This window comes from Anser anser (genome assembly GCF_964211835.1).
Source record: "Anser anser genome assembly, chromosome: 5".
NCBI classification, from domain to species: domain Eukaryota; kingdom Metazoa; phylum Chordata; class Aves; order Anseriformes; family Anatidae; genus Anser; species Anser anser.
In genome coordinates, this window is record NC_139725.1 from 57566843 (window position 1) to 57711021 (window position 144179).

Consider the following 144179-nt stretch of genomic DNA (forward strand, 5'->3'; position numbering starts at 1 on the left):
AGCATGAATAAAGAGCAAAATCATGAAGCTTGAATTGGGGTATTTTGTTAAACGCTGCCACTAAACCTGCTCCTCCTCCCTCTGCCCCTGCCCCCAGCAAGAGAGAAATGGAAGCATAGCATCACATGGTTCAAGGTTTCTCTTTAGCAAGCTATAATTTAACCTCAGGTTATCTTGACACTCACATGCTGAAGGGAACACTCTGCGCATGTCGTTGTGTGTGAACAGTTAAACAAGAACAAAAAATATAAAGAAAGAGGTCAGAAAGGAAAGAGTAAAAATATAAGCAATTTACACACCTCTGTAAAGCAGGGGAGATTTTCTAACAGACTCTGCTGTGTCAATACGTTTGCTCAGGACATTTACCATTCAGAGAAATGCTAAAATTTAGCACTAGCTACAGGTAAACCTGCAAATATTCAGGGAGCTCTGAGGGTGGATGACACACAAATGTTCACACAACGTATTGATGATCTGCTAAGTAGTGGAAGAAACCTCATTCCCTCCCCCTGCAAACATAATGTTACTGAATGCTCTCCATGCCATTTCTAACCTTTGCCCACATGTGTCTCTCACCCAAGAATCTCAACATTGCTCATCAACGCATCAGAAATGCAAGTATCACAGATACTGTGTTTGCAGGGTGATTATTCTAGCAGATTTCACATTTCTACCCCTAATATCTCATCTTCTGGGGTAAGTGACAAAAAAAATGGAAAAATACTGAAATAATGAATAATTGCAAACATGATGGCTAATTACTGAGTACTGCCAAGTAAAGCATCGTGTTGAGACAGTAGTGCCTTTGGCTGAGATGGGATAACTGAGAGAGCAAATGCTCCTCATCATGTGCATGGATGGTGCAAACAAGGGTCAGATTAGTATAACACAGTACTACCAGACTACGTCTACTTATGGCATAACACATGAGCTCGAGGCTCAAGACCCAAGCTGAATGCCACCTTGCACAATGTATGTTCCTACACAGACATAGTTTTCTATTGTAGTGATGTAAACACAGATATTCAGGGTTGATTTCATGCCCTTGATATGTGGGCAGCAGCATCACCCACGGAACAGCTCAGATGTGGTCCTACAGGGCCCCAGCTTCCTGGGCACATTAAAAAGCTTTCTCCTGCAGTTCTTTGGCTTCCATACAGAGCATCCTTTTTAAAAGGAGCTCAGAGTTGTGCAGGGGCATTTGCCACTCTTTGAAGGTCTTGGAGTCATTTTAAGGAGCTGGGTTACAAGTGCGCCTCACAGCTCTCACAGAATTGAACAACTCTAAAGCTACCCCTGCAAGCTCTCAGTTTGAAATGCACCCCCCCCCCCCCCCAACCCCCAGTGTGTATAAGCCTTTTGGCCTGTCATTGGGCATAAAAATATTATAGCGGTTGCACTGAAGTGGTATGCAACAGGACTTCACCAGCAAACAATGCTTCTCTTCCCTGATGTCCTTTCCCCAGCACTTGATCCATGAAAATGGGTCATGTCCTTCTGCTCTGCTTGGACTCATTTGAGGGACTGAATATGCAGGGAACTATCAAGTTGTTCATCCTGATGATTTCCTCAGCTTCTGTTTGACATGGCATGGAAAACAGTATAAAAGACCAGCAGATCATGATAAATAACCCTTCAGTAAAGGATGGCTGTATTATCAAAAATACTATTAAAAAAAAGGTAATTATTTTCTGTGTGCTTTATAGCCTCCCAGGAGTAACAGACAGACACTCCCCCTCACACAACACTCCAATATTTCACCTATCAAGGACATAACCCTGGTTATTTACAGACTGTAATGAGAGTGCCCACACTTTGATGTTACCATAAATAAGCAGGTAAAACTGCTGAGTTTCAAGAAACTCAGCTTGATTGCCTGGAAGATGTTATTATTTTAATAAAAAAGAATGGCATGTATAATGATTAAATTTATATCAAGCACACAAGTAGGTTTCACTGAAGGATAAACATTCAGGCCTTTCTTCACAGCTTGTGCTTTAGAAAAACTGGTCCCTGTTTTTTAGGAAAAAGTGGATCTATGTTCAAATGACACAAGAAAATTCTTCCTAGAAATTGCCTGAAAGCAAAGGTCTACCTGGTTGTGATGGATTTCAGTAAACTAGCATCTTGATACTTGTCAGATATGACAACACCTGTCAGAAAAACAGTCATATGTAAGATGTAGGAGCCATAGAAGTGATACAGCTCTATCAGCATCTATATCACCATCAGTCCTTCCTGGCGAAACCATGCCTCAGATCTCTTCTACAACATTTCCCTTTTGCCCCATGCTAAATGTCACCTGCATACACATTTCAAAATATCATTTAGGGTTACTTTATGAAACAAGATGCAACTATTTTTGTATTGGAAAGATGAATGAGGGCAGATTTGAAGAAAAAGAGACCTGAATTTAAACAGAGTATCAAACAAGCAGAACTAACCAAACAACTACAACTTAAACACACACGCACAAAATCCACCACGCAACTGATATCTGAAACTTCTTTTTTTTTCCAGTGGCTTTTGCAAGTTGTTCTTTTTTCTGGATGGGAGATCCTTGTATTTTCAGCACAGCTTTTGAGCCATAGGTGGTTGAGGAAAAATTGCTGCATTTTGCTGTGCTGATGGACTTTGAGATGTTCATCCATTTTTACTATGAAAAAGTTCAACTTCATCTCACTCCAGTGCTGAGCATTGCAAACTTTAGGGAGTCTTTAGTGCAGGGACACTTCTACATTATCAGGTAGTTTAGCAGGAGTAGGTCTGCAGAATTAAACAGTTGGTGTTGTGCACCCAATACCCCCATTACAATGGGGTGAGGATTTCATTCTTGAGGAACTCTATTGTCATGGACTGAACTCCTATCAGCAGTTGTGTACTGGTGCACATCTGGAACATATCTTCCAGCTTAGTTTCAGCCAAGAAGAAATCCAAGTGCTTCAAGACTGTTCCTTGATGTCAGCCAAAATGTGGTAAGCAGAAAAAAAAATCAGAATATGCATTTCAAAGGAGCAGCCAGATCCGAAATGAAACAGCTAAAGAATATATATGCAAGGAGTCAGGAACAAAACGCTAACAATAGCCTTGATTGTGCTGCAGGAAAGGTGGTGTCCACCAAAAGTAGAAGGGAGCCTATACACAAGTGGATCGAGTGAAGAGGATCTCACTTCTTCACATTGGGGGGTGATCTTGTTAATGCTATATATGGTGCATATTACATCAAAGTCTGTGCCTATTATCTTTCTAAATTGTCAACACAGGGACATACTCAGACACTGCAGGTTGGATTTCTGTATCTGAGTTTAAGATAAGTAAACGCTAAATGCACAAGTCTGACCCAGTAACCTTAAGAACCCTTTATAGTCAGCAAAGAGATTTCACACTTAGGGAATGCAATTCTCTGATCTCTCATTGATGTTTTGGTACAAGAGGAAAATAGAGAGAAATAGAAAGAAATATAGCCAACTCTGTTGACTATAAGGGGAGATAATCATGACATGTTCAGACTCAGATACATAATGTTTGAACATCCACATGTCAAATGTTACCTTTCCATGTATTTCTCTCTATTTCTTTCAAAAACTATTTGTTTGATGAAGTACACATATCGATTAATGAATAAGGGCTTCATAGCTTTTGCATTTGTGACACAGTGAAGTGTGAATTTCCATACAAAATCAAATTCTATGCACACGTCAAATGACATGGGAAACTGAAAACTAGTTTTTGAGATGAATGTATTCACAAAGGTACCATTCAGAAACTGAACAACAGGAGGGAAGAGGATTGTTTTTCACACCAATTCATACCTGCTCAAAACATCTTCTTGCAAACAATGTCCTTTGAGACAGCAACTACTAGGAATGACTTTATTGTGCCATGAGTGTTGATTGATTCATATTGTCATGTCATTCTTCTTAACAAGGGTTTGAACTTACTGCTCCTTCCTCCTGTGGGGAACTCTTTAATGAGGAGGGCAGAGGCTGTTGTGAGATTGAGGGGATGCCGAGAGACACAGCAAGAGAGGAACTCTCCTTCCCTCCCCTTGAGAGTGGGTCATTCTGCAGAGATGAACTTGGACAGGGAGGAAGGAGCCTGTGAGCCCAGCCTAACACTTGCCTTTCCACCTGTTGAACGTTATATATAAGTTCATTCACTTTCTCTTTCTCTCTCTCTCTAATTTGTATTTTTCCCAAGGCAGCAACTAGCAGAGACAATATGGAGAGATTTCAACCCTGACTTGGGTCTCCCAGTAGCCCGACTGATTCTCCTGCACAGGATATTCCAGAGGAATAAACAGACTGAAATAAATAAATTCACTACAAAATTCCCTCTACCTCAGGTTTTCATAGTTTATCTTTGAACCGCCATCCATTATACTTAAACAAGCTCATAACTTCTTTATGTTCAAACATAAAGTTGTTTATAGCTCACACTACTTTCCTATACACTGGTGTCCTTCCTTTTTTCTCTTTCAAAGTGTTCTTAAAAGATGTTTTTTCTTCCTTTAATGAGGACTTCTGTGCACTTGTGTTCCTGTAAACACTTTTACTCACAAAAATTTTTGTAAAGAAACTCGAAATTATTTGCCTAATACTTAAGCATGGGCTGGCATCCAAAATTTAGCAGAATTCCAGTTTAAAAATTATCTTCCGGGAGATTTTACTTATCCCTAATCTTCAAGACAAGACACGATTTGGAGAAATCTTTTGATTAAAGAAGAGCTTTCTTTTCTGACTTGGCCTTCTTAAGAGGATTTGCTAACACTTACTCACCCTTTTTCTTCCTTGCAGGGTGCACTCTTTAATTTATCCCTAGCACATACAGAATGAGTTGTTAAACCTCTGTGCCTTGCTATGTCATAAACTTCAGACATCAAAACTGACGTGTGCCAGGTCTGCAGTCAGGCACTCAGGGGATAGACTACAAAAATACTCACGGAGCAGATGTGTTTTTTTTTTTTTTTTCCATAACAGAAGCCATCTGTTTCTTCTTTTTTTCTTTCTTTCTTTCCTTTTTTTTTTTTTTTTTTAACCAATGAAAAGAAAATGTCTTCTTTCAAAATGATCTGAATAACTCATCAGAAATGCAGAATCTTCAAAAGACACTCATGGCCAGAGCAGGTTTCTTATGCCCATCCTGCTAATTATCAGCCAGCAGAATACAATCCTGAGCATCTGCTGAAGATGTAGTTTTTGAAAGTCTCAGCTTCAGTTCTGGACACCTGTTTTCCCAGCCCACCACTTCCCTCATCATAAGCCCAGATGTCCTGTGCTGTTGAGAGGTTCCCCAGCTCTCATTACCTCCATAGGTGACACATGCTGTGCTGTGAAGCCTCCTTGAACACAGAGAGGCTTAGGAGACAACTTACCTCAAAACACACTATTTTCCCTAAGGAGCAGAAAGTTGTCTGTTGATCATAGACTATAGACAGATGACTTGAAGGACTGCATTTGAGCCTGATGCATGTTGTAGCCATGCATGCATGACACCAGAGACAGGCCAAAGCGGGAGGCAGGCATCATTCTCCCAGCCTCTGAATTTTAATGCATCAACTTCCACTGTTAACATAGAGAGGCAGCTCTTGCAAGCATACATTGATCTGCCTGACATGTAAGACCTATTTGGTGCCTGTCTTAGCCACATCCCAGTTTAGTTCAGTCTGAGATGTGAGGTTGCATTAGATCCCAATCTTGCTTCCATGGGAGGGAGGCACACCTGGAAGTCACTTTACCTGCAGCCTATATGTACCCTACCCTGTGCCCATGTTGTCTGGAGGTAGGTAGCACTGGCTTGTGTGCAATTACTTGAGCACAGAGCTATGGCACATCTGGCACTGTGGATGTCGCAAATGCTCTGTCTTCATTTGGCAAATGTAAAATGTACCTCTACCCAACTCTTGAAAAATTAATCAAATAATAGTTCAATGCAACAATTCTCAAACTGAGTCCAGTAGGAGAAATGAGCAAAGGGAGCTGAACCTCTATGAGTAGCAGAGAGAACATCTTTCTTTAGTATTAATCCCACGCAGCATATGAAGGATAAAATTTCAAAAGAATATACCACAAACTGAGTTGCATTTGACATTGTGTCTGTATGTCTAACTCCACGTTTTAGCAAGCAAAGAGACTCAGTGGATAGATGGCTCACTAAAAGCATGTCCCAGTGGAAGTCAGCTGGCTCGGGTAGCAATGCTGAAGGTACACAGTCACAGCCCAGCTCCCAGATGCTAAGGGCTTGAGGTGAGGTGACAATGTTGGAGATGGCCTCCCATAGCATCACACATCAGGACAGCAGGAGGTGTGTTTCCCTCTAACACCTGCCTGTTCCCTTTCTTCAGGAAATGGGAAGCCTCTGTTTTCATGTAATGTTTGGACTTTTGTTGCACTTGGGATTTACAATGAAGGGTTATCTAAGGCACAAAAAAAAATGAGACACTTAGAGACTGCTTCCCAGTGGGAGGCTGCCCCACGGTCTGCACACTTCCCCCTGCTGATAATTATGGGTGCAGAGCCATGAGCCAGATTACCCAAGAATTTAATCCTGCATCAATATCTGGTGTTGCTGACAGTCATACTGCAGTTTTGTGGTCTACTCTTCCTTGCTCAACCCAAAGGCACACACAGACTTAGTGTCAGGATTCTGAAACATTTAAAATAAGTATATAAATTTATATAGATAGATAAATAAATATGTATATTTATAAACATGTATTTTATATATATATATATATGTATTTTTCATTTAATGGTGCATTTTTTTTTTCAGCAGGGGCATTGACCCAAAATACTACCTTTCCTGCTGTCCCCAATTCCAGTGCAGTACTAGCCATTCAATAGGGTACAAACAGAAGAGTAGCAACATACAGATGTTGCAAACCCTGCGATGCAGAAGGCTACAAGGGCCATCACAGAGCATTTTGGAGCAAGGATAAGAATGAGACAAGGTGACTTTGTAGCTGTATGGTTCCATATATTCAGACTTCTCTGCCTTCCATGCAGAGGTTTCAGTGACTGCCACTGCTGTGATGTGATATAATGGAATTAAATGGTTTTAGAGCCACTCAATGTTAACATGTGGGATTGCAGGTAGAGATAGCTAGCTATTGCCCTTAGCCCAGTTCTGCAAAGACAGCATGTGGTCACCTGATGACTGGGTTCAGGGTTATTTCCCAGTGAGGGTTGGTCCAGATGGGTGAACAGTTTGAATGGAACCATAAATATTATCCATTTCTCATCCATTTCCAAGATTCCCTCAGCTTTGGTAATTGGAAATGGAAATTGCAGAATGAGAAATTGATTTCTTTTTTGAAACATATAAAGAAAAGAAACGACTGGCAACATTTGTGAATGGCTTCCAAGCCCACCCAGATCTAAGATAATGAGCTTCCCCAGGCACCAGGTAATTCCCTCTCTTGTGCTCTCCCTTTTTCTTTTTCCATAAATGCAGGTCTTGCTGCAAATAACAGAAGATTAAGCTCCTCAGTCTGAAACTGAACTACACATCACTCACACAGCAAATATAATAGGAAAAAAATTTCTATTCTTCTTTTTCTTCTTTATTAAACACCATCACTTAATTTAGAATGCAAATCAATATATTAATAAGGAATGTATAATTTTTAATGTCATCTGTGCAATCACCCTCCTAGATTGAACTCATTGTATTATTGTTAATGACTGAAAGCTCACACTATACTTTATCAGCCAAAGTCTGTCTCCAAGAACTTTCTAATTAGTGCTACTAATCACTTATTCCTTCTCAGTGAGACTAATGCATTATTATAAAGACTTGTGAAATACGTCCAACAACATATATGTCTTGTTAAAATGACACTCGGGAGATACCATTACCCACATCCATCAATGACACTTAATCCATCACATGGAAATATTGCTTAAATACCACTGCTACAGTCAGCTGGGCGCAAGCATCTTCCACGAGGCCTTCTAGGCACAATGCCTTCCTGCTTATGGCTCTGGCATACCGCCAACTCCCTTACATCATATAGCAATTAATGTACCCTTACTTAGATAACAAGAAGTTAGGGAGGCATTGGAAAGTATCAGTGAAGTGGGACAACTGATGAAATTAGCTGCAGGAAATCTATTTTGTAATAAAACTGTTCATAAAAGTGAAATGTCATTTAAAGGCACAATTTCCATGGGGAATAAGTTTTTATGTCTGTGTGCATCTTTAAGGCAAGAAGTTTTTCTTTCTTTTTCTTTTTTTTTTTTTTTCCTTTTAATACTTCTTTCATTTAAATGGTTTTATAGAAGCCCAGAATATACATAGACGTCTTTAAGCCCATGGGAATCTCATTATATGTTGTGCATGTCTTTTTCTCCCCCACCACCCCCTTTTTTTTTTTCTTTTTTCAGAATGATTCAAGATGCTGCAGTCATTTAGCTGTGAGAAATACTTAGATCACAGGAGTAAGGATAATTAACAATATGTATAAATGAATGTGCCAATTTCTTTTTAAGTGGAAGAAAAGATCCCATTTTAAACTGATAGGTTACACTGATGGAATTTGATTATTTTCCTCTTTCGCTTGTGTTTGAATGCAAAACCAACTATAAAATCAACTTTACAGATACGTTAACAAAAACATACTCCAAACTCTCTAAATTTAATAGGGTATGTTACAAAGATCCTCCTTTTTACATGACCTAAAATGAAACTCAGATTCTTATTGTAGCTAAATGTCATGAAATATTCTGGTATTTGTATAAAAATGTTTTGAAATCAGAGTGATTTATGAAGAGAAATGAAAAAAAAATGTCAACAAATAAATAAATTCAAGCTTATTGCTTGGACCAGAACATGACCCTTCTTGAGTGGTTTGAGGAAGGTTTTTGCTAGCAGGAGCCAGATGTAGTTCAGTCACAAGGGAAAGAGAAAATAGTGAATCTCTCTTTTTCCCTCAAGGCAAAGAGAATTCCCAAAGACCCCTGCTGACCAGAACGCAGTGCGTCATCTCCCTGACTGCTTGCTTGGGATTTCTTTTCTTTCTTTCTCTTTCTTTCTTTCTTTCTTTCTTTCTTTCTTTCTTTTTTTTTTTTCTTTTTCCTGCTGCTAGAGATTCTTTTAGTGCTGGCTCTTGTATCCTTACAATGTTACAAACTACCCCGCTAATTTATGAAACAGATATATTGCTGCAAAATATCTCTCCCCATTGTTTATTATTATTATTATTACTAATCTCCTTCTCTCAATGTCCTGAGTAGCTTTCCTTTCTGAGTCAAACAAAAAGTTGCTGATCTGGTCTTTGTAAGTATTAGGGACGTATATATTAAAATATCCTGATATAAACAGGACCCTGGAAATTATGGGTCATAACAGTTGATGTGACCTGTAAAAATAAACCCCAGGGATTTTCTTCTTAATAAAACTCTTCCATTGTGTGGATTAAGGGATGGGGAAAAGTCCTATTTCTACTGATAATACCTGAAGAGACCAAAAAAAGGGTCTTAGTGTGCAATGAAGCACTCCTGAGATTACAAAACAATAACAATGAATCTACAAAGGAAGCTTAAGAATATCAAAAGGTGAATATTAAAATGAAAGGCTTTGCAGATCTACAGCTGATGCTTACCCCACTGCTGTCCCTATGGGAAGATTCATCTGCAGCTTACAGACAGTATGATGAAAACAGCCATTCACAAGCATTCCAGTTATTTTAATTATTTCCCCACCTGCGGAGTTGAATCTGCAGAAATGATGAAGACAAAGCTACAGATAAGGGCAGGTGTGAAATCAGCAGCTGTGACTGCTGAGGCCAGTCATGATCAAGTTTTGCCCTTGCAAAATCTCTGTTGCAAATGTTGCTTAAGTTTTGTGTTAACGCCTCACAATGACAGTAGTTGAATCCCACCAAAATTTCCGTGGCTTCATTCATTATGCTCTTCCTTTGTCATGTTCTGCTCCACAGACCCTCTCCTGCACAACAGGGACTTCATGAAATAAGACTGAAGATGTTTTGCTCCGTTTCAGGTATACGCAATGGGGTGCTAGGCCTGGAATGGGGGCACATGGCCACTTTCCTTGTGTCACTACAGCAGACAGAGATTTCCCCTTTGACACCTACAGTTGTGTGCAGACTCTGTGTGTATTTAAAGCACTCAAAGGGAAACAGATTCACACACAGACAGACAGACCTGCTCAGAGCAGTCCTGCAAGATTAGAGAGGAAAGAAGTTCTCTCATCCTAATTAAAGCTGAAACTCACTTCCCATTATGAGCCTGATTACATTTCAAACAGACGCACTTTTAGTGTGTGCAACTGTTCTGGTATTGTGAGAAGCTGAATGCACTGTGGCTTCAACTACAGAAAGATTAGACTCAAGAGTGAGGCATTTTCAGAGGCAATCTCCATGAGCATCCCCCAGCCCGAAAAGGGAAAGCATCAGTGAGCTGCCTTTTTGTATCACATGCATTTGCATGGGGCTGAAATTCATTTATTTTAATTATTATAGGACTTCAGATTAGTGCAGCAAAGGAAAAGATACAGATAAAAATCATTCAAGCAATTGCTCACAAGAACAAATGGCTATACAAAAAAATCCTGTGTTGTGTTAACATTAAACTGTATGAGTTTAATAATAAGAAAGAAAATCTGTGGAAAAAATGTGAAGAGCCAAAAACTCCAGGCCCTTATGAACTACTTCTGAGTAAAGTATGGAGACAGCCTTTAAATCAGCAAATTTTTTGTCAAGAGAGACTTGAAAAAGCTGGTTGGCCTCTGGCAGAGCTTCCCCAGCAGCTGGAAACACCACATTTCCATCAGACCTGGTGCTGCCAGGCATTGCCCAGTGCCACATATGATTCTTTGCTTTCTCATACTACAGTATGCTGGGTTATCTCCACTGAAGACATGGTTTTATGCAAGGGTAAAATGAATGAGAAGAATCAGTAAAGGGTCTTGAACTCACCAGGATGCTGTAGGAAGAGCCTGTGAATTTCTCTGTCTAATCTCTTCATTTTGCTTTCTGCAAATGACAGAATTGCAACACAGCCGTGGATGCTCACAACATTGCAAACTAGAAACGAGGGGCTGTGCTTGGAGAGAAAGCAAAAAGAGCCTTACTGACTCTGAGTAGTGTAGAAAGGGAACTACCGTATCACAAATGCACAGGAATTATTCAAGGTGGTTAGAAACCCATGAAAAATTACAGAAAGAAAATGATAAAAAGATATATTTTCAAAAGATGATGCAGCAAGTGGATTTGAAAATTTGTTCCTAGATCATTTTTGCATCCTCTTTTGAAAATATGCCCTTTGCACATTCTATCATCTGTATATGTATCCTTTTATATGTCTATGTTATCTTTGTATGTTATATCATCGATATCATGAAAATGGTGGGCACATCTTCTTAGAATGTTCCCTCTTAGTACCCTTACACTTATCCCCACATTGTGCTAGTGCATTCAGGAAATACGTCTTGAGGTTTTGGATATTCAGTGAAAATAACTACTAAAGAAATAGTTTTCAAAGATTCTAACGGCCATCCTCAAGATGAATATGGTAAGATAATTCAAGGGATAATGTGCTGCTTTTAGTGTCAAATTCTTCAGACAGTACAACCCTAGCCAATACTGGTCAATAGCAACAGAGGTATGCAAACTCCCATCAGGTACAGGATCTGATGAATCAGGGCTGGGGATCTGACAGAGAAAAAGATCCATAATAGAAATTTCAGTCAATACAAATCCTTTAAGACAAGCAAAAGTTTAAGTTATATGTTCATCTAATATGGTATAGCTCCTGTTCCACCTGAGGAATAGAGCCACTTGGATTATGCCTTTAGGTAGCCCTGGAGGAAGTCTTCTGAGTGCATTTACACATGAAATTCCTTTGTCCATGCAAGTACCTGCCTAGAGTATCAATGTGCAGTGTGGAGGGTCACACTTCATTTTATCACTGATCTTATTGTGCCTTCTGAAAATGTAGCTCTTTAAATTCATTTCTTCCATTTTAGCACTTATTGGTGTGTTTTGCTCAGTGACTACAGCAATGACCATTGCTAGATAGATATAGATAGATAGATGCTGTCTAATTCTACACCTGAAGTTATATTGCAGCCAATATGAGATCTAGCCAGTTTTCTAATTCTACCCGTATGTTATAAGGGTTTGCCACATATTTTAACGTAAGTGCTACATATGTCATCAACTTTGTGGTAAATATGTCTATTTTTCCTCCTGGAATTACAGAAGGGAGAGGTTAGTGTCTGGTACATTCCATTATTTATTGTCTCAATTCAGTGCAATTCAATATATTGTGTTAATTTCCTTTTCCTTTTTTAAAAGAAATAATAATCTGTCACTGAGGTTGCAACAGCTCCAATGTTAATGGAATTGTATGAGACAATGTCATTGAAATTGGATCGGTCCAAATGGAATCATTATTGTTCGTCCATTGAGGTCTTAATGGCTCCATCAATCGATGTGTATAGGACAGAGCCCAAGGTGTTTTGAGGAAGCTCTGAGGTGCATCTAAGTGTGCTGAGCCTTTGTGCACCTTTGAAACACAATAACATGAATTAAAAGGTACAGTTCCAAAATCTCCTAGAGACCCATTATCTGCAGATCACACAGCAAATGCTCCCTTAGAATTATCACGGCCCGTCACACGAGTGTATAGTTTGCGAAGCACTGAAATAGTAGATCACAAGGCTAAAGGGGCACCAGTGTATATTTAGGGATCATTCATCCATAGATCTAGGGCTGTGTGCTTGAAATTCCTTAGGAAGTTTTTTAGTAAAGCAATAATTGATGCACCTACTTACTGGTCTCTTTCCTGTGTTTAATATTTCACCTTTTCTAATATTGCTACAAATTCCTGCAGGTGCCATATTTCATTACACAGTCACAAGCCTGGACATGTGTGTATTTTTGTCTAAAAGGAACACCAAAAAGCAAGGAACACAGGGAAATTCTGGCCTTGTTTTCTGACTGCTCTAAAAGGAGCAGCTGTTGCAGGGGGGCAGGATGATTGTCCCCAACACAAGTCAGTACAGTGCTGGAAATATTTCCGTTTGATACCCCAAATTGCCCAGACCCCAGCACTAGTAAATGTTAGGCAGCATAGATCCTGTGGAATAAAGTTGCCGAGTATACCTGGTGGGTGATGCTGAGGAAATTTTGGAGTTTCTTTAATAGAGTACAACACCCTGAGACACTAGACAGGTGTAATTGCTATCAAACTCATGAGTGTCTTAGCACTGGATATGGGAACGGGATAATACAGACCCTTTGGCAGTTTCCAGGAAGTATACAATGGAAGAAGGGTAAGAATCCCAAGATCCCGATCTATGCCACGGCTTTGTTGACTCACAAAAGTGACTGATCGCTATGAAGGACCAACCGACCTGCCCTAACTCTTCACTGGAGCAATGGGGAATGTTTGAGATTCTCAGCACTGTTCCTCAGCAAGACCCTTCAGATGAAAATTTTGGTCCTAACTTCAGTACTACTTCCACAGCTAGTCACCACTTTTCTAGTTCATTGGTACTGTCCCGTCATGGAGAGTTATGAGTGATAGCATTTTGAAGGAACATATTAATTTATCGTGTAAGAATGAACATGAGCTTCCCCACAAGTCTTTGGTGACGATTTTCTCTGCTGATCATATCATTATTCTCCCAGAAATTGTTGTCGTTTTTTTTCAGTAGCAATTTAGAAAGCTGTTGAAATGACATATATTAACCTAAATCTACTCATCTTTTTATTCACTCAGAGAAAATCTCAGTTTCAAGAAAATTAAGCATTTAAAAGTTTAAACTTAGTTTGAGTTTTCTGTTGAAATTTTAAAGTACCAAGATGTGTTCTCTTGCTGTGACATGCCCCTATACCTCTATTTCTTATAAATCCAAGAAATTTCAGTTAATGCTTGTAACTCTCTTGCCTCACAGGAGTTGTACACTCCACACCTTTTGTTCCTACTTTGGCCAGAAGAAGGAAACAGAGAGGAGGTGTGTTGCAGAGAAAAATCTGAAAGGAATGAAAAACAAACGGTCCCATCACTTGATTTTTTTTCTTTATATTTTCCTCAAAAAACCTCACCCTCAATAATTTGCCATAGTGATGCTGTTTGATAATAATATGTTTGCTTTCTATTTACATAGTCTCAGAACTAGAAAGAGCTTAGTGCAGACATGAGCTAATTTCACATATTCACCTACGGCCCAGACATACTTAGCAACCAAGGACTGAACCTGCAGAGGAATTGCCTGTTAAAAAGGAAAATTATGAATAAAAAATGGGAAATACTCATGAACATAATTTATTTATTTTTTCTTTTTCAAACTTGGGTGTGATACAAGGCCATATTCTGTGCTGGGGTGTCTCATCCAGGTGCCACGTGTCCAGATCAACCAAATCCTCAGGAGCCTGCCTATCCAAGCGTGCAGAAGGGTCATGTACTACACCACGTCAAAACCTCTCTGGTTAGTTTTATGTATTCCACTACCCAGTAATCACTCTGCATTAAATCTCATGTCCTGTCTTTTTGTTATCAGATAAAGAAGAGAATGACTTGGGCTTTACATATGGCTGTACATACCTGTGATCCAAAGGAATACCACTTTACTCTCTAAAGTAGTCTTATCATGTGTACATCTTGTCAGTCAGCATTATGGTACATCAAGGATAATGCTTATTTTCTTGCACTGACATCTTAAGAAAGTATATGTAAATCTCCCAGTACGGCTGGCCCAGGGAAATGTGGAAGGCAGCCATTAAATAATCTTTTTTTTTTTTTTTTCCTGTTATGCAGCTGCCACTGCTGTTTCCAATACTTCATTTCTGTTTCACTGCTTGATGGTATTCTCATGAGTCTTTGGCTGACCAAAAAGGACAAGACAAATAACTGGAAAATTAAAAACATATGCAGTCCTGCATCTTGGTATGTGGTCTGACACCATGATAGCATCTTCAATCCTACACAGCTAATAAAGCCAACATTATCGTTGGCAAAAATTCAGGAACCGAGTATAGACAATAAAAGGGCTTTATTCTCATTTAACTCACAAATCTAAGAGAAAATTCACCTCTTCTGTCATTTTGTTGATTAAAGAACAACATCACTTGTTGTGCTTGTGTGAGAAAGAATGAGAGAACATGTGAGAGACAATAAACGCAAAGGGTTTTTTTGGAAATTGAGTTATTTTTCTCTGGAAAACACACACAAACCAGTCTGAAATCAAACTGTTTCAGTCCAGAAAAGTAACTAACAGGACCTCATGGAGGCTGCAGTCCAAGTGCCACATTTGCCCATTTGCCTATAGAAAGGAGCTCATTTTCTCAGTGAGCTTCTGCCACCCATGAACAGTCACAGCCTTCCAGAATGATGTCTAGGTGCATCATCTGAGTTTAGCTTGTGTTGTCAGTCTTCAGCAAGTTCAGTAATTCACAATAATGTTCACAAAATATTCACAAAGACAATAATTCATTTCTCAGCAGAAATTTCTTAGTTCAGTAGAGTATTTTTTAATGTATAAAGTTCCCCCCCCCCCCTCCCAAATTGAGTTGACTGTTAAGCATATAAAAAGGGAAAGGAGGATCGTAGTTGTTTCCAAGCCAAATATCCTAATTTCTCCTTCCCCATTACTTCCCAAATGAGACATAATTAAACATTTTTGTTTCTCATGATATTAAAGATAAAGACAAAGCTATTTCAGCTATTTCTGGATTTTTTTTTCTTTTTTCTTTTTTTTCTTTTTTTTTAGGACTATCAACATTCAGTGGCAGCAATTGAGAGACAGAGAACAGATGGTATATGATTCCAGATTCTGCCACATTCCTATAAATGCATTAATTTACTGTTGAAACAAAGTAGTTTTTTTAATGTCATTCATAAAAGAAGAAGATGACATGAAAGATTTGATCAGTGATGCTAATGTGGTTTCTTTGGTAAATGCCACTTACCACAAGTTTCACATTGTTACATTCACCAAGACTGCAATATAGTTAACTACAAATTCTTTTCTATGGTAATCAAACTGCTACCTTAGTAACAGTGTATATAAAGTCAAAATATTAATCAGTAAGCCTTTCCTTATTTCAATATGTTCTCCTTCAGAAGTAATCCAACTGGAGCCTTTTCAACCGCATTGTAATTTATGAGCCAGCTGGAGCACAATACATTTTTAATAAAAATTAGGTACAAGCAGATACAGCGGATTAATAGTTGTATTATAATTTTATAGTTTTCAATACACACTGCCATAGAAAAGACAATCAAATATGGGGTCCATCTCTAGGATATAAAATGCAGTATTTATTTTTAATGGAAAGAGAATTTCATGAATTACTGAGCCATGAAGAGCTGATGAATGTATTCACTGGGCAAAACAAAGGACACCTAGAAAGAATAAGCATTCAAAACCATGGAGGACTATGGTTTATTTGGGATTTGGACACCTCTGAGTATGCTTTGGAATCTCAGCTCTATAAATTTGTACAGATTTATATACAGTTACAAGAACAACCTCCTTTTCTCAGCAGCCTATACAGGCTGTTTTTTGTTTGTTTGTTTGTTTTTTTCATGTATTTCTGACACTCACTAATTAACAATTTATTACACAGGGGAAAATAGGAGTAAAAGCAGTGTTCGTAAATTGATTAAACCATTAGAAGAATTATATCTTTCTCAGATCTACTTTAAACTATATTGATAAGACTGAGTAGTGGAAGTGAAGCAGCTATAAATTTTAGTAGTCTTTGCAAACTTTAAAAATATGCATTCAGGGAGTTAATACCTTATTGTACATCTCTTTCTGCAAATAACAAGGAAACCAGTTTATCACTGTTCTTACAGTCCTAGCAATTGCATGTGAAAAACATTTTCCTTTGCTTCTAAAAATCCCCAAAGTTTTTGCTTTAATATTCTTACTGGAACCTTCAAATCCTTCTAGACTTGTAAGTGGGTGTCTCCTTGATCCAAACACCTTCCAGTTGCATGATGAACTTGCTGAAGAATTACTCATTGTTCAGCATTTAATCTGAAAAAATGATCTGGCAACGGAACCAAAGCACATCAAAGACAGTTCTCAGTAAGAAAAACAAATCTTGTAGAAAAGGGCAGCTCTTTTCCTCAGAGATGCTAATTACACTACAGCAAACCCCTAAATTTGGTATACTCTGTTCCTCTCCAGTGCTTAGGGCTGTGACATGAAATTGCTTTGAAAGGAACCCCAATGATATGATTTTCTCTTTTTTTTTTTTTTAAAGAAAAAAAAGAAGAAGAAATGAACGGGTAACAGAGGGCAGGAAATCTTCAAATACAGCATGCCAACAATGAAATCTTTGAAGGAGTACATACTGGCAATGTAAAATCTCCACTGGGACCGTGCCTTCATCAATTCGAAAGGGAGACTCTCCATCTGAAAGCTTTGAAGAAGTCCCCTCCTTCTGAAGAGATGGGAAATCTTTGAAGTTATTAAGCATGCATTAATCATTTTAGATAGGTAAACTCTGGAATAAAGCTTGTTCCAACCTGCAGTTTTCTTGCTCAGTGCTTTGCCAACTAAATCATACAGAAAGTTTTGCTGTGAAAGAGACTGTAATAGCAGCCCGATGTGAGACTTTTTGCAATCCAGGAGTCCAAGTTTAGTGCAGAATGTGAGCTATTTTGATGGTAGGCTAAAAGCATCATCTAGGGTAAAAGACCTATAGGATATATGAAAATATCCCTCTCCTGGATGTTCTTTTTTTCCCCACTTTCCCTGCACCTTTCTTGGAGAGGCTGGCAACAAAACATTGCCCCACAACAACGCCTCTGCTCAGGCAGCTCACCTATGCAGCTGTTCATGAAGGCCAAAACCAGAGACCTGGCACACCACCATAGGAAGGGGAGAGATGCTTCAGGATGTCTGCGCCGCCTCAACCTGAAGTTAGTGTCACAGCTGGATGTGGGGAGTTGTGCCTGAGCCACGCACAGCTTAATGCAGGTCAGTGCAACATTAAGCAAGTAGAAACAACCAGCCTGTGGGGCTCAGCATGTCACAGTGGGTGGTGTAAAGGCTCCTTCTGGCCATGCACACTGTGATTCGGTGAATCTCTAAGGGAGGAGAGGCTGGTGAGTGGGGAAGTTTGTTAACTTATCTCTAACATTAGTTAGACAGTGATTTTTTTACAGCAGGCATCGTAATCTCCTATGTGCTCACACTGTGGTGAGTTTCTTTTTAGTGCCAAGCAAGTGCTTGGTTACACACAGGGCACAGGTTAGGACAGGACCCTCAATCCCCTTGCCAAGACTCACCTGAAAGAGGGCAACCAGGAGCAAACACCACCAGCATGGGCCAGCTGCTCCCTGCTCGCCTGCAGCTCCCACGAGCTGGATGGAGAAAGGGGACAAAGAGGCAGCTCTAAACACAGAAGTGAGAAATCATTTAACTGCATTGTTTAGTAAAAACAATTCCATGCAGACAAAGGGGTAAGCTTGCATCAGTCATTCTCCTCTTGCCAGAGATACTGTAATTCTGAGCATGAACTGCTAATCTCCCTAGTTTAAGCAAAGCTGATGTGCTTCAGCGCAGCAGTGGACTAGCAGTGCCAATATGCTCTCTGTGCCTTCTTCCTCAGCTCTCCAGGCAGGGAGAGCAGCCAAAAAGCAGTGAACACTCATAAACGATCACCAGTCCATAACCTCTGTTTACTGCTTTTCTTTCTACCCAGTGCAGGTCTGAGGAAAAAAGGCTTTAGGGGGAGCGAAACAAGAGATATCCTTCCACATGAAGTTGTGATGGAAGTAGGCAAAACCAAAGAGCAATGATATATCTATCTGAGATTCAATTTCAGTTTAGGATATGTAAATACAGGTGTATACTTATAAACATCTGAACATTCTTTAGCAAGATCTGGGGGAGATAAATCCCTAAATATGAATGCCTAGCACCTTTCATACATCCTAAAATACCCAAAGCATCTGCAGGGTTAGATGAGAAAAAGGAGCCACCTTTTACTCAAGCATCAACTGAAGGCCAAGCAGATATTTTAAGTCATCCCAGAGGATAACTGAAGTGAGCTTCAGCTGACTATAACAGGTGTTTAGATACATGGGTCACAAGCTGACACCTACAAGGACATACCCGTGTTAGATTATCTTACTCTGTAACTATATCCCACTCCCAGAGTTCAAAAATGTTGATGTCTCGCAAAAGCTCTCTAGTTGTCCCACAGCCTCCTTGTACTTCTTGAATCACTTCTTGGTATTTTCTAAAGCACCTGGTTCAAGACTTTTTGACAGAAAAAAAAAAAAAAGAATGGGGAATACAAGCAAAAATGAAAATATCCAGCTTGGGAATGTATATAGCTAACATTTCTTGATCAGCCTATGACCATATCTTATTAAGAAATGTAACACCATGGGGATATTTTTATACCAATGTCCAGGGAGAATTAGTGGAATAATAATGATGTATCTCATTGGTATCTGTGGAATGCAGGTCTGTGGTTTGCAGCAAGATACCTGGGGAACTTTCAATGTGACAGTAATACTGACATTTTGGCAGTATCCCAAGTTAAGAACAATGGAGAAGGAGTGGGACCAAAATCTGTTTTCCTTTAAGAAAACTGCAATGTATGCCTAGATTTAAAGTTTATTGGGTCTCTTTCCCAATCATTATTAACCGAGCCTCTAATTGTAATCAGGGGCATTTCTGGATTGCCCATGTCATGGCCTGGTTTAAAATATTTATTGACAAGTGGGCAAAGATCCTTTTATCTTCTTTCCCTCCCTTATCCACACCTTTTGGCAGACATGAAGTGGGAACAGGAGGTATTTCTTCTTGTATTCTTCCATATAGACTAAGTATGTCCTGAAGAGATGTTGCTGTGAAATACAAATCTAATTGAGAAAGCTGTCACTAGTGTTTCCCTTAGTGAGACCAAAAGGATGAATTCCTATTGTTTATCTTCAGTTTTTGCAAGATCGCAAGAAATGACTCTTTTTGACATCATGAAGCCAAGGCAGACCATTGCTCTTAAAAAGCAGAAACTGATGTAAAAGAAACAAACTCAGTGGTCCCAGTAATAACACCATCATTGTTCTGTGACTTGCTAAGGGTAGAATATCAGCTACTCTAAGAGAGAAGTACTTGCCACATTATGCAGCCTTTGATTATCCCCCCGTGGCCAGTCTGAAAGGCCCTATTAGCAGTCAAACTAGCCATTGGCCCAGGGAATTAGGGAAGAAATGTATTACAGTGGCTGGATGGGAAAGCCTTAGATTAGATTTTTAGACATTGTATATTTGGGAGCAGTGAAGTTTTGTGGGAGGCCCAAAAGTTGCAGATTCAGTTGCACGGGTTCCCTCAGTGCTCTTGCTCAGCTCCCTTTGCCCAGATGCCCAAAGTTGTGCACCAGGCTGAGTCTGCATTAATGATGGGCTCTGAGCAAGGCTGCTGGTTTGAAACAAATCCCCTGTTTGTCTTTGCTTACTACAGGCTGTTTCAGTTCACAGAGAAGTTTTGATTCATGCAAGTTATATTCCTTCTTGAAAAATGCTTTCTTCTGCACGTGTTACTAATGTACTCCATAATAGGGACATCTTAGGTTGTCAGTATGTGACCAGTATGTGGTCCTTTGTGTAGCCTTGAACCACAGGTCTGAGGAAGATGTTCATCTGTTGGGACCAGAAAAAATCCAGCATAAAATAAAATCCCTGAACAACATGTAGCACTGATACAGGGCCTTAGCACCTGTTGCTTTGATCTACTCATCTGCTCTTCTGCTGCCAAAGGAGTCAAGTGAGACATAGCCAAATTCCCTTCATTTTTTTGAGAATTATGCACTCAAGTACTAGTTGCATAACTAAATGTACTCCGTGAGCTGGCCTTAATGTCTCTCTGAGCTATATTCAGACAGATAACTGGGACATTTAAGTTCAAGAAAATGATGAAATATTCCCTTTGCCTTTGTACTGTGGGGTCCCAATATAGCCAGAGGGGAGAATCAGGTGTAACCCCAGTCAGCCCTTGCAGGCAGCTGTAATGTGGCTGCTCATCTGTCTCCACTGACTGCCTGATAAATCAGAGTGCAGCAGCCCTGACGGGTGCTTGCTTGTGATCTACTGATTTTAGATACCTGCATCCATCGTAAATCCACTGTGGATGCCACAACATTCAGGACATACCATCTGAATACACTTCTCTGGGCTTCGTTTTCGAGCTGTGAATGCAGGTTCCTACCTTCTCATTCCTCCCTCCGCCACTGGTGTTGGACACTTCAGTGCAGGATCAGCACACGCAGCACACACAGTTCGGTCTTTAATTCATACTCTTATTAACAATTAAATGCTGGACACAGCACTAGGCAGGACATTAATATGTGACAGTTTCCAGTGAACCTCCCTGACGCCCTCCCAAGCAGTCTAAATAGAAAATACATCCGTGGTAGACAGGAAAGCCCAAAACACCAGGTCCTGAGTCAGTAAGAGCTGATACAACTTCACCACCACACTGCTGTGCATGCTGAGATTTGCTCTCCCAGTACTGCCATGAGTAAACAAGACCCTGACAACTTCAGTAACTTCTGAAAATACCTTCAGTGAAGCCTGTTAAAGAGCTATTTTTTATTTTTATTTTTAGATTTGCCTTGTAAATAACTCTATTGTGTGATCATTGATCTGAGTGTGCCTGGAACACTTGCCATTTATTTTTTGATCTATATTAAATTAAAGAATAGTTGTGGTCACACATCAATGTGTATTTTAGCACTTCTGAAAAGCGTGATTTGTAATGGATCATAAGGACATTTTCTTTCCTCATAGATTTTTAGCATCCAGGCAGAAAATGTGCTCAGATAGCCTTTTAGATATAATGAAAAGCTTACAGTATATTGTATCTTGTACCTGAGACCATTAATTTTTTCATATTTGTCTTGTATGTCGCTCGTTTTACTAATAGGTCATTCTTATCTCGGGCAAACCTTTACCATTGAGATATCTAGAAAGCAACATGGTTAGTAACAATGAGCTCCTCTTGGAACATGAAAATATCCTTGGAAAGAAGGCAGTGCTACACCTGGCAGGAACATAGTTTTACTTTTAAAAATGAGACACAGCTCAGGCAGACCCAGAGCTTTGTGCAATGCTGCATCCACACCTATGTACATTTTTAAAAAGCCCCCTCCATGCCATGTCTCTTTTCCTTGTCAGAGAGGATGGACACAGCCCAACATTTAAAATCATTCATTTTGTAATGCAAACATACTCCTTCTGCTCAGCTGCAGATTTCAAACCAGTTTAACAAATTACAAAAATCCCTTTTCAGAAGACAAATTATTTGGAATTATCAGCTCTGATGCACTGTTTAATTATGCATGCTTTTGTGCTAAGCATCTTTAAATATTAATGAGATATGCTTTTGCACTTATGACCTAAAGTAGATCTATAGTAAACTCAGATGTCTGCTGGCAGTAAGTCATCACAGGACCACCGCTGTACAGAGCAACAGCTCTTTTTAGACTGTGAGCTTTTCTCTTTTCTTTTTTCTTTTTTTCTTTTGTATCATTGCCAGCACTATGGGAAAGGAATCAGGAAAATCACAACCCTGAGAGTGAGCCCTTCTCAGATGAATAGGACTGAGATAATTCTTGCAATCACTTTCTCTCCTCCTCTCTCTGTGAGAAAGGAGCTCCTGAAAGCTGCTAAAAGCTCAGCCACAGTGGTGGGCACAGGGGGCTGCACGGTGAGGAGGGACAGGGTGGTGGGAGACACAGCTGGCTGGGAACAGGCCATCCCCAAGGCAGACATTGGGGCCCTACCCCTACAGTAGTCCCTAGGTAGGATCCTAGCCAAGATTAACTGCACCCTGACAGTCTGATCCCCTCAAATCAAATGCACATTTCCAGTGCTTCAGTGAATTTCTGAATAGATGCTTGAGCCATCCAGACCAAGTATAATTTTGTTATTGATCTCCTCTTCACTTCCAGGTCAGTCTGATCATCTTCTACCATCATAAGGCCTGAAGTTTTTTCCCAAGTCCCCATGAAACAGAGTAAAAGCCCTGGAGAACATGGAGTGATAATGGGAAAAACATGAAGAGGAATACTTAATAGAAAAACTTTCAGCAATAACTTGGAGGTTGAAGGTCCTGATAGCTCCTGTTTGAGCCCAAAGTCATGTCTGTGTAACTCCTGGACCATGGAAACGTCTTTCTGCTCTTGCTCTCATCAGACAGGACACAAACCTGAACCCCATCAGACATCACTGAGAGTACAACAAGCACCCAGGACCTGGTACAGCGTCACCTCTCTTCAACCTCAGACTGTCTGGTCCCCCTGGCCCTATGTGCAAAAACCCTCGCATCTGCTCTACCCGCCAGGGCTGCTTCTGGAGCTGAGTTCTACATGTCAGTGCACCGTGTCCAAGGTTTTCAGTGCTAACTGACCACAAGATAAGCCGTCCTTTCTTTGACAAAACCTGATGGAAACGCATGCCTCACATCTTAAAAAAAAAAAAAAAAAAAAAAACAGCTTTCTTTGCCAGCAGCAGGGAGCATCTTTGTTGCTCACAGACCACTCACAGCAGTTGCAAGGTGCCTCGTATGTATTGGCGCTGTTGCCTGATATATTAAGCCAATACACAAGCTCATTAACTCCACTTCTTCCACGAAGCTTACCTATATTGAAAAGCTGTCACACGGCAAAGCATTAAACAAATACATGTGCTGCCTTGTTATTATTGTCAGCAGGCAAGGCAAGCAGGAGCCTGGCTGTGCTGGTGCTGTACATGGGAACAGGACCAGAGGCAGCGTGCGCTCAGGAGCTGTCACAGCCAGATGGGTTTTACCTTGTTGCAATGACAAGATTACCCATTTCTTGCTGTCCGCCCAGCTGAGCAGGGAATCACCCCCTTTTCTTTATAGTACAGCACTGGAAAATAACCTTGCCCATGGAAAACTTCTATTAAATGACCAAGTCAGAGAAGACAGGGCAGCAAATACTCTGTTTGGGCACAAAGGTCTCCAGTGTGCCACAGGGACTGAGGCAGAGACAGGGAATAAACAATTCCTTAAGATTCTGCAGGCAGCCTGCAGCAAAATAAAGGGAAAAACTGGAAATCCCAAGCCCTCGGGTGTATCATCTGTTCCTGAAACACAACTTCTTCCATGTTGGACTGACGCAGCTCCAGGATGTGTTCTCTCAGGAAGGAGCCTCCAAACACTCCTTCCACTGTCAGATGTTTTCACTGAGAAATTAAAAAAGTAATGTGATGATCTGCAGATCTGTTAACCAGGTGCCTGATGATGAATAGCTTCTGCTTATTCTCTAATGCAGCAGAGGAGTGGCTGACCACCAGCACAGCAAGGAGGGAGCTGCCCCGATTATGCAGCCTGTTCCCTGTCCACTCCTGAGGGAAGGAGTGGACACCCACCCAGCAGGGATGGGTGTTGTCAGCTGGTATGGCAGCACCGTGTTGCTTCCATCCATTCCTTGCTAGAGGTTTGCATGTACGCAGGGTTGTGTGGCATATGGCCAGGACATGGGGCATACGCAGCACTCACAGACTGACCAGGGCAGGGCAGGGACAAGCATAGACCTCCTGGCTGAGAGGATGGAAAAAGGACAGAAAAATGCAGAAAGCCACAGAGAAGGAAAAATAAGAATCTGCAATTCAAATCCTTTCATCCCCGAGGGGCTGGTGAAACAACTGCTTGCAATTGCATTAGTGCATTTTAATACGTTAACCGTCCCCCAGCTGCTGGTAACTGCCCCGTCAGCTGGAGTGTGGTCTACTGACCATTTCCTTCTGCTGCTCTGCAACACAAAGTCAGACAGGATCTCTCAGGAGGCTTGGGTAAACAAAGTTTAAATCACACAGCAACACACTACGAGAATACTCAAGGCCAGTTGTGATTATCTCAGCTCCAGGGTGGTAACTGGCTTGATGCAGCAGGAGGGATTTTTCCGAGAGATGTGATGAAATTCACAGCACTGCTGCCAATGCTGCCTTCTCTTCAAAAAATTTGCTTGCATAATTTACGCCAGGTGTCATTGTAGGTAGAAAATATTGGGATGTTAAGGAAGTCATAACACTGGAGATGATATTTTACGTAGTAATATGCATGCTGAAGACAATACGAGTATCTCCCATAAGTGAGTACCACTCAACATGAATAATGGCTGCAAGGTCAGGCCCCTAATGAATAGTTGTCTAGCTGTGAATATATACACTTTTTCACACTGTTGTAGGCAATGCTCTCTGCTGCCTAATTAGGTTGATCCGTGAATATGATTATTCATTACCTGAAGTCTAAGAGTATAGAATTATGTATCTGTGCAGTGTTCCTTAAAGAAAAAGCATGTGAAATTCCAATATTAGGAAAAGTGACTGCATGATGAATACAAAAATAATAATATATATATATATGTATATATATATCAGAAATTTCCATGGGAATGCATTGATTTTCACAAAAATTCAACTGGAAAATAAAATGGAAACTTTTTAAAATAAGGTCAGAATCAAAGATTCAAATCCACATTTTAGAAGGGCTTTTATGTTGTAGTGTGAATTATAATGAAATACCTGATTTAAAAGAAATGTTAAAGGAAAATAAAATATTTTGATTACATAGAAATGTAACTTTTCAACTGTGTTCAAACCAAGTATCTGGAAATTCCCAAAGGCTGTAATGTCTGCTGTTATGGGGGTCTGCAAGCTCAAGATGAATTCCAACCCACTAAACTCCTGCAAAGAAGGATCTGTAGCCTGTTCCCACAGTGCTCCTGCTATTCCATCTCCCAGGGATTCCCAGTGGTGTCCTTGACTCCCGAGAGGTGACTGCCAAAACTCAGGAGACTTCCACTTATGAGCTGACAGTGGGAGCAATGTGAAGGGTGCCCTGGGTGCAAGGAACCAACACTGACAGAAAGAGCAGAGTGGTTCAAAAGCCCGAGAGCATCAACAATTTACCACCAGAGGCAATAATATAAAATAAAAATATGACACGAGATTTAAAAAAAAAAAAAAATAGAGGAAAAGAGAATAAGGTATAGGACGAAGGGAGATGCTGTCTTGATATGAACCATGCCCTTTTTTTTGTTTGTTTTTCACATCTCCTATGCTTGATTAGGATGGGCCTTACCCAGAAGAAGACTTTAATTCTCTACTGTTCTTTCATTCCAGGTTTGCTGGTACTGACACTGGCTCTCTCCACACTCCCAGACAGCACAGCCTCTCTGAGAGTCCATCCTGAGAAGAGGAAAGAAAGAGTTAACAGAAAGGCTCAATATTTGAACTGGCTTCCAGAACAAGAAAAAGTCAAAACAAAATAAAAAGCAAACCCCAAGATGAGAAAAAACAGGTGTCCCACCTTCGAAAAGCACATTAGGAGGCAGGCAGACAGGCAGACCAGGGGAAACAGAGACAGATTCCCTGCAAGAGGAAGGAGCAATTTTTTATTATTTTTTTTTTTTTTTTGTCTGAGTTTCTAATTCCTGACTAATGCTGGGATGTAGCTCTTGGATACTGACCGAAATCTCTAGATACCAATTTGGAAAGAAATCTTAGAATAAAATTGATCTAGGCTCACCCTGCTTGCTGCAGGTCAACTAGTCTGTGAGAAGAAGCTCCCTTAAACTCTCCGGACATTTCTTGTGATCCCATCTTGATGCTTCTCTCCAGCTCCTGCACCGCAGCTTTCCTTCCAAATATCTGGTGTGAGCCTTTTGGCCGTCACTGGCACATAATCCCTCCTCATCCAGGGAAGTCAATAAACCAGAGCATGCACCACCGCCACAACCATGTGCCAGAACTGTTAATGATGAAACGCAAGAGGCGTTTCCCCATTATACCCTTTCTCCCGCGCCAAGTTTTTCCATGTTAATTAGGAGGAAAATCTCACAACTTCTCTGCTGTATAATTAAATCTTGCAATTAACGTGCACTTAAGCCGTCATTTTAAAAATGGGACTTATGCGGAGAGATCTACTTACGGGAAAGCACCAGGATGGAGGGTGAGATGGAGGCACAGGGAGCTAATGATCCAGAACACCCCGGATAAATGACAGGTCTGACCGGCAGCACTCTGCCCAGGTGACACTTGCAGGAGAGGGCACATGCTTGGGGATGCTAACACAACTCAGTACCAATTAAGGGGGAGTGGGGGGGGGGGGTGACAAAAGCTGAGGTAAATACATTACGTTTCAATTAGAGTAGTGACACGAGAGAAAGCCGAGGTTAATATATTTTAGGAGAAAGCCTCTCTGTGAGCTAGAGGTTGATCTCTGTGGTTTGATGTGACAGGGGTGATGACAGGGGACAAGGGAAGAGCTTTTTGTTTCGTTGGACACTGCCTGCAAATGGCAGTGCAGTCTCAGTGCTTCACCTCTTTGGTTTCCAGGCATGGATGCCGGACAGCTTTGGAAGAGTCAGATTTTATTGCACCACAAATGTTCAAGCATTGTATCTTCAGTGTGATTTTACAGCACAGCTGTCCGTGCATATACTAGTCACCATGTGGCAAAATTCAGAAATCAGCAGATATCTTGATATAGGGGGTGCGGGTTTGTACCAGATAGCTGCACAGTAGCAGCCAAGCAGTCCTGGGTCTCAGTTGGTGACTTGACAAGTGTAACAATACAATTAAAGCAGTCTTTGAAGAGGGAATTATTGCAGACTAGTGGTATTCCACATTGTAAGCTGGAAGAGAATAAAACCCAACAGCTGACCACCTACCACTCGTGTCTGCTTTTTTTATGTACTTTGGGAAAAAGGGAGTTGTCCCTTTAACAGCAATCTATGTGATTATTTTAATTGCACTGACTGCATCTTATTTGGCCATTACAGCTTTTCTCATCCTTATGCGGTTATAAAAGATCCAGACAGCATCATGAAATAGTCACAGAAGCCCATCAGAGAAACAAAGCTTTATTTTCTTTTATACCTCCTCACACACACGCACACAACACTGCACTTATTAGAATGGCATCCGGCATTCAGGCATAAAATCTTAAATTACAGACTGATTGGGGCTGTTCAACTGATCCATAAAAGTACTCACTTAGCAAAATCTAAGGACAGGTAGAAGAGATGGATAACACCAAATGCATCGTCTTTTCAAGACACCCACTGAGGCATGCAAAAATAAACATATGCTGAGGTGAATGTGGTGTGCTATTTGTACGGTGCAACATGGCAATGACCTCAAGTAATAAAAATATCTGCAGATTTAAGCCCAGAGGACTATATTGCATATCAATAGCTATAAAAGCAGCAGAAATAGAAATGTATTATTTATAGACCTATTTATAAAACCTAAATACCTCTCTAGCGGACCTACTTCTGTAGAATGTATTGCCTTTCCCCCATTCCTCCTTTAGCGGTTTATGTGACAAGGTAGCACATGACTGTACTATCTTTACAAAGAACTGAGACAGTTCTTGGTAAAAGACACAGAATTAGCTTCAGGAAGAGATGCAACTCCCTCCTGCATAAATTTCCCAGTGACATGACCCATGTTTCATGGATCATGAAGCATGCCCCACTTTACCCCTTTGGAAATGGGACTGCAGGTGAGCTCTAGGTCCCTAACATAGTCTCACTAGGAGGTCTGATTCTGCCTGATAAAAATGAACAGTATCTTTGCCATTAATTTTGGCAGCAGTGTAACTGGATTGTGACTAAGTTCTTATTTATTTATTTATTCCTTCTAGTGCAAAGCCCTTTTAATTCACTGGGCATACTGAAATGCCAGCAGAGGAAAAGAAGGTGTTTTCACTATCTCTTGTCACTCAGATCATTCCTTAAAACACTCGTATTGTTCACATTGCTTTAATCTTGCTATCACTTATAAGACCATTACAAATAATAAATCCTTCCTGGGATGCCCCATTTTATGAACCAAAGCAATTCTGTGTTCACAGGGACAATTTTCCTTCCTTCCATATCCCCTAGAGCAAAACTGCAGGTGCTGAAGTAACTTCACCAATGAAAAAAAAAATTACCAGGCACATAAAAGATTAGGCTGGGGATGATAATGGATTATACTGATAGACTCAATCATGTACAGTTACTTGGAGAGCCAAAGTGTCTTAGGATCTGTCCCTAAGCTGCTGAGTAACATACTAAGTAATTCAGACACAGGACAAAGGACTCTAAACAGATTGACAGGAGACTAATGAAAAGCAGTCCTCATTTTATCTCCTGCTTGTTGCCTTCTTTATGGACACCAGCATGGGCCCCCTCCTGGTATTTCCCCAATGGGGCAATCTTGGACCCCCATGGCTGAATCATGCAGGTGGGAGGTGGTGCTGTGGAGCATCAGATGCTACCTTTTTTCCTTCTGTTCAGGCTGTTTGCATTGCTACTTGCCCTTCCAGTGAGAAATCAAAGCATTCAGATTACTCCAAATTACTCAGAAATATTTTTTCACCTCCTCCCAGCTGCTGAGCCTCATGCAGCCACCTCCATGTCTTCACCAGATTTGACCCACAAACTTTGAGGGAAGTTTTGTTTGTTCTTTCCAGACCATCATTTGATGTGCTGTTTTCAGAAGTCTTGGTCAGAGCTGCCAAATCCTGTCTTTATTTCCTCCTCCCTCACTCTGGCATCTTTCAGATGAATTAATTGTGACTCTGGCCCTTATTTTGCCAGTGAACAGTGAGTTAAATGAGTTAAGCTGAATTTGATCTGGCTGTGATTTACACTGGTACAAATCTAAAAGATTTACTTTAGAATTGCTAGGATTGTAGCAGTGTAAAAGAGGACTAAACTGCGGCTGGGTCAGTTCAGTACTTCCCAAATGTCTGTACTTTCAGGTCCTACTTCTTGACAAGTGAAGGCTGAATTTTCAAAGCTGATCATCACTCCTCTGCAATTTCATTTGAAATCCTGGCAGTTTAGTTCCAAAATGTGATCAGGACTTGTGAGCAGAGAGACCAAATGCTGAATAATGTGGTTTTTAACATCTGCATGAAATACAGTTTAATTCCACGTGTCTGCTACAGAGGAGACAAAAAGGATTCTATATATATTTTTCAAGATGTACACATTGCTGGCCAAAGAACTTTAGCAGATGTTTCGAATATATCATTCTTGATGGAGATGTATCTTTTTACACATGAATCTCACCCAGCTCTCCCACAGACTTGAAGCTAGCCCAGCTTTTTCCTAATGGGAAAAAGATCACGTTTTTCAACGTCCTTCATAAATTTTATGCCTAATTAAATTCCCATTATGGGGTTGAAAGGGGCATCATTATTTTCAACACACAATTTTTGGATTTGTGCTTTAAAAAACAAAAACAAAAACAAAAAAACAAAACAAAACAAAAAAAACTTTCTGTGGCTTTCTAGATTTTTAGACTTTTTTTCTCTTTCGCGATTCCCTTGTCAGGCAGAAGTGTCACAGCAAAGCCATGTGCTATTACTCCGTATCATTTGGTTTCTGGTCTATTCAAATTTGTTAGCTTTTTTATCTTGGGAGTGACAGAAATGACAAAAATCTGTCTCACTGGATGAAAATGGGGAAATGCTTTTCAGAAGCAGCCAAGCAGCTGACAACACTGCCACCCTGCGTCCCAGCCGGCTGTGGAACTGGCGGCCCCGTAAAAAAATGCATTTATTAAACCCTTATCGGACACACCAGTCTCCTCCAGCTCTTGCGCATCACACGCACTAGCAAGGCTCCTTTCCTGATGCTTTCTGGCAATTATTTACTTTCTGAAGCTCTTTTTTTTAACTTTCTGCCCAGCGGTGAATTTATGGCTGCCTCACAGAAAGCCACCTTCAGAGCAGCACAAATAATCATTCGAATAAGGCACCTTTCCTCAAACAGTTTGGTTTTGTAGTTTGGTAGAAATGGTTTGATGGAGCTGCAAATCAATATTTCTCAGTAAATTTTTAATGTTCACACCATGTGAAATGCTGTAAATAAAATAAGCTAACCACAATAGTCTATTCTTTGTAGTTCATTTTAAAAAATGTCAGTTCAGCAGTATGGCTAACTACTTGCTGTAGATATGGCTTTAAAACTGTCTAGGCTAATACATCAAGACCATAATTTGAATAAACTCTAGTGGCAGGCAATTTTTCAGAACTCCCAAATACTACAATAAGTAACACCTTTTTTTTTTTTTTTTTTTTTTTAAAGTTGTATGGTAATACAGATAGAAGAGAAAGTACATAAAATGAGTGCAAGATTCTCACTCTGGAATGTTTATTAATACAGCAAAGAGTTAATTATTAGACATGAGCTCAGAGTGGAGAAGTCAGATCTGGATTTCAGCCCTAACCACACACAGAAGTCCTGGGAATTTGGAGGTGATATTTATTAAATGACCCTCTTATAGAAGTATGCAAATACCATTAGTGTTCCTTGGGTCCAGAGTTTAAAGTTTTTTTTTTTTCTGTTCCCATCCCATTAGCTGTTTCCATAGGTACATTTCACAAGAGATGTAGTAGTGTGAAAAAAGAGGGAAAAAAAGCATACATGGCTGCAAGACCCATTAAATACATAAATAAATAAATAAATAAACAAACCACAAACAGCATCTGCAGCATAAGAAAAACACCTTTTGTAACTTTGCTTCTTGCCTGTGCCTTGCCCATAAGTATCTTGGCAGGCAATGTGTCACTATGGAGACAGATTGATGACTTTTCCACCGGTGGTATGTCACTGACTGATTTGATGGTCTAGTCATAGATGCTGCCACATGGGGGATATCAGTACAGTATTTAATCTCACCCTGCTAGCAGAGTGAGCAGTGCTTGGAAGCAATATGCAAAAGCCAAGCGTAGAAGGGTGTATATGTTTATATGCCATCACTTTTGAGCACCCTCTTCTATTTCAGAAGAGGCTTCGTGTCCTGCTCTTTTGGCCTTACACAGCGTTTGGGGTGGGTAGCAGAGCAGGACGAAGAGAAGTACAAGGGCTTTCTTTGGCTTGAAAAATCAGTTAAGAAGGAAAACAGATTAGTTGGTAATATTGAGAAGCTGGTCAGCAAAGACCAAATCCTGGTTTCCTTACTTGCATCCTAGTCCCAGTGTAAAGTTGCTAAATAACACCCTATTCTCACTCTCCTATTAGGAACAACACACGTAGAGGTCCCATTTCCCATAGCGGGGTCAGCTGTGAGATGACACCAGTTGCTCAGGGCTTTATCTAGTTGTGTTGTGAAAATATCCAAGGATGGGGATAGCACAACCTCTGTGAGCAACCTGTTGCAGTATTTGACTGTCCCCAAAGGTTATCTCTATATCCAGCCTGAATTTCCTCTGTGTCAGCTTATGCCCATTGTCTCTCATCCTCCCACCAGGCACCACTGTGAAGAACCTGGATCTGCCCTGCTAACCTCATAGGTATTTTCTGCCAAAGCAGCTCAATTTCCCTCACATTGTCATTTGTCCCAAGGCCTCTTCATGGTCCCATTAACTTATTGCTGCTTAGATCCCTTTTTACTATTTCCCTGACCGCTGCTCCTGGCATCTCAGTGTCTCTGATGTTAAATTCTCAGTCAAAAGCCTCTTTAGCACAACTGCTTGGTAAAGGCTGATGCCCCCACAAAGACAATGAAAAATCAGTTGTTCAGCCAGGGCTTATTTTTAACTTCAGATTTCCATGTCCTGCAACTTCCTTTGTGACTAGAAATGCAAAGAGGACAAGGAAAAAACCTGCTGCCTTAACTTGTTCCTCCAACATGATCACACACAGTTAGGACTGCAAAAGCTCTCAGCTAGACTTGGACCTGAAGAGGGTATAGAAAAAGAGTAAAGGCTGGAGGATATTCACAGTGAGTTCATCCCAAGTTTAAGTGCAGCTTAAAGAAGGGGGAAGTTTAGGAGATAGTAGGCTGAGGACTCACCTGCATCCATGCTGTACCCTTCACAGCCTTGCTGCCTGTGCTTCAAGATAATCCTTCCCATTCCAGCCAACGCTCTCCTTAGGACAATGAAGGAGAGGAGATGCCAGGTTTCCAAAATCCTCAGGGTCGCAGGCAACCTCAAGTTGCTGGCAATGAACAACTAAACAAAACGCAAAACAACTAAATTAAACGGCATCGCTAGTCAGTCGAGGGAAGTGATTGTCCTGCTCTACTCTGCGCTGGTGCGGCCTCACCTCGAGTACTGTGTGCAGTTCTGGGCACCACAGTACAAGAAGGACATTAAACTGTTGGAGAGTGTCCAGAGGAGGGCGACGAAGATGGTGAAGGGCCTAGAGGGGAAGACATGATGAGCGGCTGAGGTCACTTGGCCTGTTCAGCCTGGAGAAGAGGGGGCTGAGGGGGGACCTCATCGCAGTCTACAGCTTCCTCGCGAGGGGGAGTGGAGAGGCAGGTGACCTATTCTCCATAATCACCAGTGACAGGACCCACGGGAATGGTGTCAAGCTGAGGCAGGGGAGGTTTAGGCTGGACATCAGGAAAAGGTTCTTCACCGAAAGGGTGGTTGCACACTGGAACAGGCTCCCCAGGGAAGTAGTCACTGCACCAAGCCTGTCTGAATTTAAGAGGCGATTGAACCGTACACTTAGTCACATGGTCTAAACTTTTGGGCAGACCTGTGCGGTGCCAGGAGTTGGACTTGATGATCCTTATGGGTCCCTTCCAACTCGGGATATTCTATGATTCTATGATTCTGTGAAAAGAAATCAGTCTTGGGGCAGTGAGTTATGTGCTGAACCAAAAAGCAAAAGGAGACAGCATTTGAGTGAGAAGGAAAAGAGTGACTGGCACAGGCTACAGCATAAAAACATTAAAACCTCTTCCTTTAGGAGAACAGGACCAGGAAGCCCCTAGGCACTAAAGTGCTACCTGCCCTTGTAAACTACCTCTAGAAAGAATGTTTCTAGACAGGGAGAACAAAAAGCACCAATGTCTGCTCTGTGGAGCTATTTATTTAGTAGTTTAGATGGAGCCTAGAAAGGATTCCCCCTTCTTAGCATTGGTGAGAACAGCAGGAAAGGGAGCAATGAGAAAAGAGGAGAAACTAGAGGATAGATATGAGTTTTGGAGAACGCAGAGCTTTTGGAGAAAAAGAAAACCTTCTACAAATTTAATCTTCTAGCACCGGACCTTCACCAATGTTATGGTCACATGCAGCTGCCACACTGTACCCTGGAATACGTGGGTGTCTCCCTGTCATTCAGCCTGCCACCATCTTCTTAGCTCTCACAAGGCTACCACTGGTCTCGTCTATCTCAAAAGGTTACCATAGATCTCATAACCCCCCTTTTTTTTTTCTTTTTTTTTTTTTTTCTTCCCAGTTCTTGCCACTGGGTGACTATGGGAGATTCTCAGGTTTCTTTTGAAGCAAATAATAAAAATTATTCTTCAGGTTCTGTTTTGAAGAAGATGTTGATAATGTGAACTGTGAAGATATGATGATGTGGAAATTGACTAAAAAATTACCCAGGATATTATTAATTTAATCTTCTGATATTTATGCACTGTCTTCTGATTTTTAAGTGAATGGACTTAGCAGTACTCCTCTCAGGGAAAGGATTCCTCAGATCTCAGATACTTTAATCTCATCTTCCCTGGGGACACTTGCACCACCAGAACACCTGGGATGGAAACAGCACAGAGACAGAGCTAAGCATTACCAGATAATCTAAGTCTGTGTTTTCCGTGATTTTAACTGTTTTTGTTAAAACCTGAAGATCAACAAAGAAACTCCTGAATTTGTGGTTTGTACAAGCCATCAGCAAAAGGTAACAAAACGAGTGACAGAAAACATCACCTTACTGTCATGATAAGAATCGTTGTTTTAGACAATTGTAGTCAAGGATTCAAGTCAAACTTAAAAGTCATCCTGACTGTAATATTATCTCAAAGCAGAACGGAGTGTGAGTTATACAGCAGTTCTGCAAAATGAAAGAAAAACCAAATCAGAACAAATTAGAGCTACAGCACAACCCAAAACAGAACTGCACCAGAAAATAATTATTGGGTTCATTTTTGCTTGTTAGTTATCCCCCCTCCTGACAGTAGAAGAGGAATAATGGAAAGACAGCCTTCCATCACTCGTGCACACTCATATAAACGTGTATTGTTTTCAGAGCAATTTTTTCCTGTGAGAAACACTCCTTAATAGAGTTTCCAAAAGTTTCCATTCCTTATGAGACTGTCTCTTTTTACTTGGCATTCAGGGCCATGTAGCAATTTGTTAATGTATAGATCTGTCACAACTAATAAATCTTTACAGCTTTATGGATGACATTATTATTTTTGATCAAGATTAGTACAGTGGCTGGCTGATGCAGTTGATATCGATGCTTGCAGAATATCAGCTAGTCCTTGAATATTAGTCTAAAAAAAACCAATGCGATTCAGAGCATGGTTTCATTTAAATATTAATGGCACAATGATATTGATGGTACAGTATCCCTGAAGAGGCTGAACACCAGGTCCTCTGTACATGCATTCATAGCATTAGGCAGCAGAAAGAGCACTTGCTGGGGGCTGGCTGCTGATTGTAATGCAGAAATATTTGTGTGCAGCTGCTCTTGGGAGGTGGGAGGAGGGCAAAGGAAGGAGGAAAGGTGGCTCACATGGAAGTATGCATGCAAACACACAAATTAAGTTCCTACAGCAGGAGTAAAATAAATCCTAATCCACTTGCCATGCTTAGGAGTCAGGTAAGGTTTAAAGGAAGTAACTATATACAGGGAAAAAAAAATCCACAAAAACAAATAGTGTACAACATAAATAGCATATGTGCCAAATGAATTCTATAATAAAACAGATGTAGCAAATTACATTTAATAATGTTTGACAATTCCCTATGCAGCTAATGGTTTGTTAGAAGTTAGTCCCTAATGTTTTAGGGACTGCTGGCATTTACAGTGATTTTCTTTGTCTTAATTTACATGTTTGTGTGTTGTGTGCCGTTTTTCCTGCTCCTTGCAGTTTTATGATCTTTCTTGGCTTGCCAGGATTTCAGATGTTGTTTTATCTCACTAACTATTCTAATAATACAATGTCTATGGGAAGAATTTGGTAAAATTCTTTTTTAAGGGCTCATTCCCTTTTTCCTCTTTGTTATGAAATACAAGCCCATTCTGCTCTGACACCCAAACTCCCGTGAGACTTACTTTTTGCCAAACATGTAACTGCTGGTCCTGGATTTCATAACATGAGTGAAGGAAAAGAGAATGGATTGTGCCAGGCACAAAAGGCAACTGAACTTGCACTGAGCATTCTTCACTAGAAGATCCAAGTGATATAACAAATCCATTTTAGCCCCTTTAATCAAACTGTTCAAAAGCACATAAAATTATTTTGCATCATCCTGACAAAATATCTAAAAATAGGATTATATCCATTACCCAGGAGGATGAATTAAGCAGCATAAATGACTCCATAAGCTTTTCTGAGTCCAGGGTGAGAAAATTCAGGTAAGTATCTCATGTCATTAGAGATAGAGCTCTGTCACATTTTGCATACACCTGAATCTGGCAGTGGATTTGAACTTCTCAGAGTGAGGGGAATTCAGAAAATTTCTGCAAAGAATGATTAACAAACCTCACCTGCAATCACGGCATCATGCCATGACAATACTGTGTCTGTTGTAACACAGCAGCAAAATCTGCCATTTGAAACAGACTATTCAACCTGAAAACACTTAATCACGTTCTACTTTCATTGCTCATACAAACTAAGTGTAGTCTGTGGTCATCTGTGTTTCCATCACAATGCCAAACACTCTAGAGGGAACAGAAGACCAAAAATTCATTGTTTTAAGTCTGACTTTACCAGCTGTTGTAAGTTTAAAAGACTTTCTCTCCCTACAAATTTTAGCTTGACTAAGAAATGTTGGGCCAGCTTGAGCTCATGGGAACCTCGTTCCTTCAAGCCAGAGCAGAAGCAAGATAGAGGCCAAGTCAGCTCAAAACAACAGGACAGTTCCACAGTATAATATGCTTATAATAAAGCATAGGAAATACTGCACTTCTGTGACTGAAATTCCAGATTTGCTTAAAGGAGAGGAAGTATTGTTTGTTTGCAGTTGCAAAGGTGGAAGTCCATTTCTTCTTGGGAAGATCTCAGCTCTGCTCAGGTCTTGCAGCAGTCTGTCCTTGCAGACTTGAGCAGCAAACAAGGATAACTCCAGGAAGGATCTCCATAGCATGGCAAGAGAGCTGCTGGTGCCCCAGGGTAGCGACCTGTGCCCAGCATGTGTCCTTGTCTCCCAGAACTCAGAGTGGTGAACCAATTATTTCAGGTCAAAGTTTAGAAAAGTCTAAGTATGGCAGAGCAGAAACATGGCTTTCTTTCTCATCCCGAGGCTTCTTAAGAACAAGCCTGATTCCCACGCTTAATTTAGTACATAGATATTTCTTACCAAGGGTTACTTTTCTCCTAAAAAATTTCATTTACGTATATTTTCCTAGACTAGCCCAGCAGTACTTGTAGCTGGTGCCAGCCATCCTGAAAATGGAAACAGGCTAAATCTTGAGGGTACCCCAGCTCACTGGCAGCCAACACAGACACTGCATAGTGTGGAAAAAGCATAGGCAGTCTGCTCAAGTCCTGCAGACTTCCTATAATCTCCCCACATCCTCCAGCAACAAAAATATTCATCACAAAGCTCAGATCATTGGTGAGTTGGACACAAAGCCATTAATGCCAGACTTGAATGACTGCAGCTTTTAAGAGGGCAGGGAAATGAGTGTCTCAGTGGGACCAGACAAATTTGTGATGAGTAACTGCAGTATATCACAATAATTCATTCTTCAGTGAGATGGAAACACAGACACTGTTGTTAATGAGTCCAACACTGACTAAAACAACTAACAATGATTTTAACCCCCCCCCCTCCAAAAATAAGGCAGAAATTGGAGTTTGTTTTGTTTTTTGTTGTTTTTGTTTGGTTGGTTTTGTATGTTTGTCTGCTTTTTTCATATTTCACTAACAAACATTACACAACTAGTTTTCTGCCTGAGAAAGAAAAGAAAAAGCACACCATGGTGCACAACCTCTTCCTTTCTCTGTCTGGTGGAGACCATTACAATTTGTCAGGAAGCAGCTAAGTTCAAAGTACTTTGAGTGTGAAAGGTGAACGATCTTGATGTATACCGTGAAGTTTCACAGGGGACACATTTGCAGGATATAAGTCAGACTAGCTGCCATCTCAGGCACAGTTTTGATCCACCTGCATATACATTTTAAAGGAGGTGTGAAACTCATTCACATACTGGGCTGCTTCAAGAAAATATATTTAAGCTTGGTAACAGAGTGAAAGGTGGGAAGACCTGTCATCTGGAAACGTGCTTATATCAAAAAAAGTGTCAGCTCAAAATGGCAAAACCCAGAAGGGGTAAAAGATACAAAAAAGATAAAGATGTCAATCTCTCCCTCTGGACAGCTGATGGCTGAGGGTAAGTATTGTTTGATTTTACTCCATGGCCTTTTCCTTTCCCTTCAAGAGCTGACATGGGTGCAATTAAACACCAATAAGTCCAAAAGCTTGACCATTCAAGTTAAATATTGTCCAATTACTTTCCTCCATTAACCCTGCTTGGGCTGCAGCTCATAGTCAGATGTTATTCAGCTGCCCTTCTCAACAAAGACACCCCTGTCAAGCTCTTTGTCAGGTTTGGGAAGCGATGTGTTTAATAAACAGTGGAAGAGAAAGCTGTTGCTGGCTCCAAAACCCTTCATCAGAATTGTTTGCCAAAGTCCAGATGTGGACTGGAGAACACCAGTGTCCCTTGGTCTCTTGCTAACAGTAACTAATTTGAAGCACTAAACATTTATTCTGGTAAGCCACCCTGCTAAAAGATGACAGGAAAATTCAATCCCTGCCAATGTCAACAGGGCACTACAATTATCAAGGCTGTGCCTCGACTTACACAAAGAAAGCTCAGCTGCTTTCTGAAGGATACCACTGGTGTTTAGTTTTCAATTCCCAGGGTCTATCACACCATCTTGATGCTCAAAGACTTTAATTCATCTTGCTGTCATATCTAGCCATCACCTACGAGGCACTTTTCGAATGAGGTTCATCCTGCGTGCTAGCATAACACAGTCATCATCTGCCCTGTCATCTGAGAAATATAAATGCTTCATGCTCCACTAATAAATCTGCTACAATATTTGCTGTTGCTTGTGCAGTCCGGGGCCCTGTTTTATGGAATATTTATGAATCACTTGGCTGATGATAATGATCATTGCTAATTGTGAGCAGCTTCCCTCCCCCTGCCCCAGCAGTTGGGGCAGGCTGAGTACTCCAGTGTGGATCTGAGCCCTTTTGCTCTCTTCCCGTCACCTTTCTCACCAGCCAGCCCAGCCAGGGTGACAATTCCCCTTAACACAATGGGACAGAGGAAGAAAAACCCACCACAAGCAGATAAAGGTGACATTAAAAGCCTTTTGCCTGCTTTCCCATTTAATGAGAAGAGCTGCATGAGGAAGTTTGCAGAAGGAAAATGAGTGTGATTATTGCTAACCGTGAAAAGTTACAGTTCATCTTCTCCCACACCTTTCCTTTGCTGCCTGCTTCCTTTAGGTGGCTCTGAAAAGCCATCTGCACTGCATTGTATATTTTCCTCTATCATCTGCATAAATCTTCCCCTCTCCAACAACTATTGTTTATAGGACCAGCAGGTATAAGTAGTTTACGTGAAGTCACTGCTTGCCAGAGGGAGCTTGGGGTTCAAATAAATATCTCTGCTTTGAGAAAGTATTAAGAGCCTGAGGAGACAGGTTGGCTTCTGAGGTATACAAATTCATGTTGGCCATATATCAATGGCATCCAGAAACTTCAGTCAGGACAGGGTGCCTTGGCCTTTACACAGTAGTCTAAAAAAATGATTTTCTTTCCAGTGAACTTAGTCCCAAAATGGGTGGCATAGGTCATTAAAGGGGATTTTTCTCTCTGGATTACATGCAGGGATCTTGGAGTACAGAGAAATGAACTCTGCTGCCCAATATCACATGAATTAATTTGGGCAGAATTAAGGAATGAGCTCAAGAGTCAACCAAGGCTGTGAACAGCTGCCCATGGACAAGCACACCCTTGATCTCTGGGTGTTCTTCCAAACTCCAGTTCTCCTTTTCACAAAATTCGTCAGAGCCCAATGTCTTTAGGATCCTGCACATTGACCAAATCTGGCTGAAAGTGGGTAACAGAGTCAAACGACCATCCAGCAGACAAGCACATACGACATCATAAATCTCATTTCCTGAAAAAGGCAAGATAAAAAAAGAGCCTGTAGCCACCAGGTCTTACTTCCTTTCAACTGAATCAATGCATCCCTTGGTAGGGCTGAGTATTGATTTATTTTATACAAACAGTGGAGTTTGGAGCTTTAGATTTATGCTCCTTGCCCAAAGCTCATCCCTGAAAGAGCATGAATTGGTGTATCCACTAATGGCCCCTGCTCCAACTGCTAATCATTCCAGTTCCTAAAGATTTTTAAGTCAGCTATTGACCTATATTATTCTGACCTGAAAGAGCTATTATAAGCTGCACAACAAATTGGGAGGGGAAAAGAAAAAAAAAAAAAAAGAAGCAACAATCAAGATTGGTCTCAGATCTCCAAATCTTCCCATTAAGAGCTGCTTCCATTTCCTATTATTCATTGTTTCAGTAAAGAATGTTTATGAGTTATTAGACATGTTATCAGTTTCTCCTTCATTTTAATTTTGACTGTTGAACATTTGAGAGATAAAAGATGTTGAACCTTTTTTTCTACAAGTTATTTATTAACAATCATTATAATGGGATTTGGGTGGAAATGAGAAACTAAATGGCCCAGGCTTTTTTCTTCCATCAAGACCTGCACTGGAATCCAATTTTCACTACCTGCAGACAATACCCAGCCAACGTTCACACAGACACAAGAAAAACTCAGGCCCAAAAGTGACAAAAGACTGCCAAATCCATCATTATTTTTCCACTTCACCTAGCTAAGTTGAAAATCACCGACTGCTCACTTCAAAGCAAACACAGCTGCAAAATGACGCAAATACTATTAGCAACAAGATGACATTTCTTTTTATTTATTTATTTATTTATTTATTTATTTTTAAAGAGGAAGTTTGGCATAGCACAACATTGGGCTGCAGGTGCAAGGAGTTCATTTGCAGCTCATGGACTCAAGGCCAGGGAGACATTGGCACTGTGTTGTGAATCTCTGCACCAGGGCCACAGTTAAACTGGGTCCAGGCTAACCAGGGGTTCAGAGCAGAAGCTTGGAGAAGTAGCAGAGACCATGAAGGAAGGAACAAACCAAAAATAGTCTTGGTAAGAGAAGATTTCTCATTGATTGTTTAGCTCTATTTGGTGTTATTTCGAAGTAAGAGAGAAAATAGGTTGAAATTAGCTTGAGATTCACTTATAAAGCTGAGAAGCAAAAATGTGTATATACAAATATTTCATACTGAAGTGTTACTAACTCTTCATACTGGAAGATTTCTCTGATAAGCACGAACTTTTGTTTTGCTGTCTCCAACGAAATATTCATTACTGTACAGTATAGGGTTAAATGATTTCATCTTTTAAATAACTGTCTGTAAGGTAGCCATGCTAAAAAGCAGGTGGAAACAGAGGTAGGACAGATAATACATCCCTATCTCAGATAACTGTAAACATACTCAAAGGTTGTTTGCTGTGGATAATACAGGACCTTTTTTTTTTTTTTTTTAATATACATATATATGCAGATTTACAGCACTTAGATTGCAGATGCATTTACAACAGATTTATTTGTTTAGATCTGTCCTTCCCAAGGACGTCTAACTGTGTGATTCATGGATACACACCTCTATATGCTAAATTGGTTCTCAGTTTTATTTTAACAAGAATCAAGCCTAGAATAACTGAAAATGCTGTTGTGAAGTGGCACTGTGTAATTTACAACCCACATTTGGCATACCACTACCAGATCAAGCTTTTAAAAGCAACAAAACCTTCAGACTTCTCATTTTTCTATCTTGTTAGACACCCTAACTCAACCCAGAAAAATCATGCTTGCTGAGCAGCTTTAATAATACAGGAGCCATTCAAGTTCAGTGAAACAGCTTCATATTATGAAAGGGCAGCATTCCTGAACATACATTTCTCGAAATAAAAGCAAGTGACATGAAGATTATGGAGCTGGGCAGAAGTGCCAAAAGACTCTCTAAGTTTTTCTGCAGGAATTATTTAGTGCCTGGTAAATTTCTGTGATTTTTCTGCTTTAGACTTCTACTCCTTGGGGTGTAATAAATCTGTGATAATTCCCATCCAGTGCTGTGTGCACCGTCTCTGCCTGGAAGACAAGCAGTGGAGCAGCCGAAGGCCTCAAAACAGTCGCTCCCAGCTATTAATGGACTGCACTTTTCAGGAAGCCAGCTCAAGGCAGTTTGAATCTTCCTCTACCTTCTCCCAGAAGCAGCTCCTCACTTCATTACAGAGAAGAACTCGCTAGAGGCAGAAACTCAGGGGTGCAAAGGTTCCCAGGGAACCGACTGTTCAATTTCCCTAGCAATGTTCAGTCTCCTGTGTCAATGATACAGACAGAAAACAGAAAAAGCCTGGTGGAAAAGATTAAATGTATGCATTGTGTTATTTATTCCATAGCACACCATACACAGATTCCAGCAGGAGGTTTCTAACCACCTTTATAATGACACAACTGCTAGCACCCTCCTATGCTCTGCAGAAAAGGGAATTGGTGTGTGTGTGTGTGTGGCAGTATCAGCAGCTGGCACTAGCTCACCCACAGCAACTTGTAATGTCCATAGAGCACGGAACTGACCTTGGCTTCAAAAGCATCCTTCCCGATTTTCCAAGGCCACTGTCAGGTCATATTCCCACTGTTTGAGCAGCTGCATTGCGTGCCATTCTCACATGTGAAATGGCAAAATCAAGCAGTCAGATGTCACGTCTCGGCACTACAAAACTGTTCATCATTATCAGCAAATGCAAATACAGGGGCTTGAAAGGAGAAGCCAGCCTGAAGCCTTTTTCTGAAAATCAAGAATATTCATTGAGAGACCCTTCCCCCATAGCACCTTACTCGATATATTGACCTTGGATGGGTAGATGAATCTCTTAGTGCTCTCGTAAGCTTCATTTACATTTCAGTAGGCATTAAACAATTAAGCCATTTTGGGATCCAACTCTGCACATTATTTATGTGTCTCTGAGTGCCCTTCCACAGCAAAGTTCTAGGACTTTAAGCAAGCAAGCATGACATGTAAGTGGAGAAGAAAAAAGTCATACTGTTTTTTAAAAATTCCTTTTAAAGGTACACAATTTTTTTGTTTAGCCTGAGCATAGCAAGGGTTTTGAGTGCTGAAGAAAAGAGGCATAGGAATGATCTTGTTGAAATTATTTAGACTTGATGAAGGAGACAAATGCAAAAAAAAAAAAAAAAAAAGGAATTTTTTAAATGCTATTCTATAATCCTATACTGGTAACTGCAACTCATGAAAAATCTTATTAACATCTTACAGGATTGCAGTGAAGCAAGTGATCAGGTTCCACAAAGATGCACATAGTTTAACACTAGTCCAGGCAGAGACATATGCATGTGACATTTGAAGAATGTTAGAAAATAGAAGCATGACCAGAAGTATGGAAGATATATGCTGCCTGAGGATTCGATGCTGAACCTGTCATATGCATAGTCTCAAACACAAAAATGTTTTGATATTCTCTCAATTCAGATGATACAAAGCACTGCTTTCCCTTGACATTCAGGGGTCAGTTTAGGCACAGTCATAAAAGAAATGGTCCTCACAATGCACTGCTTGTATCAGCAATCCTCCTTGGCATTAGGAAGTCGGCCTCGGAGATGATGTGTTGCCTGACTTTTATCCAATAACTCTATTGAATTTGTTGTCTGACCTTTTCTTTCCTTTGGATGGCATCATCCATGGAGTAGTATATCATCATCATCATCCTCACTCAAATGATGCATTTCACTAATAGATCATTAGAAAGAAAGCTCACTCTGAGGATATATGAGTGCAATACATCACGACGGAAAAGGGCGTACTGTTGATGTACTACTCCAACAATGGAGGAGTCCAAAGAGGAGGAGGCTGAAGAGGAACCTTTTAGTTTTTATTTTTTTTATCATTTCTTTATTTGAGAAGGATGACTAAACCAAAATAAAAAGCCTTTACTATGTTCTCACTTTGCATTATTGAAATAAGCCACAATGGATGCTCAGGCTTTTTGCTTCTCTGAGCATGAAAGAAATGACAAATTCTTTTCTTCTTTCTATCCTGTTTCACAGTCTGGTTCTCATGCACTAACACATGGGCAACCTGTGTTTCTTCATCACCTGAGAGCTGGACTTCAGGCCCAACCATGTTGTGTAGAAAGCAGGAAGTCACTGCTGTTGCAAGGAACACCACGTAGCACAAGTCCTTAGTGGGGAGGACAAGAAAATCTGCCGGGTTGCCAAAGGTGTCTGTAATGAGCTGTTCTAGAGGACAGCTACACATATCACTGATATGCAATAAGTGATGTAACCACATAGGTTCCTGCTCATGGACCAGTCCCAACAAACCTGCTTCCTCTGAGGAACCTGGCAAAAATCTCTTGGATCTTGTCACCTGTATATTTTGGCATGTGTGCTGGAGAATAAGGAGATTTAAGATCCCTTCCTAGTACTGAGTCATTTTTACTGCAGATTCCCCCTGGAAAAACTGGTTTGTTTTTTTTTGCTTTTTTTTTTTCACATTTCCAAACAACCATTTATATCTGGAAAGCTATGATTTGGTGCAGGAAAATATCCAAGAGATGTATCTGCAAATTTGCCCTACAAAACTACTCCCCTGCATCTTGAACCCATCTGCCTCTTTCAGCATGACACATTGGTTTGAAAGCAAAAGGACTTTGGTGCCTGGCCTAAAAGCCTTCACAGTGGATGTGACAGTCTCCCCACTGTCATTAGCTCTTTGCCTACTTAATTATCTCCTCCACGCTGGAGAGGGGCACCTGCAGTGCTGCACGGGGACGGTGCTCAGATAGCGCTGTTCCTCCCACCCCTGTGCTGTTATCGGTAATTTCGTTCCGTATTGTCAACAAGCGTATCAGAAAAGTAAAACACAATTAACCATGGTGCCAAATAGTGGCTTAATGCTTAATTGCACAACCCACAATGAGGTCACAATTACTGGGCAATCAGATAAGCTTTCACAGATGTATTATATAATCCATGAGCTTAATTCCTCTGGAGGTAGCCAGAAAATTGCTGTTCATTAACAAAGTGGTCCCATTATCAGAAAACATATTTAAATAATTTTCTCCATTCTGGAAATAATGCCATTTCTTCTTCAAAGGATAAATACACTTTCAAGAATTGCTTCATCTGGAAACTACTGTCCCAAGTAAATCTAACAACAGATGTTTAATGCATCTTCTTGCCCCTGCCCCCCATTAATAAAAAAGACAAGAAAATATTTTTCTTAACTCCTTCAGTTTACTTCCCACAAGGTGGAAGTATGAGGTACAGAGAACTGCACTGATGTTCCACTTATGGACACAAATCATCAAATTCTGCAGTTTTGTTCAGTAACATGTCCCAAAGGAGCCAAGGGAGTGACATAAGTAAGGGTCCAGGATCAAGCATAAAGTGTCAAATGCATTTTTCTTTATCTCCAAACCTTTTTTTAAAAAATGATTTACTGCCTCACCGTATAGGACATGAAAGGATAATGCTGTTGTCAACACTCAAACAAATGACACACTGGAAGTAACATTTTTTTATGTACATTTATGCATCTTGATGCAGCCGCCTCCCTTACTATGACAAAACTCCCATGGAAACAAATGGGATTTTTACCCAAAAGTGACTGCAGGATTGGCCCCTCTTTTATGACTGTTAAAATATATCGATGTTCTCTGAAAACCCAGAATTACTTTGCAGAAATAGAGGAGACATCCAAGTATTTTACTAATTTTAAGAAGTACTAAATCACAGAAATGATTTCAGAATACATCTTTAGAGTAATCCTTAATGTCTCCTCATATCTCTCTCAGACTGAAATAATATAAAAATCCATTGAAGAATAATAATAGTCACATTTGATGTATATTTTTATTAATAGCACTATAAAAATTCAATTATGTAGCAAAAGGCCAACAAAAATCTTCCTTTAAATTATGCAGTAAACAAAGCACTCAAAAAAAAATAATAATTTGCTCATGTCAAAATGTTAAAAATCTCTGCTCCGTTGGCTGAGGTATTTAAACTAAATTTCCTTTTTGTGTTTAGAATCAGATTTCCCCTTTCCTCTCCCCCTGCTCCCATTCCTCCAAATGCTTTCCTGGGAGAGGTTTATTTAGCCAACAATCTGTGCCTTCCAGACGTATTATTTCCTCTGTCCACTCTGCAAATTCCCATATCTGACATTTACCGCGCGGGGAGAACACAGCTGTACAGATGGATTAATAACAAAATCAAGATACAATAGCTCTGACAAACTGCTTCCTCACTGATAAATTGAAAAATAACTATAGGCCACAAGATAGTCTGCTAATGATGAGTAATACCATCACTTAGGGATATACCAAAGTGTACCTCTGGACTGGGTTTAGGTGGTTCTGCTTCTGTCTTACAGTGAGGCAAAGCTGTTTTACCTTGCATGGCAGGAGATGATCTAGCATAAAATGATCATTTTTTATGCTTACCATGCAGAACTAGATTGCCACTATCTTCATGGGGTTGCACAGGAGGGCACTAAGCAGTCCCCTTCCTCGTCTCATTAAACCAGGGCTCCACCACAGAGAAAAGGAGTCTGCTCATCTGAATCCCTCCACGTCCCCATAACCAAATATATGCAAAGGGAAAGGTGGAGATAAACCTAGATTTTGCCATCAAGTGGGAGCAGGAAATCTGCTATTCTGCCAAAAAGTAGGTAGATTATTATTATTTTTTAATTTTTTTTTTTTTGTCTTCCCCAGACAGAAAGATGTGGGAGTTGGATCCCCCGTCGTGGTGCAGTAGCACCCCACCTCTCCTAACAAAGGAGCTGAAAACCTTCTGGGAACTCCAGGTCCTGACTGATGACCCTAGTGATTCTAGACACTGGGGTGAAACTGACAGCTTTTCACTTCGTGCGTCTCTATCTAACAAATAGAACCAGTTTCTGCAGGTTCCACTGGGTTTTGAGTGAGGGGAATTATTTCTCCAGGAGCCCCGATAGCAGTGACAGGAACGTCAGTCTTCCTTCTGTGACTGATTTTGTCCTACTCGCTCCCTTTGGTGGTGACATCCACTTTGTGTACCCTGGCACCACTGGCCACAGCATCACACCCCTGCCCCCTGTACCAGGCAAAACCTTTGTAAGACCCGTGCACACCACAAAAAAAAATACTTAAAATCCGAGCTGGATCTCTGTTTCTCTTAAAGCCTTAGCCCTGTGTTCCAAACCAAAATCCTGAGTGGGGCCATCTCTTCACCGTGCAGTACTGACCGGCCTCAACAAGCCACTTCCCACCAGCTTCTGTGCTTGCATGTACAAGCTTAGGGAAGACCCAGACTCCCAGCAGCTTCCCACTGCTCCATTCCCACCTCTCAGCCTACCTGACCCTAACTTCAGATTTACCATAGCCAATTTTCTCCTCCTGTACCTATTCACTGCAGAACATGCCTGGGGTGGCTGGAGGCAGAAGTGTTTGCCCAGATCCATGCTTCGTCTGTGAGCCCTGAGTGAGCTGCATGAAAATAATTAACACACATAACAAGGAAAGAGAGGGAAGAATAAATTATATGCAAATTTAGTCAAGGAGCTCCACAGAACTAATTAAATTGGATAGGAGATCTGACAGCACAACAGCCACAGAGACTTTTTCCCCTTCTGCTCACTAGAAAAAGTATTGATTGCCCAGGATAACATAGCCTGGTGCAGAGCAGCTAGCTACGGATTTGTTCTTCAGAGTCACATGCCACTTGTGCCATGCACAAGGAGCTTATGTAGTGGTGGGGTTTAAAACGATAAAAGTAGAAAGTGCAGAAAATGCCTGCATACCTGTACTCATACGGCATCCTGGGTGACATGATACCCATCGCTTTGCTTCTCTGTGCCTCAGTTTCCTTGGCAGGAGGACAGAAGAATAATCATGAGAACTCATCCATATGACCGGTGAGTGCTTACTAAACTCAGACCTAAAACAGTGTTGTTCCTCAGCTGAGAGTCTCAGCATCTCTCCAGTGCTAAACAAAACTGCTTTTTTCCTCTTCCAACCCATAGTCTACTCACTGAGACAGGAACAGAAATTTGGTTTGAATTTTTCTGTCTTTACCTTTATTTTATTTTTACTTTTATTTTATTTCTTTTATATATATATATATATGTATTTAAGAAATGCTTGGCATGGGCAAAAATCAAAGAAAGAAAGATAAAGCACTTCTCAGATTTGTCTCTCTTTTTCCCTATTCCTATCATTTTCTAATCAAACCAGCATGAGATATCAAGCAATTACAATGCCATTTGCTCCCTGCTGGATGCAACAATTAGCCTAAGATATCTAATGAAAGGAATTAAATTCTACATCTTTTATACCAAATAGCTTTAATTTTAATTACAAATCCCAAATACATCATCTTCAACAACGATCAGCCATCACATCTGCTAGGGGCTGATGAGGATTTGCCTTTGCATGGTTTGGACTGAAAACGAAACCAGACTCTCCCCACATAAGTGCCCTAGTGAAGTGAATGGAAATTAGGGTACAGCAAGGATCAGAGCCCACAAAATCCCTGCAGAATTTCCCAGAGAGTGAGGCTGTTACCAGATTGCTCTTCATCTGCAGCTGTAAAAAGCATCCTTACACATCAGATCTGAAAAAGTTGCTGGGGGTTTGGGGACATAATTCATTGCTGAGTGTCTATTACATCTCCCCATTTGGACTCAATCCACATAGTCCATTATATCTCCAACTAGAGCTCATTTTAGCAATTTGCATTATTCCAGGTACCTGTCTCTGAGCACAAGCCGCCTGCTGGCATGCAAGCACTAGTCCATTAAGGGAAGGTGAGGGCTCAGGGCAGCCCATCTCCCAGCCTTCCCCCTCTGCCTAGATAGGGAATAGTGATAGGTGGGAAATAGGTGAGCCCCAAAGCAAAATGCTGCGTTATCATACCTGTCTGTGAGCCCAGCAGTCTCTGCCCATGAGCACACAGCAGGGTCTCCCAGCTGTCTGTGAACCCATGCTGACAAACCTTCCCTCAAGATCTAGGTTTGCTTCTATTCCTAAATCTCTGCATCCAGTGCCATTGCCCCATGCAGACCTGCCTGGAAGCACCAAACAAACTATATCCCTTCTGAAGTAGAAACTGTGCTTAACTAAGCCACTTTCACACTTCTGAATAATTTACCTGAGAACTGTTTGGAAAAAGGGGTAAACTCTCACTCTCCACAAAGTCATGACTTTTTCTCCTTTGGTCATAGAAGCAGGGTTTTTTAAAAAGTGTGTTTCTGTGATTGAAAAATGGGCTGCATTTTGTAATATCTTTGTAAGCACTCTGATGCTTTTCTAGTTTAAATATTCATATTCCAAAAAAAAAAAAATCTCTGGTGGAATAACAGTGAAAATGAGCTATATTCAATCACTGCAAGTCAGTCAATGTTTTCATTTTTGGCTAAGTCTGAATATAAGCAAATGCAGAAATATTTGGATTTTCTTGCCAAGGGAGATGCACAAGTTCCCTCTGACTCTCGCTTGGTTTTTATTAAAACCAGAGATTTACTCTACAGTGAAAGACACCCTAAGGCAACCCCTCCTGCCTGACAGCTACTGACACCCTGACACCCCTGAGGGGACCCTGGGCTCTGTCCCACCCGCAGCCATCCCTGGCTCTCACAGGTGGGGCTGTAGCAGCTGGCTGATCCATGATGGCAGCGAATGAGCGGGTAATGCTGCTGGTTCCTAAAGACCCTATAATATAGTGGGCGATCACTCTGTGTTCATGGCATTGTCACTGACCTTCATTTTCATGTTATGATATCTCTTATTCCCACGGGCCTCCTAACTGCTTGCAGGAGCTACAATTTATACCTGTCAGTTACTGGCAGCTACCCCAGAGAGTCCTGGCACCTCACAGACCTGCATTTTCAATTCCATTTTTTTGTTGAAAAGCGACAGGAAATCAGCAATAAGGAACCTGGGTGATGAATCGTGGTCTCTGCACATCCTGACATGGCCATCTACTTAATCCCTGCCTGTGGCAGAGGGGTTGGAACTAGATGATCTTTTAGGTTCCTTCCACCCTAAGCCATTCTATGATTGTATGATAATGCCACCAAATCTTCCCTGTCACTCCAGCAAACACCTTCCTGACCACACACAGGGCTCAGGCAGTGCTGCAATCCCAGAGAAGTGCAACGTTAATCCATCACCCCTAATCTTCACACCACACATCCAAGCTCCGTCCGCACCCATTTGTCTCCTCCCGCACCCCAGCACAACTAATGATGCCAGCATTTATAACAGCGGTATCATGCTGGGTACCCCTTCTCACTCCATAATTTATACGGTGTGATTTATTTGCAGTGGACATGCCTAGAAAATATATTTTTTCCCTTCCCTTCTTGTCGAGGTGTGGCACCAGGCAGCGAGTACAGTGGGCACGGTGCAGAACTGCCCACGTCTGAAGCCCCAGGCAGGCTCAGCTCAGGGTCAGGAGCAATGCACTTTCTTGACACCACACTGCAACAACACGATCTGGCTCTGGTGGGACTTAGCATCGTCTCCCCACTTTCTGGGAAAATTCTGGGATCTGGAATTTTGTATCCCAGGGAATTACTGACTGGGAAGACAACTGTTCACAAGAAAACATTGAGAAGTATTAAGAATGGGTCAGAAGGAGCTTTGGAAGATCTGCTAGCAAGGATCATTGCTGAAAGGATGTTTACCACTGTCTGGAACATCATTCACAATGTGCTTGCTCTGCCTGTGTTTTAAGCCCTTCCTCAAAAGAGACTGCACAGTGCCTGGCAGCCTGTTGTAGCACTTTGCTCTCCCACTAAGACACTTCTACTACCCAACCACAACTTCCTGTAAATGAGGCTCATTTATTTTGGTTTTGTACAGTGGCTATGGGCAACAGCTGACCACTATCATGTGTATAACACATTATACACATAACATATGGCATATATATTTCATGTAAAAAGTGATAGCTGTAACTTTATCAATTTCTTCTCTTTTCTAAACTTTCTCTTCTCTTTTCTCCCATTTTCTAGTGTCTGTATAAACACCGGTACAAACACACTACGGAACATTACTCAATTCCTCGTCATAGTTATACAGGGAGAGGGACCACAACAGTCACTAATTCAGTGATTAAGAGATGTAGGCAAATGGTCTACAGAACCAAGTCCTGTCTGACTCTTATTTTCCTTAGGGATTCCTTGTTGCGGAAAGTGTCACAGTGAGGCTGGCTCCACAGCTGGAGCACAGGCTGGGATCTCCGCAAGCTCAGAACAAGGACCTGAGCCCCATCACCTACATTCCCTGCCCAGGGCTATCAGCTTTCACAATGCATGGTTGCCTCCTCTGCCCTACACTTAGACACATATATGTGCAATATTTAACGTCTGGGTTTCACTTCAGCACAGAAAACATTAATTCTGAAATCTTTAACATTTGTTAAAGTGGAATTTTCCTTTCAGAAACTGCCTGGTTTGCAGGAATGTCCCAGAACAGTGTGTGTGCAATGTGGTACCTTTGTGCCAGAATTTTTTCCCCAAATTGCTGTGCTTTGACCATCTCTACTAGCCCTATACAAGCATGGAGCAGGGAGAATTTTAAGGTGTAATAGCTTTACCCATCATCACTAGAAACACCTGTCTTGGGGAGCTGGGAAGTTAAGATTTCTAACAATATAACCGTCTCCAGCAAGCTCTAGAGGTTTGCCTACTCTCAGGTCTTAAGGCTATGACAGTGATCTATGGAAAATCTATCTCTGATGATTTAAAGGTTTTTAACATTTGTTCTGTCATCCAAAACATATAGGTAGTGGCTAGGTCAAAGTGAGTTTACGGATGAGTGAAGTGGGAAAAAAAATAATCCAGTAAAAAGATTTTACAATTCTAAAGGGATAATTTTCCAAAATGTTGTATTTACAAATACTCACTAGCTGTCTTTCAGCTTGGAAATGAGATGTTTTTATACTATATTTTTCTTGGTGATTTCCAAGCAATAGAAGAAAATGTGTATGATGCAACATTTTCCTACAGCCTACTATACTGCTACCTATATAACTTTTTTTTTTCAATACTGTGGATCAGAAAGTCGGGTTTTTAAAATATTGACTTTTTAAACACCCATTCTCATTTTTTTTACTAACAAAAAAAAATACTTTCTTTTTTTCTTTTCTTTTTTCTTTTTTTCTCTCTCTCTCTTTTTTTTTTTTTTTTTTAAGTTTAAACAGTTTGACAGGCTTCCTCTATAAGCAAGTTCTCCTGATATGTGTTCATGGCAAGCCATTGCCCCTGTTTCCCAGTTGTCCTCTGTTTTGTCTGATTACACTATAAATTCTTTGGGAAAAAGGTTGTCTCTCAGTGCGTGAACTCACCAAATCAGGGACTCCCTGGGTGTTTTTGTACTGCCCAGTGCAGTAATATACTACTCTGATGGAGTCCCCCTTTGTACTAAAGATTATAACAATCATGGAGAGAGAAATACAATCCTATTTTATGGACTCAGTGTTGACCATTTAAATTAGCTTTTGTTTTGAAAGATAATCCCAGAATGGTAGAACTCTCTGTGGAAGGCAATGGATAGCTCCAAATTGTTGCCCTGGACAACTGGCCTTGTGAGGTGACTAGTGGAAAAATGTCCTAAAGAGCCACCTGAGAGATCTGGCCACCAAGCAGCGAAGGCTGGAAGCTGGGCCTGGGGAGATGCAGCCTGTGTCCTGTGGGAAGTTTGTCCAAATGGAAGCTTTGCCAACCATCACTTTAACAAGGAGTGAGTACCAGAAAGCAAAGTTTATTCCAGATGTCTCTGACAGAGTAAATATGGTACATGTGTTCCCAGTATTTCATGGTAGTATGCTAGGAGAATAGAGAGAATATTACTATATTTGTTTCTTTATCTTTACTAAAATATTCACACAAACAGAATAAGGCCCTTGAACTCCTCATGGTTCAGCCTGTGCCATTATTTTGACCGAAGTTTTGAAGTTTCTCTGGGTTTCACTTCTTTTTGTATCCCTGCCTGTATACTTGAGCGGAATAACTCATCACCTTTTCTCTCTCCCTCCATACAACTTGCTGTTGGCAATGCCAACAAACTGGTACATCTCTGCAAAATGGGCATGCTCTAGGCATGATACCTGCAAGTAACTCTTGGCCAGGCATAGTTCTTATACATCTCTTTTTATGTGACCTTGATAAATGTGGTCTGCTTAATATGGCTAAGATGAATGAGCCAATAATTTCTAGACAAGACATCCGACAGGCAGACTGTTTTGATTTACAAGGCTATGTTAATAAATACCGGTGGCATGTTTTGTTTTTCAGGTTTCTTTGTGTCTCTGTTACTTCTGGGCTGCTGTCGATGGAAGGCTGTGAATTCACCTGCTGTTGCTGAGTTTCAAGAAGAGATGTATTGTAGGGCTGGGAGGAAAACAGGGTGAGAGAGCAGTTACCTGAACCATGCTGCAAATGTTTTTTTTTTTTTTTTTTTATGATGTAGGCCCTGCAAACCCCACAAATGGTAGTGCTCACATGTCAGAAAGGTACAGGGACTTCCCCGTGTCTCCAAGTTGGTTAGCATACAAAATAATGTCTCAGAACTGCAACCACTCTCCACTTTTTCTGCATGCTACTTTATCTCTTTCCTAAAGGAGGCCTTATGTTGGTGTGGATAATGCCAGATTTTGGATGAGTTTTGCTCATCAGGGGTCATGTTCCCCATGAATTTTCCTCCCCTGTGTTAAGTACCAGATGCAGTGACTCCCTAACAGCTTGTTACTCCAAAAGGGTGCTGGATCCAGCAAATGAGATGCTTACATCAGGTAGGAAGGCCTCTTAACAGGAGGGAACCAGAGAAACTCTGCACCTAAATTAGCTAAGTACATTAGGTGACAAAAGTGAAGTGACATTGGTGTTTATTTTCTTCTGCAAATGAAAATTTAGTTTCTGAACCACTGAGGAGGTGTTTTTGTAATCCAAAATCTTAAAGTTATCTATGTTTTCTTCTTTCATACAGCTTTTAGAGCTTGGAGGCCTCTGGTAAAGCTTTTCAATCCCCTTTTCACTCCTCTCCTTATTCAGATAATGAAGTTAATGCATTTTAACAATCCTGCACACCAGCGGATCCATAGCAATGATCTGTATGCAAACTTCTAGCAATGGTAAATGCAGCTTAGCTTAGCCCATGCTGGAAGTTCCACTGCCTGTATTTGCCTTTGGCTAATAAATCACAGGGATTAGCTGAGGCATCATAAGTTCTCAAGGCAAGTAAAGCAGTGAGCGTGAGTCCTTATCTGTGTCAGAGGACAGATGGAGGTAGGGAGACGCAGTACAGCAGGTCCAGCTCTCTGGGCCCTTCCTAGGCAGGAGCTGGAGCAAGGAGGTGCCAGAATAAAAGGGCAGAAGTTTTCTACAGCGTGCTATTGGTAGCCAGCTCTCTGAGGCACTTCTGGGCAAGGAATGGTACTTTTCAACCATGAGTTTAACCATTCAGAGTCTGCAGCCTTGTAAATTTTCAACTTCCACAATATATAGTGAAGAGGAGTTTCTCAGGTTAAACTCTTCCTGATGAAGCACCTCTTTTTTTTCTTCTCAAACCTGCCCCCTGCACCACTACTCCCTGGCTCCCCAGCCGGAGGAAGCAGAGAGCTGTTGCTCCTGATGTACCCCATGCATACCACTCCTCATTTTATAATTGCTAATTACATCCCATCTAGACCAAATCTTCTCCATTCTGCAGCATCCTGGTCTGTGTAGCCATTTGCTCCATGGGAGCCACCACAAGTCTGGTATCAGTGCTGTGCTTTTCCAGTCCTTCTCTCCTTCAAGAGACAAGCAGAGCCAAGCTGCACACAGTATTCAGCATGTAGCCACATAACATTTTGGTTCTGCTTCCTTCCTAATAATTTCTAGTTGGTAATTTGCTTATTTGCCTCTGATGATTTGACCTCAACCTCTGTCAGGGGAAAGGGTGCAGACAAAGCACCTTGGCTTTGCTATCAGGCAAGGGAGCCCTGACGCTAAAGAAGGCAGGCATGAAACTATTCTCAGTTATACTAGGGGAGGTAAACGTTTTTTCAGTCAGCGTGTAGTTAGCAAAGGAGTTATCATGCAGGAAAAGAGACTGACCAGGGCTAGGCTGGAATATGGGATCAAGCTGCAACAAGAAATTGATAGGGAGCTGCAAACCTACCAGAAGAAAGGAAAGAATCCTTCAAAGCTAAGAACAAAGCACAATCCATCGGGAGCACAGGGATGAGCTAATTGAAGCGTCTCTCTTCGTTCTTCTCCTCTTTGGCTCCAAGAGCACCTTCTATCACTTAAAGGCAGCTATCACTGTCACTTTCTCCTTTGGTTCACATGCACTTGTTCATCCTTTGAGCTTTAATCTTTTGCTATTGATTTCCACCCTGTTAGCTGAAATATTGTCCTGCTCTTTGAGAAAGGCAATCGCCCAGACCACACTATTGCAAATAATATGTACTTTGGAAAACAGTGATTGAATTCCCATATTATCCGCTGAAGCAAAAAACTCTACCCTGCCAAAGAGAAAATACTCTGCAGAGATAAGATCATAGAAATTCATCAAACTGGCTTCAGGGGTTTTGTGTGTGCATGTGTGGATTTTTATTTATTTATTTATTTATTATTTATTTATTTTGTACCACCCCAGAGAGATGCTGAGATTAAAATGTATTATACTTGGATATGTGGGCTAACCAACCCAGTGAGTCCTGTTACTCAGAATTCAAACTATAATTCACACTCGGAAAATTGCAGATCCACCCTGATATAAATTTCAGCTAGAGTGCAAAAGAGCCAGCTATAGTTTTACATGCATATTTAGATTGTATTCTTGTATGTACAAATCCTCTGATAAACTGCCATAAATCTGCTGCCATACGTTTCAATGATCCAAAGGAGAACTGTGTGAACATAAGGGGTTTTATTCCACCCTCAAAATGTCACATGAAAAATAAAATGTATCCATGCCTTATCTGGGTGATCTGTAGAACTTTTAAGGCCATTGATTCATTTTATTATTATTATTTCATTAAAACATGGCACATTTGATGGCAGAAGCTACTGTTAAATATGAGAGCCTCAGATTCAGTATCTAAAGCCACAGCTGTAGGTACTTCAGTAAATTCACCCCCAGCTTTTCAGATGAGTGCTCATTTTCTGGTGCCTCTATACTGTCAGATTAGGATTCTCCAGAGTTTCATGTTGGGATGATTCCTTCACCAAGGAATCCTCCACTCAGATATACACCAACAGGATTCCTTGGTGAAGATACCGTAGTCTATCCTTGGATGCTACTGTTAAAATTAATAGAAATTCATATTGAATCAGCAGATCATGCTCCAGCAACAAAGAAGATTTATCCAAAGAACTACTAAGAAGGACATATACAGTAGGACATTAGTAGAAATGAAGGTGAAATAAGTAAATGACCTCAGTCCCTTCTGCAACCTCCCCCTCGGTTGGCATTCAAGATGGTCAAGGATCTAGCAACCATTGCTCTATCCCACACTACTGAATTTCATTTGAAGAATCAGAAAAAGTAAATCATGTCCAGCCCGGGCTCTGGTGGTGTCTCTCTCTCCTGCTTCATCTCTGAGATATTTTTGTTCAGTTCCAGGCTGAACAAAAGACTAGACTCTTTGGCTATTTGATCTTGCCTGTCTTATCACAAACAGATCCCATTTTGATAGCATTTTCCTCTTCCTCATGCCATTTCCTGGCTTTTGTTTTGTAATTATGTAGTAGTAATGGCTCTTAAAACTTCCTACAAGGGTGTTACATCCATTACAACAGCAATTCAATTTTAGTAGCTATTCACATATAGCGGAAAGAGATATTAAATTGGAGGTGATGTTGCAATAAAAATCATACCATTATAAAAACAATGTAATGTTAAAAACTGTATTACAACAGAAATATTTTAATAAAGGCACTAAATAAGCACAACAAAAGAAAACAAGAGATGAAAGGCACAATAAGAGCTTTTACTGCCACACTGATTTTGCTTTGTTTTTAATGTATTGATGGGGTATTTCATTGCAACAGCTCCACAATTTTATGATAAATGCATGACATAAAGCATCTTTCTTGTAGGTAGTGTAATTATTACATTTCCTTTCCAACGGTAGGAAAAGGCATGTGTGGTAAATGGAAAGGGCAGAGTGAATTACGGACTGGATGGGAATCTTGTCCTGCTTCACAGGAGGACGCATTTCCTGCTTTTCCTTTGGCAGAAGAGCCAGAGTCAGAGCAGGGAGTGCTGATCCATAAGGACCTTGCCAGGAGATTGTGTGGCATGAAGGCAAGTGGTGGCAACATCAAAAGGAGTCCCCACAGTGCCCAATCTGCACCACATAGGTCTGGGTAAAGAGATCTCTTCTGAAAAGATACAAATTCTTATTAAAAGGTCTACTCCTTTCTGTTTGTGCTCACACCCTCTGCAAACACATCACACTAGAACATGGTATTGTGTTTAAAACTGAATCTTTAGCTGTTTCTTTGGGAATGAAGGTCCTCTCCTCTTGGCACAGAAAAATATGGGGAAAACTTTGATTTGAAATTTGCAGATGTAGTACTTTCCACTCAGAATGAAGATTTGCTCAGCATAACAGATGGGAGCCAGGGGAGGGAAGAGTTTTTAAATTATTTCAAAATCGTCAAAACAGTTTATTCTGAAATTTTATAAATCAAATAGAGGCAGAAAGGTCAAGATTTCAACTTCAGTTTTGTTCCCTGTGCCTGGGAGTCCCATCTGTGGTAGGGCTTCTGGAGTTGGAGCTTGAAGAAAGCTTTTTCTGGCTCCCCAGTTACTTATACTGTTATTATCATTATCAACTTCTTTACCCTATTATTTTACACAACACCAAGGACTTCATTACCTCACTGATAAGCTGGGGTAAATGAAGATCTCAGGACTTAAAAAATCATAAAAGTCATCTATTCACATATAGTGTTTTTTAGCTATGTCATAGTAACAATTTCTTTCTTTAGTTATTTAATAAACAATGAAAATATAAGCTATCACCAATAAATTTAACTGTAGGGATGGAAGTCTTTGTGATAAGCTTTATTATTAATGATCTTCACTCAACCTCAGCTCCAAAGATTTCTCTGCAGAATATTTTATAGGAAATACTAGTCCTTTAAAAGCCTGGAAAGCCTAAGAAGCCACTGAAATCTGTAATTGAAATGCAAATGGAAAGCCCTTGGCACATCAAATCAATTTTGCTATTAATAAGAAGCGGAAATAGAATGTGACACGGAAAGTCCTGATGCCCTACATAAAGGTAGGGTTTCCTAAGAGGTCTGGTGCAAAACAGAAATTCCTGTTTGCTGAAGTCACACTTCTAAATTGCTCCATTATCAGTGATAATGTGATGCAATTAACAGGCTCCTGCTTGGTTACAGAAGCCATTTTCTTCAAGGTACAAACCTCCCATAAGACCATAAAATAAGCCTTTCCAAGCTCATGTCCACAGTGTCTGGCCTCGCTGTATTTACCAGTGCCCCAAACAAATTTCAATGCATGAGACGTGTCAGCTCCGTGTCTCGCTGCCCTGGTCTTACCCTGGCGTGAGGATACCTGGGCCAAGAAGAACCTGGCTGTGCCCGGATTCGTTATCAACACCTGACTCTCATGATTGTGTTTCAGTGTTTGATCCAGAGATCATTGAAGTTAATGGAAAGATTCACCTTGACTTAATAATCCGTCCCATAATGAGGGTGGGGGAGAGCAGAGAGGATTGACTTTTAAGGAACTGAATGATTCATGTAGTCAATAAATAAAACAAGTTTGCATGGTCAAAGAAGGTATTATCCTGAAAAGTTTTAGAGAGAATTTTGCTTTCTTTCGAAAAGATCCCAGGATAGAAAGTCTTGAACCAGCCACAGCTTTTATATGTTTTATTTGTTTTTCAAGAACCAGTCTACCCAATCTCATTTGAACTTAAGCTGATCTACTATAATTTCATCCAGAGCAGAGACACAAAGCTAGACATCGATATGGATTTTCTGATGTTTCCAGCCAGAGTCAAGATGATTCACTTCCTAAAAAATAAGAAAACCATCATTTAACAAATCAGGATTTTATTTATTTATCTTTGCAAAGCTACCTTCTGTTGGACTGATGTAAGAGAGAGGCATGCACTGCTGTGTTGGTGAGAGTTCAGGCAGCAAGGACCACATCTGGATGGAGCAGTGGAATTATCTTGGCCTTTGAAAGTCGCCAGGGAGTCAGCCTGGAGAAGCCCTCCCAGTTTTTGTCCCTTCCCCTGATGTTGCTCAGGTCAGATGCTTGATGCTTGGCTTCCCCGTGTCCTGACAGCCCCTCCGCCTGAGGTGCAGAACATCTTCCCTCAGTTGTCGGCCATAATGCACCTTGAGTGGCAGGAGGGAGGCTGTGTTGCAGTGTACTTCAGGCATGTGTATGTCTAGAAAATAATAAAATCTCTATAGAGTCTCATTTAAGATGCTGAGAGCTGGCTGGCATGTGTGACCTTAATGCACGAAATGCCAGCTTCACTTTTCCATCTTCCTCCCTTAATAGACGATAATTACATTAGTGGGAAATTTCAGTCCAGGAGAAACCTGCTCCTCTGACACGAACAGAAGTGCTCTGGCGATTTCGGCAGCTTTTGAATGCCCCTCAGGAGGCCTAATTCAAAAGGATGCTGAGCACCTTCCTCTGTGGTTGACTTGGATCACGTTTTCCCTGAGGATTTGGGGTAAATCCATGACTTCTAGGGCATTGGTGTCAGAAAGGACAGCAGGGGGTTGTTGCCATGCTGGTGGCCATGTGCGTGACCACCCCGTGAAAACACCATGGCACAGAATTTCAGGTTTCACTGTATCCTGCTGGTGTGTACTCAGTCAGCCAGCATAAGCTGAAATCCTGGCTGTTACTCTGAATCCAGCGAGCCAGGGCAAAGCTGACACAGCTGCGTTTATCCATGTGCGGTCACGCCTTTCCTGGATGCACAGGCGTGTTTTAATTCTGTCATTTGCTGCTGGGGCGTTACCTGTACAGCACAGAAACAGCCTTTATTTATTGGTCCTGCTGAACTGGTGCCCAGGACTGATTACGTGATGATAAGGTTTATCTGGTATATCAAGTTTATTCGTATAAATTGCATAAAAGAATCGTGTGGTGGAAAAGGGGAAAGAAGAGGCTGAAAATGTCATTGTTTCAATCCTGTCATATTTCCAGTATGAGCAGTATTTTACCTGGTAAATGGCTGTCTATTATGAACTGTGCTGCATGCATTTGTTCCCTCTTAGCACCAATTCAACAAACTAAATATCTTGCTGTGGGTTAAATGCAATGTTAGATCATGCTGTCTCTCAACAGAAATGTATAAATGGGTGGTTATTTCACTGGAAAAATGATGCATGCTCCCAGGCCATTAGGGAAATAACACCAGCAAAAGTTCTATGGTATAAAATATATAGGAGCTGGGTTTGCAAGCCAATGTTCAATCACTGTAGCCTTGAACAGCAGGTTAAAGTCAGAGAGGGCAGTAAATCCAGCCATGGCTCTTTAACCAGTAGAGCCAGAAGCATGGATCTTATGCCAAGAAATAATTTAGAGGTGAGGAAAATCATTCCCAAAGCTTATTCACAGATAAATAGGAAAAAAACTACTACATGTAGAGGTTCCAACCCTCGCATGCTGACAGCTACAGATGTGGTTCTGAGCAGGTTCTGGGATGTGTGTGAGGACCCGGGTGCTGTGCTGAGCATCCTGCCCTCACTCAGCACAGCATCGCAGCTTTACAAATCTTCATGATCCTGGATGGTAAGTCCATGGGAGGAGATTTTTGGAAAAGTTAAATCTGTCCCATTCCCTAAATATCCCTGAGCTGAAGTTTGTGGGAATAGGTAACATCAAGGCTTCTCCCTCTGTGAATAAAATCTCTGAAGGGAGTAAAAGAAGACCACATGGAAAAGAGGCATAAAGCAAAATTTAGCCCATCGGAAGAGCTGACCCACAGGTATCCCTGGGTGTACTGTCTTTTCTGGAGATAAACTTGCAGACAGCAGCCAAGTGCCTCCTCCCTGCCTTTACATTTGACCTCTCTTGCTGCCTCCAGGCCAGGGGACTTCTGGCCTTAGAGAAGTTTAAAGTGAGCTCCAGGTCGCCCTACACATCCCAGCACACAACATCCTACCTGGGGGCTCTACAGCAAACTGCCTCGCCAGGGTCTGTGGTATCCTTGACCACAGACCTGTGGCTAAGCCCTGTGTTTTTAATTAAATCAGCATTTTTGCAAGTCTAATTTGCTATGTTTTTTACATGTGCTTTCTTTTAATGAAATATTTCCCTTTTGCTCGCAGCAAGTATAGCTGTGCTGGAACCACTTAAAACATCCCTTTGCAATCAGTCTGAATACTGGTGCTAGGTATGAATGAAGGCCTTTCGGGGAAAAAGAAAATCCATTTATTTAGCTACACCTCATCAAAAGAAGTAAGTTCAGTTCTTGCTTCATAAGCATGCACACAAAAAGTGTAATAATTTCTCTGCCAATACTGGGAAAATTCTGCAAGCCTGCACCTGAAATGCAGTGCAAACTCTGACCATAGAAACAAAGACAGGGCTGCAATATCCACCGAACACCAGCAAGGGGAGATGAGACTACTCCAAAGCACTCACTGCTTTCCGACCACTTTCTGACAAGGTCAGGCTTTTTGTTTTGTTACGTTTTGTTTTGTTTTGTTTTGCTTGGTTTCCACTACAAAAACAGAACCTGTGGGTTGCACAAAGACTCCCCTTTGCACAGGCACTTGACAGCAGTTTAATTGTAGCTAATAAGCAGTAAGAGTGATCTTTGTTTGCTGTATTTCTGGGATCCTCATCCTCTCTCTGAGTGGAAAGACAGTCTTCCAGGTCTCATGTTTGGAGGATGAGCCTCAGACAATGTTTCCCCATATATCCTCACCACCCCACGCACATCCCCCCTGCATGCTTGAAATGCTCCTAGCGCAGGGAGTGGGCCTGTGGGTCCACGGGGACTTGGAGCATGTGTGCAGCCACACGTGGCAACACAGAGGTGTGCCACCATGACACATCCCTTTGCTGGGAACAACCCCGTTGGGCACCCACTGAGACAGAGCAGACACAGCCCCAGCACCTGGCCCCACACCTCCATGGACCAGGCAGGAGTCCAGAAGATGTCTAGAGGGTTCATGATGCATCACCTCTCCAGTGCAAACATCAGTATCTCACATGCCTTGTACAAGCACAATAAGGCAAAGAAACTTTTGGTAAGCCCTTTGTCACCTGTCACAGGCTCCTCTGGGTCTGAGCCAAAACTGCTGAGCCAACAGGTTGGGAGAAGACATCACCTGCTAGTGATGCATCTTTTCTTTAGGTCTAAAAGGCAATGAAGACTAGCACATAGGCCAAAACCTGTTATGGGTTTAGCCTAGTCACAAAGCACTGCTTTGTCTTGTCCAACTCTGATATCATGAAACAAGCTTTAACAAACCAGTTATAGATAGTTTTGCGACCCCTCTGTAGATCTTATTCTACAACAGTTGACAAAGACCTCTGGTATTTTCATCCTCATCAATTACTTATGAAATCCTGCAGGCACAGAGAGGCCTTAATGACTTGATGACAGCACAAAGTCTTGAATGTGTACCCTGATCCTTTACGTGCTAATCAAAGAATCCAGCTTTGGATCAATCCCTCATATCAGAATTGCACTACAAGAATATCTAATTCCATGGCAGCTTCCACAGTCTTCATTATTTGATCAGCACTGATTGTGTACATTATTGCAAGACAAAGAAAGCAATCAGTCAAGCTTTTATCTTTGTTCTCTTGCTCTCTCTGGTATCACTTCATCTCTCTATCTCTGCACTTTAATGGCTGGCCCTCATAACAATAGCAATCTCACAATCTTTAATGTTCATGTCTTACAACAGTCTGGTGAGGTGTGACAATATTATTATTCCTATTAGAAGACTATCCACAGAGCAACAAAGTCTCATAATCACCAAAACTTTCTAAAGCCTTATCCCTGATAGCTAATACCCAGGGATAACAAGTAAAACACCATCACCAAGGTCACATTACTTTCTCAAACAGAAGTTAGGTGCCTGAATACACATGTGGTAGTACACAGACAAAACTTCTCTGCGTCTCAACATGAAGTCTCTGTTGGAGCTGAGAGTAAGCCCAATGCCACATTCCCGGTCAATGCCTTGTCCACCAAGCCATTCTTGAGAACAGATCAAGGTTAACAAAATGTTCCAGTGTAAGGGGAGGAGAGGGCATATAGGACTCACCTGTGGTGATGCTCAGGGCTGGAGAAGCAAGGATATGGCCAGTGACTGTCATTAAAGGCTGATGATCTCTTTTTGCCTAGCTAGCATTCCCACTTGTGTGAAATCTTTGGGAACAAAGGACATTTCAGTATTACCAGCAATTGTCACCATTATTTTAAAAGATCTTCCCAGAGCCATACAGTGCCATGCTGCATTGCTGCGGAACATGTCTGTGTGGGGCTATGCACACACAGCAAATAACTGAAAGGGTGAAAGAGGTGAATTGCAGAAGGAGGAAGACAAAGAAGAAAGATAAAATGACCAAAAATGAGGAGCAGGGGTGTGCAGTAGAGGTCCCACACGTGCTTCTGTGAGCTCTTTGCCACAGCTCTGTCACATTCAGGGCAATTTCCCTTCCTCTGGGGGAGTTCATCACCTTCTGGAGAGGCCAATCCACCCTGCCAGACATTATGTGAAGCTCACAAGAGGCTTAGTCCTGTGATGTATTCAGTTTCCTCAAGCATTAGGCCCAGTGAAGTAACTGAGGAGCACACTTTTTTGTCCTTGTAATTTTAAAGAACTGCCTCTGGTGTCCTCCCTCACATGATTTCTTTACCTCTCTTCTCTATTAAGCAAAATCTGGGCTGTAAATTGTCAAGACAACACTAAGGAATGAAGACATCTGGAGTAAGTTCATCATACAAAAGCAATGTTTCCTTGCTGCCTCACTCTTCTGAAACCATTTGGTTTCAGCAGCGAAGCAATTACCCAGGCTAAGCATCAGGGGAGGGGGGCACCGTGGGCAGGCAGCAGGTTCACCAAGTCAGCCCTGAAACAGGAGTACAGCTCTTCATTCCTATAAATGAAAGGCATCAGGGTACCTGTCTAATGGGACACCAGAGCTACCTTAACCCCCAGTTGTTCTCAGGGTTTGCATAAAGTGGCATGGCAGAATGGCCCAGAGTCTATCTCAATTATTTGTATGGCATCCGTGGTAATAGTAACTGAGAAGCCTCATGATCTTTCATGTATTTGTCCATACAGCAGCCAGATAAATAGTTTTATCCTGTCCCTTATTATGGGAAGAAGTACAGAGGAGATTGACAGCATATCCCCAGCTATAGATTCAAGACACAGGTGAGTTTGTGTTTTCTAAACTGGACACTTATAACCATAATTTCAGGGATGCCGGTTTTACTTACTGAAAGCTTACCCAGTGCTCCAGGTGGAAAATACATTAAGATTTATGCTTGGATGTAATGCCAGTAATGCGAGAAGCATGGAAATACCTTAGCTGGATAGATGCAAGAGTCTCCTTTCCAGAAGGCATATTATTAGTAGAGCCCATAGTGCTGCAGCCACCCAAAACATTAAATATACTTACACAACCTCTAATCTGCCTCTGGCTGAAAGGAGGCAGTACCTTGCCCAAGTTAGAAGTAAAATTTCCAGTAAATTGGAGAATTGTTCCCAAATCTTCCAAAACATCCAGACACCTACTGCATCTGAGCAAAAGCAGACAAACTGATCCATTTGCAGCTGGAGATATAACATCCAAAAACACTGCATCAAGTGTTTTGAATTCTCCTTGCTGAATAAAGCAGATTCTTAGTTATTAAATATGTATTAAATATCTAGTCCAGGTCACACATCTGGCCTGAATGTTTCCCTTGAAGCTAACCTTGAATATCATTAAAAACATGGTCTCCTTGATTGAGCTATATTATTAAAGATGATAAAATTTGAGCAAAAGACATAATTAAAAGGCTGGTTGGTTACATGAATATTCCTCCCTGAAGAATTGTGATGACATTTCTTCTCTTAATGCCTGAGTGACTCTGTTGAAGTAGTTGACTATTGTCTTATGCATTAATTTACTGCATGAGCTTGAGGGGGGAATAGAAATGTAAAAAATGAAATCAGTTTCCCCTTTCAAGCCCCAAACGCTTTCTGCAGCAACCTTACATACTCTCTGAGGACTCTACAATATGCTGAGGGAAAAAAAAAAATATGTGGGAGTCACTGGTTTAAATCCAGGCATCACCCCACTGAGTTTATAAAAGATCTTATCAGGAACAAAACAGATTATGAATAAGGACAGAAAAGCTCTGGATAAATATTCCAGGACTATAGCTAATCAATTCTGCACATAGAAGATATAAGCAGCTCACCAAGCTGGTGTGTGTACAGAAACCAGTCCTAATTAACTGTGTGTGTGAATTTTGGAGTACTGAAAAAGCACGTGTTGTTAATTTAATAAATCTTCATTAATGTTGCAGGTAGCAGCGACCACCACAAGAACCATTACAAATTGACCCTTTTCAAATCCTCATAATCCTGCACTGGAGAGATATACCTAATTGGGCTCATTAAAAGTAAACATTGATTGACAGGACCACAGGGATCCTTAAAAGGGCTGTGCGGTCAAAGAGAATTGCTGTTTTCCCGATCTCCAGAGAAGCATCCAGTTGTTTGTTCCTTCTGCTGTGGTCCCCAAAAATAGAAAGAAACCTGCAAGTAGTACCTAAGGCAGCAAGGAAAGGTGTGGGGTTACATTTGCAGGTAAGAGCCCTCAGATATGGAACATTTTCAGAATCAGGTCACATTCACTTCCGTGTGTCTGGTGGGAAATGCATACCACAAATAAATATGGAGATAAGGGAATTAAGGACCTTTGAACTGTGATCGACTCTTGTTAAGACATTGGGACTGTTCCTCTAATGTTTTATGCTTTGTAAGTCATTAGCATCTGTGCAAAATGAGTGTAAAAAAACAAGGTCAAATCAATAGCGTATTACATAGGCATCAGTAATTACATAGCGGTGGGGAATTGGGCTTTGGGACTTTTCAATTATTTTCTATTGCAAGTGATGTTCAGACACCATTTGGGAAATCATGTTTTGGTCAGACAGTAGGTGTTTTGCTCAGTGTGGGTCAGCATTATGGAGGTAATCAAAAAATATGGATCTTTCAGGCCTTAAAAAATCTATCAATCTCTCAACCTCCATTTCTGAATCCAAGCCAAAAAAAAAAAAAAAAAGGGCTTAGGCTTATTACATAACTTTAACATCTTCTGGCTGGAACACACATGACAAAGTGAATGGTCAGACATTTCTTTAGAAATCTACTTCAACACATTTTTCCTTGTGTAGTTTGTCTGTTTTGAAGTCAGCTCCAGCATTTTCTTCCACAGAACATGTAAATTTAGGTCATCTTTCTTCATTCCCTGTCTTCATTTATTTCTACACAGACACTTGAGCACTTTACTGACATCTGAAAAACTTGCTGTGCATCAAGCAAGTTCTGGTAACTGTTTATATACATGTTCCTAATATGCAAAAAATGTACAATAACCTAATGAGACCTAGTGTAGATCTCTCAGAGCATAGTCAGATACATTGGAGCATCTCCCAGTTCCCATGATGTATGGGAACACACAAGTGGTTATCCTGGACCTGCTGATGATCAGTGGTTTGTTCGACTGCAAGCACGGCACAGTGTGTCTGAGCCCTTTGTATCACCTGTTGCCTTAATGCTCCTGCATTAAAAATCTCCTGAGTGCCCAGGAGTACCAGGAGTTAGTCCACAGCAGCTCTGCCTCTTCCAGGACAAACACTTCTGAATGGGCTGCATTGGAGACATGGGAGGCACGTTAATGTTTCCTTGCAACTCGAATGTGGTAAAGTGGAAGTGTCAAAAACGATTAGTGTGTCAGTGGTTAAAATGATAGTGGCATGAAGGGACTGAGGGCTGCCAAGCCAAAATAACAAGAAATTGTCTCTGAAAGCAATCCTGACACATCATTTTGACAGTTGTGCAGCTCCACATTAACAAAAAGTTACATGGAATGGCAGACTTTTACAGCAACCTCCTTGGCCTGGGGCTGAGAGAAAATTTGGGATGGACTGAGCAGAAATTGTATTCTAAAACAGCTGTCTTGGTAAGGTTAGAGAAGTTTCTGACTGCTGCACCAGTGCAAGCTGACGGGATGGGGCTGAATATGCCAATAGCACATATGTAGAGTTTTAGGCCCTAGCAGGACCCAGGGGGGTGAACATCAGCCACCACACTGAGGTTACCTTCAGCCCGGAAATCCAGACTCACCTGCTGTCAGAGGGTCTGCACTCCCACTGGAAAGTGTCTGGATGCTCACAGATTGCAAGTTTTTCCTTGCCAGGAGCTCACAATGACCAACCACAGGCACCTGGCTGAAGAGGCCGATATTCTTTGGCTCCCTTTGGTGATGATGGAGAAGGAGAGATTTCCTAACAAGTCAGTCCAGTTCACTCTCAGAATTCAAACCTTGCATGAGAAGCACCAGGAAAAGATTCCTACCTTGATCAAGCAGAAATAGTCCTCCCTTCCTGCTTTATTCACTCTGCTGCCCTCCCAGGGATGTTGCTCCCAGCCAGCACCTGCTTTGGTCCAGACTTACCTCCCTTTCCTGCCCAGTCCGAGAGCAGTGGAGCTGTGTCTGATAAGAGCACCACAGTATTTGTGCTGCACCCCTGACCTGTGCTGTGCATCCCTCTCCTGTTTTGGATGGCTGGGCTTCAGAGCATTCGCCAAGAATACAATAGTCCTGAATACCGGCTGGAATAAATGCACTGCTCTGACAAGCACCTTGTGGGAATCTGAAAGGAAATAGCACAAAAAAAAAAAAAAAAAAAAGAAATCAAACATAAAAAGGTAAATGCAGTTTTTATAGGATTGTAGCTTGTGTTTATGCCTGATTTCTCTGGAGTTGGTTTCCTGACAAAGTAGAGTGAAACCACTGTGTTAGATGTGCAGCACAGCCTTTGCAGTGCTCGGACTGCCTGCTGCTTCATATTTATTAATTGAGAAATCCTTGGGCAAATTGCCATTAGAACTACAACATTGTTGATAAACTCAGCAGTTTCTGGTACTCCAGCAGCATGCAAAGAAGCTGAACGAGACTGATTACACAGCGCAGCTATATCTGCAGAAGCTTGATTATATGGTTTGCTTGCTAATTAAACATCTAAATATCCATTTACCAAGGAAAGCAAAACTGAGGAATCTTCAATTACAGCAGGCTTATGTGGAATAAGAGAGTCAATATGAAACTTCCTGGACTATAACGACATTGTATGGCCAAAATCCCTCCAAAAAGCTGGTTAGAGCTCACATGTGGTTTGGCACAATGAATGTATCCTAAACCTTGTCATTCATTCGTGAGCAAGGGTGAAATGAGATCATATGCAGAAAAAGCAGTGAAATTGGCTTATAACTTAGTTTCTGTTTCATAGTAGGACTGAGCAGGAGATTCCACAGTGTGTTGTCTGCTGGTGTCACCGCAGGGGCTGCTCAGAAAGCAGCAGTGACTTTCTGAAACAGCTCCTTGGAAAGGAAACCCTCAATCCAGTAATTACTCCAGCGGCTCCCAAGGACTGAGTGGAATATACTCACCACTTATCAGAGGCAAGGAGAGGTGGACAGAGGAAGAATTTCTTTTATAATTTCTTTTTTCTTGTTTCCTCACTACCTTGTCTCTCCCTGATGCTCAATCAGACTTTTGCAAGCACACCCAAACACAGAAATTAACATATGGGCTCAGCAGGATATCTGGGAATGATTTTCCCCATCACAGCTACACATTAGGTCTCATCCCGATCTTTGGCATTTAACAGCATTATTTCTGATGTGAATAATTAAAAATCAAAGTAAAATGGCGCTGTACTTTCTTCTGTGGAGGAGCTATGGCAGCCAAAGCATGTTGCCATGAGAATAAATGACTTTAAACTAGCCATCAATAACATTAAACATGATGATTAGAAGAAGAGAAAGTCTGGAAAAGGCTTCTGATGGATGTTGAAGGCTGGGAGTTACTATACTGTCATTTGTGTTAAGGCTGGTACATTTAGAAATGAGATTGTATGATCTGATTGCTGTAACAGGGACTGGATTTAATGTCTAGCTTATCCCCATGCTCCTAGGTCATCATTCAGCAGATCTTGAAGTTTGCTTCTTCGTTGTCAGTACTTAGGACTGTCATTTTGAGGAAAACACAATCTTCATAAATGGTCTTAATATCCTGTTGGTCATAAGGTGCTAGGAGGAAATAGTGACAGAAAAGTTTGAAAACCGAGTAGATAACTTCATGTTGGAACAAAGAAAATATCCTGCCAGAGCAAAAACAACTTTTGATTTCATTTTCATTTTACTTGTGTGAACCCTTGCTCCCTTTCTTCTTCTTTATTATTATTATTAATTATTATTGTCATTATATTAAGATCAGCTAAGTCGCCTGCACAAGCCTGATACAGCAATGGAAATGGAATGGGTAAAGGGTTAATGGAGAGAAAGGCTGATCAGGATCAACATAACTGACGGTGATCCTAGAAGAGAGGGGAGATGTGTTATGGGAGCAGTTTGGGATCCAGGGGAGGACTGGGTGAAGAAGATAAATCCTGAAGGTGGGTGACAGGCACAGTTCAGGTGAGAAACTGCTCTCCTCTGCCTTCTGTCCCATCGGTTGCTAAATATAACAGAAAAGTCCTGAAGCACTTAAATATATATATATATATATATATATATATATAAACTGTCCTTGGGTAATAGCTGTCTTGTTTGTTTTTCTGTATGTCTACGCAGACTGTCACCCTCCCCACCAGCCATTGGAGGTCAGCAACTCCTGCTATTGAAGTATGCATTTTAGCTGCGTATTTAAAAGCCAGTTTTGCTGTTAGTCTTTCTGAAATCATATTTAGTCCAATTTGAAGTAGAAACAGAAACTTTGCACCAGCTGCTTTAAGATTAGGTTAGTATTCTCTACCAAACAATGCCTTATTTACCTGTATGAAGGAAAGCTAGTTCCTCTCTTACTGTTTTCTGTTTATGTGAGTATTTTGCTGTGTGATCTTACTCAAATTCATGTTTGGGAAAGCAGGTCTAAATTAGCACTTTTCATTGCGCTTAACAGGTCTACATCCACTTGTAGCCGAGACCAGATGAGGATCTACTGAATTGCTTCACAGAAGTCCACCTCTTACTTCTAACATATGATCTTACCTCCATTTTCCATATGGCTCTTTGTTAGCAAAAAAAGACCACTGCAGAAACACAGCCCATCATTACAGTGTCTGAGGTACAACAGATGGCATTTGCAAAAATTAAGGGGACTAGAGAAGCACCAGATGATTAGGACCAGACACAATCAATTCATGGGCATACAGTTTAGCTGTGAATTTAGAGGCGAGAAGAAGCAGTTGCGCATCAGAGATGAAAAGAAATGACAAAAATAATTAAATAAATTACATGCTACTGGACTGTTAAATATTATTAACCTGCCAGCAGCCTGAAGTATGCAATATTAAGAGCAGTCTATCTGTGGCTTTGTACAAAATGAAAAACACATGGTTTCAAGGAAACCATAGTCACTTAGAGTTATCAAGTTTATCTAAATAACAAAAACAGATATAATAGCGTCTTAAGAGCAAGTTTCTCTAAGAATAAAGCAGGCCACAAATGGTTCAGTAATTCCCAAGGAGATGGTTGGGGCTGATTGTGCTATTTAAGTGATGTGTCTCGGAGGTTACTAATGCGAGCAACAGTCTGCCTGCTGCGTTTTAAATTACCAGCCACTGCCAGCCCATTGTTTTATGCGATTCCCCCTCCGGAAAGATATATTTATTCATAAATAGCTGGCTGTTCAGTGAGTCTCCCTCAGCTTTGTGGGACTCACTGCACAGTGTGTTTCTGTAGCCAGCTTGCACCAAAAGTGCCCTGTACAAGCTTGTGGGAGCTTTGCTCAGATATACACAAGTGGGTCAATCTTGAAGCCTGAAAGAGGGTCAAGAAGCAGTTGCTAAATGTCGTAGTTAGTCACCAAACCTCTGGTAAGAGAAGAAAAGCTACAGGGGTGTTTGGAGGAGCAGGACATTGCAGCTTGTTCCAGGCTGCTCTCCAGGCTGAGGGCTCTGGTTAAAAACTGCCCTTGGGGATGTGGCCTGGTTTGCCACAGGCTGGAGTCACAGTCATGGCACCAGCACAGTCCAAGCCTGACTGCATGCTGTAAAACACCGTTGTCTGAGGTTCTGAGGTCATTTTTTGCACTACAGGCATTTAAAAAAAAAAAAAAAGACTTTCAGCAAATGAGTGGCCCAGTGAAGGAGCAGACCTGCTGCACAGGTGACAGGTGGTCTGGTGGCTCTCCACAAAAGCCATTGGAGCTGAGCATATTGAAGCCAGCAACAAGTGATATGCACAGTGCTGCTTGTGTAGGTGGCAGTGGTGTCAGTGAAGCAGAGAGGTTGAGGCAGGAGCACTGACCATGGTGACCATCCCTGTGTGAGGACAATGAGCACTGCTCTGAGCAAATGGACTAGGAGCAATGCCAGAGTGAGAGACCACCTCTCCATCACAGAATGCAACAAGCAAGGGGATAAAGGCAGGAACGGGCATACATCCCTCTTCTGATAACGGTATTATAATTATTCTGACGACTCAGGAGTGACCAAGCCATTGCAGTACTGATGGGATGCTGCCAGCTGATATCCACCACATGACATTGTGTCCAGAGGTGAAAACTACACGGAGCAGCACCACACTTAACCATGGGATAAGTGTGCATGCCAGGAGCAAACCTTCAGGCAGAGAACCTCACATCTTGCACCAAAAAATAATAATAATAAAAAAAAAAAGGCAGGGATATGATAAGACTAAGGTTAAATGCTTATTTTTTTCTCCCTCTTTTACTTGTGTCCTCAGTTTGAGCAAAAGTTGAAAGCTTTCTAAGATAAAGACTTCAGCATACAGTGAATTTCTGAGCAGAGTTATTACCTCTGGTGCCTGGAGCAAAAGCGCCCCTTGGGGTATTTGACAGGATATAATGTCTGGCTTGATGATGGAAGCAAAGAAGTCCTCTCCATGGCAGATTTAGTCTCTTGAATTTACTGATAATGCACTCTCCTCCAATAAATCACAATTCCACTTCACCCACTTAGGTGTCTATTCTGTATGGTGCTGACATGCAACAAAATGTAAACCTCCCATAAAAGTAAAAGAAAAATGTAAATTATATTCTGATAAACAAAGAGAGATTTCAGAACTGGGGAAAGGCCTTGGTTTATATTTAAAATGAGCTCTCTGAAACAAAATTGCAGACAGAGAAAGGTGTGCAGAGGTGCCCCTGCAGGGCGTGCACAGCTGACCTCAGTAGGTCTGCAGCAGGACTTCGCTGTGGGTGTTCACCCCAGTAAATCCTCCTTGTCTTTCCCCTTGCAGCCCAACAAACTCACCACAGGGAAATCAATTCAGTGCGAGGTCACCCTGGGAGACCTCCCCCGCACACACCTCCTGGCAGTACCTATTGAAAAGTCATTCCGGCCTTCAGGAGAAAAAATTCTCTGCCCAAGCATAAGGTAGGTGTGATGGGGCCAGGCAGAGGTGTTGCCATCCAAACCGGTGCTTCCCATGAAGGGGAGAGGAATGGGATGGGACTCATTCGCTGCTGAAGTGGACATTTAAATTGGGGTGGGTGAATTGCCCCTAAAGGCACTCCTTTGTCTCACTTGGCTACAGTGGGAGCCTAGGGGACAGCACTGAGGTGGAGGTGACAGCAAATGTCAGAGGAGATGAGCCCCGATGTCAGGGATACCTGCTCCCCGGGACTGCCCACATCTCTCTGCGAGGACTCCAGGAGGTAACTGGGGCTCCCCAGTGCTCGGTGCGTGGCTCCTGGAGCTGGCAGGTTGGGCAAGCAGGGCAGATTAAAGGAAACTGCTTTAATTCATCCTGAGGTCTCAGCTCTCCTTAAATCACCGATCTGTACAGTCAGCCGCAGCCTGCCTGCACGCTCATATAAATCAAGCCTGAACAAAATGTGGACAGAAGAGCCGAGTTTCGTGCACTAATTCAAGAAGCAGCCTGGATGATGGAATGCGAAATTAAAATGCATCCTTCCTCCAGCTCCCCGTTTCACCCCTCTGTCCCTTTCCAGCAGAAAACTCGAGCACAGACATCATCCCATAACCGGGGGCCAGGTGTGATGGGTGGACCCAGGCAGCACAGCCAAAATGCAGAAATGCCCCCATCCCCTCCAGGTTCTTGATTTGTGTGGGTGAGGAGCTGTCGTGCAAGACAGATGAGAGCAGCAAGATGAGGGCCAGCACTGTGGTGAGGGTCAGTGCTATTTCGATGGCTGCAAGATGCTCTAATTATAGTGCTGGGGAGGCTGGAGGCTGCCAGGTGAGGTACGGGAATAAAGAGTCCTCCTGTGGCACAGGAGCCGTGCGATAACACCCCTTGTTTCTTTGTTCTTGGTTGCTTAACCGACTCAGGGACAAAACCTTGAGGAAGGAAAAGCGACTTTAAGCTTATAATTGAGCCCCAGGAATGCTGCATGTATATATAATTAGACACTTAGGAAAAAGTCAAGGAGCCTCGTGTTTATTACGCTGGCTCCGTCTCCTGTGTTTTTGGCACGGGGGTTTTTCAGCTGAGCTCCAGGCAGTTGCCTGAGCTGTTAAATATCCTTCACCAGGATAAACAGCCGAGGAAGTCCTGCGGCTCACTCGAGCTCAGTGCCATTGGTGCCTCTTCCAGAGGGCTCAGGCAAGTACATGACTTTATATATACTGAGCTATTCCTCTCTGCTACCTGCTCTGTGATCTGCTTTGCCTCACTGCAAAACCACAGCAGGGTTGCACTTTGGTGTTACAGGATCTCTAGCAGCTTTTCCCTTGGGTTTTATGCTCTGATTTCTCCTGGCATGCTCTCTCTGAACAGCCAAGAGAAGCCTTTGGCAGCAGCATCTCAGAGCTGTCCCCTGCCCTGGGTCCCTGTGGGAAGTGGGGTGAGCAGTCAGACAGCCCCAGCGCTCAGCTCTGCTGCTGGCCTCAGGCAAGTGGCTTTGCAGCCTGCTGCCTCAGTTTCCCCTGCTGAAAAAAAAAAAAAAAAGCAGCACAGAGCCAGTTGAAACAGGGTGAAACAGGCTCAGGGACTTTGATGAAAACAGCAGTCAGATATGGGAAACAGATTCCTTGCTATCGCTAATAATCCGCCTCTTGGGACTGCAGCCCCTCCCTTCCCTGCAGCAGCTTTCCCCATGCCTTGCTGCGCCGGGGTCTCCCAAATTTCTCCAGAGATCCCTGTGCCCCGTGACACACTTCTACCTCTCCTGTCCTTCAGCAGCCTCTCCTCCAACTCTCTTTTTCAGAAGCTCAGCGGGGCACAGCGCCTTCACTTTCCTACTTTTTCCCCCAAGCAACTCCCCTTAGATACCTGCTGTAGGCTTAGGCTCCCTCCCCTCCTCGCCTGCAGCAGTCAGGGCACTGCTGCTGGGAGCCCTGTGAGCACATCAAATGTCTGATAAATCAGTGATTTCCCTAGCTATTCCAACCTAGGGGAGTTGATGCTTGTTCCTCTTTTTTCTTCCGCTCTTTTTCTTTTTTTTTTTTCCTGTAGTTGTCCAAACAACCACACCATGCATTGAGATGGTTTCTTTTTTCTTTCTCTTTCTTCCTTTCTTTCTTTTTCTTTCTTTCTTTTTCTTTCTTTCTTTCTTTCTTTCTTTCTTTCTTTCTTTCTTTCTTTCTTTCTTTCTTTCTTTTTCTTTCTTTCTTTCTTTCTTTCTTTCTTTCTTTTCTTTTTCTTTCTTTTTCTTTCCTTCCTTCCTTCCTTCCCTCCTTCCTTCCTTCCCTCCTTCCTTCCTTCCTTCCTTCCTTCCTTCCTTCCTTCCTTCCTTCCTTCCTTCCTTCCTTCCTTCCTTTCTTTTTTCTTTCTGTCTTTCTCTTCCTTCCTTCCTTCCTTCCTTCCTTCCTTCCTTCCTTCCTTCCTTCCTTCCTTCCTTCCTTTCTTTTTTCTTTCTTTCTTTCTTTCTTTCTCTTCCTTCCTTCCTTCCTTCCTTCCTTCCTTCCTTCCTTCCTTCCTTCCTCCCTCCCTTCCTTCCTTCCTTCCTTCTCTCTCTCTCTTTTTTTTCTTTTTCCTTTTTTTTTAAATTAGAGTGATAAGAAGGAGCTGGGAATCGATATCTGGTGTAATGCCAGTGCACTGGAGAAGTACCAAGGACGCTTTGGGATCTGTTTGTTGTACCACTACTCAAGGAGGAATCAATCACCTAAAATCAGAGACACTGAAAACAATATAGTGTAAATGCAGCTAAAAACAGATACACTGATACCCTTTAATTCTAGCCAAGACTGTGTTTAATCAAAACCAGGCTAAATTTATCCCAGATGTAACTCCAGCAACTGCAGTAAACATCATGGCAGAGAGGAGCTCAGCCCCTTTTCTCTTCCTTACTGACAAACAATTTATGGAAGCTGCAAAACTGCTGATGCAAGCACAGGTCCGAGAGGGCAGAAATGCACAGCAGTCTCCTCTCAGTGGTCACCATGGCTGCTGGGCTTCATTCCAGTCTATTTACAAATTATTAAACATATTGACCACAGCCTCATGTTTTGAAATCAGGAAGACAAAGAATCCATTTTTATTACTTTATTAACCTTTTTTATATTTAGCCGAGCAATAAAACTACTCAACTGTGTGTAGAAATCTCGATTAAAATTTGCCCTAGCTCCAAGAGGCACACAGACAAATGCTCCAGTAGTTATCTAAGTTGGTTTCCTGGTAAAAGCTTTGCTCTGCTATCAGATTCTGTTGTGCGGTACATAGATCCCTACTTTACAGCCAGCACCATTTCAGGAGGTAGTTTGAAAGCTTTTGGGCTCTCCTAATGATTGCTTTGCTTTTCTTTCACAGCAATTACAGCCCCTTCATTTAATTTCAATGGAAACTTTAGTGTTTTAGACCTTGCCCATGCAGCTGAATGATCATCTCTGGATCTTATTTCCAGTCCTCAGGAGGACCGGTTTTGATGACCTAGTCTGATTACAGCATCTTTGACAGCTTTAAAGGAATTTGCTCGGGGGAAGACGACAGCTGCTGATCTGATGAAGGATTTTTCTGAGCAGGCCTTCCAAGCAAGACATGTCAGCATGAGATGCTGCCTACGCTTTTCATCATGACCAACAGGTATGTCTAAAAAAGGTTTTGTGTTCTTGCCAGCTTAGGCCAGTGTGGAGAAAGCCTCTATTGTAAAAACTGCTTCGCCTGCTTGTGTCCAAACACTGCGGCTTCTTGGCTTGCTTTTCCTTACATTTTATGTTCAGCCTCTCTGGAAGCTGAGGTCCAGACCTTTAGTCTTCTGTAAACTGGCATTGCTCCTTTGGTTTATAAAGTCTCTGGTGCAGGTACAGCCTGCTCACCAATATCTGTAACTCCTGTGTGGCCCTGGTCTTAAACAAGAGTAATGAAAATGAGCATATTATTTATGATCAATAATAACCACTATTAGGAACAGCAATAAAGTTTATTTGCAGGCTTTTTTGAATTGAGCCAGTACAAAGGTAATATGACAAGCTGCTTCTTTAGAGCCTGTTTTTCCATTAGTGTTGAGAATAACACAGATAACAGTTCAGACCCCCAGCAACCCTCTTTGTACAGAAAGGAGGTCTGAGCCTCTCACAGTGCATGGATCAGGAAAGTTCTGTGTACCTTTCCTAGTGCTGTTCCCAAACCCTGTATCTACCCTCCATTTTGCTCATATAAAGTGGCTAGAGTGAATGCATCATTATTCAGATAGTTTTGCAATAGAATATTTTGACAGGTATCTGAAATTTATAAAGCTTTATATGTGCATCCTGGGGCAGCTGCTTTACCTTTGGGGGGAGCAAATAAATTAATGATTTCAGATACAAGAGGTTTGGTGAATCTTTTAGGTTGTGCACGCTCCTTGGGCCAGAGCTGCTACTGTATGGTCTGTTGGACAGAGCCAAGATTTGAGGAACTCATCCCCAAGGCATCACCGTCCCTTTGCAAAGAAACTCCCCTGTTAGCAGGTGGCTCAGAGGACTGAGGGCTGTTCGGCACATGTGACCACTAGCTTCTTCTCTCCAGGGCCAGTCCATCTTCTCTGCTAAACATTGCCTCACATCCAGCTCTGGGCTCACAAATTTCAGTGACATAAACCACTGGTGCCACCTGCTCTGAACTCCCGTTCTTTTCACCCTCCTATACTTCTTATTTAAGTTGCACTTCTCTAGACAAAGGGGAAGCAGTGCTGTTTCTGTGTCTTGTGTTTGATTTCCACTGGTGAATTCAAGGAGCTGAAGGCGTTCTTTCAGAGAGGGTAGTGAGGGCACAGAACAGGTCCTGTATCTCTGCTCCACAAACCCCCAGCTTTGGTCAGCCTGACACTTAGCAAGTAACTTAGTAAGGTCAGATATTCTCTTCTTGTCTCAGGGGTGCTTTTTGCGTATGCTTTAGCTGAGGGATTCTTTGTGCATCCAAGAAAAACTTGCAGGCTTCAAGAAAGCCTGTCTCTCTTAATATGCTCACCTGTCAGAAACAGGAGGGGCGCCCGGCACAGGGTTCACACAGACTCTGCAGGAGCAGCCAGGCCTGCAGCACTTGCTGCCATCGTGACAAATGCCAGGTAAAGTCACTCAGCACATCCCAGATGAACCTAGGCCAGATGAAGAGTGGGCAGGCTTCAGGGCTTAGAAATGAGAACCAGGTGTCTTTGTGCAGAGATTGCTGGATGTGAGGAAAACTCATTTAAAGAGAAGGAAGTGTGAAGCAGACAGATACTTTCTTCACTCATGTACTGCAAGCAGAGTGTATTATTCAGAAGATTATGCTGTGTGTCAGTGCATTGCGAATGCCAAAATGCTGGAAATTCACTAGTTCTAATAAGCTAGTGATAGCAGACAAGCCAGTGGGAATGTGACAGATGAAATTACTTGGCTGCTTGGCAGAAGCCAGTAAAGCCAGAGCTCAAGAGAGCAGAGTGCCAACCTCACAGGCAGATTGTGCCCCTTGCATTAAAGTGACTTCAATCAGAGGAAAATAAAAATTATTGCCCTAGTTGGACAAGAAACTTGATATCTGTGTTTTGGACTCAACGGTTCCTTGCCCCAGTCTTTGTGTTTCTCATCACTTCACTTAACAAAAGAGCAAATGTTATACACATGCACTAACAAGTTTCCATTCACTGTAATATTTTTGTAGGAGTGTAAGTGGAAAGGCAGCTTGACCCAAAGTGCCCTAACAGATAAGTTTTGCTTTTAATGGAGATTTATCAGTCCCATAGATGTAAGCAGCAGAGATGAAATCCTGCCTGGGTTTCACATGCAGAACTCTTCATTGGAATCAGCAGCACCTGTGGTTGTGCAGTGGGGCGGGATCAGATCTCCTCTAATGCTCTTTTAAAGTTGTTATAAAGGTTTGTAGGGCAAGTATGCCATTCAAATAGAAGGCAACTGCTCTGTAAAGAAGTCTCATAGCACTCCTTGCTCGTAGTGTTTTGGTTTGGGAAGTCAAATATGTCCATCATGGAAGCTGACGCAATTTTCTAGCTCCAGCACTATCTATGCAGCAAGTGACAAAGCTTGCCAAATCCAGGAGCATGAGGAAAAGGTGTTTCAGTCCCATAGTCTGAAACTCAGGGCTGCTGAGCTGGAGTCAGGAGAGCAGGAGAGGTCTTTTTCTGGTAAGGAGTAGTAGTGGCATAACCTTTCCATCATATTCACTTTAGAGCTGGAATGACCCTTTTGTGGTCCAAAAGGGGGCTTTTTTTTTTTCAGCTCTCCAATACACAAGGAGAAATATCAACCCTAAGAAGAGAGTGTAAGGGTACTTCGGTCTCCATACTTGTCCTAGACATGCTTGCTACACAAAGTGTAATGCATGTATGAGAAAATGCAAGGCACTGAACAGGTTTTGCTTGCATTAGGTAATAGCTATGTGGCCAAAATCATGACAGAACAAGAGCTCAGTTTTAGTTCTCCTCCCTTCAGACACTATTAATTCACAATCTCTATAACTGTCCTGTGAAGCTGATTCCTTGCTTTTGCATTTGCCTAGATTTAAAAGAAAAGGCATTGTAATTTCCACTGCTTCATTGAGGTGACTGTTTGAAAGGCTCATACATTTGAGATTATGAAAAATATGCTGATAAAAATAAAATGATTCATATTAAAAATAAAATAAAATAAAATAAAATAAAATAAAATAAAATAAAATAAAATAAAATAAAATAAAATAAAACAAATATAAAATAAAACAGAGCATAAAATAGAACAGAGTTGTTCTCAGCATCACACTAAGCTCAGAGGTTTCCTGTTCCTGACCCAGGACCAAGTTTCTGAAAGAATGAAGTAGAGAGAAGGAGAAAAAAAGAGAGGGCTGTAAGTATTAACAAGGCAGCTAGTAACAGGCTGGTAAAGCTACTAGCAGGAGCATCTTCTCATGAAATCATTGAATGGCTTGTGTTGGAAAGGACCTTAAAGATCACCCAGTTCCAAACCCCCCTGCCATGTGCAGGGACACGTCCTACTAGACCAGGTTGCTCAAAGCCCCTTATTTTAAGGAGCTGATGAAAAACTGTCAGGGACCAGGGCTGGATCCAGTTCCACAGTCTCCAGTCCAAGCCTGTCCTGTTCTCAGCCACCCTCGTGGGAGACACCAAATGACCTGGCATGAGCAGGTCCCCTCGATACTTCCACAGACATGCTCAAGGCTGCTCTGCTTGGAACAAAACTGCAATTGAAATCTTCAGCTTACTCGTGCAAAAAACAGCTGGCTTTCAACCTGACTTATCATATATCCTAATGAATACAAGTGTTCTTAGATGTACTGTCTGATTTTTTCCTTGCTTAGTTTCCTTGTCCCAGCTTAAATTGAGATCCAAGTGAATATAGGTTCCAGAAGCACTTGGCCAGATTTGGAAACTGTACCAATTATTCTTTGTTAAAACTGCTTGTTCTACTCTGAAAACACCAGCCTTCAGGGTGTGGAGAGGTGGAGGAGAGAGTCTCACACACTAATTACAAGAAATTAAATCCAGAACAAATATCGGCTTTAATAGACTTTAATATACTTAACATTAGTGTAAAGTGTCTGCCAACGACAGCAGGATTTGACACTTGCTTTTTATATTCATTATGCAGTATCACCATCCAAGCTCCTTCAAATTCATGCATATTTTACTCATTTGGGCTTTTCTCACGCTTCGATCCATTATTCTCTCAATTTTTCTGTTCTCCTTTCATGTCACTAATCTAATCTAATCCCCTTCCAAGGTGACACCAAAAATGGAGATCAAGAGCATTTACATCAGGGCTTTCAAATCATCTTATGCAGTGATGCTTGTGTCTAGGTGCTTTACGATTCCCTTGACTCCTTCCCTTCCCCCTGATGTAAGTCCCACTCCCTGCCCTCCTCAGGACCAGTCTGGCATTAACAGCTTCCAGGTTTCTAAAATCCATTCAGAATAGACCATGGGCCTGCAGAAATCAACAGGAGACTTTTGATATCTCTGGGATTTAGACAAGGCTGCTAATCCCCATTTTAGGCTACATCCTGCAATTATCCTAGTCTGATTTCTCCACTGGCCAAAACTCACATGAGTAAATGAGGGATCATTACAGAAAGTCCCAGTCAACACAACAGAGAGCACAAAGTGATTGCTGCTGAAATAGAGCTACAGAAGATAATTCTGTTTTTGCTGTTTCTGAGGGTTTTTCTTTTCATTATATATATATATATATATATTTTCCCCCTCTCTTTTTATTTCATGCCAGCTCAGCCATCTAACTGCTTCTCACCCATCTCCTGGCTGGTGGCAGCCCCCAGTTGCTTTAAGGAGAGGTTCCAGTTCCACTCCTTTTTGTTGCTAAAATATGATGAACGTGTGATAAAAGCTGACTCAGAATGACCTCACTCACTTCAGCCCTGTCTGTCTCCCACATTCGGCATCAACAGGGCTGACTGATACGGAAACAGTGAGCTAACAGCAGTTATTAGCATTCGGTTACTTGGTAACTCTTATTCAATCAATACATGTTTTACATTTTAGATCCCAGTGGCAGGATGAACGGAACGAAGGGGAAAACCTCAGGTGGAATAAACCTAATGGTTTATGGGATATTTCCAAAGTAAAAATGCATGTTGAATCACAGATAATGGCTTGGCTGTAATCTCAGGAGTCTAATTATGAAATGGATGTGGAATCATTCTGTAATTATTTAGAAAGTTCGTTTCAGCAGCACAGAAATTCTCTCTCTTTACTATATATCATCACAAGTACATTGTGGTTGTTTGTAACATCTACCCAGAAAGACGCATGAATAAGAGAGGCAATTTTAAGAGACGGAGACAGATCCATGCCTTTATAAGTCAATGGATTCATGCCAGGGATGAATTAAGACCAGGTTCCTCAACAGAGTTAAATCATTTCTAGCCAGTTCCAGCAGAGTAGAAATCAGTCTGCCCTGCTCTGGGGACCTTCTCACCACAATGCAAAATCTTGCTACACATTTTGCTTGGTGCTTGTGTCTTTGCCCTAGAGAAGAGCTCAGTTGAAATCCAGAGCAAGCCCCTGCATGCTGTGGATTTGGAGCTCGTGCTGCAACCCCAGGAAGATGATTGGCACCCTGAAGTACCTGCTACATCCACAAACAAAGCCAGGGCGCTGGCTTCAGAAATACCTTTTGTTGTGTTGGATCAGACAGCTGCATGTGATGTGACCGTGACAAATCTGATTTTTTTAAAGAGTGACAATCCAGGCCTGCAGTTCCTGGATAAGTGGCCCCAGGTCTGCCTACCTGCATCGAAGGGGAATTCACAGCTCTAGCTCATCAGGAAAATTTCCACTGCAGGGTAGCAATATATAAATGCAGAAGAGAAGGCCTCTGTGGGAGGATAACCTTGTGGGTCCTTCATATAGCACCACAGGAACTAGAGATGTTGTGCTTTGGGCTGAACAAACTGCCCTTCCTGGGGGGCAAACACACTGGGGTACACAGGTCTCTGGGCATCACAGGAATTTGGGATTATATGAACAGATAAACTGATTGCTATCAGTGCACCTGGCTACACACATATGCCCATTCATTGCTCTGTCTCCGTTGGGCTTCATGGCTGATTTTTTTCCAGTTCCTCGGAAACATCCCATTTTGGAGTGACCATCAGAAGAGAGGCTAACCAAGACCCTTCTGTCATGGAATGCATATGGAAATGCACAGTCCGAAAGACTGATTTTTGTCTCGAGGTTGGAATTTATGCAGTGCTTTCCTTTCTGGAAGGTCTGAGGAGTAGAAACAGTGCCGTATGACACCTCATGGGTGTTCCACACATTTCAGCAGTAAATCTGCTTCTCCAGAGGCAGAAAAAAAAAAAGAAGGAACACAGCTAATGATGCTCTGTGGGGCAATTCACCTTTTTATTTCCTGATGTATTCCCTGACTGGTGGAAAATCACTCTTGGCAAACACAAAACTTACCTTGCTGCCAAAAGGTGCATCTCTAAATTATTAATCAAGAGCACACAGAACCACGAAAGGTGGAATATTGAACAAAGGCTCATTTGACACTCTGGAAGTTGAAGAAGATATGGAAGACTTCCTTCTAATTTATTTATTCCTTTTCTGTTCTGTTATCCTGATATGCTGCTTCCAGTTACCATTGCACCCCACACTGTATGGTATTACGTGATTTTGTTTTCAGATTGTTGGAGATAAAGTTACTTCATTATTAATATATATGCACTGTGCATATCCATAAATATTGAATATATATGTGTGTGTAAACCTACTAGAAGTGTTAATAGTTAAGATAAACTAAGTCCATTATCACAATGAGTGACTATTTCTATGACCCTATTTGCAATAAAACCAGATTCAATGATATGAGAAAATTGCTAGGTTTCAAAATAATTGAACCAGGCCAGACGAATCCCCACAAAGGCATCATTTACAAAGTCCTTTGCTTGTCTAAAATATTTATTCCTGCAGAAGGAAATGGAAAAAGAGTTCATATGGTTACACAGCTATCCTCTGAGCGTAAAATTGTTTTATCATGTTATGTTTATTTCCTAGACATCTTCCATTGGGGTATTGCATGAAAATACTGGCTGTGCAGTTAGTTCCTTTGTGTGGACTGTTCGTACTTATTCACTGGGAAGTCAATCATGTTTTGTTCAGGCTTGTTTTATTTTTCTGCTAAGCAAACACTTAAGCAACCTTTTTCTTGTAAAAACTTATTTGCATATACAATGCGAGCCATTCAAAGTCGGCACGACAGATATTTGACATGTCTTTGCTTTTTCTCTCATGTAACACTGGAAGTAGAGGAGTTTGTCCTCAAAAGAGGGGATTTGCTGATTAAGACTGCAGTATATTGGTCACGCTTAAGAACTCCATCAGTAGTTACAGATATTTTCAGTTTGTCTCGTATTAAAAGCCTTGATAGATTTTTACTAGTAAATGGTCACAGCAAAATGCTTCCAAGCAATCTACAGACAAATAATTTCTCCCAGCAATTATCCGCTGAATAAATCTGAATAATGAATATGTTCACAAAAGTCACTATGTATTTGTGAACAATTAGCAGAAAGAAATAGAGGTGACACTCCTCAGCTAAATAATTCATTTATGAATTCTTTGTCCAGCTTTGGTTCTGACATGTGTTGCGAGAACTGAGATCAAAGCCTAGATGAAAAATTACTTCAAAGAGGAGGGCAATGTTAAGGGAAATCCTTCCAGCTTCCAGAGCAGAAATTGTTCCAGTATTGTAACTTATTTTTTACTAGTGATTTCAGAAACTAGGAAAGTTATCTTCCTGGAATTTTTCACTTCATGTATGAAACTGTGTTTTATTCCTAATCTATATCTAATTTTAGGTGGTTAAACTGCAATCAAAAGCACTTAGCAAGAATGGATCTGTCCCTGTTATGAGATTTGAACTCCTGACATCTTTATCCACTGGAACTTGAGTGCCCAGGTAACTACAAATTATTCAAGCATTTACAACTATCGCTATCAATATAATTAACAGGTTGAGGAAAAAAAAAAAAGTGAGAATAGTACTATTAAATGATCATTCCTAACATTTGGATAGGAATCTTTCATGAAAACATTTATAAGATGCCTAATAATTTTTCAATCAAATTAACAGAAAAAAAATGTTTATACTTAAGGGGAATCTCTGGAATTGAAAAGAAGAGTTCTTACATTGAAAATTACAAACGAGCCATTTATAATTAAAAACAGACAAACAAACAAACAAAAACCAACAACTTTTCTTCTGGGGGTTTTAAAGATAATCTCAAAAAATTCTGATTAATTGTTAAAAAAAAAAAAAGGCCTTTGCTTTCAATAAGATCAGATTCACTGAAAAAAAGATAAGAACAGGGTTTCTCATTCAGGTCTAAAAGATTATGAGCTCTTTGCCTCTGTTTTCAGGAATAAGAGGCTACAAAAGACCTTTTTTATGTGACTTGATGGATGACACTAGTAAAAATGAATGAGACAATTCATGTAGGGAAAGCGAGAGAGAGATGAATATTAGGCTTTGACTTCCTTCTTCCCTCCTCCACCTGTATTTTTGGCCACAGTAGGCATATAAATTCCTTCTTATATTATTTAGTAGCAAGTGATTATCATGATGGGAGCAAGGAGGAACCAGATAAGCTGGGGGTCACCATTTGAAAGGTTTTGTCACCTCTCTGTCTAGGATCTACCATGACCAAAGTTTTGAAAAATGACTTTTCCCCACCAAAAGCTCAGCTTAGATATCCCAAAAATAACTGATGTGAAACACTTGCAGGACACACCAGAGAGGGGATTTTGAGAACATTTTACAAGCCTTGCAGCTGTGAGCCGGTTACAGCATGAGGAAAAGCCCTCCAACACCCCAATGTACAGGAAAGAGAAGGTAAGGTGTTTCTCTCCAGGTGGCTTTTAGATACGGTGCATTCAGTGAAGTGCCCCAGGCCAGTAAAATGTGTCGTCCTCCATGCTGACACTGCTTTCACTGCTGGGAAGGGAAAGGTTTGAGGACAGCAAGTCTTCCAAACACTGAAGACCCATGCAGAGACTGGGTCTTGGTGCCAATGCCCGCATCTTGCAACCCTTGCTTCACGGGGTAGGTGCAAAATGATGGCCTGGTCTGAGCATGCACAGCTGTAACAGAGAACACTGGGGTCTTCCCTTCCACTTTGCAGTGAAGCCCCTTGTGAAAGGAGCAATGCTAGGGTCCCGCCTTGAGACACTCCATCTAACTTGGAAAATTACACAAAACTGGATTTTTTTAGACATTTCACAGCAAATCAATAGCTCCAAGAAAAGAACAACAACAACAAAAAAAAAAACCCTCAAGCTTGTGCTTGTAGAGACAATAAACCACCATATTTCAGCAGTCTTGGCAGGTATTTCTGGCTGGAAATTGTATATTTAATGATGACCAGCCTTCAGCATTTGACAAGGGGCTGTTAAAGCCTGTTGAACAGTAAATCACCTCTCTTCTCTATCAATAATCTTATTATAATATCTGTAGAAATGTCTAATGTTCAAATCTCACTTTATTACTATAATAATGGATCTAATATGTAAGACATATAAAGTGAGGCCATAACTGTACTGGAGGGAGATATATGTGAACCCACTATATCTATAACATTTCCTCATGGCTTTTGCCCACATAGTTCTGAACAAGAAAAGGATTAAAAGTAGTGCCACTTGCAAGACTTTTGAGATCGGCAATGTTTTCTGGAAAGGAGACCAATGTCATCATGGAAATGCAGTAATCATTATGGAAAGAACAGCCTCGACTTTACATTTACGCATATAAATATGTAGGTGTTTATCTGTGTTTTGCTCCATTCAGCCTCTCTCCAGTTGCCAGGAAAGCCCTGCTTTCCAGCTGCACAACCAGTATTATCACTGTGTGCTATTTTTGGCTGCTGAGTACATTTCAAGTCATGTCATCCTTCCCAAGCCAACACTGGCATGAAGGGCGGAAACTCATCTTTCCACTCCTTTGTCATCTGCTGCTGCTCCCGTCTGCTCGCTGGCACTGCCTGCTCAGTCCCCACGGCAGAGGGGTCTCCAGACATTTTTCCCTGATCCTCCCCATTTCCTTGAGCGAGTGGCTTTCCAACCAAAGCTTCGTGTGGGAGGCTTCATGTTGGCATCCAGAGTACATGTCCCAAATATGTCCAGACCCACCTTCTGATCGTAGTGCACAGGAGCTCCTGGTAAGTAATCTCTTGATGGGTGATAGTGTCCTCGTGCCCAATGCCCAGAATTTTTCACAAGTGCCTTATTTTTAATGTCATATTCTTTCCAAACTAACAGTTCGGTAGGTTTCCAGCTCTTGTCATACCTGTTAACACTGGGTCGCTGTCTGAGAGGAAAATGTATCTTTTTTTTTTTTCCTGACACTGTGCAGCTTTGATTTCCATAGTTTGTTAAAGCCTAGTAAATATTATAAATGTCACTTCCTTTTTAAGGTTTTCATTGGCTTGGTGCTATCCCACCACCTAGCTGTTTAATGTTTTTCTGTTTTGATGTGACATTGCTGTTGGGTGTTTGGAAAATCTCATATGGACAAAAGTGTATTGTGGAGTTATGAATCTCTTCAAATATAAGGTTTGGTTTCCTTGAATGTGCCACTGGAGGACTCCTCTCAGACAAAGCTGTAACCACTGCTAGTCTGAGCTGGGCATCTTGTGTTGTGCCTCCCCGAAGCTGCTTCCTTTTTCTACAAAATAATTAAATATTCATTATGCCAGAAAGTGTGTGTTTGTGTGTGTGTGTGTGTGTAAGGCTACAGCAGAGTGATTAGGGCACTCACCTGGTAGACAAGACACCCTGTTCCCAGTGACTGCTCCAATGAATATTTAAGTATTTCACATTAAGTATTCATTGGAGCAAGGATAGGAGCAGACCTCTTCCATCCCCAAGGGAGCACCCAAACACTGGGCTGCAAAGCCATTCTTTCATTCTTTCTTTCTTTGTTCCAATGAATATTTAATTATTCCAGGCCAAACAAGATGGCTTCACTGGTAGCGACTGAGATTCCCTCAGTCTCACACATGCACCATAGGTCTGATGATGAAGGTGTGCATATAGGAGATATGGGTTCATATTCCCTTGGATTTAGAAAGAAGTTGAATCTAGATCTCCCATATGCTGGATGGGTCTTCCAGCTTTTGAGCTGCTGGATAAAAAACACAGACCTCCACCATTCTGCCTCTGATCATGAGACAGAGGAGGTATTGATGCTTGTATGACCCCAAGCTTAGAGAAAACATCCTTACCAGTGATATTATGCTAAAATTTGGCTTACAAATCCCTCAGGAGAAGGCATCAGAGCTGAAGACGTTCCCCACTCCATTGCAGTTCCTGCTGTCTGTGTTATGTGCTTTCCTGCTTAATGGGCCGGCTGCTGTGGATGCTTTTTTTAAACACATAATTGCTTTGTGAATTGTGTAGGAGGCCCAGGTATCCACCGGAAAGCCACGCCGGTAGGCTTGATCTGCCCAGCAATGTCACCCCTAAATCCCTCTCTTCATCCAGCACATAGCGGTGTCTCTTCCAAAGCCAATGTGGTCAACATGTGTTTGGTAAAGGGGACATACAGTGTATGACGCACAGAGAAAACTATGGACCCTCTCTGGGCAGTCTGTCAGCCCCAAACTGTAGGTAATGGGCTTTAACCCTGCCTCTACAACCCAGATAGTGTGTGCATGAAGTGCTGAGTGTGGGGAAAGCATGCAAAGAAACAAGGTGTAGGGCAAGGCTATCTGACTATAAAAATGGGCAAATGCAACAGACACTGAGGAGTAGAAGAGGAAAGCAGGAAGAAAAACACGGAGGAAGGGCTCTGCCGTCACTGAGTGAGGAAAAGACACATGAGGAGAAAGAGGAGGAAGAGGTGTAGAGAAGACAACTTTGATCTTAAAGTAAAAATAAAATGTATAGAATCTCTGCCACCCACTTAGGTCTTCGAAAAGTAGAAAGTTTGCCATCTGCTGCTCCACTTTCCGAGGACAACGTGCGTCTCTGAACTGAGATGCTTTGGATTTGCTTTGGGGGGTTAACTTTGGGAACATTCCTACACGGAAGAGGGTTTTATTACTATTAGCAGCCCTGTTTTTTGTCATTTGGCAGAATCCACAGCAATCTGATTTCATTATCAAAGACTGAGCGTGGCTTCCAAGGAAAAAGCAGAGCAACAACATAATTGTGTTATCAAATGGCAAACAATTGCTTGAAATCATGAGATTGGTGCATAGCTTCAGTTGTTTAAATGGCAACACCACATCCAAAACAGAGCAGCTTAGCTCAGAACACTTCAAAGGTGCTTCCAATAATATGAATCTTATCTTTCATATCATATATGTGTTCTACCCCAGTCTGTTGAGCAGCTATCTTCAATAACTGTTCGCTCCAATTTAGAGAAATCCTTTCTGAAACTTTGCTGTTTCTTTAACCAAGCTTTTTTTTCCTGAAAAGACAGCTTTAGTGTACTGAAGATCTACGACAATGATATTTATATTGGCTTGGTGTACGTATTACAGTGATATGACTGTAAATGTCACATCAGATGTGTTCCATATCATGTCCTTTGGGGGACATGGTAAAAATATAGCCACAAAAACTCAAAGCTTCACCTAGATTTATTACTCCAGTTTGAATGGCCATGTGTTGTGTTTTGATCAACTCTTTAGACAGTTGACAGTAGCTGTCCTCCTTCAATACTGAGGAAAAGACCACCTGTGGACCAAGCTGTGGGGGAAAAAAGGAAAGCAGAGAGAAGGGTTCGATTTCGTGAGCCAGAAGAAGTCATTGAACATGGTATGTTCAAGCTATTAGGCTTTCTGGCATGACCTTTCTAGTTCTTAACCTTCACCCTGTCTGTCCTCATCAGCCTTCCCCTCTGTTAGGGTTATCTGTCTTTTCAAGCTCAGCATGGAGCAGGGGACAGACACCTTCTGTGCTGTGCTCTGCAGAAGTGCACGTGGTCCATTCCCCTGCCTGTCCTGGAGGATCAGGGTATAGCAGCCTCAGGCTGTTCTCATGGTGAACTTGTGGGACCGCAGGGACCATTGCAGACCATGGGTTTGGCTGAGCACCAGGTCTACCCCAGAACACTTCATTCATAGATGAGCTCAAACAAACCAAATTTAAATGTGCTTACGTCGTTCTGGGTAACTAGGATGTAATACTGGGGAGGGAGCTCACCTTCTGATGTTTCTGAGCAACCTGCATGGCAAGGGACAGAACACTAAAGGTCTGAGCCTGGCTGGCCCACTGGGATTAAAAGCAGCCAGGATGTAATATTTTCTGCAAATAAAAGTACCCAAGGAACAACACAGCTAACATGTCTTCTGGTCTTTCACTCATGAGCCAAAATAACAGCTTGTGGGTAGGTCAGCTGGGAGTGACCTGAAGCTGAGGTCTAACACAAGGATTCAGTTTGCACTTCTGCACGTGTTAAATACAGTTCATAACCAAATAATTGTTTTATTCTGACTTTCACTAACAGATCCGACTAGGAAAAATTGTGTTTATTGGTAGGAAGCTAAAATTGTATGGTTTTGATACATCTGCTAGCAAAAACACAGGTGACAGAAATTTCCATGTCAGCCACCTGTCTGGACTGCTACTCAGCTTCTATAAACAAGGCTTGGCATCCACTGCTGTGTCTGTATACAGACTTCTTGTTGGTTTTGCAGTGTGCTGCTTCTGGTGCCTACTAATGCAGGAGTGAAAAGCTGTTTCTTGATAAGGTTGTTGGCACAGCCTGGGCTTTCCTATCCGAACTGAACGCATGGGAAGAATCAATGAGTCAGCCCTAAACTCTTCAAAGCTCTTTTGACTGCTCAGGAGCAGGATTTGGACGAGACGCAATACCTCCTTCAGCTCCCTGTCAGAGTCTGTGCCCCCAGATCAATGCTTGGCACCCCACAGTCAGTCCAGCTTGGGATGGGGTTTTGGCACCCACCAGCTCTGACCTCAGCACAACTGTGCTCAAGCCACAGGAAGCTGCAGGGATGGGAAAGACTCTGACTCTTCCATGAGGACGGGAGAAATGTCCCAACTCATAATTAATATTCTGTGTTACAAACAGCCTGTGATTTAGATGATTTGCTGTTTGTCCATGCAACGTTATTAAAACAGAGGCTGGTAAGATGAAAGTTGCTGGCACCAGTGAAATTTTTCCATGCTCACTTTTCATCCTGGATTGCATCTGGGCCCCAGCTGCCAAGCAGAGGCAGTTCCAGGATGCTGTTGGATGACAGTTGCATCTTACAGTCGGGTTTGTTTTCTACATTTCATTTTTATTCTCAGCCTCCTGGTCTATCTCATTTCTCTTCTAGAAATGATGCAGAGTAGGAAGAGGTGGTTTTTTTTTTTCATTTGTTTGTTTTTTGTTGAGAGCTGACTTTTGGCCATCCTGCACCAGCAGTAATCTCTGCCTATGAAATTCCCCATATAATATTTTTTTCCTCACGTCCCTGAAGTGCACCTGTGTCTGCATGTTTGCATGGGGTGGATAGATCTTTGTCTGGGCATAAATGCATTCAGTCAAAAGCAGTGTGAGAAGTTGCCCAATATCTGTAGAGTGACTGGCAGTTTCAGAGATACCGTCCAGTGCATGCTTTTTTTTTTTTAATCTTCAGCAAAGAGACACCTCCTTTCCAGGCATGTAAGAACATTTTTATTCTGTTTTCTAGTTATTTCCTGCTGTGACTACGTAGTGGGTAAGTCAAAGTTTCACATTATAACTTTGAGGCATTCATGGAACTAACCTGAGTTTGCTTTGCAGCGGTGGGGATGTGCTCTGCAAATAAACCTTCCAAATATGAAGCATTTCATACTGTTGGCAGCTGTTGCTTTTTCTGTCTTGGCACATGAAGCACAAAGAGTTGATGAGGTCTGCTGCAGTATTTTAAACAAGACATCTAGCAAGACAAATAGTGGAAACAAAAATGAAATCCCTGAAGCTATTTTTAATTTAAATATAATTAATATATTTTGTGGCAATGAAATAGGTACAGGTTTTTCACTAAGATATGCAGGGAAAGCACCCCAAGCGAAACAGTAGTTCTCCCCGCTGACTTTCTTATGTGGGGAAGAGACAATTCATTTATACACTGGCGGCAGGGTAGAAACAATAAAAATAATCTTTTTTTTTTTTTCTTTTTGCTTGCAAGGATGTTTGAGGCCAAGCAGCCTCACAGACCCCCAAGGCAATGTGTCTATCTGTGTGTTATTATGATGGCAATCATCTCTAGAGGCCTTGGCCAAAATCCAGCCCCTTCTGTATGCAGTGCAGTAAGGGGGGAAAGGGTACATATATACACATATACATATATGTACACACACAGAGCTGTGGTTGTGGAAGGCCAAAAGGAACAAGGTGCTGTGGGCAGGAAGGAGTCTGGTGGAAAAGGAAAGACCAAACATCCCTCAGATAACAGTGGAAATGTAGGGTCAAGGCAGGACCTGAACCAAAATCTCTTGTATGCCGGTCCAGTGCTTTTCTCACAGACAAGTTGCTTTTTTTCTTACGTGTGTGGGCACATGGCTAGGGCTGAACGTGCTGTTCCACCAAACAATTCAACAAATTTAAACATTGTTTTTTTCGATTTGCAACTTAGAAAAGAGCAAACACACACTCCAGCACACATTTGTAGCAGTGTGATTAAGCTGTGTGAGCATAGCTCAGAGCTATTTTTGGGTTGGGACTGTTCTTCCACATTATTTTTTTATGTCTCCGGACTAAGCATATTCCTGTGTTGAAAGGATATAATGAAAAAACAAGTTTGCATCTCAAATAACCCAAAAATTTGACATAGAAAGTAACTTCCATGAGATGAAAAACAGTTTTAAGCACTTCATAGTTTTAAGCACTTCATAGAAAAGGGCTGATTTGAAAAGCTGTTGAGCATTACAGAATAGTTTCACTCTCACAGAATACACTCATCAGACAGGCTCCGTGCTTTGAAAGGTGGGCAGCCACCCAGTCAAGAGGTGTATCACGTGGCCCGGGAGGTCAAACAATGTAAATACCACCTTCCAAATCAAAAAAACTGCATAAGCAGAAAGTGGTGAGTAACTCACTGGTTAAATACCTACATATAAACCATTATATACATATTTATATACATATAAACCCACATATAAACCATATAAACCTACATATAAATATATACCTACATATAAACCATTCATAGAATAATACCAAATAATCAAATTTATAAAAATTGAAGTCTGCTCATGGATAATTTGCAAACAGAAAGAAAGGATAAATTCAAAGGAATAAATTATTTGCTGCAAATAATTCACTCAGACCTATTATGGGACATTGATTTGGTTTCTGGTTAGCTATAAAATGACTGCCTATTAACATTTTACCTTTTCCCAATACACTTTTTGATACATTATTATGGTTTCTTGCTTGGTTTTACGACTTTTTACCTTCCTCTCAGTACCTCTGTATGACAATTTAATTGACTGCTGTGTATTCCAGGGCTGGTGGTAGAAGCTAATTTAAATATGTTATAGCTAATGTTGGTCCTTTACCCATAATAATCCATGCCACATTTTTATCTTCTTATTGATTATGTGCATATGGCAGGAAAATAGCTGCACACTTTGGATTTCTATTCAGGCGTGAATTTGGTTTTATACTGCATGTTTAATACTCAAAGTGTTTTATAAAATAATACTGATGGTGCAATGAGCATGCAGCCAAACAAAGCAGACAGATCTGAACCAAACTGCATCCCAGATGTCCATGGATGGATACACACATACAAGGGCTGAGACACCTCTAAATAGCTGCATGGACATCAGAGAGCTAAACGTAGCCCATTGACTTCCACACATGAACTATGCCTGACCTATAGCACTTTAAACATCCTTGAATTATATTTTAACAGGCAAGAAAAAACGTTTACAGTGTCCTCCTGAATAAGAGCAAACACTGAGGATGTTCCAGTGTAATTAGCACACCTAGCACTTAGAGAGAGGTTAAGCCAGCCAGAGTTTTCTAAATGTGCCTGTGCCTTGTCTCAGATCTTTCAGTAATTAGCAGAGGCCCCAAACAGGCTGAGTTACCAGGGAAAAGGACAGAAATCTAGATCTTCTCTCTTTATGGAACATTTGTAGGCATTAAATAATTAGGTGAGGTGGCTTAATATTCTCCTAGTAACCTAACATTTAGCTTCAAGGTATAAAAAATAATTGCTGGAAGGAAATTTGAGATTATGCTTTAGCTATGGTAATCCTGTTCGTATTGTATATAATTAAACTCTTTAAATGCACCATTAGATGAGGGCTTTTATACTCACTGCCCTGCATCAGGAGGTGTGACCTGCTATCACTTAACTGATGCCTGGAGAAGTATTCACAACCAGAGCCCCGTGTACCCCGCTGTTCCCAGAAAAGTAGGACAAAAGCATCAGCGGGGGGTCAGATTTGGGAAGTGTTTAAGATGACACTAAAATAACGTTGCTTTCTTTTTCCTCCCCACCCTCTCTCAGTGCATGACAGGTCATCATCTGGATTGCCTGTGCTCCTGGGGCTCTCCTTTTGTGCTGTGCTGATCCTGGCTGCGAGTCTCTACTACACCAGCATGAAGCAAGACACCAAAGTCCTGGAGGAGTTTCAATCCCGACTTGTTATCTTCTTTCTTCAGATAAGACACGTTGCTCATAAATGCTGGACTTGGTTTATGAGGCAGTAGCAATGTCCTCCATCTGCAGAAAGCCTGACAGACATCTCAGAGCACTGGTAATCATCATACGACAGAGCAAAGCTCCCTGTCAACTCAGTCCCCATGCAAGGAACACGAGCATCCAACTCAAAGAACAAGAAAACCACCCCTCTTGTGCACCTTCCAGCAGCTGCTTGTTCTCCTTTCCTTTCTTCTTTTTCCTTAACGTTACTGAATGATAATAGTAGCACCAAGAGGTCCCACCAAACTGATGCTCCATCATCCTTAACAGCAAACAAGTGCCTGAGTTTTGTCCCCCAAAGAGCTTATAAACTGCTGTTATGAGGAGCAGAGGCAGAGAGAGAAATTCATTGATCTGTGCAGGCAGCAGCACAGCATGAATAAAAGTCTCCTGAGTCTCAGGTCAAAGCATTAAATACCAAACCATCTTTCTCCTCAAGTATCCTAAGAGCTGTTCTACAAAAGTTAAAATAAAGCTGAACTATTGCACAAACACTACTCTGGTGGCCAAAGGCTTGTCAAGCTGCTATATTTATATACCTGAAATGATTGTTAGTAAAATCACGGCAAATAGCTTTCTTCTTTCCCTTCATGCATTTTTTCCTCCATGGGCAAGAGTTGACTCTTAATGTTTCACTTGACTCCCAGGTGTGAAAAAGAACATGGAAAGTCATTTAAATAACAAACAGAGCATTTGCCTAACATAATACATAGCAGCATCGAATCCCAGGTTAATTATCAAATCAGTAGCTCAATCCTCTGGGCTTGATTCAGTCCATAAACCCCATGAGCTGAGCTTACAAGATTTATGGTAGTGCTTGTCTTCAGTCAGAGGTTTTGCTTTTATGTCTGTGTGTTCAAAACCTTATGTAAGGGTATTACGGGCTGTGTATGAAGGTGTGGGGTCAAAGCCCTGTTATCTCTCCGTTGTAGCACCATACAGTGCAACCTCTCTGGAGGCAATCATTTTAATGGAGATCAGGCAATAAATGTGGAATGATGCTCTGAGTGTCTGAGAGGACGTCCAGCAAGTGCAAGCTTATGAGCTTGAGCTATGTTTTCTTCCTAAACAAAAACAGCATGATACACTTTTCAGGCCTTAGATTCTTGTCAAGTAACACTTGATGTATGCTTGGGTTTATTCAGTATAAGGATGACAGCAGAAGCCATAAGAGCTGAAGAAAAGGAAAAGAAAGAGAAAGGAAACAGGGCAGAGAATATGGATGTGATGCCTACACGACCTTGACTAAACTCCTCTGCCTTTGCAACCCACTAAAAAAAAGAAAAACTGGTGTTTTATTCTTAATTGACTTTAAAAAAAAGAGAGGACAATACTTCTCTGCCCCACCAATCTTGTCCAAGCAACCCAAGGACTTAAACCAGGCAGAGGATAAAAAGAAACAAATTATGCAGCCTTCTCTCAGGTGCAGAGTGGGCAGCAACTTGACTGAGAATGAGTACAAACAAAAATTGCAGTTAGAGACAGAAATAATTGGCTTCAGCAGCTATTTTCATGCTCTTCCTAAGAAGGAAGGCCACAGCAATTGTACCTGACAAGCTGCTGGTCTGGGACCCAGAGGATGCTGTGGGAGCATTTGGCTCTGTGGCTCTTTCTTTGCTCAAACCACTTGTGTATCCCAGCTCACAGGATAAGTCCCCCGGTGCTTCCCTTCCCTTTCCCCACCTCAGCCCTGCTGTTTGGATAATAAATCAGAAAAGTTTTAAACTTGTGTGCTGGTGAATCTGTGGTGGGAAGGTTTGGATTGCGACACGCATAGGGCAAGGGGGTGATTGCAAGTCCTGTTTTCACTTCTGTTTATGACCTTTTTAATGTTGGTGTTGGAACTCTGGCAAATCAGTGGTGTACCTTTTGGGGTCTGGAATGCTGTGTCCTCCTAGTACCTAATACATACAAAATGGGGACCTTTTTCGGGGGGTCTCTTCCCACACTGCAAGTGGTGGCATATTGCAATAGGAAGGCAAAGTCTGGGGCTGACAAAAGCTGGGTCATCTTGAGGAGAGCAGTACAGGGAATCCTTCCTGTGTGCTGCCAGCCTGGTTTTGCTAACTTGAAAACAAGCCAAAGAGTTAAGATAAAGAGGGATCTCCTCTTTAGGACTGGGAGAGACAATGTGAAAACAGTGTGCATGTTCCAGTCTCTGTGCTGCTCCCCAGGAGATGGGCATGGGACCTCCTTTCCCTCAGCCCTGCTTGGGATGGAAAATGGCCACATTCACCTTTTTATCAGGTGATAAATCAGGGCCCAGGCTTATCAGTGTGAGTGAGGCACACTCTGAGAATGGCTATCACAACCAGGCTGTCAAGGAAAATAAGCAGAGGAGCAGCTATTCCTGGCTCTGGGTGAGACAGTTTCGGGCACAGGCAAAAGCAGCACTTGAGCTGCCTGCAGAAGCTTCCCCGTGGCCTTGCTGGCCTACTGGGTCAGGATTGTTGTGCTGTGGTCTGTCAGCTCTGTCACAGACTGCAGAGAGCCAAAACAACTCATTGCAGAGCACCTCCAGATAGTCTGAAATAAATAAATGTTAAACCCAATCCCTGGGCCAGCAGTGTCCTTCTGCAGCTGAAGAAACTGAAGCTGAGAAAACCTATGTATCTGTGCGAATGAAGGAAGCAGGTCAAAACTAGCCTGGGAACAGGAGCAAAACTTCTGACCTCTAGGCCTGCATTTAATTTCTGGTGCACAGCTTCACTGTGGACTTACCTGCTTTATTTCCTCCTCACACTGAAGCTCTTCTCCCCTTCCTTCGCCCACGCTGCTTACACACACACAGATGCACACACACCCCTTTTCCCACTCTGCCTTCCTTCTGCTCTTTATCCATCACAATTCTATCCTCAGTGCTGTAAGCTGGGCGGGATTTCTCCTTACTCTTGCTCGACGCTCTTTTTTTCTACGTGTGACCCCTTGGTGAGTCCGTGAGTTTGGAGGAGTTGAAAGGAGCTCTGAAATTATATCAAATCAGTTATGTTGGTTACTATTTCCCCTGACAGCTGTACTGGGTAATATTTCCCTTCAGTACAACTCCTGAGGATTGCCCATAAAAAGGAAAACAAAAGGAGAAGGACCATATAATTTACTACAAATGGACAGAATGCTCACATGAATTCACTCTGGTGCCAGTGTGGAGACCAGCTATAAAAGTCAGGAGTCCTGAAGTCAACTAGCTCTGAGCAATTATTTAGTCTGGCTTGGAAATGGTCATGTTTTCGCCTCAAAGAGCAGAGGAAGGAATATGGAGGACACGACTCCTGCAGCAGGTTTTGAAGCAGACAGTGAGGTTGTGGGCTTGCCATGAGCAGTGTCTGCGCTGGTGAGAGTCAAAGGGCCAGAAGGGAGCAGAAAGAGGTCTATGCAGGAAAATGGGCTAGTGAGAGGGCCTAAGGGCAGAAGTGCTGCCTAATATCCCTTATGTAATGGGTGTTAAATTCCCCGTAGCAGGAATCAGCAGACCGTAGCAGTGTTGTTTTGACAGTGTGCAGTACATTCCTGCAGCAGGAATGGAGGGCAGCTGCCAACACCCTCTTCAGGCAGTTATACCCCATCAGCAGCACCTGATTGCATGAGCAGGTGAATCCATACTCATACAATCGCAGGAGATAGAAAGGGACACAGTGAGATGACACTAGATTTTTTTACATTAACCTTTTAATGCACTCAGCATTAGTGCTGGTAAAAGGGAGTTCCAGAGACTGCTTATAGTCCTACTCCTTTGCTTCTTCTCTCCAGTCCTGCTAGTCCGGAAATAATCCATAGCAGCAACTTTATTTGACATTTCTGCCTTTTGCCACCTTGCAGCAAGCAGAAAGTTTGGCAGCATGTGACTAGAAAAAGGGTATTAGCAGCTGCCCTCAAGAAATAACTCAGAAACCTCCAAGATATAGGAGTGGAGTTGTTCCTTATTAATTCCTTGCTCCAGGAGGGCTGTTGGGAACCTTTAGACCCACCCCTGAAGAGAAAGTCTGGGGCTACCAGAAGAAAATTAACTAGTTGGCATTTAGAAAATGAACCTGCCCATGCAGCCTGTGATACCCCACTACACTAGGTAACAAATTGGCTTTCATCTGCATCTCATGCAGGTGAACTACCTTCTCTTTGCCTGCTGTAGCTTTAGGGCTCACTGCTGGAAGATGGTACCAAGAGGGCTCAGCTTAGGGAGGCTGGTCATGTCCATGACCATGCAAGCTGCAGCATGGAGATACCAGGGAATGAGGGAACAAACTGAGGTGTCACCACTGGCTTTGGTAATCACTTTTTAACTTGTACATAGTAAATTCAACTCACCATCAAAAAACCAAGCACAGAAATATTAACTTTTCAAGTAGTTTATTCGTATATATCACCAAATCATAAAAAGCCAATGCACTGTCCAGCAAAAAAGCATCAATATATAAAACATTAAATCATTATCATTAACACTAGAGTATACCACTTACAATGAACCCAGTCCAGCTCCTACTAAAGCCAAGGGAAATTTTGTCAATGACTCCACTAGCAGAAGGATTGGACTCACAATTTTTATTTGCCAGGTGTTTACAAATGGCTGTATTAAAACGCTAGTAAAAAGCTTTCCTTTTGAAACTGTATCAAAACAATAAACCTAACTCTCATTCGGTTTCTGTCAAATGCATGCAATTAATGCTCCAAATCAGCACTTGTTACACTGCAAAAGAGCATACAAAGCATGAGAAATAAGATTCAAAACAGACCAGGCTCTGCCCGCAGCTTGTGTGGACTGGCATGGCTCCAGCGAGGCTCACAATGCTAAGCTGCATACACCAGCTAAGGATCTGCCCCAATCCTGCTTTCAACTGTTAAACAAGTTATGGAAACCTGGAGACTTCCAAAACAAATTGTGAAAATCTGAGTGGTCCAAGCTAAGGCTGAAATCAATGTCAGCATTGCCAGCCCAGGCTCTGCCACACTGGATCCCTCATATCACAGCCTGAATGCTGACGTCCCTCATGGGAAGAGCACTAACAGTTCTCCTCACTATCTATTTTTATTCTGAAGCGTGGCACTCTCCTGTCCCTCTTGACTGTGCTTGTCCCTGATAGGAAGAGATGTGAGAAATAACGCCTGATTAACCTGATGGCAATAAAACCCTGTGAAATTCTTCCAGAAATGTATTTAAAGAAGAAAGGATCCAGGAGAAGGAGATATCAGTGGAACAGACTTATTTTTCTTTATATAAAAAACCTGCAAAAGCCTGCAAAACTCATATAACAGTATATTTTAGATCATAATATATTGATTTCTCAATTGGGCTGAAAAACTGCAGTAGTTTTACCCAGAGAGTATTTGTCTAAAATATCTCTGATGCCACCTGTCTGCACTGGCTGTGGACCCCCTGCATTGGTTCTCCCCCCGAAGGATGCTCTTCAGCACTGAGCTTCCTGCAGTCATTTGGCAAAAGGACTGCTTTCATCTCTTAAAAACTTTGGTTTAAGGAGGCTGTTAGCACCTTTAGAAGCCAAATGGTGACCACAGTTTCAGCAAAGAGGATGAAAATCGTTGCAGCAGCCTAGGAAGTGTGGCAAGGGTTAATTGACTACGTCAAGATCCAGTGTGCTGCAGGAGGATGTGCTGTATTTCAGGCACAAATTATTGCACCTCACAGTGTTAACAGGGAAAAATAATTCCTTCTGCTGCAGGAGCAAGTGGGAGAAAAGCTCTGGAGTGTGTTATGTGGGATACCATGACAGATGATTTTAAAACATTTCCCTTCCTTAAAATCTGTGGATTAATATCCTACTTTTCTGACTCCACCAGGTTCCTCAAGGGAGTGCTGGCACCAGCCTTGGGAACCTTTCAGAGCAACATGTCAGGCAAGTCAGGCCTGGCTTGTGTAAAGGGAAGAGTTTGGCGTCAAACCCCAGAGAGCCCAATGAGAAAAGAGAAAAGCTGAAATGCTTTTTCTTACTTTCTTTTACACAAAAAGTAAAGTTTGCTATAGAGCTGCAATTTCTCTTGCATTTGTAAATATTATGCAGAACCCGTATACAAACTGAAGTCAAACTTGCCCAGATTTGGAGGGAAATGAAGGGAAAATAAGGAGGTTTGCCACAGGGCCATTTATCTGCTTGCGTGAGAAATCACCCAAGAAGTCAACTGTAATGATGGATCTTCGTTCCCACCTCCTGTCAGGGCATCTCCACCCTCGCTTTGCAACATAGGTGGGAAGAAAGGGGGATCAAAACCTTCTCATATTGTGTTTCCACCACAAACAAATAATTCAAGCTATTTCAGTGAGCTGTTCTTGCTGCCAGGTACTTTATCTCCTTGATAAACACCATAACCACCAAGCTAAAATGTCAGGTTTTAGGAATTTCAAGCCAAGTAGAAAAGTTCTAACAGGAAGATTTGAGGGAGATCCAGAATAACAGCACGGTGAGAGCATTTGCTGTGCAGATGGAGGCTCATGCCTCCCCAGGAAGCAGGGAGGTTAAAAGCCTGTGCCTTGCAGCTCCTTCCCTGTGGGGAAAGTTGGGAAAGGAGGGCCACAGCCCTTTTAACAAGTAGCTCCATGCTTTCTGCCACCCCCGTGAAATCCTACTTGTCAGGTAACATAACTTTCCATGTCTAACAAGTCACAGTTGCTGACATAGATTTAAAAAAATAAAAATAAAAAACATTATTTGACCAATCAAAAGGGCTATTCTCAGAGCATTTCTTGGGTGCCTATGCCCGTTTTATAGGAAAAGGATCTGACAGGAAGTTAATGAGATAAATCCTAAATCCTTAAGCTCTAAATGAAAATAGGATTTAGGCTCTTACATGCATTCTGTTCTTTTGAGTGTTTTATGCAAGAACACTTCAATCAGTTATAGCAGCTAGGAGAGGTAGAAAGGTTTAAGCACTCGGGTGAATACATTCACATTAATCTATGTTTGCAATATCAGTTCGATTACATTCTTTGGCATGGACAAAAGAAACTAAAGAGAAAGCATTGCTATATAAATACTCCTCCCAACAACAGCATGGAAAGATGCTATCAATTACATGCCTGCCTTGAAATAAACAGTACTTGCTATATATTAAGTAAATCATTGTCTAACCTCCCAGAAACAAATGTTAAATTTTTTTGAGAGAGTGCAGTTGTGTTTTTCTCTTCTATGCCAGGAGTACATCAGAGTGCTGCCTTCTATGCAGTTGTTAGATTCAGAAATTGCATGGAATGTTATCACTTAAAGCAAGCAAACAAACAACAAAAAAACTAGAAATACTCTTAGGTTTGTACCTGTGAATGCTAAAATAGAGTTCAGGTTAGGTTTACTCTTTCTTGTGGGGGACAAAAATAAAAATATACACTTCAGGAGGGTAGACCATGAACAGAAATAACTCTAAAACAATTTCAGTGCTCATGAAGCTATATGAGCATTTTCTCACTGCATGCAGGTGTGGAAACTAGCCAGGCAAAGCCTAATTCCCCTCCCAGATTGCCTAAGCATAAGGAAAGGACATTTGTGGCCTCCAAAGCAAACATTCCAATGAGATAAAAATGGGCTATTTCCATCAGCAAAGGAAGTGGTCTGAGATGCAAATTTAGGGTCTGCATACAGAAACACTTCCCATTAGTTCAAGGACATTCACATCCAGGCCATTGATTTAGGAGAAAAGACAAAAGTTTGTCAAAATCCAGATAAGTTTGTCATGGAAAACTGTAAATCTGACAAGTCTGAATGATTATCTGGATATCTGTTAAATTTATAATTTAAACAAAGAAAAGTGATGCAATATATTTGAGGTTTTTGGAGAATGGGGACAATAAAAGCCTCATTCACCCAAACACACAGTTTGTGTGGACTTTCTTGCACTGAACATTTTGCAGGTGACATCATCTCTGAATTTACACTTTTTCTAACACCCATTACACAGACTGATGTGTGATTTGAGGTTGTGCAGAAACCCTGCTTCCAACATAAAGCCTACCCAATGGCCTGTGGCTCACACTTCCTTAGCAAGGGGACCACAAATCCCGAGTCCGCATCAGCCTGAAGAGACTTGTGGGCAGCAAATAATGTTGCCATTCTAACACACATCAGTCATTTGGGAGCCTGTAGTGAACAATTTCTGGATCTTGGGTAAAAGGACTCTTTGCTAACGCATTAATACTGTAAAATGTGTGCTCCTCTTTGCTGAGGCTCTGCTTCCATCCTGAGTACTACACAGGTTAAATCAGCAGTGTGTTGTGTAGGTGAGGGAAGGCCTTGAAGGGAATCTGACTCTCTGTTCCTAGCAGGACTAATACAGGATAACATCAGGATATTACCAAGAGACTGGGGAGGATTTAAAACCTCTGCAAATCCCCATTAGAAACCCACCTCAGCCCTTCGGAGGCTGTGCCCTGGCCAGTGCTTTCCCACTCTGCACACATCACACCGGCATCCACCTCTGGATATCATCACCTGTGTGTTGCACTGCACAGACCCTAATAACAGTAAGAAAAAGGCAGTGCTGAAAGTTAAGGCAACATAATGATTACTCCAAACCATGCTGTCTGTACCCACACCGCAGTATAGCAGTTATAGGGTTATTTCTGACATTTATCTGTGTATATTGCACTTACACACATACACCATCGCTGAATCCTGACACTGAATGCTTTCATCAGCAAAGCCTTCTATTTAAGCATCTATCACCAGTTATTACAATAACCATTTTTCTAAGGGACCATAGAAACATTGCCATAGCATGCATATATCCTTCAGTTCTTGAAGTAAATCATCAGGCTCTTATTTTTGTGATTCCTACTGGAAGTTCACAGCTGAAAAATGCCTCCTGAATTAGTAGGATAGGATGTGATGAGCATTTGTGCCCTCATGAGGAAATTATGTTCCAAAAATAATTGGCTTCAATTGTTTCTCCATTACAAAAATAAATAAATAAAAAATAACCAATATTGATCTAAAATCTCGGCCAAGATATTTTAGCTTGGCTGAGAATTTGCTAGCTCAATGTGCACTGCTGGCAGGGAATTGGTGGGGAAATTAACCACAGATGGTAGCCAGGACACAGGGAACATATTCAATATAACAGAATACTGGCAACACCCCAGTGTCTCAGAAGGCAGCATCCATTTCCTTTTGACTATCTAAGATTCACCCTGTGTTACTAGCAATTTGCACAGGCCCAAACTAAGAAACTTTGACTGTGGCTTTAACATCACAAGGAACATGGCAAGAAAACCACAGCAGCCCATGCTCTTCACCAGAATAACCCACAGCTTTACTATGGGCAGCAGCAAGTGGGCTGCATGGGCAAAGACCACAAAGCTTTTTCCCCTTCCATCATGTGAAAATAAATAAATACAAACATAAATATCACATAGGGTTCTTGTTCTTTGAATATACCTCTTGCCAGAGGAGGCATAAGGGAGAGACACTCACTGCCTTCTGCCCTCCAGTTCTTAAGACCCCCCAGGCAAGACCAGTAACTCACATGCTACTGCAGCCTAAGTATGATTTGGTACATACAGACATCAAATACAAAGCAGCAGCATGGTCCCATGCAAGGAGTTAGGCATGCACTGAAGGTATTTGTGGAAGGAGACATCACTGGTGAGTTGTAAATTCAAGGTGAGGTTGGAAAGGGAAGTAGTGTCTTTTACAGTCAGAGAAATAACTGGGGAAACAGAGGAAACAAGGTAACCTTCACATCCTAAGCACTTCTTCATGTTTAGAAGGGGAAGGTCATGCCCTGGCAAAGGTCTTGGGTAACTGAAAGAATGTCTTTCCTATTAGACAAACTGAATAAAAGAAAAACTCTATTAGTCCTGGTCTCTGAATTTTCAATTGGTATTAACTAGTGTTAATACCAATTAACTAATCTCTGATTCCCCCTTTAGGAACTTTTCCTTTTATTTCAATTCACAACTACCAAAAAAAAAAAAAAAGCCACTGTTGTAAAGCTTTCAGAGGAATTGCATTCCCTTGTGGGTTGAAATCACAGTGAAAAACAAAATCTCCCTGCAGACAGCCATGGCCAGCTGGGGCTACGAGAGAAGTTCACAGGGCCAGCTCACGGCTTACACCACATGGCCATTTTTTTTTCCTAAACCTGAGGGAACAATTTAGTTGTTAAATGTGATGCTAGATTTTACACCCTAAAATCCTTACAAATTAAGGGATTTGTTATGACTTCAAATCCTGTTTCAGCTACTTAAGCAGGTACTTAACTTTATGCACCAAATAGTCCTCAGAAGACAACAGTAAAACTGCATGGTTGTGCTTTCCCCAGGCTTGTGCTCTGATGGGAGAGAAGCCTGATGTCTTCTCCCCGTTTCCTATTTACCAGGCAGTATAGATGTACATGGTTTGCACTTGTTTTGCAATAAATTCAGTGTCAGCTCAAGCTCAGCTAACACAGGCAGTGTTAGGGTGCTCCCCAAAATTCTTCTGCTACTTAAACTTAACTTCTTTCTTAACTTTCCTGCTGAAAAAGGTCTACTGTGCATCATGCACTTGGGTATAACTGCCTTGTTCTAGCACAACTTTATTTCTCTGCTATGCAATCCCACACTCACCTAAGTAATTCCTAATTATCAGACCTACTTCTCATGCACCTTATTCATTGAAGTGCTGGCCAAGCAAAACTGAAAGCAACAAGGTCACGAGTGAGCTTTGTGAAAGTAACAGTTCTCCCTTTTCACAGCAAAATTCATCAGCCCTGGATCTCTTGCCCAGGAGTGGGGAGAATGGGTCCATTCAGCACTGAGTACCTATAAAATAGCTCAGCTGTTCATGCTCTTTGCTATGTTGATAGATATACAGAGATACCTACAATGCAAATGTTTACAAAAAAAATTGCATATTCTGTATGAAATAAATATCACAAGTAAACTCTAATACTCAGAACTAAATAGTATACTATATTAGGGACCAAGTTATGCTTATAAATGCACAAGCTTTGATACTGTGAACTCAGCTTAACTTCTTAGTATGCAAGCTTCAGAAATTGCTAGCTAAACTACACTTCAGGAAGCCATAATAAATGATGGCCATGCCAAAATCTAAGAATAAATAAAAACACAAACATTCTCCTCCATCCCTTCAAATGGCACACAGCTTTTTACAGATAACATAATGGTTTCATGAAATTCATTAAAATTGTCTCATAGTAAGTATCATCTGGAACACAGGTCTGTATGTTCTAAGCAAATTCAACATCAGAGTGGGGACAATAGGTTTGTCAGCACGGTGTCCACACATAGGAAAAGCAGAGACAGCAAGAGTCTGTACTTGGACCAGAGCTACAACCGCACAGAATAAAGTGAGAATGAGAGCAGCTTTATTAGCAAAAGGGAGGAGAGAGGGACAAGAGCGACTGGACACAGCTCCAGTTATTACTGTTGTTGCAGAACAATATGGAGGAATAGCCTAGATTCTGTAGCCTGGTCTTGCCAGCACAGTCCTCAAAAACAATCACTGCCCCAAAAGCCAGTGATAACACGCAGGAATTCTGCTAGCAACAGCAGGTTACAGATTGTGCTGCTCCCTGCCTGTGCAGGACAGAAAGTTTGCTATGTCAATGGCACATGGGCTAGTTCATTCTCTGTATCCTCATATAAATACTCCTGCCGACAATTTTTCATTGAGAAAGTGGGTGATTCACAAGTACAGCTTTTTTTCAGGAAAAAATACATCTCTGACACTCAATATGCTGACTCAACATCAGCTTGCACTACTGAATAATAGAACCTAGATTCTGCCCTGGAAATTTGCTTATGCTTTATTTAGATCATGGCACTTTTCTCATCTTGCAAAGAGGTTCGTGAAGAGGATCTTCCTAGCAACAGCTCCTTCTCATGGATCAGGCTATCTAGCAGGTCCTCCTGTCTGTAGTTGTGATAAACCTTCAGGAAAGCCAGAATGGTAATTCCCAGCCAAGTCAGCCAGGCAGCCCAGAGACCAAACTAGAGAAGCAAAGAAATGACAGATATCAGTACTGTTTCATAAAGACAAAACCACCTGTCCAGGTGAAGATCAAAATCTCACCTAGACCAAAGCCCATGGAGTCACGACAAGTTATGCTTTGTGAGTTTCTGGCCCCACTTCTCAATACTTTCAAGATATTCTGAGCTTAAAAGGAAAAAAACTTTAAGTAGTAGGAAAATTGATACAAAAATACTAAGTATGATCATGAAGAATTCTGTATAATGCAGCTGCTGAACTTCCCCAGCATCTGACGTTCTGGCCGTCCCAAAATTATTGGGATTATTTCTCTTCCATTACCTTAGAGTTGCCATATGTTTTAATACTTTTTCCAAAACTTTCTTCCTGAATCCTGTGGGCGTCCCACTGCCCCCTGGAGAAATATAAATTTTAAGGTGTTTCCATCCAGAATATTGTTGAGAAAATCCTACCAATTGAACTGTTACTTTCTGGGGTAATTGGTTCACATTAGCAGGAGCTCAAACTGCAAGAGAAACCCAATCCGACACATCCTAGTTCCTGGTGACTCATATATATTTGGCATATGAGACCTGAGCTTAAAGCCTCAGATCTGCAGTAAGTCCCATCACTAACTTAGTCCCTCTTGTTTAACTTTGTAGAAATAATTATGCTTTGATTGGTCCAGGTACTTGAATGTTGGCCTCCCCTGTCTCAGAGGAATTTCATTTATAGTAATGTAAATTTCTGCTTTCTTGCAGAAATTCCATTTTAATTCCATTATACTGTTAGAAAAAAAAAAAAAGTAAATTCACTTATTTCAGTTTTGACATATTGCTTTTTTATTATTATGTCAAAGAAATGGAAAAAGAAAAAATCTAGCACTTCTGGGCAGTAGCACAGCTGTTTACTTTAATGGCCAATTAAGATAAACAAGGGCCACAGTTATGTAGATGGGAGTTTGTGTTCCTATATACCTCATGCACTTTAGAAAGCCTCCTAAGCATTTCTGCCGATTCTTACAATTATGTCAGTTCACCGGTAAAAAGAATTTTTGAGTTATTCTGCAAGTCTTGGGAACAAGAAGATACTCATCTGGCTTTTTATGACCAAATCTAGAGACTTGGAAGTTTTGCAATCAGTTCTTAATCAGTGCTTCATTAATGACATATGTTCAAATATCTAACACTGTTGTGGTCTTCTTGATGTATTTGATATTAAAGAATCTACATGGCTTTAGACAAATTCAGTGAAATTCCCAGTGTTTCCAATGTGTTGGAGATATCTTAATGGAGCAAAGCACAAAGAAGCAGGCTTACTGTGTGTGTGCACAAGTGTTTCTGTACACACATCATGTGTCATATATCCAAAGCTGTAATTAAGCTACCTATTTTCCCCTTCCAGATTTTATCCAAAGTCTATCTTTGTAATTCTTAAATCGTCAGCAGTCTTGATTTCTCCATTCAGACCACTCCTACTGAGTGAGGCCTGCTGAAGGAAATTACTGCACTCACAGGGAAAGAGGTTTGGTTTTGCTGCTATGTCTAGTCTATTCTTGGGTTTTTCACTCTGCTGATTGAATTAAACTTATTTGCCCTCCTTAGACAAACCCATTCTCATGCCTTCATCCAACTCTGCTTACTACACCCCGGTTATCAGAAGACAATGCTGCAGAATTTTGCTCCGTGCTTGGTTCTTTTTTCAACTAGTCTCCCTCAGGCTACCCTTTGCCACTACTACAATCAGCTTTTGAAGACAAATGGTGTTTCCCTGGAGCTGTTATGCTCCCAGGCTCCTCATACTTGGGTGTTTGCAGAGGTTAAAAGATACGTCTTTCAGGCTGGCTCTACCCAGGTCTGGAGGAACGTGGATTAGAGCGGAGATCCCCATCTGGCAGGACCTATGTATAAGCTGCCCGTCCTGATATCACAGTGTGAATATTTCGAATTGGCTACGTGCAGGTGTGTCTAGGATGGATGTCTAGATGCCATTGCTGGCTACAAAATCCACAAGACTAGCTTATGTCTAAGGGTCACAGTTGCCTTCAAGGAGTGCCCCAAGAAAGGTAAGGCTTCCTCCCACGAGGGACAACCGAAGAAGCATGTGTATGGGTGCAGCCTGCATGGAAGGGGCTATCCTCCTTGAGGAACAATGCTAGTATGTGTTCACATGCTCAAGTAAGTGCTCAAGTCTCAGTGTTCACTGGCTTTGAGTGTTGACTCAGAGTTGGCATATTCAATAATAATATCTGACAGCCTCAGAGGTCTAATTTTCAAAGATCAGGAAAAAATAAAAACTATCTAAAAGACAGCACTATTTCATTATTTTCAGAGGGCTGATATTTATATGGGCTCAGGGGATCTTCTCTCTATCCCAACCTAAACCAGGACCCCAACAAATTCATGGAAGAGAAAGCTAACAGCCCCACAGTCTGCTGCAGGTCAGCCATTCTCTTCTTATTGCTAAGAGCAATAAAGAACTCCAGGACACCCAAGTGTTGCAGCCTTCACAGAGTTCATGCTTTGCAGAAACAATTAATTTTCCATGATGAGTAAGAGTCAGGTTTTGACATGTCTGCATTCAAAACTATTTGTTTTGAACGTAAAATGCAAATGTACCCGTTCACAATCATCTTGATTCAGCACATACTAAAGTCAGTGGAAACATTCCCATTGATTTCAGAGGACTGCAGTTCAGCTCCAACAATCCCAAATCGATGAACAAATGGAAAATGAACTGGAAGGGAACTGTGACCTAGTCTGACCTACCTGTGCAATAGCAAACTGGTCGTAGAAAGCAGAGTTTTCTAAGTTCAGTTCAAGATCTATATCCTGTAATTCTTCACAGCTACCCAAGGAAAGCATTTGGAGGGGAAGAAAGAAAGTTATTTCAGAAGTTCCAAATAGGCAAACCAAGCACAAAATGAAGCAATATCTAAGTGTTTAACAATCACAATGGCACATTCTATGATTCTATATTTAAGTTATTTCACTAATTAGGTTGCTTGCAAATCTTCTCTAAAGCTTGGGTAAAAGAAGCATGTAAATACTTTATTTAAAAAATGATGTGTAATTATCTAAGTGATAGCACCAATCTTCCATAAAGTGGAACTGTGATAGTTATTATGAAAACAATATACCTAAGACCATCTTCTCCCACTCCCCCAGAGCCTCCCACTTGTACACATCTGGCATCAGCCCTGCTTGGTTGCTTCCCCCTCAATGAAACAAAGTGTATGAGCCTCCATTACCTTTTGACATCATCAGGGAAAGCCTCAGAAGAAGGGATTGTATGGGTGTTTTTGTTTCGGATGCTCCAGCAAGGAGACGGTACTCTGATGGTAAGATAGAGGCTGCCTACAGATTTTACAAATAACTCGGACTTTTACTGGTGTGAAAAAAATCCCAGGATTTTGAGGTTGTCTTTCTATCTCTTGGTTGATTTCTGTAGCCTCTTCTCTGTCCTTTTCAGTGCTGTCGGTCATCTTGGGTTCTTACCCGAATATTCGATTAGATGTTTTTTGTAATGGAATTTTTAACCGAATATTCGAATAATTCGATTAGCGTTGCAGCCCTAAACAGAACATTTACTATGGCATTTTACAACATATGACAATGTGAAATATAAATGTATGCTTTAAGTAGTACCTTTATTCAATATCATATGACATAAAATGTCACCTTTTTATTTCTCTTCATTGTTATTTGTTTGATAAAAAAATCTACCTCAGCCTATCAGTTTCCTACCCAGAGCACAAGCATCGTGAGACACAGCAGAACATTTTAGTGCCTGTGCATTTTGTGCCCTCTCAGAAAGTATCAGACCTCTTTACTTTGCTCTTAAAATACTTTCTGTACTGTGGCTTTCAGGGTGTCTGCAGCACCGCTCTGAGGCCAGTTTTTGGATAATGGTGCATTGTGGCACAGGCAGAACAAGTGCCTTGGTTGCTGTCACACAGGTTGGTGGCAGAGCCAGGATTTCAAGCCAGGATTTCAAGCCAGGACCCTAGCTCCCAGTCCCCTTGCCCTGCTCACAGGACACCCTCCCTCCTCCCACCCTTCTTCGAGCATTTCCAAATCCAGCTCTCTTTTGGAAATGAAAACTTTGGAACTAATGGGTTTTTTTTGCACGTGTTTGTGACTCTTAAAAAGACCATGAGACATGATGGAAACCATACTTTGCTTTGTGGGGAACTAAAAGGAAAAAAGTTTGGTTTGCTGTTTTTGTTCCAGATGAAAAGAATCTGGACTCCCATATTCTCCCCTTTGATTACCTTGTGTGTAACAACTACAGTTTGTAACACCACTCTACATTTGTGCATATATGAAAGATAAAAAGAAGAAAATGTATTCTTCAATACTAACCTATTTGGCATGCTTCCTTTTTCGGTAATTGCATCACACCACATGTTAAATCCTACACTCACTATAGTGCTAGCAATAAATGTGATAAACACCACAAAGGCGCTGATCAGCAGATTCAGGAAAGCATAAAAGAAAGAGCTGCAATAAAAGAGAAGAAAAATGTAACTCATAAACAGCTGAAACACAACATCAGCAGTCTCTCTAAGCAGTTTACACCAGACAAAGATATCAGTTTCCATTTGAAACACGTCTGCTTTAATTAAGAACATCTAATATATTGAAAAACTATGGCTTATGATCTTGAGTTACGTTATCTTCATTTGTAAGCTCTTTGGATTTAGATTTATTATTTTTTTTTACCGTAAGAGGATGTGGCTTTAAATCATAAATACTAAGTGGCGATCGTTCATACACAGCATGGCTTTCATTAGTTGTAATGATGAAAATCACCATTGTTAAAATAAATGTCATTAGCTCAAATTATATAGTAACTGGAGCTAAAATTATTTCTTGACTAAAATGATAATTGGGACCAAAATTGCCTACTAGAGGGAAACTAAAACTAAAAATAAAACAACACAGTACTGATAGCTATAATCATTTTAAGCGATGTAACACAAGGTACTGGCATCATAGGACACGAATCTCAGTTTTATGGGCAATTTGCAGAGCAGGCCAGCTTCTCCTGGGATAATCTCTGGCTTCGGTGTCAGTATGTTATTTCTGCCAGCTGAAGGCCAGTTTACATCAACCCAGTTAGTCTGCGTAACCAGGATCAGCTCTAGGCATGTGCTACAGGGGATACAGGGTGAGATGCTGACAGGGGTCCCATTAGGCCAAGGAATTGTCCACCCATCTTCCAGCCTCACAAGTCAGTCTTCTAGAAGGAGGGACAGGTGTTCACTGAAAGAACAGCCTGCTGCCTAACTGCCAATTAATGCTAGTTTGTGAAAACTTTCTCATTCATCTGGCAAAGCTCTTTGGTGCTTGAAGCTGCTCTAGATGGCACTTGGAAAGTCTCACTATCTAAAAACTGAACATCTACTCTAGGTTGGAGAAAGACTAGCTACTCCAGGAGGAAGGTCGTCCTATTCAAGTTAGATGGTAAGGACAAATACAAAATTGCCCAGCAGTGCGCCTCTCATTGTGCTGGGGATAAAAGGAAGCTACTCACCCCAGAGAAAAACAACAACCAAGCCAAACAAACAAACAAAAAAAAAAAACACAGACATTTCTTTCCACAGTTCTCTCAATATATTAAAAGTTGAGAAACTTTTTGAGTCAGTGGCTGAATCCTGGCAAAGTTCTGGGCTGGACAATCTTCATTTCTACAGGTTACACATTCCTAAGGCAAACGTGACCTCAGGAGAACTTTAAAATGAGGTGAGGCAACATTCACCAGTTGGACTAGGAAGTCTATTCCGAGGTTGATGCAGATTTGAAGGGGTTGTCTAGGTTCTCTCAAAAGCACAGCCATCCAATCTCAAAACTAATGCAAAAGGAGCAAAATCATTCACTTGCCAGATGTGCCCTTACAGCCTGCAGTTGGATGCCAGGACACCTGACTTGTAGAGGAATGTTGCCATTAATCCTATTCTTCTTCAGCTTCACTGGACTTGGAACAGATCAGCTCACTGCTGCAGAGCGCCAGGGTCACCCACATAGCGCCAGGGTCACCCACATAGCAGATGGAGCTGGTATGAGCACAGCACAGTTATGTGTGGTCATTGTCCCTGCCCTGATTTCATATCTAGCCTAGGTTTCAAGTGTCACTAAAGCCATATCCACTATGTGCACCTTAGCACAATATGCTGGCCTAAGAGACAGAAAAGACTTGAGCTGTCCACCAAATAAAATCAGGGGTGGCACTAGAACTAATAACTGCTCTAGAAAATAAAAGTTTCACAGGAATATTCAGAGCATTATCCCAGGCCCCAGTCCACACTCTGCTTCCTACCCTGCAGCACAGAAGAGGTGCCAAGGTCCAGGCTCTGACCGTCTGCCAAGGAAGCAGGTCTCAGTGTCGCACCCAGTTTGCACCAGGCAATCACCATCATTACCATCATCATGTGTGGGGATTCCTCAGACCAAGGCATCCTGGTAGAGAGCCAGGGCAGATCTGGCTCTCTGCCTCGCCTATTTTTCTGCATAGATCAGAAAGTTACACATTCCACATTGAGTGGATGTCCCTTAACAGTAAACGCCCTGTAAAACACTCGAAGTAGAAGTTGCTTTTCAGCCCTCATTGCGAAGTGTCTGAGTTGGACCTCTACCTTGCAGCTGTGTTGAATAGTCCCAAGCCCAAATCACAGCTAGCAGACACCACTTGGTTTTCCTACTCCTGCAGACAACTCCAGCACAGCCTGCCCATGAGGCAAAGGGTGCTCAGACCCTTCTGTGAAGGATTAGTATCAGCCTTAATTAGCTGAAGCTGTTGCACGTGAAGACTGGACACCTTGCTGTGATGAGCAAGGTGCTAACCTTGAGTGCATCAGAATGGCTCACCATGGAGCTGGCCCAGCAGCAGTGGTCCTGCTCCGCAGGATCAGCAAGGATGTTGTCCTGGGGCTGCCTCAGTTGCCTCTGATCAGAAATGGTATTTATCAGTTATGGTGAGGGCCTTGTGTTTATCTCTCCAACCAAACAGGCCTGCTCTCATGCCCATATGAAGTGTTAAGAAATGGCGGTCTAAAATCAGAATAGCATGTGTGTAGACTGCCTCTCAGAGAGACAGCAGCAGACCTGGGTGTGGGACAGACTGGCCCTCTTCTGAGGAAGCTGCTATTTTAAGCAAGTTCCAGCTCACCCTGTTTTACCCTTCTGTGTTGCTCTACAGCTACTCCATCATGTAGACTTGCTCTGCTGTTGCTCCCTGCCACACAGCAGCCTCCTGCTCCCTTTCTTCCCTGGAACAACTCTGCTCAGCGTTACACAACTTGTACGGCTCAGTCCAGAGGAAGGAGCCTGAATGCAGCTCCTGAAGAGAGAGTTTTCAGAGGCCTGCCCAGCAGGACTAAATACCTGCATTTGGAAGCAGGCCAAACATCAGACCTAAATTTCACTATTTCAGGGGGTTTACTGCTAGTTTCTTCCAAAAAAAAAAAAAAAATCTGATTCTGAACCAGAAAAAAAATAATTAAAAAAAAAAAAAGTATCTGGATTCAACTAATCCTCTATAGGTATCTGATGACCTGAGGAAACTGAATTCAAATGAAGTAAGTCCATGGTTATATTTAGCTTTTCTAAGGTAAGCTTTAATGTGGAAATAATTTTCTGTTCCATACTTGCTATAAGGTGTTTTAGTATTAGGCAGCTTGAGTGTGGTCAGAAAGGGCCAGGGGAACACCCCGGCTACCCTGTCCCCACTATTACCACACTAGGCTGTTGTACAAGCCCAGGGTTGAGTAACAGCCACTGACTCAAGAAACTTCTAGTCCAAATAGACCCGGACATGAGTGATTTACCCTCCCTGTGGTAAAGGAAAATGGCTTTCATAGTCTAGCCAGCCACCAGTGCTTGCTCCTGCCTTCCCACCTCCATGCCAGTGGGTGCTTGGAAGGCCCCAGAGCACCCAGAGGCTGGGTCACCTGTGCCAGGGCTGTACCAAAGGCTGCAGGACATCCACTGGAGAGCTGAGCACCAAGCACAGCACTGCTGAGCTGCTGCCTCGACCACCAGGCCCTCATTCAAGATCTGAGGCACCTTGGTTGTCTGAGTAAAGGAACCAACTGCTGGTGCAGCCCTGCTGCTGCCGCAGGGAGATCAGCTTCTCTCTCGTGTCGTAACCAAGCAATAGCTGTTCTCTGCAATAGTTGCCATGTCCACCACAAAAACAGAATAAAAACAGAGGGGGAACCGCTGACTGCTCCCACCTGCCCCTCCCAGCCCCCCCACCCCAGCTGTGTTGGCTCAAGGTTTCCCAGCTCTACAATCAGGGGAAGGCCTCCTCCTGCAGGGACGTGTAATGGGACCACAGTCACAAGGCACCTGCAATCCCCAGCCTCCAGCATCACCCCACAACCTGCAGCACCCTTTGTGCCCACCATGGTTGAGCTGGCCAGACACTGCACTCAGATCCCAAAGGGCAGCAGGAGCAGTACAATGAATTTGGCTCCCACCCCAAACCCATCCTCTGGAGGGGTACGCAGGCAGGGGGGTACACATGGGGTGTGTGTGCAGGCAAGACACCCCCTCACCCCAAACCCCTCTGGGCAGCAGGAGGATCCAGGTGGTTCAAAGCCCAGTGCTTCCCCCCGGAGGCCGCTCCCACCTGCCCCAGCCTGCAGGAGTGGCTGGCACCCGCTGCCCTCCCCGGGGGTACTTACTCCTCGTGCCCTTTACAGAGGAAGAAGAGGGTCCGCCAGGCCTGCACTGTGGCCAGCAGCAGGGAGAGGAGCCCGGTGAAGATGCTGAAGCGGCAGGCGGCCTCAGGCCCCCACTCCTGCACGGTGAAGCGCTGCCTCTCCACCGTCAGGTTGGCGTTGAGCCACATGCCCTCGGTGAAGAGCAGGCACCGGCCGTGGAAGTCATTGCTATTCTCGGACAGAGGCACCACCACGATGAAGCTGAAGAGGAAGGCCAGGAAGTAGCAGATGCACTGAGCGAAGAGGAAATTGCTAAGCGCCATGTCCGCGGCTCCGCGCAGGCAGAGGGAGGGATGGAGGGAGGGATGCAGGAGGGAGGGATGGAAGAGGGAGGGATGCGGGAAGGAGAGATGCAGGAAGGAGGGTTGCCAGGGGGAGTGATGTAGGGGGGGAAAGGATGGAGGGATGCAGGGAGGAAGCCTGCAGCAGTAGGGGGTGGGGAGGGAGGATGCGCAGTGCAACGCGATGCGATGCGATGCGATGCCTCCTCTGGCACTGCCGCTGCCGGAGCTGTCCCCTCCGTCTGTATACGGATGGCTTCAGGGCTTGAGCAGGGAGAGAGAGGAAGAGCTGCTGTGAGAATTCCTCTTCTTCAGGAAAATCTGGCTGCTGATGCACCCTGGCACGCAGGGGGTTAAACCAATCGGTGTCCCCCCAGCGGGGCTGGGTACCAACAGGCTCTCAGCAGGGTGTCCCCTTAAGGACACAGGACACCTGTGTCACCCCTGCTGGTGGCTGTGAAACACAGAAAACAGCCTCATCCTGGCTGCTGGATCCCTGCAGGATTTGGCCCCTATTTCAAAAAATTTAACCAAAACACTGCACAGACACAGACATCAAGTGTCCACCCCTGCACACCTGCCCCAGAGGGCGTCTGAAACACCCAGAGCACTGCCTGCCACAGTGGCAGTGTCCTGTCACCTCTTGGGTCCTGTATCTCTGTCTCCCCAAAGCCATAACTGAAGCCATGCAGTACCTCAACCCAAACATCTGGCCAGCACCCTGAGCTGGTTGCAAGTAGGGTCAGGGTGTGCAGGTCCCCATCCCAGAACCCGCAGACCGAGTGGTTTTAGTCCCAGCCTAGCTGGTGTCCGTCCCCACCCCAAGACAGAGCGAGTGGCAGCAAGAGCTCACCAAAAGTGGAATAACTTCTGTTGAGGCTTGGTGCCAGCTAACCCTGAGCTCAAGGGGGACATCGAGCTGAGAACAGACCAGCCCTCACTCTGGGTGCAGCAACGGCACTTGCACAGCAGGGACAAGTCACTGCTCATGCCATTCCCATGGGCAGGGACCCACTCAATCCCAATTTCATTTTCTCATCTAAGTGTAACTCCTCTTTCCAGCAGAAGACAGTGCAATTCTTCTCCAGTTCCAGGTAAAGCCATTTCCTAACCCAGTTTCCCAGCCTTATCCAGTCTGAGGTCAAACACAGCTCTCAGCCACTTCTCCTTGCCAGGGCTGCTTCTGCTCACTGTAGGCACCGTGCCACTTCCCAGGTAGTGTTTAGCAGAGCAGGAGAGGAACTGGGACACTGATTACACTTCACATGGGATTTCAGGCTTGTGCTTCCATCAGGGAGCGAATCAATTATTCTTCTATGCCGCTTAGAGGTTACAGTACTGAGGCAGAGGCTGGGGGGGATTCTCATTGAGGATGTTATTCCATCTTCATTGTGATTTATTTGCTATGCATATTATCTTGAAAGCTTACTCTATCCGTAAAGGGAAAGTATTTTTTTGTGCAGAACCTGCTTCTTGAATAAAAACTTTTGTCAGTAATACCCCTGTTTGATGAAACATGTCAGGCCATTTCTCTGATCCTTACCCAACCCTGATCATCAAAACTTGTATTTCATTTTTGCGAGGAGTTAAAGAGCACTGGCCTGACCCTGTGGGGATAGACGTGCACTCGTAACAGAAAAGATTTTGTTGATATTTCAGTCTGGATGTAAAGAGGGAAGTTTATTGCTCTTATCCTTACTTCCAGGCAGTGCTGGGTTCCCAAAGGCGTTTGTCCTTTATCTGCAAGGAAATCAGACCTAGACTGAGCTGGAAAACTCCTTCTTTGAAACCTGACACATAACATTAGCCAGGTAACATTTTCTGAAGTTAACCTGGGAGGTCAACAGCAACATAAAAGCTCAGTTATTCCTTACAACGGAGCCCACAGAAGGGGCCAGCAGATGCCAAGGGCTCTTTGCCTCTGGCAAGCCCAATGCTCAGATCTCACCACCAGCAACCACAGGGCTCTGCTGCAGGAGGGCTGCTGCAGAGGTGAATGTCAGGTCACTTGCAGAGCACATAGAGTTGTCCTTGCTGGTGAGCAAGCTCGAGCTAACATTTCTGGGAGAGTTTCAGAAAATACAGCTAGACATTTGCAAATGTTAACAGACATGTAAAACACTGCTGCTTTTCGGAGGGTGACAGCAACTGGAGCGCAGTGCTTGGTGGGGTGGAGTGGCCACACACCAGAGTGCACAAATGGGCAGAATAACCTGTCATCTGCCACTCGTCTGACAGCTGCCTGAATTCCTCACGCTCTTATCTCATGTAAATCCTAAAAGGAAAAAAAAAAATGACACTAGGCAGGAACTTAGAATCTGAAGTATGGCATTGTTTTAGTGGAATAAATGTGATGGTGTTTTATAAAGAAAACTTAAAAAGGTTTTGTGGCTTTAAAATGGTGCAACTGAGGAAGAAAGGTATAAGACAAGGTGAATGATCGTTCTTTCTTTTTCATAACACAGGGAATGGAGGGCAGCACATAAACTGGTCAGGCAGAAATTTTAAAACGTGAAAAGACGAACATTTCTCACACAGCACATAACTAATCCATGGCACTCATCACAATACACTGAAGAGGCCAGAAATAAGTACTGGTTCAAAAAGAGATTAGAGAAATTAATGGTAAAAAGCCCATCAGGGGCTGCTAAACACGAAGCTGGGAAGTAACCTGCAGCTCAGGAAGCCCCTGACCAGCAGGATGCTGGAGGGTGCAGTAACAAAACTATCTCTCTGCAAATCCCCCATTCCTCCCCAAACCAAGCATCTGCTGCTGGCTGTCATTGGAGAGAGGATCACAGGTGAGAGGGTCCTTTGGTCTGACCCACTGTGGCCATTTCAGGTTCTCATGACAATGCCAAAACATTGCCACCTCAGCGTCAGGCAGACAGCCAACCTGGATAAGATTTGCCTGCATTCCCTTCAGCCCCATATCTCCTTCTAGTCATCTAGCTAATCCTCTGTGGACCAAGTACCACTCTATGAGTTGGACTGATGTGGGATGACTGATGGGGACCGTGGTTCTGACTCTGCTGCTCCACACTCCCCCTGAAGTCATTAATTATGCCATCTGACGTGAGCACAGCTCTCAAGCCGATATTTGTGATGTACTTGATGGATTTCCTCCCCTCCTGATAGCTCATTAGGACATGTTTTATTATGGGAAAATTTGCTGAGAAATTAATTATTCAGGCAAAAACATTGTTGCGAGCAACTTTATTTATTTATTTATTTATTTTGCCTTGGATATATCATTTTTGTGGTCCAAGAAAAATAATAGCTACGTGTTTAGAAGGTGGCTACCATCTTGATACCAGTAATGTGCTGTTTACTTCTGGAGAGGAGGCGCACAGTCACAGCAATATCTCTGCAGAAGGATGCCCAGGGAGCAATATGTCTATATTCTAGGCAGAGAAAAACAGTCCAAATGGCTGCTTTTCTGACAGCCCTTCAGTCACCCAAAGGCAACTTCTCCCTGATTTACTTGAGCTCAAATGTCTGCCTCAGCCCTTTTTACCAAATAATTTAACAAATGCAGCTTGCCCATTAAATGCAGCAAACCACCCACAGACTCTGGAGTCTGTTTTGTTCAGACTCTCTGGTCAGTTTTATTATTATATTAATCCATTATTATTATTCCACAAGCCTTGACCTACAGCATTCGTCCTCGGAGACTAATAGAAATGTTTGAGGCATCCTGAATATCCTCTTATGGTAGTCGCTGTAAATGCCGCTTTTTGGAAGAGGTTTCTCATGGTAATCACTGTCTTCAAGAAGGTGACTGCCACTAGTTCAGAGGGATTGTAGACAAAGCACCCAACTGTCAGCCACCTGTCACATCTGCATTTCTTCACAGCTACTGCAGCAGCATGAATCTCTCAGGGCATCTCATATGGGAACGTTTTGACATTGTGCTTTTTTTTGTGCAAACATTTTTTTTTTTTTAAGTGCCTCCATTCTGCTAGGAAAGCTGTCTTGTCTGCTAGAAGGTTATGGGCAGAGAGGGTGCCGTGTTGACAGGCATTAATGAAGCAGTTATCAGGAAGCAACTGAATGTCATTAATGTGTCCATACACAAGAGCCTCAGAATTTTGATACCCAAAGGAAAACAAACATATCCAACCCTGTTCATGTCCTGAATTAAAAATGTTAGAATGTGGAGAAAGGGAAGGGAAGGGAAGGGAAGGGAAGGGAAGGGAAGGGAAGGGAAGGGAAGGGAAGGGAAGGGAAGGGAAGGGAAGGGAAGGGAAGGGAAGGGAAGGGAAGGGAAGGGAAGGGAAGGGAAGGGAAGGGAAGGGAAGGGAAGGGAAGGGAAGGGAAGGGAAGGGAAGGGAAGGGAGGGGAAGGGAGGGGAAGGGAGGGGAAGGGAGGGGAAGGGAGGGGAAGGGAGGGGAAGGGAGGGGAAGGGAGGGGAAGGGAGGGGAAGGGAGGGGAGGGGAGGGGAGGGGAGGGGAGGGGAGGGGAGGGGAGGGGAGGGGAGGGGAGGGGAGGGGAGGGGAGGGGAGGGGAGGGGAGGGGAGGGGAGGGGAGGGGAGGGGAGGGGAGGGGAGGGGAGGGAAGGGAAGGGAAGGGAAGGGAAGGGAAGGGAAGGGAAGGGAAGGGAAGGGAAGGGAAGGGAAGGGAAGGGAAGGGAAGGGAAGGGAAGGGAAGGGAAGGGAAGGGAAGGGAAGGGAAGGGAAGGGAAGGGAAGGGAAGGGAAGGGAAGGGAAGGGAAGGGAAGGGAAGGGAAGGGAAGGGAAGGGAAGGGAAGGGAAGGGAAGGGAAGGGAAGGGAAGGGAAGGGAAGGGAAGGGAAGGGAAGGGAAGGGAAGGAAGGGAAGGAAAGGAAAGGAAAGGAAAGGAAAGGAAAGGAAAGGAAAGGAAAGGAAAGGAAAGGAAAGGAAAGGAAAGGAAAGGAAAGGAAAGGAAAGGAAAGGAAAGGAAAGGAAAGGAAAGGAAAGGAAAGGAAAGGAAAGGAAAGGAAAGGAAAGGAAAGGAAAAGGCATGCTTGAGCTTTTTCGAGCATCATTAACCCTAAGCTCTGAACAACTGCTGCATGTCAGACTTCACAGAGCACCTGTGGGGGCTGTAGCAGCTAACAGGAGCACACTCCCTAAACAGTACTTTCTTTGCTCACCTGCCTCTCTTGCCCTTGGTGAGAGGACAGGAGTACTGACAAAGAAAGTAGGACAAGCTCTAGCAAGGCTCTGGTCCCAGGTTCTGCACAGATGCGGAGAGGACCAAAAAAAACACAAAGCAAACAAACAAAAAGAGAAAAAAAAGCTTCAAGAGCAAACGTACATTTTCTTCTGGCACCAAAAATATGTTAGAAAAGCGTGGGAAACTTCTTAAAAGAACAGGAGGAATGAAAGGGAGAAAAAACTACAAGAACAGAGACCAGCAAAGTAAGAACTCATAAAGTCCAAGCAATCAAAACCTAGCCAGAAGATGAATGTAACTCTGCCCCACTTTAGATTAAATGGAGTCATTACATATTATATCAATATTTGACATCTGCAGCTTAACCTGTGACTGCTGAAGACTGCAATATCATCAGATCCAGGGGTCAAGCAGTCACTGAGGTCTTGTGCATCTGAACAGTGCTGGGTCTGCTCTGCACTTCTGGGCCTGTGCTTTCTGCGCTTAGAGATGCTCTGTATGCAAAAGCCCCTTGCACACATGTAATGAAGTTTGTTGCAGAGCTTTGCTCTATTTCAATTGCTTTTTTTCTACCGGCATTCCCCTGGGATACACTCTTTCCCTTGATTAAATGGCTATCCTGTGCTTCTTTACAATGCCTCTGTCTGCTCTGTAGCATGGGGGCCACCAAGCAGAAGCTGAAGGCAAAGTTGTGGCCTCACCAGGAACACAGCAGCAAAGTCCCTCATGTTCCCCATGACCTATTCTGTGTTTCTACCTAGGGCAGAAAGGTACATCTAGCAGGGACAATTATTATGACACGCAGAAGTCCAGCAGTCTTTTTGCAGAAGTGAATCTAGCACCCAGAGCCTGGTGTGGTGGGTGCCAAGCACCCACAGTGCTGGTGGTCCAACTCTGAGCCTTCTGGAAATGAGGCTGAGCCTCTTTTTCTGAAGATCAGTCAGATGTTTTCCAGCCTTAATATGGCTTTGAAAAAAGAACCTCAGTCTCTGCTGGTTTTGGTTTTCTTTGTAAACCCATTTATATGTGCAGCCACTAACTAATTTTTTCTTAAGCTCAAGTCATTTCCCTGGGAAATTCTCAAGGTCAGCAATCAACAGTCCATCACAAAGACAGCTGAAAAGCAGCAAAAAAAAAATCCTTCTGTAAACTACATCATGTTTTTAAATGAGTTATCACTATGATTAAAAAGGTTTTAGGTTGCAGGGAGAGACATATCACAGAGTATCTTCGCTGTTTATTCTAATTAAATTTAAGTTGAATGACATTTTAGGAAAAAAGAAGAAGAAAAAAACAAAAACATTGCAAAGCCTTGTCCAAGTAACTCGGTGCCACATATCAGCATATCTCAATCGGCTTCAATGCTGTCACACTGATTTAGACCCCAGGACATTCTGCCCCACCTGTCTGCAGCAGTTTCTATTCTACACACATAGTCATACATACTAAGAGCAGCTAATGGATAGCATGCCAATTAATAGCATGTACTTGCTTTATGTGTGACATATTGTACCATGCATTGATTTTTAATCTGCTCAAACTAGCATTTTTCATGCAGGGTGAAAATCTGATGTGAGAAATAGCCTCTTCATTTTCCCTGACAACTATTAACACTGAGCTTGTCTTCAGTGCTCATGCTGTAGGCAACTGCTCCTGCCAAAAGTAAATGCAAAGACTGAGGAGAAATCCAGTTCACAAAATTAACCTCTGTCTCAAAAGTGAATAAATCAGGACAGAGGGGCATACACTTCGCTCCTGGAGACAGGAGGAACTTCACTGTGACTGTTTGCCTCTGATAAGGCAGTGAGCAAAAAGAACCTCAAATGCTAAGACATTAGGGGCTTTGCAACTTCTTGTGGATGGGACAACTCTAATGGGAAAAAGTGGATTTATAATGATTCTGAAGCCATAAACTAAGGCTAAATAGAAGACCCTGTTGCCTTCTCCCACACATGATCATGTCACTGCCTGCATTCGGCATCCTAAAGACATGCTCTGTCAACCTGAGCCAAGTCCCACCACTGAAGTTCACATTGGGCAGGTAGCTGTGGGAGCCGGCAGCCCGTGCCTCTAAAACACCAGGCACAGAGATTTAGAGGGAAATGAGGTGACTGTGGCCCTCAAATCCCCCCAGAGTATATCATGGTCTCATTAGCCACATTGCTCATATGTGGGATAGAGGCAAATGTTCATCTGCTCAGCTCCTCAGCTGAAGGCATTGGTACTAACCTAATTACAGCCAACAGGTTGTCTGACCTGGTACATTGTCTCTCAAGGCCACTGAGAAAGGTGTGGAAATAAATAACAAAAAGAGTCCCAGATCATTGTATTCCTGGCTTGGTGCAGTTTTCCACTCAGCAGACGAAATCGCATAAAGCAGGTGGTTTTGCAGAGCTCCATTTACATATTTCAGTCCAAGGCCAAAATACCTGCCAGTGTGCTTTGGGGACTTTGTAGCTAATGCACACTGTCTGGCCCCAGCTTACTCCATACTTCACTGTTGCTGGATATAGGGTATGCATCTGTGGCTGAATCTGCATTTGGTTATTGATAATGAACAGAAAACTGGATGTATATTTTTGGTTTTGAAATTAGTAAACATATGGGCTTTCTTAAGGTAAGAGGACTCCCAAATGTCTCATGACATTATTGCTTTCTTATCTTGAAATGTTACAATATGCTTGCAAAATATAGTCCTGCAGAGATTTTGGAAACATTAAAGGTTCAACTATTGACTCCCCTTCTCATTAGGTTTGTAAAGTACAGAGATCAGTTATAAATGATGTGGTAGGTGTAGTATTTAAAGCTCTGTACTGAGGGGATAGTATATGGAATGTGTAAGCACCCACTGCTTGGGTAAATCCCAAAGTCCCCAGAAGTTACTGAGTAGGTGAGGTGCAGCTGTGTCATGCCAGAAAATTGCTAACAGCCTCAAAGGTTCTGTAGGCTGCTATCAAAAAAGGGAAATAAAAATAGGATAAGATAATGATTATTAAGTCAGAGATTCCCATGTGAGTTCAAAATTAACTACTTTGTAGGTTCTAACACAGAGGTCCCACCTTGTGTCAGGGACATATGCATTTTACAGTGATCAAAGCAGAGCTTTGAATACTTGACATAGGAGATGAAATACAGACTTTGCAAAGTAAAAACACAACAACAGCAATAACGAGATATCAAAACAGATCTGAATGTCACACTCCTGGGTGCAACCATAGAGATACCTTATTTGTGGCAGAGATGAAAAGACAGGGAATAGATGATCATTACTGTAACAACTACTTTAATAAGCATGGTGTAGTGTTTTGTGTTTTTTTTTCTCCTGTTTCTTGTCATGTTTGGTATTCATTTTCGTCATGATTGATCAAAAACTGATTTTATTACAATGTACTATATAAGCAAGATTTTCAGAAGTGTTTTGGGATGTTTGGACATCCCACTAGTGCTGTATCTACACAGACAGTAACAGAAAGACCCATTTGAATCTGCACATATTCTGAGATTGCCATGACTAAGACAAATTTAGCTAACATTTTCATTTGCAAGTTTGCTGCTAAGAGATACAGGACCTACTAGCTAGGATACATTTGTATATGGCTTGCAGAGCAGTGACAGACTGTGCCCAGCCTGCTTGACAAAGGGATGCATGTCTACCTGTGTTCTTTTCTATTGGTACATCTTAATGCCTATCACTCTTCAGAGGGGGCAGACTGAGCAATATGCAGAAATAAACCCATCTGGAAACTCATACTGAGAATGAAAAAAATCAACTCTCCAAAAGCCAATAATCTTGCCCCAAAGATTTTTCTCCACTGCTTCAGTAGCTACCAGCCATCCTGCAATGCACCTTCTGTGGGACCTCCTCTCCCTACTGCTCACCAAATGCACTTCTCACAGTCAAAATAGTGCAGGAAACACAACAAACAGAACAAGCATTAGTGACCATGCTGAAAGATGTCTAAATAGTTCACTCGACATCAATTTATTCTGCAAAGCTCTGAAATGCTCACTGGCATAGTGCTAATCTGAACAAAATCATTGTAATCCGAGGACAACCAAATGCAAGACAATCAAGTAACAGGACCATCATTCTTTGATATTGGAAGTTGACTTTTAGCCTTGAAATGGTAGCAAAACATCTGGATACAGGGCTGAGCCTCCATCACCAGGAGCTCCCAGCTGCTCTGTGGGTGGGTGCAGCTGGTACATCCCTGCCCTGAGCACCATGGACACAAACCATCTGGAACCTTTTGGTCCCAGGGCCAGAGGTTGCTCCCTGACACTTTTTTTGTCGGTCCATCCACATGTGAGTGTTTCTTCCTTTTTTTCTGCCACAGATTATCTGAGTGACCACAGCCAAGTCACTTCCTTGCTGTCACCCCCTGACATCTTTTGCTGGATTCACCTGTAATGGTAATAAGTTTTTGTATGCTCACGCAACATCTGATACAATGACCCCCCCTCATCTTCTCCTGAGGATTATAAAATGATAAAAAGACACAAAAAAAAAAGCTGTAACTTTAGTGTGCATAAGCCTTGGCTAGCCTAGTTGGTAAAACACTTATCTCACAGATTTATCTTGCACTTCAATATCAGAAGCTGTAAGGCTGTTCCCTTAATCTTCCGCTGTACACACAATCTCTGCTTGATCCTACCTAGGGCCAAGACCCCAGCCTGGCAGAGAGGGAGAAGAGCAACCCAGTAGTCAAGAAATTTCCTAGGAGCAACAAACAATGCCACTCATTTTTAAAAATTGCTTGAAAATGGTGCAGTCAGAGCATCATTTATGTTCCACAAGGACTGTTGCAGTGTCTGGCCAATGCTTGCTGTGGGACGTCATCAAAGTGAAGAAGGCACAAAACTTTCAGGGAGAGCTCCAGATGGGACTTCCTCACGTAGCAGTTGTGGTGGAAGGGGGCTGGCAGGCAGAGACTTCCTTTAAGGAACACCTACAGCACCTTTACCTTTTGTGAGTTGCTTTTTCCACCTGCAAGACAACTTCCAGGAGTAAGGCAGCGGTGCAGCAGATGCACATGGATTGTCACTGAAGCTAAAGTAGTGTTAAAAAATGCGTGGGTTTCAATCTGAAGACTGAAATTTCATTGACTTTATCTGGTCAGGTCTTCCTTTGTTTTCCCTGCTTTTCCCCTGGCACTGTGTGATCCATGCCCGCAAGCTGGTGAAATACCTATTGCTGCACTCACTGTGCAGAGGATCCCTTTCAATGTGGGGCTTTTTATCTTTTTCCAGACCAGCTTTCATGTAAATTCTTGTTTAAGTAAGTGCTATGCCCCCAAGAAGTACAAAATTTGTCTCTTAGTTAGGAAGTTTCTGTACTCTGAAAACATGCTATATAAATGTGAAATATTTTTTTATTAACATTTAATGGAGAATTAAGTGCAGTATTGACACTAGAAAATGGACTGTATTATTTTTATGCTGTGATATGCAAATATACTCATTGTTATTGCAGATTAGGAGAATGAAATTGCTAATGTTTTTTAATAATGTTTATTATATTCCTCTGACAAAAATACCCATTAAAATACCACTTAAAGAGCATGAAGACCGCAGATATCTGAAATGAATTCTGATATTTTTTTCTATTAAAAAAAAAAAAGATAAGTTTTAAAAATTCAAATCTGCATTTTTCTGGTTTTACAAATAGCCTACCAAATCAATATTTCAGGAGAGTGAATCAATATTTCAGTACACTGTGATATAAAGTAAAAAAAATTGGTCTATTAACATCTTTTTATTAGCGTGTCAATTGCAGTGCACAAAATTTGCACATATGGGTAAAGAAATTGTTTCCTGAAAATGTGCAAATTGCTACTTCACTGAATGTAAATGAAGTGCTAATTGCTCTTTGCAAACAATATTTATGCAAATTATGCCCTACTGCTTACATAGCAGTGTGGATTTTACATTTACATTTCTTGCTTTTTTTTTTTTCCATCCATTTGACAGTGTCTGGACATCAGGACTTGGGCTATTACTCTCTCTTTTCAATACATTTTATGGAGATATGAATGAGTGAAGAATGGGAAAGGACCTGCAGACGGTAATATATCACGACTTAGAGGGCAGAAGATCTAAATCTGTTCTGTTATTCTGGTTCATCATTCACTAAGCAAACTATTTGCAATAAATTATTCATACCAGTTTTTTCCTTTCATTCTGTTTGCCTTTTGACCCCAGATATGTAGGGAAAAATCTCTACTAGAGCCATTAGGAAAAGAAAAAATCAAAAATATCTTTCATAAGCAATCCTTTCTCTGTGGGATGTTCCTAAATAAAGAGTCTGGGAGATTTTCAACAGTCAGTCCTTTATTACAGCTCATCCTCTGTAACCAAATACTTGATTTAAGTAACCAGCACCCACTACATATTGCAAATTTTATAGTCAGCGATGCTGTTGCACATTCCTTCTGATGAAAGCTAAAACATGATGATTGAAAGGTGGTGGCAGGTGATGAGAGACCACTCTAAGAAACCTTTGCTCTCCAAAATATACAGAAAATAACGAAGTAATAAACACCACTTGACCAAATATGTAATTCAAATTAATACATTTAGACTTTGGGTTGTTTTATTTTTCTGATGTTAACCTAGATTTAATAGTTTGCTTCTTCCTTTTTTTTTCCCTTTAATGTATCATTAATTCTGTCAAGTCAACATACCTTGTATAGAATTTCCCAATCACAAGTGAGAGAAAGCTTTAACTACTTAAGGAATATGTTTTGAAATATTCATGAACATGGACTGCAAATTTTCATCCTGAACCCTTGAAACTTCCCTATATACTTATCAACACTGCATTTCTGGAGGTGAAAACCTTCTCCGCTTGATATTATTAGATTAGCCATTAACTTCAGTGAGGTTCAGATTAGCCTTTCATAGTTCAGTTTCTTAAAATTTATTCTGTGATATAAATCATGATTTTTTTTTCTTTTTACAACGTTTTTTATTGGTTACTGGAATTTCAAGATCTCAGGGTTTCAGATATCTCTGTTGTCTTGCTCCTCAAAAAAAATGGAAGGCAAAATTTATTTTTTTTTATTTCTTTCTAGGTTGAATGGATGGGACACACCTCCATAGCACTGAGGACTACATAGGACAATGCAATTTAAAAATAAATATTGCTGGAGGAAGGGAACAAATATGCCTGGGGGAGCTGGCCAGGACTCTCACAGATGATTTGGATTAGTTTTTATTGCTCTCTGGAGGCAGGCAAGCTGTCTTCCCTTGCACAGCCAAGTGGTCTGAGTTACCCTTTTTAGCTCCACTGCTATTCCTGCCTGAGATTGGCCATGTCACTCATGTCCACAGGATAAAATGTCAACTCCTTCCTCGTTTTGCTGCAGTCACACGTCATGCTGCATCCCGCAGCCAGTAGGTTCACCCCAACCCAGCCAGCTCTCCTGAGCCACTCTCCCAGCAATGGGTTTTCAGTGGGATTCCCTAAGAGTTTCCTTCCTACAGGGACGATCTGTCATGCACACCCCAAGCGTAAGCACAAGCAACAGTTTCACTAACAGCACGGTGTTTGCAGCTCCTCCAGCTCCAGCTGAGGAGCTTCTCATGAAATGTCAGTCAAGTCAGAGGGTGCCTGTGTGCCGTTCCTTTGCACAAGTCGGCAGTGTCATCACAGCTGTGTTGGTGTCATTGAGCAACAAGTGAGAAACAGATGGGAAAAATATATTCCAGCTGTACTTCTCTCTCTCTCTCTCATCCCCTAACAGTGGGGTCTAACAGTGTCCCCCGGTGAAAGTGTCTCCCAGCATAGACACTAAATTGGAGTTAGGTTAACATGGTATAACATAATCTCCAGGCTTGGAGCAGGGGGCGTGTGCAGCAAGTCGTGGGGGCACTGCTGTGCAATGACCCCACACTGAGTACATCTAATTCTAATCCCAAGAGAAAGGAGACCTTACAAATTAGCAAGATGTCCCCAGCGGATCAGAAGATAAACACCCATTTGAAGAGGAAGGTACACGACAAGGGAGCTACACTAATTCGCCAGAATAGATTGTGCTGTTGGGAGCTCTCACAGCTTTTCATCTTAGAGCATCTCTGAAGGTTTCTCACCCTCAAAAGCTCTTCTTCTGTGAGCGTTTTCAGACCCACTCATTTCTTTGTCTCAGGAGTGATGAGAAACAGCAATCATCTTTCTTTTTTTGCAGAGCTTTTCCATCTGGGATAACCTGAACTTCCCTAAAGAAATATTGTATGTTTTTCTGTATTGCTGGTACAGTTCATGAAATACACCTCTTCTAAGACAAGCAAGAAATCTCTGTCTCTGGCCTTAGAGTTTGTTTCTCTATCTCTGGAGCTACCCAGTGCTTAGGAACTTCTTGGAGAAATTCTCAAACATCACTCAAATTCATCTCTAGCTCAACAATCAGAATTTCTTAGGGCTCGGATATTTACCTGTGTTCCTCTGGCTCACTGAGCTGCCTCACACCAGCCACTCCTGTCCACACCATAAAATGTCTTAATGCAAACACCCTAAAATGTTGTAATTCAGCCTTTCCTGAGAGAGCTTTAAACTGATGTGTTTTATGCTGTGTGCAGGAGCAAAACAAGTCTTTTTCCCTCTGTCTTCCTTTTGATGCTGACTGCTGCCCTTTTACCTGAAATTGGGACTAGAGATAGGCAATTGTTTCTTTAGCAATGGCTGGACTTCAATTTTCAGTAGTTGCCTCCAGCAAAATCAATCCGCACAGGCTCTTAGCAGTGACAAAGCACAAATGGACTTCCCTGCATCTCATCAAAACCTAACTCCCAGGAATATGAGAAAAGGAGTTCAATTGCTGCAGTTTACCTCAAGCTTGGAATGGGCTTGGCAACCCCCAAAGAGTTCTCTAGTTGCTGCTGCCTTAATTTGCTTCAAAGACCATACCTCTGTGGCCCTGGTGCTGGAGGTGGGTCTTCTTGTAACATATTCTACCTTCAGTGAGTCAAGTCTATGTCTATGATCACGTTTTTAATTACTCCAGAGAACATTTATTAATGCTTATTCATTCTCAGATCAAGGTGTGTAAACACGGGCGTGAGAGTCTGGAGACATAGGCTCCCATCTACAGAGAGGCAAAAGGTGTGTCTAATTTCTCAGTCCTTTAGTACCCAATAAATTTAAATTTACAAGCAAGGTTGGGGACAGCTTCGGTGCCAGCAGGACACAGGCTGGGGCCTGCAGCCTGCACAGCACACGTCCCTTCAAGCTGTAGGGCTCTCCACATACTTGCTGCCCAGGCAGATCAGAGCCACAGCCACCATGACTCTGATCTGCAACCCCTGGTACAGCAAGCACAGCCCTGCCTGCCCCTCGGTCCTGTTTCAATAAATGCTTAAATTTGAGTGTGTCCTGTGTCAAACGCTCATCAGCCACTCGAGCACTCCGTATAATTGGGGTCAGCAATAGCCTGCTTTCTGCATGGATACGGCAGCTTCAGGACAGGAAAATGTTATGAGAAGCAGAGAAGTGGCTGCAGGCTGAGGGAGAGACACTATTAGCATCTGCCTGCCAGCCCTGGGCTCCGTCTGCATCCAAGTCGTTTGGACAGGGTGGGACGAGAGTGGGCAATAAAACGGTGGTGGGGCTGAGCAGGCTCCAGGACCAGGGTCAACCAGCAGCAGCTCCCTGCGGCCTCGCAGGCAGGTCTTGTCCCACCACCCCAAAAAGGGAGCAGTGCAGGCTGGGGACAGCCCCCACCTAGGACATCAGGCACCTCCACAAGGATGGAGGTCAGCCCACCGTGGGATCTGGCTGGCTCTCTCCAAGCAGAGAGGCAGAGCAGGGCTGCTGGAGCCAGCCTCCTCACCCTTTTCCTCAGGTGGGTTCATACAGTGACTTGTCCTTTTCATGTATTTTGAACAAGAAATCTTGTGTTTGTACAGGAACCTTCACAGTACACAAAGTGCTCTTTCTTTACTGAAAAGTGTAAGAATATGAGAATTTACCACAGATTCCGAACTAGAAAATCCTTGGGTTTAAGGCCATTCCTAGGTTTAAAAAACAATCCTTGGACTTAATTTCTCCCCTCAGACTTAATTTCTCTCTTAATTTTACTCCTCACACCTAAAACACTCTTGTCAGAGACAGTAACAGCAACATCAGACCTTGATACTTCTCTGTCTGGTGCTCTGAAGTGCATGCCTTGCCCTCGAAGGTAAAATCAACACCTTCACAACAGATGGATGATATTGATGCAATATTATTACATGAAGTAACGTTGCTTCTTTTACTCTATTTTTTCTTTTTTTCTCAAAGAAGACACAGCACAAAGAGCAATCCAGGTCCAGCCCTTTCTCAGGTCCCCAGGCTAGAGCCACTGGCAGGACTCCTATAAAGGGCCCATCACTTGCAGATAAAGTGGTTGGAGAGGTGTCACCAAGGGCACACTTTGATCTTCAGGTTTTTATTAACCTGGGCGATGATATGTGAGGAGATAAGGATGTTGTTTGCGCTCAGACCTGAGATTGAATTTCCAGTCCTGGCAGTTAGAGAGGAAAAAACCCCAACTTATCCTTGGAAACACACAACATCTCATGTGGCAACAACTGGAACACAAAGGCATATTGCTATTTTTAAAGCAGATTTTCTGAGTACAACGGCAGTTTAAAATATACACAAAAATAGCGGTCCCTAGAGCCTGCTAATGCCAGTCTCCTGAAGCAACAGCTTCCAAATAGCTTTAGGAGGAGTCACATTCCCCAATATCTCTCACATGGGTGTAAATCCGTGCACACATACACTGACACATGCACCGATGTCAAAGGAACTATTTGGGATTTACATTGCAGCCACTGCGAACACACTCTGACCCAAGTGCCCAAGTGCAAACGAAAAACGTGTTTCCCAGCCACATGAATATTTTATTCCCCCATGACAAGGCCTCTGCGCTCATCAGCCGGGAGCAGAGGGGATGCTGCCAGCTCTGCTCGCAGGGCTGGCTGTCAGACTCCCCGCATGTGCCAGCTCTCAACAACATCACCGCGCTGCTGCAAGCCTCCAGGACAGAGACAGGAAGGGTCTCAGAGATGGGGGAGCGTAAAAGAGTTCCACCACAGAGGATTTATGATAGTGCTGCACAATTAGGAGTCCCTAATTCACTCTCTTCATTCCCTGTGAAGGCTGCCTGGAGGAGTGTGCTCTCCCAGCTTCGAACTGAAGCAGCCCCATGCTCTTTCCTGCCTTGTTAAAGTGATTCAGGCTTTCAAGTTATCAATTTAAAAAAATAAAAATAAAAAAAAAAATCTAAAGAAGGAATTGGTTATAAAAAAATAATGCCCTTATGACTGAGGTATTGCAAGGGAGGTGCTGGATGCCCAAACAGCAGCCAGCATCTACCACTGCCCGCTCTAAAGAAGAGCCCATGCTCAGTGTTGGGAGATAATTAAGCAGGGAGGAATGGGATTCCTGAAATCGGAGTGCATTGAAGGAGAAGCTGCCTGAGTGAATGAAAAGGAAACAGCCTGGATTTGGGTGCTGTTGTGTTAATTCCTGACCACTGGGAGAAGAAATACCTGGTGTGGCAAAAAATTCCTCTCTCCCTGATCAGGTTTGTGCTCCATGGATAACATACGTGCTGCAGAGGCTGTTGGTGTTGCCTTTATTTTCCATGTCATTGTGCTGCTTTGTTTGACTTTGCAGCAGAAGTTACCAATAAAAATGTGTTCTCAGGAGCACTGCTTCACTGATGTGGCTCAGGGTCTTCAGTCTAATGATAACTGTAGCATCTAATTTGGGGGCCAGCCCTGTCAAACCCCAGCATGTGAAATTCCAAGAGATTGTGTAACTAATATAATTTATTCAAATGATAAATTAGACTTCAGAGTTTTATTTATTCTGGTAAAGTGTATCTCTTTTCTCCATTTCCATTTCTAGGCTGCAATCCTGGAGATGTTTTAAAACAAATATACAGTTTATTCTTCATGAGAACCTCATGTGTGCAAACATCTACCAAAAATCCTTGGTTTTAATCCTACAGCAAATATACAAATAACCCACTTCCAGAGGGAGTTGCTAGCTTTAATTAGCCTCAAATTCTGATGTTTTATGTGATATTGCTTCCAAAAGCCACTCTTTCTCTTGTAACCTTTTAATTTCAAATAATTTCCAATGATCATAGGTTAAATAATTTGCTATAGAGATGCATGATATATGATTTTCTTATATTGGTCATGGATAGAAACTTTAAAAACCTAATACTCTTCTTTTTAATAGCAACCTATCTGACTGCTTTTCCTACTGCTGTACATAGCTGCACTTTACCCCATCTATGCAATATTTCAGACAATGTCAGCAATGATTTTTGTTGGCTGGAATTTAAGTTGGATAAAATTTTAGATCTCTGTTGTCAACTGCTTGTGGAAGAGAGCACATTATTCAAACCACTTTGATGTGTTCAGTTAAAAATATCTCCCTATAGGCACACCTAGTTATTTTGTTTGTTTGTTTGTTTGTTTTATAGAAGGTAACCTGGCAGATGGAAGTCAATCTATCATCTGCTTTTCAAGCTAAAGTGTACCGGCCTATTTAATTGTTCTATTGTCTTTTTTTTTTCTTTTATGTTTATATCTATCTTCCTTCCTGTATAAGATGCAGAGCACAAATATAAAAAGCTTTCATGCAAGGACAACTTCAAAACTGCTTTCCACCCCAGATTCCCCAGCAGTGTGGCAGGAAAAGCCTCAAGGTTGAGGCTGTGAAGGGAAGAGGTATGAAAGAGATTCTTGCATTTCCAGAATCTCTCTCACCTTCCCCATTTGGGGTGAAAACTCGTAGACTTGGTTTACACAGTACTGCAGAACAGAAACATGAATGAGAGTACCCTTTCCTAACTTGCTCTAATAAGCAGCTGTGAAGTAACTACTTTTGCTAGTGGGGGACTGACTTCTTAAAATCTCTCCTTGTACTCCTAGAAAAGCAGCAATTTTACTCTCATTGTTCCTGCAGCAGAGTTCATAAAAGAAATCCTCAGTGGGCTGCCTCCGGTTGAGTTTGATTTTGTACTTTTTACAGTGCTGAGTGTCTTCATTTCAAATAAAAAAACATTTTAGCTGAAAACATGTAACTGTGCTTTGTCTAGAAAACATAATGCTACAGTGCAGTCTTTGGCTCTAAATGTGCACCTATAAATATCTTAACCAGGCACTCAGCAGCACACTATTGTTCCTGCTTCATGGCCGTACGAATCTGAACCTTGGAAGCAAAGGAAATGTGAAGTGGATACAGAGCAGGAACATATTCTATTCCAGCTGACAATTCAAGGTTACTTTTGAAGTAAATAATGTGTTGCTAAACAGATTTCTCTCTCTTTTCTGATAATAAAGTTGCTACATGCTGGATTTGACTGCTTTTCATTATATAAGAGCCACACAGGTCAGAGGGTGGGCAGGTTCAATTTGTTCTCCCGGTGTACGAGTACCAAACAGCTTTCTGTTATGCTGGGGGAATTAAGCTAACCTTCGATCTCCCCTAAGCACAGACCACATGGGCATGGCTTAACAGAAGGCAGGCATTTTCTCCGGGTTTCCCCTTCTGCAAAACCTCTCCTTATTTTCATGTGTTTTAGAAGCTGGAGGAAGGAGTGAGCATGTACATTTCAAAACGTTAACAGCCTCAGCATCTTTACAGGAGAAAAACACCGAGAGCCAAGGGCATCCCTGCTACAACAGGACAGCTTCAACAGACTGTTCGAGCGTGGCTGAGAGCAGCTGCAGAGCCCAGGTCCTGTTTCGAGCAGCTGGGCAGAATCTGACTGACAGATGTACGTAACATTTACTGATGTCAAACCCACAGAACATTTTTTCTTTTGCAGGTTTTCCTGTAAAAGGAATATATAACATTTCAGGCTGTGGTATCATAGCATCCCCTGCAAAAGAGAGAGTGCCAGGAGGGAACTAAAGGTGAATATTTTTCTACGAGATTACTCCTGTGAAGGAGTTTGTGTGGCACCTACGAGCTGGTAGAGAATAACTGCAACTAACTTTCTCTGGCATCTGTAATATTCATCTAGTGCCACTTTCTCCCACCTCTCTTGTTTTCAGCAGAATTTGTAGCTACTGATGAAAAACGAAATGAAAAATAGCTTGATAATTTGTTTTTGCCCTGGGACATGAATGGCCAAGTGTTAACTCCTTCCTATACCTCCAGCTGGCAGCAAAGTCTCTTAGCCCCTCCAGGTGGGTACTGAATTGCTCATTATGGCAACAGCTAATTCCTATGTGCCCTTCTGTTGGCACTCCCAGCTCCATGTGGTGTTTCCCTATCCTGTGCCTGATCCTTCAATGACTTTTCAAAGGCACATCTGAGCCCCTACAACAGTTCACTGACTTGGGAAGTGGTGGTCCTGCTCTCTCCACCCCATCACCATTTTTCCTCTAATACTTATTTTCTGCCATCTCTTTTTCATGCTCCTGCTGTATGCCTTAACTTGTCCTGGTCCTCAGAGGGCTTTTGTCTGAGTCACAACGCTGTCAGAAAATGAAGCTACTTAAAAAGACAGTTTTCATTATACATGTATAACATAAACCACTGTGTTCTTCCAGCGGAGTGAGTTGGCTCAGTGAAAAGTCACAGGAGCAATACATCAGGACCAGCAAGGAGACCCAAGTCTGCAGTACCAAGCCTGGGGTAGAGCAAAGAGAGTGGGACCGGCTCTGCCAGCAGCAGTGAATCTTTAGACCAGCTCAGCCCTACTGACAAACCAGTGATTGCCAGAGTCACCAAGACAGACTCTGTCCTCCAGGCTTTCCTCCCTTCAAGTCCCAGCACAGGAGGGGGAGAAGGACTTTGCCTTTAATAAAAGGTCAAAACAAGAATGACTATTAAATTTATGGATAAGAGTGAAATGGGAAAAGACGGGATCACTGAAGGTCAAAGATGCAGAATGAGCAATTCCTTATTGAATTTTTTTAAAGTGTTTCTAGGTTGCATGGAGAAAAAAAAAAAACAGTAAAGTTGCATATTTGTAGTATCTAATATTTTAAGTTTGCTTTAATAGTCCTTTACATCATTATGATCAGTGCTGTGAGTGCATAAATATCTCCATCTCTTCAACATTTGCTTCTTGACAGGTTACTTTTCTACCCACAGAGATATTGATGAGACACTTTTGTGCTCCAGATATGTGCATTTTTCTGCATTTTCAAATAGGAACCACCATTATCTTTTTGCAAGCTGAATATTTGTTATACATCATTTACTAGTGACTAATGTGTGCTTCAGCCATGGGCTCCAAGGACCGTCATTTATCTTCCATAATGACCACAAGTTCTTAAACAACTAGCAACATACTGGCTGAGAAAGATGATCACAAAAGACTCTTAGTTACAGTGAACGGAAACAGAGCAAAATGAATGTTGATATCTTTCCCTTTGGAAACAAACAAAAAACCTTCCTGCCTCTTGTGTGAGATGCAACATAAAGTAAAAGAAGGCTTTAAATCATGTAGAAATATGCAGTTTTATTTCTGTTTCTGAAGCCAACTCCTCACATAGAAAAAAAAACTTTATAGATTCAGAGGAAATAAAAATTCAAAAAAAAAATCTCAACAATTAACTTTATAGTATGCCAGCTGCCTGTGATTTCTTAGTGCTGCTGATAATTTTCTGAATAAACATTATATGCAACAGTATTTGTACATACATTTAGGACAATGCCACTATGACTACAGGACACAAAATATTCATGTTAAACTCATGCTTCAAAAGCAAATCAATGCAGTTTGCCACAGCAAAATATGTATCATTTTAAGAAGTTGGATTAGCCATGCAGCTTTTCGAAACGGAGAAGCTAAATTTGTGCCAGACCATGCAGCCACGTCTCCCGGATGCGAGTTAGCAAGCAATGAAATCTCCCCTTTGGTTAAATGTGAACAAGTGCAATGGAATTACAGACAGAGCTCACCATCCAGGCCACACCAGCTGAATTTTGGGAACTCTGCCCTAGCTATGCCAGCCAGAATGTATCTCTGCAGGCTGCTCTGCTCCCCCATTGCCTGGGTGGTAGGAAGGTATTGGGTCCTGCAAGCACATTGTGTTCCCCACCATTGTCTGGGTCATTCCCAGTGAGAATATGGGCTCAACTTTTCAGGTGCTCCTAGTGATTTCAAGTGCACTATTTGACCATGATTTTCATGGGAAGGAAGCTCAGCACTTGTATGAATGTCTTCTTACAAGTATTCCTCTTCTACAGTTTTACTGGCAGCTCAACAGATAGTTTCCCCAGTGCCAAATAAGTTGCAGCTATGCAACAATTTTACCACATGCTTTCAGATGCTATAAAACAACTTTATCTCCATTCTATGTCTTGGGGTTGAGTTATTTTTTAGTATCTTGCCTCCTATTAATAAAGAGCAATGGAGTGATAAATGTGTATTTTACGCAATACACATCACTATACATGTATATTGCTGCTTCCAACAGCTCAGCCACCTCCTGCTGTGTGCAGGCTCTGTTCAGCCTCCTCCTGTAAACAGGTAAACCTACAAAAACCTTAGAAAACAAGTCTGGGGAGCCTTTTGTCAGCACCATCCGCCAGGTCTGCAGGCAGCCCACGAGGCCAAACACAGATCTAAAGAGAAATCTCATTACCTTCTTTCATTACCCTTTACTAAAGTTCACAGACGTGCAGCATGTATTTCCCAGTCAGGGGTGCCTGCAACCAGTTGTATTAAGGATAATATTGACATCAACTGATTATGCTAATGGTCTCACTTCACATGTGTAAACTTGGCCAGTGTGTAATTTCTGGTTTCAAGTAACTCACAGTTTGCTATCCTATAGGTTTCTAGTTTATTTCTGATGTTCCTAAATGCTTGCCCTATCCACCTTTCCATATCTGACTGCTCAGGCCTGTCCATACTAGAGAAGGGGTTCTGATAAAGGTTCCTTTTTCCCTACCTACACGGACACCTTTCATTGGTTTTGGGTGCAGAGATCCACACCAGTAGACTAAGATGAGCATTTCCTAAGCTTATCAGTAGTTAGGAATGTTTTATTTATGGATTATATAGACACAGATATCTTCAAGAGATCAAAGAGGTTTGATTTTCAGAGACTGAGAGTTAGGAAACCAAAGACCAGAAATTCAAAGTCCCTGAGACAAACCTTTCCCACTTTACAGTTACAAAGTAAGGAATATGAGTGCAATGAAACATATTTTCATATTACAGTTTGTTTGCCCAGGTATACTTCTTTCACTCCTCCAAAACATAGTGACTGATAAAGATGGATGGGCTTTGACAAGGCACATCAGTCATTTTCAGAAAGCTGATGAGGCCCCTCCGTGCTGGGTTTTGCACAAGCACAACAAAAGCTCAGTTCAGAGAAGAATATCCTTGTCTGCATGTGTGTTTTGTAGCATCAGTAATACGCACCCTGGGAGCGTTTAATCTATAGTATCAACACTATTTATGGTGTCTGGAGTTTTACGTGGCTAAAGTAATTACTGTGATAAATGCCTGCAATATTTTAAAATTAACATTGAAGTTTCCTTCGATTTAGAAGCAGAAGACACTTAATTGGCAAAGATGGGATTGCATTAAATTCCCTTGCTCTTTAGGACCTGATTCTGCATAGCCGATGCACAGAGGGGTCTTTATTTTCATCCTGACTTATGGAGTGGCCACGAGACCACTCCTGGTGGCTGTTTTCCCCATTCACCTCCTGACTGATCTTAGCTCCGCCTTTTCCTCCACATGTAGGAGGCAACAAGTCCCCTGTGCCTCAGAGTACAACCTGCAGCTTACCTGATGGATGGACAGATAAATTCATCTCCATCTATTACTCCTCTACTGTGGTAATATCATATAACCAATATCAGAAGAGAGGCCCATAAAAGGTGCCCAGCTTTCTTCAAACCACAGCAAAAGCACATGAATGAAGACCTAGCTCTTGTGGTGGCAAAATCCCCAGGGTTCTCAGCACCTGGAGGTCACAGAAGGGTATGACAATTACTCACACATCATGAACTGACATCTGAGGTAGCTTAGAAACTGCCACCGGTAACAATAAAGGAGCATAACTGTATGACAGTCTCTAAAGTAGCAGGTTCAGCCTCTGCCACGGACTGCTCTGACATTACAACAGCCCTGTTTGCATCCCAGGGGAATTTTGCCTCAGAAAGGAATACAGAATCAAGGTCTTAACATCCATCTGGCACCCCGTGCTCGGTATTTCAAACCAAGGATGGGCAGTGGGTGGCTGTGGAGAGTCCTTCAGCTCTTGCAGAGCCATCAACAGGCTGGAGATCTCCTGTGTCCTTCTACATGGGTTTCTTCAGCACAGGAGAGAAGGTGGGCTGCAAGCAGCAGGAGGCAGAGATGATGCCGTTCATATCCATCCTACAATGTGTTCACTGCCTCTCTCTGTGGGACAGTTCCTGAGTTCAACAAAGATTTTCAGACATCACATTGTTTAGGTTATGAACCACACTTTCTATTCAGTCTACGGATTCTGCCTCTGAGCCCTGCTGACAATCCCTGATATAGTCAATAAAGAAGTGGCTGTGCTATTTCAAAATGAGCCAAAGTTTCAGGCGTTGAACAGAGTCAGCAGATATCTGATATAATCATACATTCAGCTACAAGGTCTTCATTTAACCTGAACACAAACTGCAGAGCCTTTCCCTTTTTTTCCTCAGGAATTACTCCTGTTTTGCATTCCAGAACACTTGTCACCCTGGTGAATATTAATTAAAAGTTGTAATTAATTAAAATGTCAATTAATTCCTTTATTTTATTCTTCAGGGTAATCTTGTATTCAGTGCAAGTGAGAGCAGCAAGTGAGCTTACCAGAATGGAATAAAACAAACCTCAGCATAAGTCCTGCACTGTGGATCCTGAGAGAAGTGATCGTCTGGCCAGCATTTGATCAAGGGAGAGAGGGGGTTAGGGAGCACATGCGTGAAGGCAGGCAGACAAGCACATTGTGACAGTTTGGGGACCACCTATGGCCAATTTACGAATTCCAGCTGTGATTTTATGAGCTCCCTGTGCGTTTATGAGTTTTGATTGTCATTTTTTGCAGGCTTCTAACTTATGTTGAAGAGAGATGGGGCTGCACTTCGATGGCCATCTCTGAAATAGGACGTTGTTCAGATCCAGATACAGTGAGCAGCCGTGCTTCAGCAGAACAATAACTGGATATGGCCTGAGCAAAACTAAATCCAAATTCTACCTGGGTAGAAATCAGCAAGGAAATCACCATTTTGGCCACAAAGGAAGAAGGGATGGAAGTTGAAACGTGTTTATTTTGGTTTGGTTTGTGTTTTTGTTGTTGTTGTTTTGTTTTGTTTTGTCTTGTCTTCTTTTTCACTGGAGTTGAAAGGACTTTGAATCAATGTAAACACAAATGTGGGATAAAACTAAAAGAGACAGGGTCAAAAGTACAGCAGTTACTATGAAGAGTATGTTCAAAACAGTTCTCTTTGGATAGCAACAGCCTTGCTCTGGTATAGACTTATCGCTGGTGTTGCTGAAACAAAAATGATATGCTGATGTATTTTTACATGGAAAATGAAAAGTGAATTTTCTGTCCAAAATGTCGCCACAGAAATCATTACTTTTCCATATATACTATGGGAATTGTTCTCAATCCCTTCCACAGACACTCCAGCTAATCTCTAACTTGTTTTGGAAAGAGAGCACTAATTGCAGCGTTAGCCATGGGAGTTTAATAATGTAAGGATGAAAATTCCCATATATGCAAAGTCAACATGTTGTTTACCTGGAACTGTTGATCTTCTGCTCTATTATTGTTTCATTTCCTTGCAAAGTTTCTCAGAAACCACAGCTATTGTATCTTGCTTCCTCCTCTTCCTCTCCAGGGGCAGTCCCTTCCAGATCAAGGCAAACAATGAATTTGTACAGCATCCTCTCTAGACATTATGAAATACAGCTTTGTGGACCTTTCCTGTCAGCTCACTCAGATGAGTCTATTGAGAGACCTGGGATGCTTTTTAGAATGTGCACTTGCCTTTAATAATAACCAGGTACAAAATGCTGCGCAATGTAAATGCAGTCTTTCCTTGTATGTTTTGTATTTTTCTAATGGTATTTTTCTAAACTCAGTTACATCACCAGTGAAGACAGTATTTATCTGACCAAAAGAAGCCAGCAACGTGACTTCTGCATCTGAGCAAGTCACCTTGACTCTCTCTGCAGGCACAGAAGCACTTCCAAGGTATCAGTCATCTCATTCTAAAACAGATGAGATGAGCCATGGCCTTAAATATTTTTCCCTCTCTATTCACTGTAGCAGGTGCCTTGCACAACCAGCTCAGAGGTAGATATAGACATTACAATCCAGGTGACATGCCACATTTTCTGTACATCTTTCTCGGACAGAGAAAATCCAGGAAAGCAACTTCATTTTTGCTTCCAATTTCCCATCTGTGATCTTAGTCCTTTAATGGCTGAGTTTGCTTTGATAAAGAAACATTATTTGGGGTAAAAAATGCATAATTACTTTTCTTTTTGCTAGTCTTGGATTTTATCAAAAAATTCTAGAGATGAAAAATAACCTGAGATTTCTGAGGAGCTTTCCCAAACTGTACACGATCTATGACGTCTTGAAAGTCAGACTGTTCACCGATGTGGTTACAGGGGAGCATGCAGAAAGCATGTGTTGGATTTATCCGTATAAATTCACTCAAGAGTGACACTCATGTAGCAGATAAAGAAGGGGACATGATGACTTAGTCCCAACGATCACCAGCAAGATTTCAGCCAGCGAGTTTCTCTCAGCCAGAACATCTCTGCATGTTTCCAGATCTCAGAGGGAAGACATTGTTCCAGGTGGGGACTCCAGATCTTTCAGTTTTCAAAGACTAAGGCTCACACAGTTGGGAGATCAGCTAAAATGAACGCTGCTGCTGAGAAAGAGGCACATGTGACTGGGATACATCAGGTGCCTCTTCTGGATTTAAGTTTCAGTGGCTGAGCACTAGAAAAGTTCCGGCTGGGGTATCAAAGGACAGCACAAGAGTCTGGATTTCATTAGCAGCTTGCCCTATGGATTGGCTGATCAATGCTTTCTCCTACACCAAAAGCAATGTACATCTCACATACAAAGGAAACAGCATTTGCAAGGTATGCTACAATTTACACCAACTCACCTGCAAGCTGGATCAGTCCCTTCACGTAGCTGGAGACTACTGAAGTGCAGCAGAACCAAGGTGTTGCTCCTGACATTGCCTCCAAACAATCTCTATCCCCACAGGTTTCTTCCCTGCTCCTTTGAGACAATCCGCCCTGACAATGCACACGGAGCAGAGGGAAGGTGATGCACAGAATGATTGTCTTAACAGGATTCTTTAAATAAGGTCAATTGACTGGAAAAGTGAGTACCTGCCTACGGCTCCATAGTCTGGAAGGACCCAGACTACTTTGCTGCACTGTCTTACAACAGTATTTGTCCAATCCTCCTCCTGTGATGGTAAGAAATGACTGTCTAATTGGAGAGGGCAGAGCAGCAGATTAGCACACAGTACACTGAATAACATCCCAACATCTGCTGTCACAGATTTGCTGACAGCTGTTTCTACAGAGTAGCTGGAAAATCTGATAATCCTGAACATGAAATTTCTTGTTATCTGTGCAAAGGCAAGTGCCAGTCTCCAGTGGGAACCTAAAGGACAATCTGCAGCTCTGAGTAAATGCTGCCAGCTACACCTGGGCATCAGCTTCAGCACCTCCGCTGAGAATGCACATCTGGACACAGCTGCACGAGGGCAGCCTCCCACAAGGTGACGTAGCAAGGGACTTCTGGTCCCCAAGGGGTGTTTTTTATATTCCATGGTTTAATTCTATTTGCAGATTCAAAGAGGGTCAAGGCTGAGCACCTCTGCCAGAGAGAATCCAGGAAGGATGCACAGCCAGCATAAAGACTCTAGAGACTGTAAATAAGTAAAAAACTTTCCCTTTACTTGGACACAGTTATCTGGGGGGAGGGGAAAAACTGTGAGCAACTGCACTCCAGCACTCTCAGCTTAATGAACTGGTGTCCATCAGCACGGAGGAGACCGTGGTGTTTAGCACAAACCCACAGCTGGGTTTATTTTGCAATGAAGACATACTGTTTCAAGCCGCTGGGAAAAAAAGCAAGGCAGGTACTCATAGGATGAATGTGAGCTGGGATGGAAGCCAGGCACAGGACTGTGCGACTGGACTGAATTCTGCTGCCCCCAATCCAGGTTTAGCAGGGATATGCTGATGGGGTTTACTGGGGCCATAGTGCTGTCAAAAATTCACAAATCAGCCAGAAAGCTCAAAACCTGAATTCTTCTGGATTCCCTATGACAGAGAGACTCCCCAGCCGGCACAGGACTCCCTCGCATAGCCTCATGGCACCACTTGCCTGGTGTGGAGGCTGCCGTCAGTCAGAGCATCCTCTGTGCTGGTGGGGCTGGGGCAGTCAGCCCCGGAGTCACCCACAAATTCGGCTCCTGCACAGCCACCAAGACTGTGCAAATACACCTTTGAGACACCCTTCCAAAAGTCTTTGATCCCAGGTGGATCACAGCTTGGCCAGTTCACAGCCCTACGTTATCACCTGTGAAAAAAAATGTTGTCAAATGGAGTTTTTCTATTGAGCCCAGCCCTATGCTAAGTTGTGGGTACAGCTTTTGGTGGCTGTAACTTATAATAAGTTCAATAGTTAAGAATGAGAACAGGCTAAAACTGGGAAGCTGTTCCCTTAATTAAGTTTTAAAGCCTTCTCTCAATGTAAATGACAAACACTGATAATAACAAGAGTCAATCCTAATAACAGTTGTGCGCTTTTGCAAATTGCAGTTATCTGCATGGCAGCCCACAATCAGCAGTAATGCCAGGAACATGTGAAATCCCAAGTACATGCATTACTTAAGAGGCCCATTAAACACAATTCTCATTCTTGGTTTCACAGGTTAGTGAGTAGCTGCTGCACCCAAGTGCTATTTCATGGCCAGATAACACCAAGGGAGAAGCAGAAGTTCCTCCCGTGATGGGTGACCTGGGATAACTGGGAGGATGTTTAAACCTTTGAAACACAAAAATCCTAAAGAAAGATTTAGGATCTGAACAGAGCTAAAATATTTAGGCTTTCAGTGAAAAGCAGTATTAAAATTTACCAAGTACTCTTATAGCAGGTCTGTCAGATGAGTGGGCAACAAGAATATTTCTACTCTTCCAGAAAGTTCTGTGGTGCTTTGCTGCTTGAGCTTCTGTACTTACTGCTGGTAAGTCACGGGGATATTACTCTGAACATAACCTCAGCAAACAGGCTGATGCTTCAGACACTTCTAGATTTTATTTTTTTTTTAAGACGCAATTTGCATGTTACAGGTCTAATATATGACTCTTCATGACACAGCTCTTGGATGGAGATTTCCAATGCCCCAGCAACTGGTTGCTTTGTCTCCCCAAACATCCCAGCTCCTCTCAACAAGGCAAATCTGGCCCTGCCTGCCTGTTTGGCAATGAAGGCTGCTGTCCTCATGACATTTAATATACATCAAATTGAGGCAGAAGAGACAACAAATCTCACATTTTGTTGCTCCAAGGGAGGAAAAAAAAAAAAAAAGTGTCAACTTCAGAAATCTAAACTCTGATTTTAGAGGTCAAATGCTGATATCTTAAAGCCTACATTTCACAGCCAAAAAAAAAAAAAATGCAAGTGAATTAGATCTTTACCTGCTTCAGGTGTCTAGGTGTCCATGCTATCACCCTGCATCCACAAGCACATTCCTCACTCCATCCTTTTGCCAGCTCTACAGTTTTGGGGCAAAAAAAGCAACTCACGTGAGAGTCTCCTTCAAAAAGCAAGAAACTAAAAAATAGAAGGGAATTCCTGTCTTTCTGTACAGAAGTGATTGCTATCCCAAAACACACCTGAATATGTCCCTTTTGCATTTGTGCCACTGCAATGGCAGCACAGACCAAGTCTCAAGCTGAGGGTGGGTGCTGCATCAGGTCTTTTTTGTGAGGTGACTGGTACCGTCCCATGGCCTTGTGGTGACAGTGACCAGTGCTACAAGTGCCTTGGGGAACCAGTCACGAAGGCTGACCCACGGTCACCAGCACCAGAGTGCTCAGCTCCAAATTACATGGCTTGCTTTGACAAGACAACAGAAGTGGATGAATCAACCCTTAAGGCACCGGAGTGGTGCTAAACTGGGAAGC

General features: G+C 42.1%; 2 protein-coding genes across 5 annotated transcripts; one reads left to right on the forward strand and one right to left on the reverse strand.

Annotated features, from left to right (window-relative positions):
- The first annotated feature begins 73475 nt into the window (after positions 1-73475).
- Positions 73476-95672, forward strand: LOC310900141 (nutritionally-regulated adipose and cardiac enriched protein homolog). Of its 4 annotated transcripts, none has more exons than XM_083837621.1 (7): positions 73476-73967; positions 76210-76388; positions 84096-84196; positions 85022-85129; positions 88929-89055; positions 90885-90965; positions 93753-95672. In XM_083837621.1, the coding sequence occupies exons 4-7, from the start codon at positions 85112-85114 to the stop codon at positions 93953-93955; spliced, it is 429 nt and encodes a 142-aa protein (XP_083693747.1). In that variant the 5' UTR covers positions 73476-73967; positions 76210-76388; positions 84096-84196; positions 85022-85111; the 3' UTR covers positions 93956-95672. The 4 variants fall into 4 exon arrangements, 3 of the variants coding, with proteins under 3 accessions (XP_083693747.1, XP_083693748.1, XP_083693746.1); XM_083837622.1 differs by having other exon boundaries at positions 73493-73967; positions 90939-90965; XR_014584855.1 differs by lacking the exons at positions 73476-73967; positions 76210-76388; positions 84096-84196; positions 85022-85129 and adding an exon at positions 85145-86450 and having other exon boundaries at positions 90939-90965; positions 93753-95210; positions 95309-95672.
- Positions 95673-98274: 2602 nt separating this feature from the next.
- Positions 98275-115943, reverse strand: TMEM179 (transmembrane protein 179). The gene is made up of 4 exons (XM_083837623.1): positions 114546-115943; positions 110221-110358; positions 108625-108703; positions 98275-105879 (listed from the first exon to the last, which is right to left on the reverse strand). The coding sequence occupies exons 1-4, from the start codon at positions 114845-114847 to the stop codon at positions 105700-105702; spliced, it is 699 nt and encodes a 232-aa protein (XP_083693749.1). The 5' UTR covers positions 114848-115943; the 3' UTR covers positions 98275-105699.
- Positions 115944-144179: the final 28236 nt, after the last annotated feature.

Coding starts and splice junctions, on each gene's coding strand:
- LOC310900141 (XM_083837620.1), top strand. CDS start 86,175: ATGTCATCCTTCCCAAGCCAACACTGGCATGAAGGGCGGAAACTCATC. Junction 89,056..90,938: donor AGAAGAAGTCATTGAACATG/GTATGTTCAAGC, acceptor TCTGTTTTCTAG/TTATTTCCTGCTGTGACTAC. Junction 90,966..93,752: donor CTGCTGTGACTACGTAGTGG/GTAAGTCAAAGT, acceptor ACCCTCTCTCAG/TGCATGACAGGTCATCATCT.
- TMEM179 (XM_083837623.1), bottom strand. CDS start 114,847: ATGGCGCTTAGCAATTTCCTCTTCGCTCAGTGCATCTGCTACTTCCTG. Junction 110,359..114,545: donor CTCTGTAAAGGGCACGAGGA/GTAAGTACCCCC, acceptor CTTTTATTGCAG/CTCTTTCTTTTATGCTTTCC. Junction 105,880..108,624: donor ACCAGTTTGCTATTGCACAG/GTAGGTCAGACT, acceptor TTGCTTCTCTAG/TTTGGTCTCTGGGCTGCCTG.